At 39.1% G+C, this 144,179-nt stretch overlaps 2 protein-coding genes across 4 annotated transcripts; both read right to left on the reverse strand.

The window, feature by feature from the left end:
- Positions 1–9,160: 9,160 nt before the first annotated feature.
- Positions 9,161–82,525, reverse strand: LOC140731268 (nucleus accumbens-associated protein 2-like). Of its 2 annotated transcripts, XM_073052852.1 has the most exons (7): positions 82,411–82,507; positions 45,788–45,870; positions 32,260–33,171; positions 23,094–23,270; positions 17,692–17,797; positions 17,484–17,581; positions 9,161–16,194 (listed from the first exon to the last, which is right to left on the reverse strand). In XM_073052852.1, the coding sequence occupies exons 3-7, from the start codon at positions 33,113–33,115 to the stop codon at positions 15,701–15,703; spliced, it is 1,731 nt and encodes a 576-aa protein (XP_072908953.1). In that variant the 5' UTR covers positions 33,116–33,171; positions 45,788–45,870; positions 82,411–82,507; the 3' UTR covers positions 9,161–15,700. The 2 variants fall into 2 exon arrangements, with proteins under 2 accessions (XP_072908953.1, XP_072908952.1); XM_073052851.1 differs by lacking the exon at positions 45,788–45,870 and having other exon boundaries at positions 82,411–82,525.
- Positions 82,526–122,414: 39,889 nt separating this feature from the next.
- On the reverse strand, positions 122,415–130,908 carry tmem250 (transmembrane protein 250). 2 transcript variants are annotated; one of them, XM_073052854.1, is made up of 3 exons: positions 130,787–130,908; positions 130,153–130,273; positions 122,415–123,027 (listed from the first exon to the last, which is right to left on the reverse strand). In XM_073052854.1, exon 3 carries the CDS (start codon positions 122,902–122,904, stop codon positions 122,485–122,487), a length of 420 nt encoding a protein of 139 aa, XP_072908955.1. In that variant the 5' UTR covers positions 122,905–123,027; positions 130,153–130,273; positions 130,787–130,908; the 3' UTR covers positions 122,415–122,484. The 2 variants fall into 2 exon arrangements, with proteins under 2 accessions (XP_072908955.1, XP_072908956.1); XM_073052855.1 differs by lacking the exon at positions 130,153–130,273.
- Positions 130,909–144,179: the final 13,271 nt, after the last annotated feature.

Raw genomic sequence — 144,179 nt, forward strand, 5'->3', positions numbered from 1 at the left:
ATAGGACTTTCTTTCCCACAGTTCTTGTTACTTATTTTGGAGCTCAGTCAGACACGGGCCAATTGTTGGCATTGTGACTTTTTTTTTTATAAATAAGAAAGTTGCAGTTTCAAACCTCCATCTAGAGTTTTGAACGTAACATCCAAGCAGTTTCTACATCACTAAACAAGTGCATTAACTGGTCAATAACATCATGGAGGGCTGCTGTGAGAAAATTAGCTACCGACATCCTACATACATACAAGTGTGCTCAAATATCACAAATATCTCATAGGTTGCAAAGATTTTCTTTTTGAAATATCCTCAAGATGATCTCATTCAAAAGTACAAAATCATAGCGGCTCAACAGGATAAATGTAGAAGGGTTTCCCGTGGCTGAGCAGCCAAGAACCAGGGGGTCAATTCCAAAACATGACATTCCCAAGAAGGAAGCAATGAAACTTTGGATCAATGAACTTGCTACCTAAAAGGATGGTGAGAGGGGTTCAGTAGCTCAATATATTCCAGATAATGACAGACTTAGTTAATCAATGGCTAAGCAGTTAGTGTATGAAAGACGCTGAGATAAAAGATGAGCTATAAACTGATCAATTAGCAGAGGAGACAAGAGGAAGATGGTCCACTCCAGCTTTACTTCTGCTCTTAAGCTAGTAAAAGCACAGAGTAAGTCTGTCTTTCTTCGAAGTCAGCCAACAGGTTAATCTCCTCAGTCTATTGACCAGCACAACCACTTTGTTGGAGTGCGAACATCTCGATTCAGTTTCCAATGGTCATGATTGACACTGCACTGAGAGGTCAAAGGAAGACTCGCATGTGACATAGGTGAAGGTGTCCCACTCACTGTAGGGTAACAGCATAAACATTGAAAAAGACAACACCATACGTATCTCAGGCAGAACTATAAAAACAGAGGCACTTTTACAAGCAGCAAGAAACAAAGCTATTAGACCAAAAAGTAAATGCTAGACTTGAAAAAGCAACTAAGGAAAATATTAGGTGCAGATCTGAAATGAGGGCATTCACAGAAACAGAACATGCCATTCACCACACACTAATCCTGTCAGCAAAAGACAGCACTTCTCTGCAAAGTACAATTGATAAAAATAGCTGTTGTTGACACAGAGCTGGTGAGAAATCCGCAGTAAAGGAACATGATAATTAACTGCATGAGAAAGAAAAGCATCCCCTCTCACAGACCTTTACCAAGCACACATCTGGTCACTTAATTGAGATCAATGATAAGAAAGTGATCTAGCTGTGCATTGAATAGTTGCTGTCCTCATTGCTCTGTGGAGAGCATTTTCACCTGTCTGTAGGTCGTGGATTCAAGGCAGACTTCACACTGTGGCTGACATGATAGTGCAATAGTTCCATCATCTAGGTGGGGTGTTGAACTAAGGTCTTGGTTCCTCTCAAATGAAGATAAAATCCCGACTCCACGGATTATGAGTAAAATGGAAGCAATCCCTGTTTTGGCCAAAATTTATCCATTAGCTGAAAGTACAACTGTTATTATCTCATTATCTGACAGAGACACAAGAGACTGGAGATGCTGGAGTCTGAAGCAACACAAAGTACTGGGGCACAGGGGCGCCGCAGGGAACCGTACTCTCTCCGGTCCTGTTCACCCTGTACACATCAGATTTCCAATATAACTCGGAGTCCTGCCATGTGCAGAAGTTCGCTGATGACACGGCCATAGTGGGGTGTGTCAGGAATGGACAGGAGGAGGAGTATAGGAAACTGATACAGGACTTTGTGATATGGTGCAACTCAAACTACCTGCGTCTCAATATCACCAAGACCAAGGAGATGGTGGTGGACTTTAGGAGATCTAGGCCTCATATGGAGCCAGTGATCATTAATGGAGAATGTGTGGAGCAGGTTAAGACCTACAAGTATCTGGGAGTACAGTTAGACGAGAAGCTAGACTGGACTGCCAACACAGATGCCTTATGCAGGAAGGCACAGAGTCGACTGTACTTCCTAAGAAGGTTGGCGTCATTCAATGTCTGTAGTGAGATGCTGAAGATGTTCTATAGGTCCGTTGTGGAGAGCGCCCTCTTCTTTGTGGTGGCGTGTTGGGGAGGAAGCATTAAGAAGAGGGACGCCTCACGTCTTAATAAGCTGGTAAGGAAGGCGGGCTCTGTCGTGGGCAAAGTACTGGAGAGTTTAACATCGGTAGCTGAGCGAAGGGCGCTGAGTAGGCTACGGTCAATTATGGATAACTCTGAACATCCTCTACATAGCACCATCCAGAGACAGAGAAGCAGTTTCAGCGACAGGTTACTATCGATGCAATGCTCCTCAGACAGGATGAAGAGGTCAATACTCCCCAATGCCATTAGGCTTTACAATTCAACCGCCAGGACTTAAGAACTTTTTAAAAGCTATTATTAATGCTTTTTGAGATAGTGATTTAGATGCATATCATATTTTTTACTGAGTTAAGTATTGTATGTAATTAGTTTTGCTACAACAAGTGTATGGGACATTGGAAAAAAGTTGAATTTCCCCATGGGGATGAATAAAGTATCTATCTATCTATCTACTGGAGGAGTCAGAAGGCCAGGCAGTGTCTGTGGAATGAAATGGACAACCAACTAGAAATATCAACTTCCTTCCATTGGTGTTGCTTCACCGAGATCCCCCAGCATTTTGAGTGTTAAAACACTACAATGGATATAAATCACAGACATCTGCAGATCAAGAGAAATGCTTTTGTTTTGGAAATGTCTTTTTCCACCAGTCATACCTATTGAGCAGTTTACTTCATTCTCTGGACTGAGTCTAAAGCTGTCTTGATTGCACCAACAGACAATACTGGCATCAGTAATTTACAAACTGCCTCCACCCCCTGTTCCCTGATCAGCTGGGAACGGATACCTTCAGGCTTCAGGGCAAAATCTCTGATCAAATTACAAACTATGTTCAAAGAAAACTTTCATAGACCAAGAAGCAAAGTGGCTATATTACAAATGAGCAAAATTCTCTTTGCAATGAAGTCAAAGAGCTTGATGGAAAGTGGAGATCTATGGTATTGAAAGGTGCATGTCAGGGTGTCAAACTAATATCATTCTCTGGCTTGCTGATGGATACAACAACTAATGGCCACTTTGTTTTAGAAGGATGAGAGAGGATCTGATTGAAGCATATAAGATTATTAAGGGATTGGACACGCTGGAGGCAGGAAGCATGTTCCCGCTGATGGGTGAGTCCAGAACTAGAGGCCACAGTTTAAGAATAAGCGGTAGGCCATTTAGAACAGAGATGTGGAAAAACTTTTTCACCCAGAGAGTGGTGGATATGTGGAATGCTTTGCCCCAGAAGGCAGTGGAGGCCAAGTCTCTGGATGCATTCAAGACAGAGTTAGATAGAGCACTTATAGATAGCGGGGTCAAGGGATATGGGGAGAGGGCAGGAACGGGGTACTGATTGTGTCTGATCAGCCATGATCACAGTGAATGGCGGTACTGGCTATAAGGGCCGAATGGCCTACTCCCGCACCGTCTATTGTCTATTGTTAGATATACATGTAGACCTGCTTATTAATGCAAACATCTAATCAACAAATCATATGGCAGCAACATAAAAGCATGCAGGCATGGTCAAGAAGTTCAGTTGTTGTTCAGACCTAACTTTAGAATGGGGAAGAAATGGGATCCAAGTGACCTCAGAGTGGAATGATTATTGGTGCCAGATGGGGTGGTTTGAGTATCACAGATGTTGTTGATGTGGGATTTTCACACAGTTTCAGAGTTTACAGAGAATGGTGTGAAAAACAAAACAAAACATCCTATGAGCAGTGGTTTGGTGGTCTAAATACCTTGTTAGTGAGAAAAGTCAGGGGAGAAGCTGAAAGGAACATGACAGTAACTCTCATAACAGCACGTTACACCAATGGTGGTTACAGGCTGATACGGCTGAGGAGCGGGCAGTGGGTGTAATTAGGTGCAGAGTCTAGTTAGACTGTGAAGAAAGATAGGCAGATGATAGGGCAAAATTGCTGTCAGTAGGAAGAGTTTAAGTATAACATGGGGACAAAATCAAAAAAGTGTGATGAAAGCAGGATTGAAGGTGTTATGCAAACACGAGGAAATCTGCAGATGCTGGAAATTCAAGCAACACACACAAAATGCTGGTGGAATACAGCAGGCCAGGCAGCATCTATAAGGAGAAGCACTGTCGACGTTTCAGGCCGAGATCCTTCGTCAGGACTAACTGAAAGGAAAGATAGTAAGAAATTTGAAAGTAGGAGGGGGAGGGGAAAATGCAAAATAATAGGAGAAGACCGGAGGGGGTGGGGTGAAGCTGAGAGCCGGAAAAGTGATTGGCAAAAGGGATACAGAGCTGGAGAAGGGAAAGGATCATGGGACGGGAGGCCTAAGGAGAAAGAAAGAGGGAGATGGAGAACAGGCAGAGTGTTGGGCAGAAAGAGAGAAAAAAAGGGGGGGGGGGAAATTAAATATATCAGGGATGGGGTAAGAAGGGAAGGAGGGGCATTAACGGAAGTTAGAGAAGTCAATGATCATGCCATCAGGTTGGAGGAACAACACCTTATATACCAGCTGGGTAGCCTCCATCTTGGGTTGAACTTACTGATTCTCTCTCGCCTTGTGGGTATCTATCTGGTCTTTCTTATTGGCATTTCATGAACTGGGAGAAAGAAGAGCATGTCACTGTAAGGTTAGGTTGAGAGTATGTGGGCAGTGGGCGAATCAGCCCTCTTGTGCTTTTTGATTTCGTCACTTGAGATTCAGTTTCACGCAACCCTGCCACTTTGATCTGGCCCACGCCTTCATTAACCAGGTCCAACACTTGCCTTTGTAGGATCTTGCCCTCCTGTCACAGGACATCTGCCCATCACTCTGCCTGTTTTCCATCTCCCTCTGGTGCTCGAGTCTTTGTGCAGACTTCCCTGAAGGTTAACTTGCAAGTTGAGGCAAATGCAATATTAGCATTAATTTCCAGAGGACTACAATGTAAGAGCAAGAATGTGATGCCAAAGCATTATAAAGCCTGGGTCAGACCTCTCGGAGTATTGTGAGCAGCTTTGGGCCCCTTATCTAAGAAGAGATGCGCTGGCATTAGAGAGGGCCCAGAAGTTCATTTGAACGATTCCAGGATCAAAAGGGTGAGGAGTGTATGATGCCCCTGGGCCTGTACTGATTGGAGTTTAGAAGAATGAGAGGGGAGCTCATTGACAAATACTGAAAGGCCTCGATGGAGTGGCCGTGGAGAGGATGTTTCCTATAGTTGGTAAGCCTAGGACTAGAGGGTACAGCCTCAGAGTATGGGGATGTTGAGTATATTTAAAGCAGAGATTGATAGGTTCTTGCTTAGCCAGGGTGTCAAAGGTTACAGGGAAAAGGCAGGAGAATGAGATTGAGAGGGATAATACATCAGCCGTGATCGAATGGTGGAGCAACTTGATGGGCCAAGTGGTCTTATTCTGCTCCCAGGTCTTACAGTTTTATGGTGTGCAGAAGAGCATTTTTGAATGCACAACACATTGAACTTTGAAGTGGATGGGTTACAGCTGCAGAAGACCATGAACAAACACTCAGTGGCCACTTAATTCGGTACAGGAGATATCTACTAAAGTGGCCACTGTGTGTAGAAAGAACCGATCTATGCTGTGAGCTAAAGCACTCCTGAAACAAACAGTTAAAACACATCTTTTAATAAAAATCATATTTTAGAAATGCATTGCTGCGTGGCTTTGAAGTGTTTGACTATAATTTATTTCCCTTATAAAATTAAATAATGTATCACATCTTTCATCACTTTAAAAAGTTTGTTTTACCATATTTAAGGTGTTGAGTTACACTAACAGCATTTATTATCTCTGAATTCTTTGGAACATGGACAATTGACGTCAGCAAGAGTACATAACAAGAGATGGTAATATTGCGGGGGAATGATATTTTGCCCTCACCCCTACCTCTCCACATTGACACGTTAATTTTCCATTCAAGGACATTGTGTATTCAGATGATGAAATCCTGACCAATATTTCTTAAACCCATGCAACAATTGGGAGATCCTGTACACATTTTTTTTTTAAAAATAAGGGATAAAGCTGCTATACTCATTAGGAGTTTGAGGAGATTTGATACATTATCAAATTTCTGCTGATGTACTGTGGAGAGCATTTTAAATTGGTTGCATTGCAACATGGTACAGAGGCTCCAATGCACAGGAACATGTAAAACAGAGGGTCGTTTACTTAGTCACCTCCATCATTGGCACTAACCTCCCCACCACAGGACATCTTCAAAAGGCAGCATCCATCATTAAGGACCCTAGGATATGTTCTCTTCAGGTGGTGGTACAGGAGCCTGACACACTCAACTTTTTAGTAACAGCTTCTACCCCTCCATCATCAGATTTCTGAACATTCTACATGAATTTTGCCTAGCCCCAGTTCCTCCAGCATTGTGTTGCTCACAATTTTGCTCTCCTTTGACACTTTTTTACATTTCTTGTATTTTTAGGTATTGCAATGCTGCTACAAAGCAATGAATTTCAAGACATATCTGTGATAATTAACCTGATTCTGAAAGCCTGCCCTCCGCAGTGCAGTCACCTATTGGAAAGCAGGTTTAACAGTTCCTACTCCATTAACGATATAAACTAATTAACAGGTTAAGAATTCAGCATGGGCAGAACTTCATTTCCATAGCTTCATTCCAAACTATGGTCTGATTTACTCTCTGAATATCACTGACACCATTTCAGTTCTATTACTCTGGGAATTTTACTTGCAGATTACATATATCTCGAACACTGCAGTGCGGTTTCACATGGCTGATAAAGCACTTTTAACTTCAAAGCAGAGGGGAAGATCCAAATAGATATCCCTCAAATGTGCCATAAGTACAGACCTGGCAGACTGACTTAGTGAAGTTATAATTTTGGGGCTTTATTTAAATAACGATCTTGCTCTGATCAAATCCAACCATCTGATATACAATCTTTAATCTTAAAGCAATTGAAAAGGAGATTAAACTACCATGAAAGGTGATACTGAATGTAAAAGTAGGCTTGGAACTCAACTAATTTTAATGTTAAATCTGCCATACCGTTGTTCCTTCGTGCTGTGACCTGGACACTTGCCAGTCTGTATCACTGAAACAACCCATCACATACAGCTCTCACTTGATTTGCATTATACACGACATTTGCATAGCTATCAGGTGCAGAGATATTTATAAACCACATAATAGCAACATGCTGCAGGTGACAGACATCTGATAAAAGCAGATGGTGAAAATATCCAGCAAGTCAGGCAGCATCAGCGAAGAAAGAAACTAATGAATTTTATAGGTCAATAACCTTTCAGCAGAAATATAAATTACACAAGACACATTTTAGACGAGGAAGGGGCTGAGGAAAGAATAAACAGAAACACCTGCAATGAGACAAAAGATGAAGGAGACTGATGCCGATCAGGATGGTAGTGCAACGTGAAAGGCAATGATAACAGGTAAAGAACCAGAAGTACACAAAATCATGAGGAGCATAGCTAAGGTGGATAATCATTCTTCTCCCAAGGATAGGAGAGACTAAAGAGGGGACAGATTTAAGGCTGGGGAAAGATTTATAAGGGGTCTGTGTAGTGGGTATATGAGATGGGTACAATTACAATGTTTGAGACATTTAGACAGGTACGTGGATGGAAAATGCTCAGAGGGATATTGGCCTATCACTGGTGAACAGGAGTAGCCCAGTAACCTGGCATGGATGAATTGAGCTGAAGGAGGTGTCCATGCAATATAACTCTAACTTTAAGGTCTGTTAAAAGAACAGCAGAATCATAATGAGACTGTTTTCAGCGTTTGAAGATCAATTACAGCTCTCACTCCCAATTGCTCTTCAGTTATGTGCATTTTTTGTTCAGGCTTGGCTCTGAACTTGTTTGGTGCCTCCTGATTCACAATAACTCCTGTAATTACATACAAAAACATGTACTAATCTCAGTGTCCCTTAAGAACTGTTTGTATTTTTTTTAAACCTTTAATCTTTGTAAATATAATCTGGCACTTTCACATCTTACTGAGTTGCCACTTTCGAGTTCCATTTAACCAATATGTGAGAGTACCTCTTTCCATGTGCTCGGCCATACACTGGAGATGGGGCATGGTGTGTAACATGCAGCAAGTAGTAAATTTATTTTAATAGCAGTCCATTTAAAGAGCAGTCACTGAACAGTATAATTAAGTCTGATTGACAGGTATGCCCACTCATCTACTGACCAAATACAGCTTTTCATTTTAAAAAAAGTGGTGGATTCTGGCAATCGAGAATGAAATGCTGGGAAGGTGCCACACCTATTGAGAGAAACAGTTCATATCTTGATCATGGTGTGGTCTATAGATTGGGTGTTCAACAGACTAGTCAGCATACTATTCATAAAGTTGAAGTTTAAAAAGTACTCTAAATGTAGAGACTACAAATCATAAGTCATAAATAGAAGTTCTAAAAATGATAAGCTCTTGACACTTTATCAGAAACAGAAGAGGAACTTAAGCAGAGTATTTTCTTTCATAATCTGTGTCCCTGCAATGTTATCTGTTTGAATATCTAAATGTGGCTTGGGGGTTAATTTTCCTCTGGTTATATTGCAATGATACATTTTGGGATACTTTACCACACCAAAATCAAAATTATAACAAGTTGCTGTGTGAAGAATTGTAGAAAAACGTTGTGGCCAATATGCATAAACACAAATAAATCACAGAATAAATATGTTCAAAGATTTAGTAGTGTTTTCTTCTTCAACTTCCCTGGATCTACTTGAGTGGAAGTAGGGATTTAGCTTGAAGTCTTTTTCTATTTCCAACAGTTCAGTACTTAATATTGCAGTGGAACATTATTCTGAATTCTACCCATGTCTTTGGCATGCACTTATTGATTCAGAGATGGTGTTACCGCTGATCCAAGGTCAACACTTAGTCTGTTCTAAAATTGTAGGCACTTTGTGGAAGGAAATAAAGCACCTCCAATTCTAAAAAGATTTGCAAAAACACAATGAAACTGCAAAGATAAGACTTCTTCCCCTTTGAAATCCATGCACCAATTTATAATAATCTCATGCTGAATCTGTAAAGATTAGATAAAAACAAACAGCCCAACAGTATGACAGTGACAAAAACAGTTTTCAAGTGTGTTACTTTTATTGAACACGTTAAATCTTGGCCAAATCTAGAAACAGTCCCAGAATTTAACAGTCATCTTGCTGGAGTAACAGTCGCAACAGTGCCATTTTCAGTAAGGCAGCTCTACCTAGACAATCTTTCCTAGAACTCAAAGGTGCAAATGTGTTGAAATGGCTCAGACATTTTACAGTGTAATTTAAAAATAACTATTTTTCACAAACCCGCAGGTCAGGCAAATTGCATTTGTGCACAATGAATACCTTTCCCATCTTTAACCCAGAGAAGTGTACAGAAACAGAACATTTCTTCCTTTGTGATAAGCTTGTTAAAACAAGCTTGAAGCTTTTATTGTTTGCTTTGGTGCAAAGGGGTTTCTCTAATTATCTTGCTATTAAAGCTGCATTTTGTATTTGGATAGATCTGCTTCACAACTTCGAGGCAGGGTCAGCAAAATGAAAATAGATTTGCACAAATGCTTTTGGAAGTTTTTCAGGACATGGGAAATGTTCCATAAAAATTGAACCCTCTTCCAAACAGTAGCACAAAATAGAAATAAAATTTCAGAATATTAAACAATGGTTTGTTTTAAAGCCTTTTCTGCAAAACAGTACTTTTCATAGTCCTTTAGTATTGCACTGGAGTGTCAAAATGTTACAACAGACTATAGTCTTGTTGCCACTCAGTCTCTTAAGTATTTTGTTTGACTGCTCTCTTGTGGCATTGCTCAGTCAGATATTGCACTATGGGCAGCGAAGAGGTTTTGGACCAGTCTGTTGAAACATACCTATAGAAGACATGTTCTGAGACCATGAGGAGTTATGATTGATTCCCAAATAGAAAAGTTACTCATATTTTTGCCAATATGATGAACATTTTCATACCAACACATTTTTATACAGGTGTATTATTACGGTCATTTAAATAAAAGAAAAAGGCAAGTTTTCAAATCAAACTTACTTTGATTAGAGGGACTGACTGCAGCATAAAGACAAAGTATTACTCAGTTCACAAGAGGCAGTTATTAAATAAATGAACTGGTTTGGTTGGAGGTGTGGTGACAGGCGCCCGAGTATAAACACCAGCTTAGTATTAAATAAAAACAGCTCGCAGGCTACTTCTCTACCCCATGCACCTTAAAGATTTTGGAAATTATTACTTTCCTGAATTGTTCCTTAAAATTGTTCATATTAATGATATGGCAGTTTTTCCAACTATTCTTTGCGGAACATGGAATAAGATGCATGTTTGCTAATGGACTGCATTCAATTACTCACTCAGCCATGACAGTAGGCTTGCCTTGTATCCACATGACAGGGAGGAACAACTAGGTTAATGATGAGTGAGGATTCCTGCTGAACTCACTTCAGCAGAGAATTGATACCAGGTAGTAACAAGGATGCACCTGGAGCTTTCGATATTCAGCTCCGCACATGGATTTTGCCAAGTGAGAAGAGGCTAGCTGCCCAGAGAGGGTCAAAAGGGAGAAAAAAAAACTGTCAAATAATTCAACAGCAAACTAATCTAAGTGATTAGATTTCACAGCACATCTTCTCCTAACCATTCTAAGTCCTTCTTATTCAGCAGATCTGGAGATTTCTTATGTTTGTCATCTTAGAAGTTTCCCTGCTCCAATGCATTTGAAAGCCACATTGAACAGATTTATGGTCACAATTTCAAGCTTTCACATCCTGACCATTCAATTAACAATTCTGACAAAATCCTTGGGACACCAATTATTTCTTTAAATCTATAGTGCATTTGAAACTTTCAAATCAGTAATATTTGAGAGTTTCAAAGACTAAAGCATCTGTACCTTGTACCTTTGAAATAGTAAAATAGAAGAATCACTAAAAAGTTTGTGTTTCACACATTAGTGATGTGAATGAAAGCTAACTGCAGTCTGATGCCTGCTAACATCCAGTACAGAATTCCAGCAGTTAAGGAATTGGACCAGTTTAAGGTCCAATTAGAGCAGTCAAAAATATGAAAGGTAATTTCAAAATATTTAAAAAATCTTTGTGAGTACTGTTTCTTGATGCCGAATGAAATGCTATCATGCATACATATTCTCAAAAGGCTAGAAGTTCCCAACTGCTTGTAGGAATATAATGGTTCCCTAATGGAAATTACTGACAAATGATGGAAACAGACCTAGGCTTGATAATTGATATAGGCAAAATTGCTATCCTACTAAAGTTAAAGATTCCTGGAAGACAAAGTCCTTAGATACAGTATATATGTGGGTTATCATCTAAAACATGCATTTAATAATTTCATAAATGTCACCTACGATTTTTACTTTTTTAAAAAAATTGTAGAGCAAAAAGAGAAGCCTAAAACTGTGCACAACATTGCACCTTCCTGACAAACCAGCATGTGAAATATGATAAACTTTAGATTAAAGATATTAGTTGGTTCACATGCTTCACAAGTGCATGCAGAAAAAGCACCCTTTTTCACAGCATGTGAAAATACTTCTCTTCTGAATCAGACTTGTGAAATTTGAATGGCGAATTCAGAAAACTAAGAGGGACAAGTTTTAGATCCTGTAAATGTCAGAATCAAAGAAGTCTTTCAATAGAATACTGACAGCAGCATTAGTCTATTGGTAGGACAGTTAGAAAATGCTAGTTCAGGTGATTCACAATAAACTTTCTCCTAATTTTTGTTATCTTTTGAAGTCCACAGAATGCTCTTTGCTTCTTCATTCTTCATCTGCCACGTCACTCCTGCCTCCATTCCTTCCAAAATTTTATCCTTAGTATTTTATGCCAGAAATTTGAAACTGTTCAGATTTAATTTTCATCCATGATTACTGTAGTTTAATTAGTGTAATTTCACTGATTCTCTGCAGTTAACTGAAGAATTCTTGTTAAAAATCAGTTTTCTTACACTTGGGATTCAAGGATACAAAAACCTTCATGTCAAAACTCAAGTCACTAAATTTAGAGCTGCATTAATTCCACTTCAATTGTTGCTTTTCATCATCAGGCTAAAATGACTGTAGGTTAACATCTTTCCAAAACATTTCAGTATAACCACCAAAATACTTCAGTGCTATCAAATGTATTGTGATACTAATACATTTTCAAACCACCTACACCACAATTCATGCTTACTAAGTGGTACTTGTTTTGACATTTTAAATTAATATTTCAAATTACTTGCTGTTTATGGATCAAATTATCATATCCATTCAGTCCCAACATAGTGAGGCACCATTTAAATTCAAAGCTTTTGACAACGGGAATTTCTTGGAGACAAAGTGCTTGTAAACTATTGAGTTACATAAAAGCTCCATCCAAACCAGGACACTTTCCTTTTTCAAAATGTAATACAAGACTGCTTGCCTCAGGCCAGTAAAAGGAGGCACGTTTATAACAAAATAATTTCTTTGAAAAAAGCACTTCTCTGAAAATTTCCCCAGTGAATATGTGATTATTAAGCCCAGAAGGATAAAGTATGGGGCCAAATCACCTTCCTGAACAGTGTAGCCAGAAATGACAAACGTAACTGTCTTCAGCAGTTCATGCATTTTTCAGAAATACATCTTTTATGAGTTGATTTCTATTATCTCATTGCTATTCAGTATTACAGAAAACTTCAAGATTGTCAAAACAAAAGTCAAAGCAATAACAATTCCAACAAATTATCCTTTGGAAATGTGAAGGTGCCTTGTTGATCCTAATGGTTGCACAGGCACTGTGCAAATCTGAAATTGGAAAGCACACACTTTGTAGTTTGGAGAGAATTTGTTCCTCCAGATGAAACAGCTCTTCCTTTTCCATTGAACTGAATGCAAGCACTAAGGATTAAGGCATAACATTTACTTTGAAATTTTCAGTGTCTATACTTGATGTTTCTGACAAAATTTCAGACAAAGTGATATTTCTGACAAATCATTTACCCATTTTTTTTAATGGCAAGTTCCACAAATTTTATCTCCAGAGATTAAGATTTTGTTATTGTGCTGGGCAATTCAGCTCAAGGTCAAGGCCAGCAATTTAGTCTGAAACATGTATTTTTCATGCTGGGATTGTGGTGATGCTTGCAGGTTGGCAAGGAGAAAGGGGAGAATTTAAAGAAATGAGTTGCATCAGCTTTAGAATTATCAACATCTTATAAAAGGAACTGTGATTGTTAAACCACTGTATTGATGGCAGGAAGCTGATGTGAAATGGATAACAAACAATTCCAACAAGCTCAAAGGAAAAGTTCCGCATTGTTGAGTGCAAGTTCCTCTCTTTTGAGATTATGCAAATAGTTTATTTCAAAAGCAATTTGCTACTTGACTATTAAATTCAACTTGGCTGGAAACAAACTCTCAATTCCAAGCTTGTGCGCTCATCCTATGCAAATAGGAGAAGGGTGTATAGTTGAATTGTTTACCCACAGACTTTCCAAATGGAACCTTCAGGGCTTCTCAGCAGCTCATTTAATTCAGACTTACTGTCCATTCACAATCACCGAATCAACAGTGCATACCCGGTGCTATCCCAAGTAGAAATAGTGTCATTTTGAAAGATGAACACCAGAACAGAGGACTGGATAGCTTAATCACCCCAGGCAATTGAAGTGACAGAGCAGGAAGATATACGTCCCTTCTTCGATCTCTACTCCTAAGGGTGGGGGAGGGGTGTGTTGGGGCAAAAGAGAAGGGTAAGAGAAGAACTGGAGGCTGTGGCAGATTCTGACAGCTTGAAATGGAAGGATGAAACACTAGCTCAGTCTTTCCTCTCAAAAAGAGTGGCATTAAAAGTATAACATTTTTTGGAGCAGTGTTGTAGCAGCAACTGATTGTTTTTTCTTTGAACAGAAGTGCTCAATAAGATAGGCTGAATAACACTGAAAAGAGCAACAGCTTTTAAAGTAACAAATGATCACATGCAGTGATTTTAAGTATTTTACAGGAAAGGAACAGAGAAGCGAAGAAAATATACTGGCCTGCCCCATGACTTTGAGTGATCTAACAACATGAACCTGGAGGGAGGAGGATCTTATTATGTCAATGAACCACAAGCAAGAAAACCTGTGTTCTGAAGACACTTCAAGCAGTGATATCATTGCTATCCCCTTATGGAGAAATGACAAAATCTTGTTTCAGTAATGCAAACAAAAACTATGAATTAATCAACTTGCTTTTCAGAAATAAAAGCAGAAAGGCTATGAAATATCACTATTTTAAGAAGATATTGGATTGATGAGAACTTTTGATAATTTACCATGTACAATAAAGTGCATTAAAACAGTGTAACCCAACATACAGTATTCAAGCTGTAAGGGTTATGTAGCCAAACTTTCAAATGGCACTTCTGCAATCTTTTGTTCGGGGAATGATCAGTTTCATCAAAAGAAAAACAAAATTATTTTCCACTAAGTGCATTTAGCCAACAGTCATATTAACAGCATTGTTCGTGCCAGTGCTACTTAAAGTGAGGAGCTATTTGGAAAATTCACACATTGGTGAACAAATCTGTATTTATACATAAATACTGTTAAGTCACTTAAATACTATGGGTGCTCTTTTACAATTAACAAAACAATCAGCAAAATATGATGAGATCATTCTTTCTTGGGAGGAAAAGTAAATCAAATGTCTAAGGCACATGGTTCCACATGTTTACAATCTAAGTAACATTTTATGACAATCTATGTCTTAAGCATGATCAATGTTCAGTCTTATCACATCATGCAAACACCCTACACAACTGATTCGTATGCTCTTTTTAAGGTTCTGTTTGGCCTTCTTCCCCATCTCCCCCAATCAACCCCAAAAAGCAAGTACCTCCTGACTTCAAGGAATGAGTGAAGGATTAAAGCCCAACCCGTGTTCCTGAAACAGCTGCCCTCCGAGAGAGTAAAAATGACCATAACGTTACCAGCAATCAGTGGAATCTTCAAGATTCATTCAGAGCCAAATGTCATTCAGTCATTCTTCTTACAGCATCACTTATAGCTATATATATATATATTTATATATAAGTGTCTGAAAAAAATATAATCAGTCAGATTATACTAAATATTTGAACTCCAGCTAGCTAAGCTAGTGCACACTGTGGTAGTAACCTTGGCTGCCATCATTTTTGAAAGAGCAGATATTGACACATGGATGACAACATTACTTTCTTTCAAATTCTACTTTTCAATCCCATCACAGTTAGTGTGTTTTTAGGAGGTCAGTTCCATGTAAGAGTTTGTTAATGGACTAACAGTGCTAAAACAATCAGGATCAGATATATATATATCAGCAATAAGGGTAATTTTCAAATCACCCTGCTGCTCCATAATTATGGTCTTCAGTGGGGAGAGATTACATACTTGTGTCACCCCGATGAGTTGAATTAGAAACATCCATTTCACTGTTAAAAAGGTGTCTTCATTCCTTCATGGCAACTTGTATACAGGTAAGGTAAAAGTCATGTCTTCAGGCAACAGGTACAGGTCAGTGGCTTAATAACACTGCCAAATGTTGAGAGGGTTAGTATGCATGCAAGCCATTTCAATTAACATGATGCGCTTTCTTTTGACAGTGAAAACATTCACACGGTCCCAGCGTATGCTCCATCCAGTTTTCGCATTGCCGTTTCAGATCTATTATTGGAAGAAGCTTCATCTTGATCAAAAGTGGAACCTGTGTTGGGTGTGTCAGAGGCCAAATTATTAGTGCCATTGGCTTCTCTTATTACTGACTCCGCCACTTCAGTCTGTTCACAGGACTGGTTCGAACTGGGGGACTCCACATCTATGCTTACAGGGTTTGTTCTTTCACTGAGTACAGTCCCAGGATCACTACGTTTTTCAGCTTGACTACTTTGCTCAAACGCCAGTCCAGTTCCATACAGCTCCGGGTCCAAGCTGTCTCCACCACCAGCATCTCCAATAACAGTGCGGTACACTTCCATCCCATCAGGCAGCATTGATTTAATCTTAGGCAACCAGCGCTTACGAACTCTTCGAGCATTAGTGCACATATCGGCAGCAATCACATTCATCTCGCTTTCTTTGAAATTGGGAGCAAAATTCTGACAATATACTGTTAAAACAGTAAAGGAATAGTGAATAAAAACGTAAAATATTGTCCACTAAAAACACTCTGTCTGCAGAGAATCAGCAGTTTAGTTTAATACAAAATACCTAAACTTGCAGGATTTTTAAAATATGATTAAGGAAGCAATTTAACACTAGAAAAATAAAAATTGTTTTAAATGCAGTACTCATTTGTTTGCAAACTCCGAACCCATACTATAACATGTAGGAAACTCCTTAATACTTGCTAATGGGCTCCGAGTCAAAAGATGGCTTTCTAGTACATAAAAATCACGTTTACTCAGTTCATTACACGGCATCTTATCCACAAACTTAATAGTATCATTAGACAGGCATTCCATAGATAGAAAAGTATCCACTCTTTAAGGAAGGCGAAATACAAGAACTGTAAGCTGGTTAGCCAGACTTCAGTGGTTGGTAAGATTTTAAAGTCTATTATTAAGGATGAAGTTTTGGGGTAGGTGGACGCACATGATAAAATAGGCTGAAGTTATATCATTTCCTTAAGGGAAGGTCTTGCCTGACAAATCTGTTTGAACTATTTGAGAAAATAACAGGCAGGGTAAACAAAGGAGTCAGTGGATGTGGTTTACTTGGATTTTCAGAAGGCTTTTGACAAGGCTGCTACACATGACGCTACTAAAATAGATAGGAGATCATGGTTTCGCAGGAATGGTATTAGCATAGATAGAAGATTGACTGACTGGCAAAAGACAGAGTAGGAATAAAGGGGGCCTTTTCTGGTTGACTGCTGGTGTTCTGGGGTTGACATTGGGGCTACCACTTTTCACATGTTAATGACCTGGATGGTGGAATCGATAGCTTTGTGACAGCTTGTGGATGTAGTGTTGAGGAAGCAGTGAGTCTGCAGAGAACTTTGTCAAACTGGGAGAATTAGCAAAGAATACAGTGTAGGAGTATATTGTCACACACTTTGATGGCAGGAATAAAGGTGAAGACTATTTTTTAAAATGCAGAGAAAATTTAGAAATCAGAGGTGCAAAGAGACATGGGAGTCCTCGTGTTACTGTAGTCAAACCTACAGACCTTAAAAGTAGTAGTAAAAGAACATTGGGCGGGGAAATTGAAGCATCTACAACAAAAGAATAATATCTAATTCTAGTTCTTTAAGTCAATATTAATGTAAATATATATTAAAAATGTAAATATATTATGTAAATTATACTACAGCTCTACAGCTTTGAGTACATTTTCTGCCTTCATTTTTAAGAATATTAATTTCATTTTAATAATAAAATATTGATTGGAACTTACACTTTACTGCATTCAAGACCCTGCTATCCAAAGGTTTTCTACTGGGGTCACTAGTGGAGGAGCGAATTCCAGTGCCACAGCTATTTGCCAAAGTGTTGCTGCAAAATAATGAAAACCAACTCATTATCTTTAGAAGACCCAAAGTGTACTGGCTAAGCAAACATGGAAAGGTTAAACCAGATGGCATGGTCAGGAATCTGTTACTCACCGATCAAAGAATGAAGCAAGTAGGCGGCGGAGGAGAACCTTGTGTTTGACCCCAGCACACAGGTGACAGTTCATCAGTTGACCTCGGGTGATATAAACTCCAGAACCTGCCAAAGGAAAAATGCATTAAATCACTGTAATCCACTTTACTTGTGGTTCAATTGTTCCAGAAACAACTGACACAGATAATGTTCTACTGAAATGAAAGATTATCAGGATGTTTCATGGTATTCTATAGGAGAACTAATTACCTCAAATGAACTAAAATTTCTCTTTTTCTTTAAAAAAAAACAAGAAAACTCATCTAGGCACCTCTAAATTGTACACAGTCAGACGACAAACCATACAATTCCCTTGAAAAATGATAACTGGGATAATGAGAGCTAGGAGTGGTATTCCCAAAGTAATAAGGCAGAATACGCTCCACCCTCATCCAACCTGAATTTAATCCCCTTCAGAATCTGTACTATGAGGTCAAGCCTCAAAATAGATAATGAAAAGGTTACCCAATACCCATCATCATCACTTGCCTCAGGTAAAGTTAGCTACATAGGAGTCAAGGGCGCAGGAGTTGGGAGTGCCTCATGAATACCACAAACATCCAAATCAACATCCTGCATCCAGTGATTACTGAGGGCCGCTCACCTGTAATCTATGAAATACGGTCACTAACAATGTTTCATCGCTGATTTAAAATCAACAGCAAGTGCCCCTTATTACTATCTAAACTTGCATCATTATAATTATATAACTAATTATATAATTCAAAAGCCCTCCAAACCATTATGCACATCTACATGAAAAGCAGCTTGCATCAAAGATCTTCACCACCCAGGCCATGCTCTTTTATTGCTGCTGCCATCAGGTAGAAGGTATAGATGCCTCAGGACTCTCACCACCAGGTTCAAGAACAATTACTACCCCTCAACCATCAGGCTCTTGAACAAAAGAGGATAACTATACTCATTCCCATAACCACTGATCTTACATTTTATCTTGTTATTTCATTGTCTCGGTATTTATTGCTATTTATTTATATTTGCATTTGCACTGTCTGTTGTTCTGTTGTCTACAATTACTGTTCTATACATTTGATAAGTATGCCTGCAGGAAAAAGAATCTCAGGGTTGTATGTGGTGACATGTATATGCTCTGATAATAAATTTTACTTTTAACTTTGAACTAACTCTTAGTTGATTTTTAAAAGATAGCTCAACTACTTCTGTCCCCACAAAATACAGAAAGGGGTGGAGTAGCAAGGGACAAAGGAGAGAAGGGAGGTGTAAGAAACAAATGAAGAAGAGTACAATGCATCACCACATCCAACGCCCCACAGACTAACATAACAAGTAATGAGCAAAATAACTGGCAGCCTGGCATCAGGAATCTGGGATGGGAGCTGGTCTCGGTCTTGGAAGATGGGGGAAGAATGCAGGATGCAAATATATGTCCTGGACGAGACTCAAATAAGGACTACAATTTGGATGCACGTAAAAAAGCAGATAGGAATGCACAAGATAGTTCATTGTTAAGGCTGGCATCAAAAAATGCACATCCATTTGAAGGGTATCCAAGCTCTGGCAGTTGGTATGCTGAGCAAGGACACAGAGCTCCATTCTGGATGTGATACATACTGTGGTAGGGACCAGGGAGTGTCATTCTCTTCACTCAGCACTTACTGGCTCAGAGGCCATATCAAATCTTTCCTTCTGTGCATTCTTGCACTAACACAGCTGGATATCTGCCTAATCTGCAAGGGAAAGCTTCGAAGTAACAGCAATATGTCACAAGATAGCAGTTCAATGCCAGTCATAACTAAGTGGAAATGTGGATGTCACAAGAGCAACTTGTGGCTGTCTTGGAGCAAACAGATGCTGCACATTAACAGGCTGTTTTCCAGAAACAAGCAGGGGTATGCCACACAAGATAAGTAACCTCCTGTTATAGGAGGTATGCCAAATGGAAACTAGTCCCTTCTGCAGAACACATTTCTCCCACCCTCCCATCTCTTTCATCATGACCAGTGCCAACATTGGGAACTAGAGACAACAGGGAGTCAACAGGATTGGCACAGAAGCTGGAGCTAAGCAAGACTGCCAGTGCTTTTGATGCAATATTGTCCACCTTAACCCAAGAGATCACTTAAATGTGGCTCAGACATTAACAACAAATAGTTACAATAGGAGCCATTGTAAACCTGTTACTATTTGATTTTAGAAAGACGAGGTATAAATAAGTAAAGGTTATCAATAAACAAAAGAAATTCTGTTGATGTTGGAAATCCAAGCATCACACAGAAAATGCTGGAGGGACTCAGCAGGCCAGGCAGCATCTATGGAAAAGAGTACAGTTGGTGTTTCGGGTTGAAACCCTTTGGCAGGACTGGAGAAAAAAAGCTGAGGAGTAGATTTTAAAAAGTCAGGAGCCATGAGTCAATAGCATGAATCAAGTGTTCTCATTATGTTCCCTGTAAGTATTTGTTTGAGTAGACAAAGACCTAGTCAGTAACTGGATGGGTTTTCACCTTGAAAAATCTGCAGCATCAAGGGCCTAGTGTTAAACATCTGCTCAGGATGAATCCTGACAGAGATTACTGTACACGTTTCCTGAATAACTTAGCAAATGTATATTCCAGAAAAAGGTGGGTGGTGTCATTTGCAGCATTTCCACCTTAAGACCAGATTGCAGTAATGAGAATTCGGCATGTACGAAGGACCAGGCAGGGAAGGCCAAATAGTTTTGGTTGGTTGTTCCAGTGAAGCATTATGTCAAATGGCTTAGATAGTCTGCTCTAGAACCTATCACCTTTTCCTGAGGACTTGAGGACATTCACTGCACACCACTGCTCAAGAACAGCAGCATTTCTTTAAAGGAATTCCAAAAGTGCTCTTAGCAAGAAATGTTGAAGATTTGTGAATCAGTAACTATGAAGCAATCGGAGTCAGCTTTTTAAAATTGAAATTATTTGTGACTTTTAGAAGTTGGTGCTCCCATGCTCTCACTAACTTTTCCCTTCTTGTTGGTGGGGCTGTGGTTTGTTAAGTTATCAAAGCAACCATTACATTCTGCAGATAATAAGAGCTAGTTGGCTTCTTTCAACATGCATGCCTTACAAATTATCTTTCAATCAAGAGAAATGTTCAGACCTGGAATAAATGAAAGAGAATGTATGCAATTCCACAGTCACAACAACTAGAAAACATTCCATTTAGCAAGTCCTTTACATGGTACTGGTGGGTGGAGGTCAGTTGAATCATGAGTTGACATATTTGTTATTTACATGCAAATATAAAAATCTATTGCTGTGACTTGGTTTGCTAATTTAAAATATGCTAACAGGCTTAACAACCATTTAAAAACGTAAACAAGATAACACAACATTGCAATTTAGATTAAATTAATAACCTATTCACTGCATTTTCTTCCCCCCCCAAAAAAACTTTGTTAAAAATTGCAATATTTCAAGAAGCTTTCCTCAACTTGATGTGTCAGAAAAACATGTTTTTTTCTATTAATTTTTATGACTTGGCATGTATGCTTTGTAGTATTTTTCCTTTATGTGGAATGTTTAACATTCTCCAGGTCATAAATTTTGTGTGTTGCTTGAAATTCCATTACTGTTGAGGGAGCCAATAGAGAAAACAAATGTAAAGCCTTTTTTAAGCTTAGAAATTTCACTATTGAAATCCATATCCATACAAGTAAAGCAAGATAAAAGTTAAGAGGATTAAAGTGAAAGATCTGCCTGCAATTGAAAGTGTGCTGCCCCAGAAATTCCTTGAAGTAAAATCTCATCAACTGGATATTTAATAAACATCTACTACATCTATTCAAGCTAACAATGATCTCTGCTGCACCTTTCAACTAGCTAAAATACAAGGGGATTTAAAACTTACAGTACTCAGGCAACTGATTTAAATGACAAAAAAAATCAAATTATTGTGTAACATTTAATAATTATTGCAACACACTTCTATAACATGTTTAAAATAATTATATTAAAATGATTTTTGCACAACACACTCTAGTCTGAAATGTTTTGATGCACTAAGATTGCCTGGAATCAAGAGGCACAAGAGATCTAGACAAATATGCCCATGAACTTGCAGGTGCTTGCTGATTAGTATGAAAAGATACAAGTAGCAATTATTCCAGCTTTCAAATGTTCATTTTGCTAGTGGAACCCTTTAAACTCAAAACAAAGTCAAACATTTTCATTTGCTTTTTTAACACCTCTGATGGATCATAATTTAATCAACTGAAACCAAAAAGGAGGAGCACATATACCGCACTAGGGTGATACTGATCTATACTTGTATTGCACATGAACGATACTATTTCTTAATTCATCTCATCTTGATTGGAATACAGGCTAGGATTCTCATCTCCACTTGGTAGAAACACCTGTCCCTTGAAATACTCATTGGTAAAATAAAGTTGTGAATTTTTTTAAAAAGTTAACCACCCAGTGTACAAAGGTCAAAGAGTTGCCCAGGATTCTTAGAACTTTGTATTCTTTGTGCAAACAAGAAATAGTTATTTATAGTTCTAGGAACCTTGTGCTGAAACTACAATGATAAAATTTACAAGACAAACTCCACAAAATATTCAGAAAAAACTTCATAAGTTTGGATTAAAAAGTTTGAAAGAATAACTTGCATTCATATCATACTTTCAATACGGAAAACAATATCCTATGGATACTCAGATTTAGACCCTACGCCATAAGGAGACAAGTATGGGCAATTGAAATTCAAGTCAATGAGGTAGGTGCAGCTTATGCAGGGCAGGCAGAAAAATATGTTGATTTCTGAAAAGAGTTCTAAACCACACCTTTTGGCAACAGATGGCATGGTTGTCAAAATACACTGAAGAAAAAGAACAAAGGACAAGGTTGAAAGAGCGACGAGAATTTAGAATCATTGTGCTCTTTTAGGGCAAGGACTTTGATAGGCAATGGAGACCTGCGTGGATTCAAATAGAATGAAATCAGCCCTCTGCAGCCAAAGAGAACTGCAAGTAGGACTGAGATGTTGAACCAAGGTGGTGAAACTAGTTTAGGCCACATAAATGACCAACTCAATTCCGGATTGGATCAAAAATCACTGCCTTCAAGTTAGAGGGGGAAAAAATCCAGGACAAATTTCTGATCAACGCAGACCTCGCAATCACCATTTATTGGCTCTCTCCCTCATTTGGAACTCTCAGAAGTTTATGGCAGTTAGGAACAAAAACAAAAAACAAAAGGACTCATTTGATAAAGCTAACTGATTACAGAAATGACTGTAACATAAACAAACTTCCCAAAACTTAATTAGCAGTCTAATGATAGCTTATTTTTCAATAATTTACTGAGCCCTGTACCTTCTTCACAATTGACCAATCAAGGTTTTACATTCTTACCTGAGACGAGTTCTAGTTTCTCACCAGGGTCACCCTCCGAGTACAGCTTTGGGTGACATCTGTAACCAATCTGACTGATGAGGCTAGCAGGAAGTGCAACTAAATCACGACGAACAAGCACACAAGAGCGATTTTCTACCGTCATGTGGTTTGTTAACTGTCCAACTTTCTCTTGCGCTAAAAGAAATAGAAATAAGCTGCAGAGTTAAAACTACAATACATGACAATAAAGCAGATAGGACATTCAATTTGTTCCACAAGTGGAATGGATGTAGGAGCATATTTAAGTTTATTTTTCAATCACCTTGGAATACAAGAATTTTAAATGAACTGGAAAAAAGATACTCTTCAAGAAATTCTTAACGATAATTTGTAGTTAAATCCATTTGAGACTAATGATTAGGTGTAAGCTATTCTTTGTTTGATGATGGCATTCAACTTTATGTTCCATTGAGTCACAGCCTGTCATTCACAAATAATTTTATGATAAGCTTAAAGTTCATGTTGAACACCTCTTGCTCAGCTATTTTCTGTCAATGCTAAAAATGTACTAAGCTTAGTCTGTCAAACCAATAAATAGTTAGCTGAAGTCAGGGATTCCCAACCTGGGGTCCTTTGGTTAATGATAGATGTTCGTGGCATAAAAATGGTTGGGAACCCCTGGCTCAAGTGAACAATCCACTGATCACATTCATTCATCAGGAATTCTAGAACTGATTTTGTGAAATTACTGTAGTTGTTTAGACACAAATGAGTTGATTATTGAAAGACCAAAGTGACAAATATTGTATAAAGCTATTTTGTGATGCTTATAGCACAGGAAACATTCAGCTATGTTTCTATTACCTGTATTGTATGCAGCTCCCACAGCTTATTCTTTCCACTTCATGTACTTTTCCCTTAAAATCAAATTAAATTTTGTTTTGGCAGTAGTGGATATATATTTCAATTCCTTCCATTAAGGAATTTGATTTACTTTCACCCACCCAAACATTTCTAATGTTGTTAATATGCTTGACAAAACTCCTTGGGTCAATTCCCTAACTGAGATGGTGATTAGAAGCTTGGTGAAAGAGATGGATTTTAAAGCAGCACTAAGAGGAGAGGGAAAATGAAATGGAGGGAGAGAGTTCCAGTTCTCTCAGCCTAGACTACTGGAAATTACAGGAGCATAGGGTGTCAGAAACACAGGAAGGAAAAAACAAATTTAAGCAGTAAGCAACTGGAGGGTTGTAAAGATACTGCAAATAAGGTATGGGTAAAAATGTGAACAAAGGTGAGCATTTCAGAATTGCATTGCTAAATTGGATCAAATGCTAACAAATCAAGGGGTAATGGATGGAGACCATACGAAGTAGAATAGAGGCCACAGACAACTAATGTGATCATGTTTAATGATGGCAGGTGAAGGGCCAGCAAGAAAACATTGGAATAGTTAAATCTGACAAAAGCTAAAGCCTGGAGAAAAACTTCAACAGACTGGAGAGTTAAGGACAGTGGAAGGGATTAAGGAGGTGATTACAGAATTGTAATAGTAGTAAAATGGAATAAGATTAGAAATTTAGCACATGATCAGATAAAGTTTGAAAAATATGCCCCGAAATTGACTAGGAAGCCACTCACTTTGGTCAAATAATAAAACACACACAAGAAAAAACCCTGGAAGGTTGTGGGAGCTGGGAATATTTTGTCTAGAAGTATTACAGATATAGACAAGCATATCTATTGTCTTGACGTACATCTGAGATGCCATGGACCAATAGCTGGAAAGGAGAATTAAACTGGATTACAATTCTGTCCTTAAGTCAATTTTTAAACCATGCTCCTTTATCACATTTAATTCAGTCGTTAATTTTGCTTACCAGCTTTTTATGGATTTATGTCAGTGCTTTTTGAAATTTACCCACAGGTGACATCTACCACATTCCCTCAGTAACCTTCTGTTATTCTCAAAAATTCATGTCAGTCAAATGTAATCCCCTTACAATTATACTGCTTCTTTTCTGACTGAAACATCTCCACAACTACAGATTTAATTGACTGATTTATATATTTTTTTGGAAAAAGCAAATGCGGCATGCTGTCTCTAGAGAATTAGAAGACTACAGTAAAATCATTCTGCAATCTCCATCTTTACTTGTCTCAACAACTCAAGCACCCAATCTAGACTAATTGACTTTATCAAGCGCACAACTGTCTAACAACTTTTGACTTCATTCCTTGCTTTTCCTTCCTGAGCTTCTATTGAGATTATGGCATTGTTCTCTTTATTGACAAATAGAGTCACAAAATATATTTTCCAGCTTTGCCTAAATTAGCTCACTTTTTCCTATAATCCACTTACTGCATACTGCAACCGTAATACTACTAATTTTGAACAAAAACTTGTAATAGAGGACTTTCATTACTAAATTGCTATTTTTAAGCTTTTAGAAAGGGAGAAAAGTCCTTTATTTATTTTGGTTATTACCTTTTGATTAAATCCAGGGATGGCAACTAGCACTTCCAAATAAATAGTTTTAAGAAATTATGTGGTTCCCAATCTAATATTTTGCTTCTAAAGCCCAATGGGATCCAGAGTGGCCATATGCAATGCCAGCTCTATGGGGGCTAGCACATGTAATGCTTAGGATAACTTCATCCTCTTAGAATACAAATCTTTCACACTGGCTTTTGAAGAGCTATTAGAAAAAAAAAGTAGAGGCACAGCAAATTCCTTTTAATTACCATTCTTGCCACAACATTGCCAGTACCAGATGCTAATAATTTACCACTCCAATGATTTCAATGGATTTACAAAATAACCTTGAAATTCTGCAGCAAGTTAACTGTGGATTGATGAAAACTTCATTATGTCCAGTTTTTTGACTAAGACCGAGAATTCACTGGAACAGTGATTAAAGAAAAAGATTAAATAAAGCTCATGCATTTTCTGGTGCATCAAGACCTAGCAATCCACAGCAATGAAAAGATGCCTGTGAATTAGAAATATTTTTTTTTCTATTTATCCAGCTTGATTACAAATCACCATTGTTTACACCAAATTTGACTGGTTTATATCAAAATTGTTCTGGGTAGATATTAAATCTTAGAATTCATCATTGGCCTTCCTTTGTCATTGGCTGGGAGTAAACAGCTAGTTCTGAAACTTGCTGAGAATTGAAGGCACTCCCAATTATCCAAGTTACTTCTAATTCTGCTCCAGTCCATGAACATCAAACTTAAAATGAAAATTTTAGAGCTTAATAAAATGCATGATTCCTTTATAATTTTTGGTTATTTCCCAACAATTGGTTCTGATATTTTACTATGGTCAAATGGAGGATTAAAGGAAAAGGAAAGCAACAAGATGGAACAGAAAACATAGGTCAAAAATATGTTAACTACCAAATAGTTGTGTCAAATTGATGAGTGTCTCAACTTTTACCTGTATCTCAATCTCCATTTGCATGAGACTGCAGAAATATTTGTTTTATTTAGACCACGTAATTTGGATTATATTTTTAGCCATTATACAAGAAAGTTATGTTTTAATCAGAACATGCAGTTAGTCTGGATGCATTGCAAAGAGATGTCTGATTAACTTTTTATTTCAATGACAGATTATAAAGTCAGCACTGGAAGTTTGTTAAAAGTTTTATACAAATGATTACCATTTTTGAAATTTGCTATTAATTCTAAAATCCACAGCAGCTCATTCAGTATGAAATACTGAAGTGCACAGAAATTGGCAGTACTTGCACAATTTGAACCAAAAATGTCATTGCATTTAATAACTTGCCTCTTTAGGTCAGGCTTTTCTAAGTTTTTGCCTGACACTTACTAGATCAATATCAAAGTGTTTCAACTGAAACTAACCACAATGCATACAGTTCATATTTGGCAGAAATGCAGTATTTGGATTTTAAGGTGGTAATCAATTTAATAACCATCTTTCTGTGTGGCTCTAAGTCAAAGCAAATACAGTTAGGGACCGTGTACTCACATGGATTGGGATTTGGTTTGATGGTTAAGCAGAAAGCAAAAAGTGGGATTCAACTGAGTTTTCGGGTTGGTAGGCTGTAGTTGGTTGGATACCACAGGATCAGTGCTTGGGGCTTAGCTTTTCATAATGTATAGACATGAAAATCTCACCTCCTCTCAATTGAGATACCAAAGTACTGGCTTGTGAACTGTAGTTTTGATGGACTTTGGGTCAAGTACTCTTTGGGGCTTTGGTGCTTCTGCTGGTGGGGGGAGCATCAATGCTTTTGCTGCTGCTTTGTGCAAAAGGAAGGGGGAGGGGTCTTGATAAGTTTCTATCATTCATTCAATGAGGCTTCTTGTTTCATAGATGTCTGAAGAGTACGAACTTCAGGTTGTATATTGTATACATACTCTGATATTAAATGAACCTTTGAATTTGAAGAGTAGGTGATCACAAAGAAGATGGAATATAATGTAGAAAAAGTGGGGCAACCCAGATTGATGTACATTAGAAAACTGAAGTATTTGTTAAATGAGAAAGATTGGCTAGCAGTGATGCTAAAAACAAGCTTACTTGCTGTAAGACAAGCTGCTGTAAACCAACAAGACAGATATCTCTTATTTTTAAGAGGATATGAATACTAGGCCAAGCTTTATTGCAAATATATGGGACTTATTGACATTCTACTTGGGCCAGCATGTGCAGTTTTGGTTAACTTGACTAAGAAATGATAGCATTGCCAAAGAATATGCATAGCCAAGAATCACTACATCTGTTCCAGGGATGGTAAATTTGCTGAAAGGTTTGACAGGCTAGATGCAGTACATCTCCTCTGCCTGAGGAGTCTTTTAACAGGGAGGACAATTTCAGAATAAGGGGTAGGAAAAAAAAAGGACTATTCTAGTTGGCTGCTGGTGATTTGTGGTGTTCTGCACTGAATGGCATTGGGACCATTTCGTTTTACATTATATGTCAATGATTTGGATGACGGAATTGAAGGCTTTGTGGCCAAGTTTGCAAACAATAGAAAAATAGGTGGAGGGGCAGTTAGTGTTAGGAAAGTAAGGAGTCTGCAGAAGGATTTTGTTTGGGAGAATGGGCAAAGAAGTGGCAGATGGAGTGTAGGGAAGTATATAGTCATGCACTTTGGTAGAAGGAAAAAAGGCACAGATTATTTTCTAAATGAGGAGAAAAATTATAAAATTAAAGGTCCAAAGGGATTTGGGAGTCCTCATGCAATATTCCCTAAAGGTTAACTTGGAGGTTGAGTTAGCGGTAAGGAAGGTAAACGCAATGTTAGCATTCATTTTGAGAGGATTAGAATACAAGAGCAAGAACGTAATGCTGAGGCTTTATACTGAGACTGCAAGTAGAACATTGAGAATAGTTTTGAGCTCATTATCAAAGAATAGATGTGCTGTCTTTGGATAGGGTTCAGAGGAGGTTCACAAGAATGATTCTGGGAATAAAAGGGTTAACATTTGAGGGGCATTTGATGGCTCTGGGCCTGTACTTGCTAGAGTTTATAAGAATTTGGGGGGAGGGGGAGAGAATCTCATTGAAGCCTATTGAATATTGAAAGGCATAGAGTGGATGTGGAGAGGATGTTGCCTATAGTGGGCGAGTCTAAGACCAGAGGGCATAGCCTCAGAATATAGGGACATCCATTCAGAACAGAGATGAGGGGAGATTTCTTTAGTCAGAGGGTGGTGAATGTGTGGAATTCATGGATACTGATGGTTGCAGAGGCTAAGTCTTTGGGTATATTTAAAGTGGAGGTTGATAGGCTCTTGATTAATCAGGGCATCAAAGGTTATGGGGAGAAGGCAGGAAAATAGGGTTGAGAGGGATAAAAAAATCAACTATGATGGAATGGCAGAGCAGACTCAATGGGCCGAATAGCCTGCTGCTTCTATGCCTTATGGACAGTTTAGACAAAGATGAGAAGTTTCTTCACAGAATTCTGTGTGGATTTGAAACACTGTAGCCTTTATAATTATTCATTCAAAACAAAGATGAATAGATTTTATGATGTTAAGGGAATCAAGAGTCATAGATCCAAGCTAGAAAATGACACTGTAGAAAAATATCAATCATGACTTTAATGACTGGTAGGTCAGGGGTGAAGAGCCAGATGGACCTTGGCTCTTATTTCTTCTGTTCTTAGCATTTATTGAAGAATATAGGTATAATTTAATATTTAAGGGATATTTTATCATACAAAACTTTCATGTACGGAAAGTACAATGTTCAAGTCAAGGTACTGAAAATCTATTCCTACTATACGCCTTAATGTAATGTAGATTTATGATTAAGGCAGTAATAACTTTTCAACTTTGACTTTTCTACTTCTCTTTTTTGTACTCCACATGTCCAACCAGCCGGCTGGTGGTGCAGTGACATCAGCACTGGATTGGGTTCAAGTCCAGTCGGGTCGTTCCCGCGTACGCTTTCCATCCGTGCTGGGTTGAGTGTTGAGCTCACAACTCAACCTTGTAAAATAAAGAAAAATACTGCAAAATGTCTGTGTGAGGAGTCTTTCGTTCCGCACTTTGTAAGGCATGAAAATGTCCGAGGCTGGACTCTCAGGCCCGAGTCAACATCATCATCAACCAGTGCATATCAAAAATAAAGGCAATTTTGATAGGTTCCATTTCCACAATTCTAATTGTATTGTGAAGAGTTGAGTTCAAAAGCATCTTAGCCCACAAGACTGAAATTTAAAACCCAGATCTCAAAAGCCTTCTACATCTCTCTCCACAAGAGTTTTATTTTAAAAGAATAATTAATGTTGCAATGTAATCTTATTCAGATTTAAGTATTGCATGGAATTACAGCGTAGATATGGATCATTCTGGCATTTGTACTTCAGATGAGCCTCCTTGCCCACTTCATTTAATCCTCTCAGCATGCATCTATTCTTTAAGTGTTTGGCTAAATTTTCAACTCCAAAAACTCCTTTGAGCAAATTTTGGAAACTTAATGCATTAAAAATTTCTTCAAATGTATACCAAAGATAAACATTGCAATTCCAATGAACACTTTTTTAATATAAGCCTCAACATACAATGCCTATAAAAAGTATTCACCCCCCCCCCCCCCCCAACCCGGAAGTTTTCATGCTTTATTATTTGACAACATTGAATCATCAGTGGGTTTAATTCGGCTTTTTTTTTTAAAACACTGATTAACAGAAATAGACTCTTACGTGTCAAAGAGAAAACAGATCTCTACAGAGTGATCCAAATTAATTACAAATATAAAACACAAAATAATTGATTGCATAAGTATTCACCCCCTTCAAGTCAGTATTTAGAAGATGTAACTTTGGTGGCAATTACAACCTAGTCTACGTAGATCGGTCTCCATCAATTTGCACATCTGGACATTGCAATTTTTCCCCTTTTTCTTTACAAAACTGCTCAAGCTCTGTCAGATTGCACGGGGATCGTGAATGAACAGCCCTTTTCAAGTTCAGCCACAAATTCACATTTGGATTGCGGTCTGGAATCTGACTTGGCCACTCCAGGGCATTCTTTGTTGTTTTTAAGCCATTCTTGTGTAGCTTTGGCTTTACGATTGGGGCCATTGTCTTGCTGGAAAAGAAATTCCCCAAGTTACAATTCTCTTACAGACTGCATCAGGATTTCCCTGTATCTTGCTGCATTCATTTTATCGTCTACCCTCACAAGCCATCTGGGGCTTGCTGCAGTGAAGTATCCCCACAGCACGATGCAGCCACCACCACGTTTTCACAGTAGGGACTATGTGTTTTTGATGATGTGTGGTTTTAGTCTGATAGGCAAAAAGCTCAATGTTGGTTTTATCAGACCATAGAACCTTCTTCCAGCTGACTTCAGTGTTTTCCACATGCTTTCTGGCAAACTCTAGCTAAGATTTCATGTTAGTTCCCCCCACCCAATGGAGGCTTTCTCTTTGCAATTCTCCCATAAAGCTGAGACTGGTGAAGCACCTGGGCTACAATTGTATGTGCAGTCTCTCCCATCTTAGCCACTGAAGGCTGTAACTCCTCCAGAGTTGGCATAGGTCTCTTGGTGACACCCCTCACTAGACGTCTTCTTGTACAATCACTCAGCTTTTGAAAATAGCCTGCTCTAGGCAGAGTTACAGCTGTGCCATATTCTTTCCTTTTCTTGATGATTGACTTAATTGTACTCCAAGGGATATTCAGTGACTTGGAAATTTTCTTGTATCCATCTCCTGACTTGTGCTTTTCAATAACTGTGTTGCGGAGTTGCTTGGAATGTTCTTTTGTCTTCACAGTGCAGTTTTTGCCAGGATACTGACTCACTAGCAGTTGGCCCTTCCAGATACAGGTGTATTTTTACTACAATTAATTGAAACTTCTTGACTGGGCACAGGTCTTCAAAACCAGATCTCAATTTAACTAATTATGTGACTTCTAAAACAAATCTACATCAGTGATGATTTATTGTATCAAATTAAAGGGGGTAAATACTTATGCAATCAATTATTTTGTGTTTTATATTTGTAATTCATTTAGATCACTTTGTAGGGATCTGTTTTCATGCTGACACAAAATTCTTTTTCTGTTGATCAGTGTTAAAAAAGCCTAATTAAATCCACTGTAATTCAATGTTGTAAAACAATAAAACATGAAAACTTCCGAGGGTGTGGGGGGGAATACTTTTTATAGGCACCATTTCTCTTATCTCCCATTTCATTCGTTTCTGAGGGAGATGCATTTTCCATTCATGTTCTTTTATATGCAGGTAGCTATGCGGAATGTACATTTATAACAAGTCTTTAAGGATGTTGCTGTCATTCCATTCAGAATTTGTCCTTTCTCTAGCCATCAATCATTTCTACTGTAGAATAACAGAGTGAATTTACTTTTACCTTAAACTAATGAAGCAATTGATTTTTTGTTAATCAGACAGAAAGAACATGAAACATTTTTTCCTGCTTTCTCTCATGTGAAGCATTATGAATGCTTTTCTTATTCTACAGAAGAGCATATTCTATACTCCACATATAACAATCCATTTACTGAAAAATATTCTTCATTTTGTTTCTTATTTGTATTCCTCAGATGTGAGCCTAGTACTCTATTCTTAGCCCAGCAATTATAGGAAGTTGCTAAATACAGGAAGCACTAGAAAGTTTAAATGAACAAATTAGCAACAAACGTAGTTAGTTCCAGACAGTATTTCTTACCATGGTATCCTGTTGATGCCTTGATGTACATCTGTCCATACTGATCTTCTGCCATAGTATCATATGCTTCATCCTCTTCATCCTCTTCTTCATTATGGTAAGAGGTTGGACTATCTGTCGTCTGATTACTACTTCCACCTGGGCTTGTGCGCTCTGCTGGAGCATAGTTTACTGGTTGTACAAAAGTTGTAGCACCCCATGTTCCAGGATAGGAAACTCTGGGTAACTTCAAAGGAGTGGCACAGTTTTGGTTACTGGAACTCTCACGCTGGCTAGTCTCCAGTGAACGTTTTGTTGAGAGAGCATGAATACCAGATGCCATCAGATCTGGCTCACAGTGCTCGCTCTTCACCCGGGAAAGCAGTGGAATGGGTAAAGCTGGGGACACAACAGTTAAGGTAGCAGGTGGCTGGAGGGGGCAAGGACTTTGCGGCTCAGAGCCAGTATCTTCAGTGGAGGCTGTCTGAGAGTCACAATGCGGGGAGCTCACTTTGAACATCAGTTCGGTCCCTTTCTCAACAATACGCTGTATTTGCAAGAAACCAGCTGTGTACATCACCACCAGCTGCTCACTGGCTGCCATGGTAAGTTTGCCGGTGTAACAGAAGGAAAGGATCTGCTGAAAGCAGGCAGGTGGCACTGTGGCAGGTAGCTCAAATGCATTTTTACTGTTGCCACTGAACAAGTCCCGAAAATAGAGGCTGTTTGCAGCCAGCACAGCTCTATGTGCCTTGAAGGCTTGACCTTTGACCACAATGGAAACATCACAAAATAACCCCATTAACCGCTGTTCATTCAGGCATCCCAGGACATTGTTCCCAAAATTTGGAATTTCAAGATGGAGGATCTGAGCCATAGTAAAGGTGAAGTTCTAGTCCTTGTAAGACTCACAACGACAGCATCAAAACAAAACTGCAAATAAAGAGTTGGGAAGGTAGGGTGGGGAAAGAGAAAATGGCAAAGGGAGAAAGAAAACCAACAGGTCAGTGCTGACACTACACCACAATTTAAGACAGACAAGCAAAAATTTCAAAATCTTGCATAGCTGTTTCAATATTAAGATATTTTAAAACTTGACATCACAAATTACCTATAATTTTATTTAAAACAGATAAAGTCCCTTCTTAGCCAGCTCAATCTATACAAGTCAAGACCCTGTACTGCTGTGCACTGAATATAAATGAGCAGGATAGCTATTAACATTCAGGCTGTACACTTGAATGAATGAACCTTTTGACTGATGCAGCTAAACGCTGACCAGATTAGAAATGAGACTTCTAATCACAGCACTGTGAACTTGTTGTGGATGTGAAGTTTTGCATTGGTACAAGCTGTAGTCTGATGACTCACTGCAATGGATGGCAATAGGCACAGTACCACAGTATGGTCAACAGAACCATTCACAATTTTTTCTAATATATTGATAAGTATTAGACCAACAGGCTTTTTATCTTTAATAGCATTAAATGTAACTGCTAACAGAATTACAACAATATTTCAGTAATTTATCTATAGATGAATCAAAGATTACTTCCTGAACTTTTTTGGTATTAACAGACAGTAGGTGACCTAGCTAAATATCTAAATACATGCATGTCTACAGGTGTCAGGTGTCTTGTCAGACAACAAGCTGTCAAAGAAATGCAGCAATAATTCAAATTATGCAGTACAATAACATTAATTAATAATTTAAACTGTATTGCTATTGTTGAAAAGGCAGTATAGGAATTTTAAGATTATGTTAGCTTTACCTCAAATGATTCACAGTATTAGGAAATTTAACTCAGCAGTTCTTGTAAAGATACCCAATCACACTTTCTCCCTGTTTTCCAAGTATATACCCAAGTAAAATTTTAATATGCTCCAGCATACTTTTGAAAAACATTCAAGATAGGTTTTAACTATTGAAATTATCATCACTCTTCTTATTTTTGTCATTTATGTTAAACTGTTTGCTGGTGCCAAGAAGTACAAACATTTTCACTGCATTCACTTTATCAGAATGCATAACTGTGGAAGTTCTATTGAACTTCCTCTCAATTTTCTTGAAGAAAGACGGCTTTAACATATTACACTGTTTAAATTTGCATGTATCATCACATCATTAAATTGAAATGGACCAAAGGGCAGATATCAGCAACATCATCTCATTACAATCAAGATTGATATGCAATAAAACTAAATACAGTGAATTATTCTGAAATAGTTCACTATGATTAAGTCACAAATTAATTTTGAAGTTTGAAGCGATTTGGTATGTCACAAAAACTAGCAAATTTCTACAAATGTACAATGGAAAACATTCAGACTGGCTGCATCACCACCTAGTATGGAGGTTCCAATGCACAGGCTGTCGTGGTTTCTTGTGCCCCACAAATGACCAGGAGACGCAGAAAATTCTTCAAGAAGTGTTAAACTTTAATTTGCAAATCAAAGCTGAGAAAGTCAGTGAGCTAGTCGCTGATTGCCCACCGATCCTTGTGCATAGCATTTTTTATAGCAATCTCCTGGTTTAGTTGCATTAGCATATCCAATTGGTCTACAGTTGCGTATCACCAGTACATCGGCTCCCCGACTTCCCACTATTGTTTCTACCATTAACTTAATCATGTTCTAATCTACTTTTTGGACCACGTGTTACCTCATCCCTGGCCACAGTTATCTCTTAGCTAGCCTCTCATTAACACACCATTATCTTCTTATTTGGCTACATTCTTAAGTTACTGATGTGTTCAACAGTACAGAGACAATACAGAGATTTCATTCTGGCTGATAAGCTGGATACATAGTAAGTATAAGTTAGCTACATTCTCAAGACATTGATGTGTTCAATAGTACAAAGACAATACAGAGATTTCATTCTCCTACTAAATTGGATACATACATAGCAAATAGCAAATACAAAACTGACTACATAGTTTTGGTTACACAGCAAACAATGCAACTTTATACTCCAATAGCTGCAGAGGGTGCTAGACTCAGCCGGCTCCATCACAAGCACTGACGTGCCTACCATGGAGATCCTCTTCAAAATGTGGCATCCATCACTGCAGACCCACACCACCTGGGGCATGTCTCTTTCATTACCACCAGGTACAGGAGCCTGAAGACCCACACTCTGTTAGGAACAGCTTCCTCCCCTCAGCCATCAGATTTCTCAACATACCTCACCACTGTTTGGCACTATTTTTTTGAAACTTAGTAAACTTTTTTTTATGTCTTGCACTCTATCGCTGCCACAAAACAACAAATTTCACAACACGTCAGTGTTGATTCTAATACACAGTACATTACTGGAAGAAGAAACAAACAACTTGTAGCGGTTTGCTACACGCAGCGCTAAAATAACGACACGGAGTCGGTAAACTGCAATTAAAGAAGATTTTATTCGAACTTCACAGCCTTGCTTTAAAGCCTCCCTCATCCCGCCCTCCCCGGGAACGGATGCTGTAAGGGGCACGTACTCACAAACCCCCGTAGGCTTTTCCCTTTGTTGGTGAAGCAGACCTGGCCTTTGTGCCGGCGCGCTGGCTATTTGTGAGCCAGTTCAAGTGCGCTAGGAAGTGGGTCGCCACAAACGATAAAATAAAAACAATGCAGTGCAAATCCAATGGCCTACACAGATAGAACCTGGCTAGCTTATTAAGACTTGACAATGATTGCTTGGTTTGGGCTGAATCAGAAACAGAATCAGGTTTATTATTAACAGCAGGTTGTGAAATTTGTTAACATAGCAGCCGCAGTACAGTGCAATACATAATATATAGAAAGAAAAATAAGTAAATCAATTGAAGTAAATACATGTATATTAAATAGATCAAAATAGTGCAAAACAGAAATAATACATTAAAAATAGTGAGATAGAGTTCACAGGTTCAATGTCCACTTATGAACCATATGGCAGAGGGGAAGAAGTTGTTCATAAACTTTTGAATATGGGCCTTCAAGCTTCTGTACCTCCTTCCTAATGGTAACATTGGGAAGAGGCATGCCCTGGGTGATGGGGGTCCTTAATAATGGACACCGCCTTTCTGAGGTACTGTTCCTTGAAGATGTCTTGGATACTACTTGAGGCTAGTACCCAAGATGGAGATGACTAATTTTACAACTCTGAGTATACACTCTGCCATAACACAGAAACATAGAAAACCTACAGCACAATAGAGGCCCTTCAGCCTACAAAGTTGTGCTAACCATGTCCCTACCTTAGAAGTTACTAGGTTTACCCATAGCCCTCTATTTTTCTAATTTTTTTTTCTTTGTTCTAAACCCTAGGTACTTTTTACAATAACATTTAGGGATTGGGCCAGCTTGGGTCTTGCTGGCCTGACTCAGTCTTATCAGACCAACATTGGTACAGCATTGCAAGTTATTTCTCTACTTTACAAAATCCGCCAGGTCAAGTCAAATATGGAAGTAATTTCAAATTCAGATTGGATTAGGTCAGTGATTGCACCATTTTTAATCTAGTATATTGCATGTGATCATGTGGTCTTTTCTTTATAAAAAATAAAGCAGACTGTCTGTTTTGCAGAGTACCTCTGTTCAGTTTGCAAGGGGTGTCAATCACCTGTCACTGATACTCCATACCACTGCCTTTCTTGCATTTTTGGGCTCCAACACTTTATAGCCAAATACCCTCTTCCATTCATTCATATTAAAGATAAGAGGTTAACAATGAATTCAGAATCAGGTTACACAGCATATTATTGTAAAATTTGTTAAATGTGTGGCAGCAGTACCTCGATGGTGGAGGACCTTGGTTATGGGCGTCACCTTTTTGAGGCACTACTCCTTGAAGACACTTTGAGTATGACGGAGGCTAATGCCCATGGTGGGGCTGAATAATTTTACAACTTTCTGCAACTATTCCTCAGTATTTTGTGTGTGTAACTATTTCAGATAACTAGCCTTTACTGTTTGACTAAAGTTGGTCGTGTACTCACTGCAGATGCTGCCAGATCTGCTGAGCATTTCCAGCAACTGCAGTGCCCTGCCTCTCATTTCCAGCATATTCTTGGTTATTACTTTAATTCTTTCTTTGCTTTCACTAATCAACTGGATTGTGCTAAAGGTATGGGGCAAACTTGATCTCTATCCAATCACAGTCATTTCCTTTGTTCTTTCCACTTTTGCTAGCAATTTAAAACACTTATCCATGCCCCTCATTTCTCTTATTCTAATTATGACCCAAAATGACAATTTCTCACCTCACGAAAAGCAGAGTATTTCCAGCATTTTGCTTTCTGCATTTAAACAGCAACTTTCACGGTTAGGATAATTGCAGAGACAGAATATCCGACAGCAAATAGATCAAGTTAGTGAACACACACAAGATTTCCAGCATCTGCAGATTTTCTCATGTTTGAACAGCTAGTGAAGTTGCCTTGCAACTCCAGTGACCCAGATTTGATCCCAATTCCATGCTGCATGTAGTTTTCATTTCTTTCAGATGATTGCGCAAGTTGTCCCAAGCTTGTCCAGTTTCCTCTCAGATCTAAGATGTTAACTGTTAGCTTAATTGGCTTCTGAGATTTGCCTCTAAGTAGGTAGATGGCAGGAAAATTTCAGGGTAGAGTTGATGGCAAATAATTAAAAATTGAGGGTGGGATAAATGGGGCTGTTTTGAGAGCGGGCACAGTCCTGATAAGCTGAATATCTTCTTATGCCATGAGAAAACCACCTACAGAGGGTACAGTCTCAGAATACAAGGACTTCCCTTTAAAACAGATTAGGAATTTCTTTAGCCAGAGGGTGGCAATGCTGAGGATTCATTGTCACAGACAGCTGTACAGGCTAAGACACTGAATATATTTAAAGCAGAGTTTGATGGGTTCTTGATTAGTAAGGGCATCAAAGGTTATAAGGAAAAGGGAATGGGGTTGAGTGGGTTAATAAATCAGCCATAAATGAAAGCTCATGTCTCTAACTCAGATCCAATAATGCCTCAGAGGGCTATGGGTAAGCCTCGGTAGTTCTAAGGCAAGGACATTTTCAGCACAACTTTGTGGGCCAAATGGCCTGTATAGTGTTACAGGTTTCTATGTTTCTATATGTATGATTAGTGAAAAATGTGAGAACTTGAAATTTGTCTGATACTTCCTAAATTATCCAAAGAAAGATTTTAAATTGAATGCACACTTTGTGTGCAGATCAGAATTATATTACCAGTTAGTTAAATGACAAAGTTTGTGCTGTGGGAACAGTACAGTGTAAAGACAAAAGATATAAACACCAATAGATAAATAGTGCTAAAAAGGTGAATAAATGAGATAGCATTCTTGGACTTTTCAAAAATCTGTTGGTGGAAGGGAAAAAGTTGTTTCTGAATCATTAAGTGTAGGCGTTCAGGTTCCTGTACCACCTCCTCAATGGTAGTACCGTAATAAGAAGGTATGTTCTGGGTGGAGAGGGTCTTTGGTGAGGGATATCACCTTCAAGGAATCCCCTTTTGGAAGTTTATCGGAGACAGTCGAAGAAAATATAAATTGCCATTTTGTATGGCTTAGATTTTATAAATAGGAACACTGAATATAAAAATCAGGACAATCTTGAAATGGTATATAGTTTTAGCAAGAACACAAATAGGAAATATTGTGTGACCCACTGCAAAATGGTACAAGCTCAATGGAAACTTAAAGCATAAAAGGTCAAAGAGAGACCTTAGAAGTTAAAGATGTTTTTCAGTAGAGAATAAAATGTTGAGGGATGAGATAGAGAAGTTTAAGAAAAAGGATGAAGAGCAATAAATAATGATGGATTCTGTCAGTTGGAAAGGCATATTAATAGAGCAAAAAGATTTAATAAAAGTGAAAGAGAATTTTACACAAGAGTACAATTAGAAGTAGGAACTCTTCTTTAAACAAATAGCCAAGCAAAAACTGCTTCCTAGAAAGTAGGCCACCCTAGTTTGAAATGGACAAATGTACTAAAGAGTGTGGCTAGACTGGATGGTTGTACCAATTTGGAATACAGTGGATTCTGGTTAATTGGGACATATCAGGACCAGTACATTTTGACCCAATTAGCCAAAGTTTCATGGAAACTTAAAACATAAAGGCACAAAAAAGAGAAACTACCACTTCACTGAGTAATAAACTATGTATTTAAATAAGAAATAGAACAAATAAGAACACTATCAATATTAGAGTATTATAAAACTATTAGTTCTTAATAGTTATCGGAGGGAATTGCTGCCATCTTCTTTTGACTGACCCTTTCAATGACTATATCCTCCAAATCTTGATTTTCACAATGATTGTTAATACCTTCGAATTCTTCTTGGTTCCCAACTTTTAGTAGTGAAATAGTTTCATTTTCACCTCCAGCTTTTTCTGGTATCTCTATGCCTGAATGCATGAAAACGCTATGAGCAAAACAGTTCAGAATTATCATACTGCTCATTTCTCAGCAACTATCAGTGACAAAAAAAGTGCTTTTTGAATGCAAACATGCACAACTGACGCTATTTAAAAACTGTTCACTCTGAGCACTGCATAGTGTCACGCAAGTGCATGCGACTGATGCTAGTTAGAAACTGCCACAATTTAGTATTTCATCCCAAGTAAACTAAGGGAATCCAGCTATTTTCTTGATTAGTATCTGTTCTTGAAAAGTTGGCCCAAATAAGCAGCTGCCCCAATTAACTGAGGGATCAATTAACTGGAATCCACTATATTGAATAAATTGCTCCTGAACTATTAACATTTAATGATTCTACTATATTTACTGAACAACATGACATGCACTGGAGAATTATTTACAGAACAACTTCTGGTTTGTTGAATGTAGTTCAGATGGCATTAACCTAGTATCAAGCACTAATGAAAAGTATTTTCAAAAATTATTACACAGAAAGGCTCATGGGGAAAATAGAAATAATAGTGCAGTAATGCTTCATCCAAAAATGCCTCTTCCACACAACATCATTTCCATGTTATGGTGTTGCATCAGAGTAGCTACTTCAGACACCAGCAAGGTATCCAAGAGTAGCTTTCTAAACTCTGGCAAGTAAGACTGTTTTGTTATCTGAAGATAGGAGATTACATTATAAAGTCTGCTGCTTCTGGGAACATGCCATTACACTACATTTAAAAGTTTTGAAATTTTATTAAAAACTTAAATATGGCGTAATGTATTTTGATCTTCTTCATGGAGAGAGGCTTCTAATACTTGGCAGTCATGATATGATCTTGTGAACAGCCAAATACTTTGCAGGAGGTTAGAAATAGATTTGTCTCCATTACGATTTGTTTAATCACATATTACATTGCATTCTGGTCTTCTATCCAAAATAATGATCAAAGAAGCCACTTCTATTAATCTATACTCTGGAGCCAACTGCTATGTGGTGTAGAAAGGTTTTCTTCTACTTGATGTACAGTGCAGGTTTCTTTAGTTCTCCAAATCTACAAAGGCAGTGTCTGATTCTGAAGATGGAGATTTCAAACCAGCATTCTTTTCAAATTAACCACCACTGTTACACTGTATTTCTCAAAATTAATTTAATACAGGAAACTTAACATTAGCTGTATATAAGGGCAATTTTTTAAATTCTTGATTAAATAACTGTAGATATGGAAAGAGTTTCGTTTATATGACCATAAAGAGAGAGGGCTGAAATGAGAAAATGAACACCTTCGCTTCATTTTTAAAAGGGGGCAAAAAACACACTGCAAATTGAAGTTAATTCACCAGCACTACATTAGATCACAAAACCTTCAGTAAATAAGGCATAGATTACATGCTTTTGGCATCCAAACTTCAAAGTAAGTGTTGAAACTGAAGCAACAGCCCACAGCAAGAATCCTTGGAGGATACATTACCCTTCAAAAAAATTTAGTTGAATGTAGTAATTTTTCCTTTCAGTACTCAAAATTAAATTTTGATTTTCCTAATTACCTATGACCCCCTGCTTTCCATGTCCAAAACTGATGAAAGTGATTAGCTATTATAATTGTTTGTTAGATGTTGCACAACTGTTCTGCAATACAGAGATCAGTTTAGCTTTACTTTTAAATAAACTGATTTAGAGCAAGTAGGCAATCTAATCTTAATAGTAAAGCAGCTCTATATTAGTTTTTTTTTAAAAAGTTAGGTGGAAACCCATGCTACTTATCAATATAATGAATCAATAAATGGAAATAAAGCCATATGTAAGGCTTCAAATTCATGTGTAGCCTGGAAAGAAACAGATTTGAAGCATCAGTGATTATTTTGGTCTAATTTTTTCATGATTTCTGCCCATATTATGCAAAAGTCCTGCTAAACAATGGATTGAATGACTTTGTACAATTTTGAGGAGGACTGGAAATCATATCTATTGTATGTTTAATTTTTCATCGTTATATTAATCATATTTCCAGATGGGAAAATTATTATAATACATCATACATATTATAGCAACTAAAGCCAACTCTCAGTCAACTTTAAAAACCAATGAACAAGTTGTTCATACACCTTCCCTTGCTCATTGTTTTACATTTTTGAAAACTCTCCAACCTATTAACGTATTCAATCCAATCATGTGGCATAGACCAGTGAAAAAAAATCACTAGTTCATCAGTTTAAAAAAAAATCAATGCTTCCTCAACTTAATACAGTACATCTTGTATTACTCGGGAGACTGATTTCTTAAACTTAGCTTTAAAATGAGTCAATGAGCAACTAGTATCAGTGAATCAGATTCTGTCACTTTCATTGCTTCATTACCATTTATGGCAACACAGCCTGGTATTTTATAAGCAAATCAGCCTGAGTCAGCATTACTGGACATGAGAACATCAGGACAGAGTACCCATTTATCCTGCATTGAATGTTGTGAAAACAGAGCTTGGCTGGGACATGTGCCATGTACACATTTCCCCCTTTGTGCTCCATTGCAGATCGTTTTTATCTGCCAATTTGCACAATTACTACTCAAGACATGTTGCAAAAAAACATTTCCCCTTCAATGCCTTTTCTTTTCTCAAACTATGCAGTGGTCAGCAATGCTGGGAACGAGCTCTCTGAACTAAGGTTAAGTTGTAATTAACAATAAGAATACAAAGCAGCCTAAAAATACTTCATTATGCTGTATTAAGACATTTATGAGTTTACCAGTTGTCCAAATTATATTACACTCACACAGAAATTTATAGTCAGGCAGAAACTTACAATCAGGATTTAGTAAATGATATACATTTAGTGAGCTTAAATTCTTCAAATAATTCATAATAGTTATCCTATCTAGTAGCATATATAATTAGAACTTTGAGTTCCATAAAGTAACTGGGGGAGGGTGATGAATTGACACATCTGAGCTCTGGGTACGTAACATCAAAAATTGTACTTGGGTACAGGCAAATTCTATTGAATCTGTGAATGAACAACAATTTCCACCAGTTGAACAATAATATTTCATAATCTAAAACCAGCAAGAGCAGTCTTTATGATGTTAAATTAGCTTCCAACTACCCAAGTGAGCAGTTCACAGGGCACTTTACTGAAACTATTCCAAATCACATGAAGTACAGAAAACAGAAGGCATGGAATTTAACATCAAGTTCAATATTAAAAGATAGCTTTAGAAGAGCAACCTAAATTATATATTACTAAATGGATAACTTTTTCATTAATGGGATGTTGAAGATATTGATCTAAAGTAATGGAATATAATATTTTCATTCCCTGCAGAAAGTTGAGGAAACTCAAAAATTTCTATAGATGTACCGTGGAGAGCATTCTGATAGAGTGCATTACTGTCTGGTATGGGGAGGCTACCGCACAGACCCAAAAAAAGCTGCAAAGGGTTGTAAATCTAGTCAGCTCCATCTTGGGTACTAGACTGCAAAGTATCCAGGACATCTTCAGGAAGCGGTGTCTCAGAAAGGCAGCGTCCATTATTAAGGACCTCCAGCACCCAGGGCATGCCCTTTTTTCACTGTTACCATCAGGTAGGAGGTACAGAAGCCTGAAAGCACACACTCAGCGATTCAGGAACAGCTTCTTCCCATCTGCTATCAGATTCCTAAATGGACATTGAACCCTTGGACACTACTTCACTTTTTAAAAAATATATACTATTTCTGTTTCTTCATTTTTAATTGATAAATGTATGTATACTGTAATTGATTTGTTTATTATTATTTTATGTATTTTTTCTCTTCTATATTATGTATTGCATTGAACTGCTGCTGCTAAGTTAACAAATTTCACGTCACATGCCAGTGATAATAAACCTGATTCTGAAACCTCTGGTCAACTGCTCTATTATTTCCTGGTATCAGGGGGATCCCAACCTTTTTTTAATGCCATGTACCCCTACCATGAGTCGAGGGGTCTGTGGACCCCAGGTTGAGAACCCGTCTTATATACTCAGTACAAACATTTGTTAAAGCTGCTGCACCATCCAATCACAAAACATTTCAATTTTTAATCCTCCTTTGTATGTTTTGGTCTTTTTGAAGGCAATTACTGACTTCAAAAACAGCAAAGTTCTTTGTTCTGAGAATGCCTGCAAGAAAATGAAACTTTGGGTAAAATATGGTGACATATACGTATTATGATAACACATTTACTTTAAACTTTTTGAACATCCTGTGGTAGTTCTGTGAGGGATGGTAAAGGAGATAGTTAACACTATTGGCCAATAATGCAGAATGGGTTGTGGAAGATGATATAAGCAAGATTTTCATTAAGATTTTGGCAATTTGGCAGATTCTTGGTAGCTGACAGCAGTGAGAGTAAAGGAGCAAGGGCTGGCTGAGGAATAGCTTTCATGTTTTGCTGATTTTCTGAGGTATCTCAATAAATATTCAAGGCAAATTTTGAAATGTACTACTACCCACACTGGACAAAAAGCTGATCACTATTCCCCTCCCTGAATACCCAAGGTTCTATGACATTCTCCACAGTAAACAGACATTTTAAACATCACCCTGCACTTGCAGCTTCATACTGATCTCTCCTTAGTCAGGATTTTGCTATTAATACACTTACAGAATCTCTTGGGATTCTCCTTTACCTTATCTGCCAAAGCTATCCTGTCCTCATTTTATCCACTCCATTTCCCTCCTGTAGTCCTAGAACCCTTTTACCCAAGGGATTTGCCAATCCCAGCTGCATATATCTAACATACTAGTATATCTGAATTTTTTTTTCTCCATAGCCTCAATATCCCTCATGAACTAGGGTTCCCTAATCCAGCCAGCCTTACACTTCACAACGCCAGGAACATGTTGGTCTTGAATTTTCCTCATCTCACTTTTAAAAGCCTCCTACAAGGATCCTATATTAAAATTGCATTACATGAAGATGGTGAACTTGACATCATTTAAAATGCTTTTGACAATAAACTCATTTCGGCTACATGTACTGCTGTATCATGTACCATGTACAGAAGTTTAAAAAAACTCAAATGTAATAATACACTGTCTACTTGTTGCACAGTGTACTTGAATTTATACCTGTCAATATGAAAATAAATGAGCATAGAAATGGGGAGGGAGGTGTGAGAGTCAAAAATACCAGCACCATTTTGCCACAACTTGATCTGGATCAGTAATTGTGGGTAAGCAGAAACTTCAGCCAAGTATGATCTACATGAAATGAAAGCATCTACAAATGAAATAAAATTATATGATGGTGCCTTATTCAATCATTCAGGAGCTGGAGGCATTTCTGGGAAAAGTATATGCCATAAAGCAAAAAGCTCAAAATTCATTCTTAATGTTTTACACTACAATGGAGTTTTACTAGTACAACATATCAGCATTCAGTCCTCTTTTCTTTTGCTACAACTATCTTGTGTAAAATAATGAACTAGTTTGAATACCAACTCTAAGTCTGGTGTATTCAAGAAAGGTGCCCACCAAGATAAATGCTTAAAAAGCTGAATTCTACTTCATTTTTAAAGTATGTTCAGGTAGATCTACAAAAAAAAAAATCCACTAATAAAAATATCAAGATCACCAAAATCCATTAAACAGTTCAAGTTTTTTTCTGTAGGTATTCCACTAATTCTCAATTCGTAGCTATTGTACTTACCTGAAATGGTCACCATACCAAAAAGCACATTAACAAGGACATTGAGGTAGCTTAAGTACTATAAATTTGAATTTTCAAAAGACTTTGGAATGGCAAGATTGCATACCCAAATAAGATATAATAAGCTTTACTCAGAGGAAAGACTAGATATATTCTTAAAGCAGCAACATTATGGTCCATCACAGCCCAAACTGATTTTTGTCAATGGATGATTCCTTTCGACTCTATACTCAATGCTCCACTAATGCAAGTGCCTATTCAGTGGGTCTTTTTAAAAGATGTGCAGCTGAGCTAGAATGCAATTCAGCCATTTTCATGCTGAATTTGCACCACCACAGACAAATCTGGCATGAAAAATCACAGGATGACAACAGGATTAGCTGTCATTTTGATCATTACTGGGCTTCCTTTAGTGAAGACTGTGCTCCAATCGGACTGGCTCAGCAATGTGCAACTTCACATAGCACAGTTTCTCCCCCTCTCCCCTCACCCCACACCTTACCAGCTAATTCAGTCGTCTTCTGTCAATAGCAGTATCCTTGTCAACTTGAAATTAATATTTTCCTAGCTCACACGGGAAGATCACTAAAAAAATAAAGTAAACCATTGTCGGAGCAGGAAGCAAACAAAGCAGCTAGACACAAAAGGACTTTGATAAGTAATGCTTCATTTTAGATTATAATGTTACAGCTAACCAGGGCGATGAAGACAAGCTCAGGCATTGTGTACCTGTGGTTTCGGCAATGATTTTGATAGAACTCTTGCAAAACACTTCAATACGGAGGAAAATTAACTAAGCTACTCCAGTAATATCAAGTTACCATAATACTTTAAAATCTATTTGTCAATTAAAGCATCACACCTTAATCAATGTTCCAGTCATGGAGCTGCCTCAGAAATCTGAAGACACTCACACTCGTTAACAAGGGCTAAAATGTGTCTGCTTCAAGGCATCAATGAGGTTTAACTAAACCACTTGTTTGTACTAGGAAACCCAATAGTGCAAAGAGGGAAAAAAGTTTCCATATTCAACCATTCTGCAAATCAAATGCAACACACATGGTAACACATTCAACCACAAAACCAGAATTTCCTCTGACATTCATTGCAACATCAAGAGATGTACTGTAATTCTTGTTGATTCATAAAAGAAAAATGAGAGTCATTCATGAAGCACAAAGACTGTTAATTATGTGCAGGATATTTAACAGGCATATTTCCATTTGCTCAGCACATCATCACATTTGGGTGTTTTTAAGACAAGGATGAAATCAAGCTGAATAATCCTCTTTTTTTTAGTGCTCTGTATTTCTTACAAGGGAAAGTCCCAATTCAATGGGGGGCGGGGGGGGGGGGGGGGAGAGAAACTAACTTCACTGGCTGTCAAAAAATATTTTTAACACTCAAGTGCTAAACAGTGATCAGAAGTGCTACAATGCAACCCCAAATGTAGTTAAAATTTGTGCCATGTTCAGTGGCCACATGCTTACAATTTGATAATTCTGTCTTAATCCAACCTAGATTGTTGGATGTATCCTGACAATGAAAGCTGAATTGGTCCATAACAACCACAATTTAAATCATAGCTCAACAACTTTTAAGTTCCACTCTAAAGACTTGTGTAACTCAGTAAAAATACACAGGGATAAGAGAAAGGGTAACTTTTAAAAGAACTAAAAGGAGATGATTTTCATCTAACTGCACCTAGTGATGCCTGAGCAGTGTCATAAAAGCATCCAATTGAAACAGATCCCATTGATAAAAGGTGGTCACAACAAGTTCCATATCCTGAGCAGATCCTAAACAGAACTATTTTGAGAATACTACTTGGTGGGTTTATGGCAGAGCCCTTATTTAAACTCAGCACCACCAGCAGATACCTACTTCTGCTTGATGATTTATACAGAATAAATTTCACTAAATGATATTTCATAATCCATTGCTCATATAAACCATTACACATCAAAAACTGTCAATTTCAAAGTACAACATTAAAACGTGGAACAGCAACTCAAAAAACTGCAGAAAGTAGTGCACTCTGCCAAACACCACACCATTGTTGGTATCCACATGAAGTTCAGTCTCAAGACAATATCCAAAGATTCCCACCATCTGGGACATGCCATCTGTTCACAACTATCATCAACCAGAAGATACAGAAGCCTGAAGACCCCATCAACAGGTTCAAGAACATCTACTTCCCTTTAACCATTCAGTTCTTGACCCAACTAGCAAAACTCTGAACACTACAGGTTAGCAACACTGATGGTCTATTTCTGTTCCAATTCTGCTCTTGTGAAAATTGTGTACAATGTTTAATGCATGTTTTTCTTGTGAATGCTGCTTAAATGATGCTACATGCCAGCGATACCACTGTAAGCTTTTCAATGTACTTGTGTATACGATAATAAATGTAACTTTGATTTTCCAATGACAGTAAATTGAGCAGTTTAACAGATAATTGATTTGAATGCTCCAATCTAAAGCAATGCTGCATTTAACTTATTTTTAAATCATGCTGAACTACGGAAGCTATGACATAATCTGGTCTAATGCTAGATTTCACCAGGCATGTTATATGGAACTCTTTCAAACTAATGTCAGGTGAAGGGCACATACTAACAGTAGTTTTTACAGAGTACATGCCCATTATGAGCACAGTTAATAATGCATTCTTTTCTTTCCAAGTTTCAAAGCTAAAGCTAAATTCCATTAAGATTATACTTTAATTCATACATTTTTCCTCCAGTAACACAAATATATAGAATCTTGATGAAAAAGTCTTCAATAAAACTTTATTGTTGGGCAAGGCTGTAAAAGGATTCTAGTTTCTTTTATCTGAATTATTCTCAAACACAGCAGAAGGTTCCTTAATAGGCATTCCAGAATTTTGAAAGACAGGCAAAAAAAGGTAGTGCAAACATTTGTCATCTTTCAAAATTTCACACGTTCTGAAGGAAGGGAAAGGCAAGGAATTAATGGGTTGATAACAGTAACAGAGAAAAAGCTAGATTCACTAATGAAGGATATGATAACAATAGAGTGACCAAACTCAGCATAGAATTATAAAAGGGAAATCTTATTTCATTAATCTATTGGAGTACGCGATTGGTAGGGAGTGTGAAACCAATGCATATGATGTACTTAGATTTTCAGGAGGATTTCGTTCAAGGTCCCACATTAGGTTGCTTGACCAAGTTACAGCACACAGAACTGGGGTAATATACCAATAGATTGAGAGTTGGCTTATTAACAGCGGACAAAATTGGAATAAATGAAAATTATTCTCATTGACAGGTTGCAGCTGTTGTGATGCCCCATCTGCAGTGATTTGCTAAAAAGACTCAGTAAATCTGGATTAAATGGCATATTTTCAAATTTGCTGAAAATACCAAATTAGGTGGGATTCACAGAATAAAGGAGAATGCAAAGAATGCACATCTGCCCTCACCCCATCCACAAGCCACCCCACTCGGGATAGGGTTCCCCTTGTCCTTACCTACCACCCTACCAGCCTCCAGGTCCAACGTATAATTCTCCGTAACTTTCACCACCTCCAACAGGATCCCACTACCAAACACATTTTTCTCTCCCCCCCCTTTCTGCTTTTCGCAGGGATCGCTCCCTACGCGACTCCCTTGTCCACTCGTCCCCCCCATCCTTTCCCACCGATCTCCCTCCTGGCACTTATCCTTGTAAACGGAACAAGTACTACACCTGCCCTTACATTTCCTCCCTCACCACCATTCAGGGCCCCAGACAGTCCTTCCAGGTGAGGCGACACTTCACCTGTGAGTTGGCTGGTGTGGTATACTGCGTCCGGTGCTCCCGGTGTGGCCTTTAAATATATTGGTGAGACCCGACGCAGACTGGGAGACCGTTTCGCTGAACACCTACGCTCGGTCCGCCAGAAAAAGCAGGATCTCCCAGTGGCCACACATTTTAATTCCACATCCCATTCCCATTCTGATATGTCTATCCATAGCCTCCTCTACTGTCAAAATGAATCCAAACTCAGGTTGGAGGAACAACACCTTATATACCGGCTGGGTAGCCTATTGACTTCTCTAACTTCCGTTAATGTCCCTCCTCCCCTTCTTACCCCATCCCTGACATATTTAGTTGCTTGCCTGTTCTCCATCTCCCTCTGGTGCTCCCCCCCTCTTCCTTCTCCTGAGGCCTCCCGTCCCATGATCCTTTCCCTTCTCCAGCTCTGTATCACTTTCGCCAATCACCATTCCAGCTCTTAGCTTCATCCCACCCCCTTCGGTCTTCTCCTATCATTTCGCATTTCCCCCTCCCCCCACTACTTTCAAATCTCTTACTATCTTTCCTTTCGGTTAGTCCTGACGAAGGGTCTCGGCCCGAAACGTCAACAGCGCTTCTCCCTATAGATGCTGCCTGACCTGCTGTGTTCCACCAGCATTTTGTGTGTGTTGTTGTTTGAATTTCCAGCATCTGCAGATTTCCTCATGTATGCAAAGTCTTCAAATGGACATGGGCTACCCAAATCAACAGAACATCAAACATATAGCACAGTGTGGGAAAATGTGCCCACTTTTGTGCACCAAAGGAGGGAAAAGTTCTTAAAAATGACAAGATTAGAAATGTTGATGTTCAATAGGGCCCTTGGCGATTTTGTACATAAACAGCAAAGCCAGTATGTATGTGCAGCATGTTGGTTTTCATTGTAGGAGGTCTCAAGTAAAGAGGTCCTACTGTAATTTTACAGGGTCTTAGTGAGACTGCAGCCACAGTATTATACAATTTTGTATTCCAAAATTGACATGTGAACAACACAAAAAGCTGGGAGAACTCATTGGGTCAGATGCATCTAAGGAGGGAAATAGACCCTCAATGATTCAGGTCAAGACACTGGATTCAAATGCTGCCAGCATGCATCTCGGAATTGTTGCATTGTGAAGATCACCAAGCCAATAAGAATTTGAAAAAAATCACTTTCCTTCTGGAAAGCAGGGAAATCTCTCTATAGCCATTGTAGGCAGACCTGCCTCCTGTCTTGAATTAAATCTTCATTATAGGATCTCTTAAGTCACCAGGAATACCCACCTCTTCTCAGATGTGGATCATGAGGTTATCAATTGGTGCTCTAAATGCTTAATACTGGAGTTTTAGGATTTCAGCATGGAAACGTTCAGGCCTTCGTTTTTGTTTCAGCTTCTCAGTCAGGAGAATTGGCCCAGATAGGCAATCATGAGATGGAATGAATATACAACTATATAATAGACAGAGACAGGGACACACGCACACGATTCAGGAACTGTATCCAGAAGTCCTAAATAGAGTCCATAAAGTACTCTGATTTAGAGAATGCAAGTACACTTGAGGGAAATAGAGAAATTACTTACAGATAAAAGTAGGGATGGGAAAGAGGAGACAAATCATGCTCAATGTTAGGGATGCTAGAAGGGTGGGAAGAAACAGTACAAAGTTCTTTGGAAAAAAAATTACACTTGTCATCAATACTAGGGATTTGCCAGAATGGACGGAAGTGAACTTGAAAGACAAAGAACACAAATCTGTAAATTCAATCAAATGATCAAATCAACTGTGCAGTCTTAAAAAAAATTCAAGGCAGCTAAACTCCATTACTTTATTAAAGTTAATGATTCGATAAGGCATTCAAAAATTAAACTTCAAATGCAATCCAGTCTATTTACAAATAATGAATCCACTGCAGCAGAGTCCAGTATACAAATTACCGCCTCAATTCAATTTATCAGTTGGAAATATTAGAAAATTGGCCAGAAGTTTGATGAACATTTAAAGCTAATGCACCTAACAGCCAACGGCTGTCACTTGGGTTGAGAAAAATTATTACCCTGATAAAAAGTACTATGGTTACATTTGATACGTATGAACATCACTCACAGCAACAGAACACATTTCAAAAACAACTTCCCTTCAGCAAAAGCTGGCAAAATAAAATGTTCATACCAAAGGTATTTTTGGTAAGTCCTGTACACTGGGAATTTAGTGTCAAAGCCCAGGAGATCACAGCTGTGTTGCTTTCACTCCAGTTTTGTGCGTTTAGAGGTACCTAGCCAGTGAACGGGCAATTTGTAAAGTAATGAACACTTCCTGGTGCCCCTAATATATGATACACTAACGCTCTCACATCCACCTTTTTCCAAAAACACATTTCCCCCCCACTTCCAACCCATCCATTACCCAGTTTCATTTTCCTCCTCCATTTATTCCATCTGACTATCATATCTTCCTTCTGTTTTCACTTATTACCCACCTTCCTTATGAAATTTCATCATTGTCAGACTCTTGTGTCTCCACTTATCACTCAATAACCGTCATCTCTAACTCCACCAGACCACCAACCCCTCCTCACCTGGTTCCACTTGCCTGCCTCCCACAGTTCCTTAAACCTGGCAAATTAGTTAAAGATGGAAAGAAAGTCACACTGGTTGGGATGGAATCAGCCATTTCCAGTCACACCCTCTTCACTTACAACTTTCTCATTGATGCACTGCATCCTACAGCATCCTACGGCCATAGTGGGGTGTGTCAGGAATGGACAGGAGGAGGAGTATAGGAAACTGATACAGGACTTTGTGATATGGTGCAACTCAAACTACCTGCGTCTCAATATCACCAAGACCAAGGAGATGGTGGTGGACTTTAGGAGATCTAGGCCTCATATGGAGCCAGTGATCATTAATGGAGAATGTGTGGAGCAGGTTAAGACCTACAAGTATCTGGGAGTACAGTTAGACGAGAAGCTAGACTGGACTGCCAACACAGATGCCTTGTGCAGGAAGGCACAGAGTCGACTGTACTTCCTTAGAAGGTTGGCGTCATTCAATGTCTGTAGTGAGATGCTGAAGATGTTCTATAGGTCAGTTGTGGAGAGCGCCCTCTTCTTTGTGGTGGCGTGTTGGGGAGGAAGCATTAAGAAGAGGGACGCCTCACGTCTTAATAAGCTGGTAAGGAAGGCGGGCTCTGTCGTGGGCAAAGTACTGGAGAGTTTAACATCGGTAGCTGAGCGAAGGGCGCTGAGTAGGCTACGGTCAATTATGGATAACTCTGAACATCCTCTACATAGCACCATCCAGAGACAGAGAAGCAGTTTCAGCGACAGGTTACTATCGATGCAATGCTCCTCAGACAGGATGAAGAGGTCAATACTCCCCAATGCCATTAGGCTTTACAATTCTACCGCCAGGACTTAAGAACTTTTTAAAAGCTATTATTAATGCTTTTTGAGATAGTGATTTAGATGCATATCATATTTTTTACTGAGTTAAGTATTGTATGTAATTAGTTTTGCTACAACAAGTGTATGGGACATTGGAAAAAAGTTGAATTTCCCCATGGGGATGAATAAAGTATCTATCTATCTATCTATTCAGGCCAGCTCTGCTACCACTCCTAACTGAGAAGATGGTCACATCCCAACTTGAAATAAGTCAGAAAACCACTATCTCATCATTTATACCTGAAAAGAACACATAAAATTTCACAGTAAATTTATTATCAAAGTACATATGTCATCACATAGAAACCTGAGATTCATTTTTTGCAGGCATACTCAATAAATCTGCAATAGAATAATAACCATAATAGAATCATTGAAAAACCGCACAAATCTTGGATGTTCAGCCAGGTTGAGGGGTAATAACTGCTCCTGAAACTAGTGGTGTGAGTCCTGATGTTCCTGTGCTTTCTTCTTGATGGTAGAAGCAAGAAAAAAATTACCTGTGTGATGGGGGTCCCCAATGATGATGTTTTCCTGCGACAACACTTTGGGTGCAATGGTGGGGAGGGCATTACTTGTGATGGTTTGGGCTGTATCCACTACTTCTTTTGTAGGATTTTCTGTATCAGGAAACTTTAGAAATACCATAATTATGAACATCAAGGCTATCAGAGGTACTGTGGAAACTACACAAGCTTTTCTGCTGGGAAAATCTGCACATGGAATATCTGCATGGTACCCAATTGGATCTTCATCTTGTTACAACTTGTAAAAAAAAAAGTGCCAGCCACTATACACTACTTCCCCTAACCTCACTAAAGACTTTGATTTCACTGGGCAAGAGAGGGGCAGGGGTGGGAAGAACTGGACAACCTAAAATAAGCTGTCCACAGAAATTTGTCTCCACTTTGCATTTTTCCACAACAGAAGGCAAGCTATAATACTAACCAATGGGTCAGTAATGCAACAAAATCTTTATGCAGACCAATGTCAAATAAAGCGGCATCATTGTAGAAACGTAGAAAACCTACAGCACAATACAGGCTGTTTGGCCCACAAAGCTGTGCCGAACATGTCCTTACCTTAGAAATTACGTAGGGTTACCCATAGCCCTCTATTCTTCTAAGCTCCATGTATCTATCCAGGAGACTCTTAAAAGACCCTATCGTATCCGCCTCCACCTCAGACCATTCTGTGCACTCACCTCTCCGCACAAAAAAAAACTTACTCCTGACGTCTCCTCTGTACCTACTTCCAAGCACCTTAAAACTGTGCCCGTTCATGCTAGCTATTTCAGCCCTGGGAAAAAGCCTCTGACATCCACACGATCTAATTATCTTAATACAATTTTTAAATGTTTTATCAATCTTGTCTCCACAAACTTTCCTTGGAAGTGGAAAGAATTCTTCAGGATTAAGAGGAAGCTGCACAACCTACCACCAGAACGAAGGCAATTTGAACCTCAGCACTCAAAATACAGATAATATTAACATTGTGCATGCTTGAATGGAGAGTTCCAAGACATCTTTGATTTGTTAAAGTATAAGATGATAGGTCTTGCACTCAACAAAACTAAAGGTCCTCTATGCAGGCCCTTAATTTTGGCTGCCAGAATGTGATAGTCATTTTGTAAACCTCAAGATTACATAAACAAGATGAATGTTTACTTTGGAACTGATTGAGTATATTAACCTGGTTAACAGAAAAACATATGACAATAATTCAATACATTCATGCCAAGCAACATACACAAAATGTTGGAGAACTCAGCCGAGACCGTTCATCAGGACTGTAGAAAAAAAGTGAGGAGTCAGAATAAGGCGGCGGGGGCAGGGAAGCACATTCACGCCAATACATTTCTTGAACCACTACTTCAGGTCAACGTAAGCAAGGCTGTTCAGCTATAGGCTTCCAGTGAAGCAATATATTAGGAATGTTGTTGATGGTCACTTTTACCACAAATCCAGACCTCCGCAACAGCAACTTTCAAACAAGGGCAAGTTACATGGGTGAGCAACTCTTTCCCAAAAGAACAAGCCGACATCAATGCTCAAAAGCTATTCAACGTCCTTCAACTAACTTTGAATTTTTCCAGACAAATCATCATCAAGGTGTTTCTAGGAATATTCTGTTGAAGCTACAGGAAACCCTCTCCAAATTTTAAGAATGCTAGGTAAGCAAATATTTCAGAGTTGATGTTACTTTTCTATTCTACTCAATTTATATATTGTTTATCTGATGTGAATTTTGCAGTCTTGTAGGTTTAGCAAGGTCTTTAATCTTTTGAAAGGGAAGTAGTAACACTTTATTTCTGCATTCACTTGTCTTCACAATGGTTGATTTTTAAAATTTCTTTTCATTGAATATTCCACTCAAAGTATTTATTGATTTTTTTTAAAGACACTTATTCTCAAAATGCAAACAGCAGTCTTGCCAAGGGCATTAAGGTTTAAACATTGTACAAACTGGGTCATATGAATTGAGTGGAGGAACAAGAGTGAACCAATTGGGTTTATGACTCTGGTTATCTAGCAACTTGGTTAACTCATAAATTACCAGGATTACAATAATTGTTAGTCCAGAGTTATAACCATCAAATCAGGGTATACTAATACTTTTAAAGTGAAACAAGGGGGATAAATTGGTTTGAGGAAATGCATAGCAGGGAATAAATAAGTACATGGTCTTGCCAAGAAAAATATTATGAAATTAAACAGATCAAGATTCATGTTTTCTACTGCAGGTTTAACAGAAAAAGCTTTCCAAATAACTGAAGAATCAGAGGGCAAAGGCAAGCTATTATCTGGAATGCACTTTCTTAAGGTGGGGGAAGGTAAAAATAGATAAGTACTTTCAAAGGGAATGGGACACTTTTTGAGGAAAAAAGTTGGCAATATGGCCTAATGCGCTGAGGAATTTTAGGCAGCAGCTTTCATGAATTTCAGACGACCTACAGTATTCAACAAATGTTACAAGCACAAAGAAACCCTACTGAATGCAACGCATTAAAATTTTCATTAGTCTGAAATAGGCTGGGCTGATCAGACCCAAACTACTTGTGTTCAGAAAATCAAAATCAGGTTTATCATCACCGACATGTGCTGTGAAATTTGTTAACTTTGCAGCAGTAGTTCAATGAAATACATGATAATATCAAAATAAACAAATAAATCTATATCTATATAGAGAATAGATTAAAAATAGCGCAAAACAGAAACAATATAAAAACCAAAGTGAGATAGTGTTCATGGGTTCAATGTCCATTTAGGATTCAGATGACAGCAAGGAAGAATTGCTCAGTGTGCACCTTCAGACTTCTGTACCTTCTTCCTGAAGGTAAAATAAGAAAAGAGCACATCCTGGGTGATGGGGTCCTTAATAATGGACGTCACCCTTCTGAGGCACCGCTCCTTGAAGATGTCATGGAGGCTAGTGCCTAAGATGGAGATGTGGTAATAAGTAACTTAAACCTAATTATCATAAAATAGAGAGCACAATAAACTACACAGAATATTACATAGCAAACCAAACAGATTTCAGGGCTCATGACTCTTAGTCACCACTTGATTGGGAACTCCAAATTCCGACTCACTCATGAAACCATACATGGGCCCCTGGCATTGACTGCAATCCTTGGTCTATGCAAAACCAGGAAAGACAGCTCAATACATTTACAAGCATCACAAGGCAGAAAGACCCAGAAACAGACAATTTGATCTTCTGTTCTCATACCATTAACTCAATCTGGTTTATTTCATTCAAACGTGGCAATCACAGTGATCAGCATTCCCTTATAAATCAATTAGACACTTCAATGATCACTCCTCATCCATAAGTCCAATGTTTTAGACACAACTTTCCTCAGACTCACAAAAGGACATTACCTATAAACAGTAAGCCTGAATCCTAAAAAGAATCCATCAAGCCAACTTGACTGACACCAAGAAAGAATCCATCGACCTAGTTTTAAACTGACCAGACATTTGGTCATTAACAGATATCCTCATGTTAATGGTACATGAGACCAAGAAAGAATCCAGCTGCTAACAGCAAACATTCTACAGACATTACGTGTTTACCTTGTCCAGACATTCTGCAAACATTATTCACCAACAGACCCACATGCTAAGGGTTTAGAAAGAGTTAAACTATTCATTCATCCAATGCTTTATAAAATTTAATACAATACATAGCCTTATAACAATACATGTGGCTTATGAAAACTCAAATTGCATCAAAACATTAATGCCAGAAATCAAAAGGTATAAATTTACCTAAAGTCCAGAGAAATTATATTTTAGTAGCTGTTAATGAAATGCTCTCTTAATTGCTACGAATGATTGAAATTATGAGTTTACCAGCACTTCACTTTCTCTGTAGCTGTTAAAACTTTATTCTGCATTCTGTTATTATTTTACTTTGCACGACCTCAATGCAGTAAAGAGAAGGTGCCTTGTGAAATTGAAAGATCTGAAGGTAGATAAGTCACCTGGGTCTGATGGACTACATCCCAGGATTCTGAAATATGTAGTTGAAGAAACTGTGGAGGCATTAGTAGTGATCTTTCAAGAATCATAAGATTCTGGAATGGTTCTAGAGGACTGGAATTTCACTCCACTATAAGAGCAGGTGGCAAAAGACATGAAATTATAGGTTAGTTAGCTTGACCTCACAGGAGGCACATGATAAAAATAGGCCAAAGTCAGCCAGGTTTAATGGGAAATCTTGCCTGTCAAATCTATTGGAATTCATTAAGGAAGTAGCAGGCAGGATAAACAAAAGATGCTGTTTACTTGGATTTTCAGAAGACCTATATCATGGTGCCACACAAGAGGCTACTAAGATTAGAATGGACAGAAGATTGGTTGACTGGCAGAAAGCAATGAGTGGGAATAAAGGGAGTTTTTCCCGATTGGTTGCTGGTGTCTATTGGTGTTCCATAGGGGTCAGTGTTGGGGCCACTACTTTTCATGTTATATGTTAATGATCTGGATGACAAAATTGATGGATTTGTGGCCAAGTTTGCAGATACTACAATGATAGGTAGAGCTAAGGAAGCAGTAAGTTTACAGAAGCACTTGGACAGATTAAGAGAATGGGTGAATTGGCAGATGAAGTAGTGTAGGAAAGAGTAAGGCAACTGGATTAAAAGTGTAGACTATTTTCTAAGCAGGAAGCAAATTCTGAAACCGAAAGTGCAAAGGAACTTGGGAGTCCTATTGCACGCTTCCCTGGAAATTAACTTACAAATTGAGTCAGTAGTTAGAAAGGCAAGTACAATGTTAGCATTCATTTTGAGGGGACTAGAATATAAGGATGTAATTCTGAACTTTATAAGGAATTAATCAGACCAAATTTGGAGTATTGTGAGCAGTTTTAGACCCCATATTTAAGAATGAATCTGTTGGCATTGAAGTGAATACAGAGGTTTACAAGAATGATCCCAGGAATGAAAAGGATAACATATTAGATGTGCCTGATGGCTCTGGGCTTGTACTCACTGAAGTTTAGAAGAATGAAAGATGATTTCATTGAAACCTACCAAATGCAGAAAGGTCCACTAGATAGTGTAGACATGCAGAGGATATTTCCAATAGCTGGAGTCTAGGACCAGAGGGCACAGTCTCAATAAAAGAATGTCCTTTTAGGATAGATGACAAGGAATTTCTTTAGCAAGAGGGTGGTGAATCTGTGGAATTCACTGCAACAGACAGCTATGAAAACCAAGTCACAGTATATTTAAAGTGCAGATTGGAAAATATTTAATTAGTAAGATCATTATAGGTTAAATGGGATTGAGAGGTAAAATAAATCAGCCATGATCACAAGGCAGAGCAGACTCAAAGGGCCAAATGGCCTAATTCTACTCCTACAATAGGTCTTGTGGATCTTTATGAACAGTATGCAAAACAAGCTCACTGTATCTTGGTACATGTAACAATAATAAACCAACTTCCATCATAACATGTTGGAAAAAATACCTTGCAATTCGTCATGCATGACCACAAAGTAGTGTTTATAATAATTTGGATTTTGAAACAATCATACTAGGGTAAATCTCACAAAGATCACACAGCATCACTCAGGTCCGATTCAACCTAGGCTTTAATCTATTAAGGAAACTCTACAAGACATTAGGACATGTTTAAAAACAAAGATTAGTTTGACCTAGTAATTACTGATTACAGATCATATTGTTAACCAGGATAAGAAGTTGAATTTATGCTAAAAATTTGAGATATGCCAACAGAAATCCCAGAAGCTGCCAATCGCAGAAAGACAATAAGAAAGGAGAGAGCAGGCTGAAACATATTCAATGTTAAGCCAACACAAATGAGGAGCTCCATACTTCTAAAATTAATTTAAAATTAATACATGGTACTTTATTAATACTAGTTAAATGTAGCACAGCAAATGGTCCCCAATATCAATGATCTCATTTGTAACTTTACCTGTCTAGCCACCTAAACAAATAAAAGGCATGCATCTGAATGCAGAGGAAAGCAGGAAAGGGGAGGAAGGAGAGAAACCAATTAGTGTATACTTGTACATGCCAATGGATTAAATGGAACAGCAACACTGACATCTTTACCTTTGTTTTCTGTTGGAAATAAAACTTTAATAAGCTGCCAGAAGCAATTTTAAGGAAAGTCACTATGCAAATCATGGAGCACCTAGAAAGTCAACCATCTGCAATGACATTCAGCTCCAAAATTAACTGACCTTCCAAAATGGACTTTTCTGTTTAATGCAGACCAAACCCCTTTCAAGGTTGGGTGGCCTGATAAACTTGACCCATTCTTCTCCACAGAGGAACCAAAACAAGCACCAGGAACACAGTTGTGTTTTTGTGAACCTGGATGCAAGTCTACAGATCTCAATTTCCTCCACTCTGTCCTGTCCCACCTGGAAAATGCAGTCTCATATGACAGGGTGCTGTTTATAGACTCCAGTGTTTAACACCATCATACCCCAGAAACCGGTGGGGAAACTGGACTTAACAGATATGCCACCGTCACAGATATGTGGACAGCCACGTCTCTAGTTCCATTACACTGCCCTGGAGCTCCCCAGGGCCATGTGCTTAGCCCACTGCTGACGCATGACTATGCCACAAGATTTATCTCAAACCCTGTCATCAAGTTTGTGGATGACACAACAGTGGTTGAGCTCATCAGCAACGATGACGAGACAGAGTACAATGAGGAAGTGCAGTGGATGGCAAATTGGTCTGAGAAGAACAACACAAGTCTGAACGTGGAGAAGATGAGGAAATCATCACGGACTCCAGGGAAGTGCAGATGAACCACCCCCTCTAAAAATACATGGCTCCTCTGTAGAGAGACAAGTGCACCAAGTTTCCGGGAGTTCACATTTCGATGACCTCACCCGGTCCTTTAATATCACCTCCCTGTACAAGGCAAAGCAGCACTGTCACTTCCTAAGGAGATTGAGGCAAGTGGGGCTCCCCTGCCCCACCACCCATCTTCACTGCACTTTACAGGAGCACCTTTGAAAGTGTCCTGATAAGTTGCACCTCCATCTGGTATGGGAGCAGCCAAGCATTGGATCAGAAGTCCCTAAAAAGGACTGTGAGAATGGCTGAGGGGATTATAGGAATATCCCCAACATCCATCAGGGACACTTATCAGGAAAGTTGTGTACGAAAGACCCTTAGTATTATTCAGGATCCTACCCATCCACCCATCATCCTCTGATTTTTTACCATCAGACAGGAGACTCCAATGCATAAAAACAAGAACAGGCCATTCGGCTTCTGAACTCTCTGCTGTATTGCATTAGAAATGCCACTGGTTAATCTGTTTTGTACTCTACAGTATTTAATTTATGCACTTTGGCTTGTTATTTATGTGAGATTCATTTGTAGATTTTATCCTTAATTTCATAAGTTATCATGTGCTATGTGTACTTCTGTGCTTTACACCTTTGTTTGGAGAAACATTGTCTTGTTTAATGGTATATATGTATATAGTGATAAACTAGACTTGACAACCCAGTTTCCTTTCCTGTTTCAAATCCATATTTTCTTACCCCCACAGCTAAGGATTTCCCTGTAGTTGATGACTACACTGTCCAGTTTTGTCTCAGTGTCTACCTTGAATCACTGCCTCCAAAATGGTAGATGATTTTCTATTATTCTTGCTAACTCCTGCATGATGCACTTCAATTCTTCATCTCTCCTTTTGTGGCTTCCTGTATTTCGGTAAGACCCGAAGTAGATTAGGAGACCACTTCACTGAGCACCTACACCAGAAAAAGTAGGATCTCTTGGTGGCCATCCATTTCAACTCTACCTTCCAATCTCATTCTGACATGTCAGTTCATGGGCTCCTCTTCTGCTGCAATGAGGTCAGTCAGGTTGGAGGAGAAACACCTTATGTTCCGTCTGGGTAGCCTCCAACCTGATGGCATGAACATCAATTTCTCAAACTTCCGGTAATTGCTCCAACTCCTTCGTCATTTCCATTTCCCTCTCTCACTTTATCTCCTTACCTGCGCATCACCTCCCTCTGGTGCTGCTCACCCTTCCCTTTCTTTCATGGCCTTCTATGCTCCCCAATCAAATTTCCCCTTCTCCAGTCCTTTATCTCTTTCACTAATCAACTACCCTGTTCTTTACTTCACCCCTCCTCCTCTCCCGGTTTCACCTCTCACCTAACTTGTTCTACTTCCTCCCCTCTTCCTACCTAACTCTAGTATCTCTTTTTTCCAGACCTGATGAAGGACCTCAGCTGGAAACATCTACTGTTTTACTCTTTTCCATAGATACTGCCTGTCCTGCTAAGTTCCTCCAGCACTTTTTGTGTATTACTTTTGATTTCAAGTATCTGCAGATTTTCTCGTTTGTATTTCAAGTACTTTCTGCTTCTGTCTGAAACTGGTTTGGAAGAAGCCCACAAGGCTTATCAAAATCTAAACTTGTACTAAATCGAAAACACTCAAACTGAGAAAGTAGGTTACAGTAAATCAATTGCATACAGAGCACCCGACTAACAGAAATATCTTAATAAAATTCAAACATTTTGATGATCAACTGAGCAAAATCCCATTTTAAATTACCATTCATCTTCCTTTGAAATTGAAGCCTATAAAAGCTATGAACTACATAGAACTTTTCATATTTGTGTTTCAAATGGAAAATGGGATCCTCTTCCATAGCCATCAAGAAATATTTAGATTCCTTTATTCAAACTACTTACCAAGCAAAAACTTCACTATTCTATAAACCTTGTACTTTTAGTCTTTTTCAAAATGACCAATTCTCATTGTATATTGAGATACATTTTGAACAGAAGTGAAAATGCTCTTATTTTTCATATTTATAAATGAAGTCACAGGAAGACAAAGGTCTGTGTTGGCTCCCAGGACAGCAATCAACTCTTATTCCACCCCCCCCCCCCTTTTATTTTGTCATCAATGACTCCTTGATTCATCTTGTCACTTACCAACACCCAATGTCAACTTACAAAGGCCAACTAAACTACAAACAACTAGTTAGAATACTGGAGGAAACCAGAGGAAACTACGATGAGCTGCCAAGTTTTGGACTGAATCTGAGACACTGGAGTTGTGAAGTAACAGCATTGACTTCTAAAGTCACATGGAGATCAAAAGAAATTTCTAATGTTTATGGAATAGAAAAAAAATAGATCAAGGAAGCTTTACCTGGTATTATATTTCCTAAAAAAAACTTATTCTGGATGACAAGGAAGTCCAACCCACCCAAGAGAGCAACAGACATGAGAAGAACTCTGCAGAAACAATCCCCATAAGGCAGCTGGGCTAGACAACAATGCTAGACTGAGTATTCAGGGGTATGCACACCAGCTCACTGACGTCTTTTCGGACATCTTCAACACTTCACTTATCCATGCTGCTGACCACACATACTTCAAATCATACTTCATCTCTGTACCAAAGAACTAAACAACCAATGCCAAGTGGCAGTGTCACCAATCATCAAGTGCTTTAAACGCTGGTAATGCACATATCAAAAACTCCATTCCTGCCACAGTGCACACTTACCATTCTGCTTACCGACAGAATTGCTCTGTGACAGAAGATGATATAGCATCTGTCATGCAGCTGACCCTGACACATTTCAAAAACAAGGACACTTGTGTCAGAATGCTGTTTCTGGATTTCAATTCGGCATTGAACACTTGTCCCATGGACCTTGGCGAACAAATTCCTATTCCTTGGTCTAAATACACCACTGTGCAACTGGGTGCTGGACTTCCTAACCAACATACTTCAGATAGTTAGTACAATTGCTCCTCCCTCCCCAACACTTTCAACATGGGTGCTCCCCAGGACTGTGTACTGAGCCCATTGCTGTACACTCTCCTAACACATGACTGCATAACCAAACACGAGTAATCACATTGTAAAGTTTGCCAATGACATGACAGTGGTGGGGCTCATCATCAATGATGAGCTGGCCCACCAAGAGGAGATCTTGACACAAAGAAACTTGTAATTGCTCATTCTCTCCACTTCTGATACCTTTATAAGGACTGGTTCGTGTCCTCTTGTCTTACCCATCCTGAAGTCCACAATCAGCTCTTTTGTCTTACTGATACTGAGTGCAAGGTTGTTGCTGCGACACCACTCAACTAGCTGGTACATCTCTCTCCTGTACGCCCTTTCATCCCCTTCTGAGATTCTACCCACAATGCTTGTATCATCAGCAAATTTATAGATGGTATTTGAGCTATAGCTAGCCACACAGTCATGGTTAGAGAGAGAGCAGAGCAGTGAGCTAAGCACACACCCAAGGTGCACCAGTGTTGATCGTAAGCAAGGTGGAGATATTATCACCAATCCGCACAGATTGTGCTCTTCTGGTTAGGAAGTCGAGGATCCAATTGCAGAGAGGTACAGAGGCTCTGTAATTTATCAATCAGAACTGTGGTGAGATTGCATCTGCTGTAGACCTATTGTGGCAACAGGCAAATTGTAGTGGGTCCAGGTCCTTGCTGAGGCAGATTTGTAATGTAATATTCCAGGTACAATCTTGCAAAGGCCTAAAAGTAATCCATTCCGGTTCTTAAATTCTCTTACAATATACCATGATAGTTAAAATAAAAGAAAGAGCAAGAGGTTTATTAGTTATTAAATAGTGCCACCATGTCCACTGCAAAAATACTGTCTCAGATATACAATGCACAGGGTTTTCCAAACCACATGGAAATGATCCCAAAGATGGTTAAAAATCAAGCATGTCCCAGGGTGCTGAAAGAACAGGAAACTATTTGACTACAATTGAAGAGTCTGCACTTTCAGTTTTTGGCTGCTTATTTGCTTGCTCCACAGCATGTTAATACTCACAAAACACGTAGACACCAACTCTTTTTAATCTCTCAGCATTTAAACAAACCGCTTTGTTTTTTTCCCCCCAATTTAGCCAGAGAACTATCCTTCCATTCACAATCTTTAAAAATTATAAATTGGTCAAAGATCTCCCTTTATAAATCCTTGCTGCCACTGCACAATCCTTTAAGTACCTATTATTGTATACTGAATAGTAGATTCTAGTGTTTCGTACTACTAATAACTGGTCAGTAATCCCCACTTTGCCCTCTGTCCTTTCTTAAATAGTGGCATTGCATATGCTATCTTCCAATGATAAACAAACTTGTATTTCCTCCTCCAGGGTCCTTCCAAAAAAATACACTCCATATAATTCCATTAGTTAAAAATCTCTATTTTGTGTTTGTGAATGAATACCAAACCCAAGTCCAATAGCACAATCATTGAACTATGCAATTTCACACGTTAACAAAAAGAAAAAAAATCAAAATATTATAATTCAGGTGGGTAGTCACAAAATCAGCATGTCAAACTAAAAGATTTCAAGGAATGCAAATACTGTTAAAATACAGTGCAAATGAAAATAGACTAAAATTTAACAAAAAAAGTCACAGTAATAAAACAGCTAGTCATCAAACTCCGTGATGGGAGAAAATTCAATAAAATGCAACAAAACATTTGTGAGAAGGGAACTTAAGAACTAAATCATAGGTAGAGAAATAAACCATGCAAAATTCAGGAACTTAAAGATGCAGTTTTTTTAAAAATTGGTGAAGATTAATGTCAAACTGGTTTAGCTTATAAGGATAGTCAAATGGCTGAAAGCAAGTTTAATGGTGGCAATACTGAAGGCCTGCATCATTGGTTACGCTTTTATTGTTGAATTAGATAAATCGATTTTATGGGGATCCTGGCACAGATTGCCATTTTCCAGCCCATCCACAGTGTGAAGGGAACTAACTGTCTTTATTCAGAAAACACTAATGCACTTTTACGGAAATACTCCAAAATGAATGTTAGGCTCTACCAATACAGTTAGATCAAGATACATGTCAACATAATTTAAGTGTTTTATAGCTGCAAACAGAAATTGAGTAAAATGTGCAACATACATTAGATGTAATTGCCTACATGCATACAATATGTAAATGTTTTGATTACTAAAATAAATCAGATATATAGTATGCAGTTTTGCTTGCAGTAGAATGGATAGAGCAGCTGGCACCATGCCATCAGATTCCCTTCTCAACCAACATTCAATGCAGGCAAGAAAAAAATTCTCAAGTCACAGAATTATTCATGAACTAGGCACTTTTTCTAAATTGTAAACTTGGGCAAAAGTCCAAAACACCACAACTAAAAGGAGTTGAGGAAATAAATCAACGCACAGAGCTTTGGTGACATAGAGATGAAGCTTTAAAGTGCAGGCTGTTTCAGGAAGGAAAAGAGGGGAGTTAGAAATTGTGTCCTAATAATAGTTAAATTTTTCATAATTATCAACGTGAAATCAAATTATTTTAAAGTTTAATGACTAAATCAGATTTCTTAGAGGCTGGTAAATGAATAGTATGGAATATATGGAATAATATGGAAATTTCAAATTAGTTATTTAGGCATTGCCTAAAAGTATGTTATGGAGGAGTTGCCAGAGTTTTTTTAGAAACACAAGGTTGTGTTGGATTAAATACTATCAAATGGATTCATACAATTCCTTCAGAGGTTCTGCAAACTAATGCCTTTTAGACAGCCAAACATACTTTATTGATCCCGAGGGAAATTGGGTTTCGTTACAGTCGCACCAACCAAGAATAGTGTAGAAATATTGGAATATAAAACCCTAAATAATAAGTTAATCATGCCAAGTGGAAATAAGTCCAGGACCAGCCTATTGGCTCAGGGTGTCTGACACTCCGAGGGAGGAGTTGTAAAGTTTGATGGCCACAGGCAGGAATGACTTCCTATGACGCTCAGTGTTGCATCTCGGTGGAATGAGTCTCTGGCTGAACGTACTTCCTGTGCCTAACCAGTACATTATGAAGTGGATAGGAGACATTGTCCAAGATGGCATGCAACTTGGACAGCATTCTATTTAAACCATTCTGTAAATGTTATACACATTCAAAAGTCATTCGAACTAGACCCCTCATCAGTTGTGGTGAAATTAACACTGCACAACAAAAACACTAGTTTTCTAATTAATTAGAAAGCAATTTGTACAAGCCACATGGTCAATATGTTCTGAAGTGTGTGAATCAAAAAAGACTCTTGTACACTCAATAGACACTTTATTAGGTTACAGAGTGGAACCTAATGTGGTCACCTGCTGTTGTAGCCCATCAGCTTCAAAAGTTCAATGTGTTGTGTGCCCAGAGAAGCACTTTTGCACACCACTGTTGTAAAGTGTGGTGAGTTACTGTCGTCTCCTGTCAGCTTGAACCAGTCTGGGCATTCTCCTCTGAACTCCCTCATTATCAAGACTTTTTCACCCACAGAACTGCCACTCACTGGATTTTTTTTTTGAACTGCCACTCACTGGATTTTTTTTTGTTGTTCTCTGCAAACTCTAGAGAAAATCCCAAAAATCAGCGGTTTCTGAGATACTCAAACCACCCCACCTGGCACAATAAATTATTCCATAGTCAAAGTCATTTAGATCACATTTCTTCCCAATTCTGATGTTTAGTCCGAAAAACAACTGAACCTTTTGATTCTGTCTGCAGGCTTTGATGCATTGAGTTGCTGTCACATGATTGGCTGATTAGATATTTGCATTAATGAGCAGGTGTACTTAATAAAGAGGCTACTGAGTGTGTGCAATATGTAATAAAAGGGTAAACAGAGCAACAAAATCATGGCACAATTTTATTCTCATAATCAAGGGAAATGTAGGCTCCAATGGGAAAGTTCCTTCCAATTTACCACATATTCTAAACCTGGGATACGGAGCCATTGAACAACTCATATAAAATTGTAATTTTAAATTGATAATAATATGTTTGTAGGTTCATTGTGGAGAAAACAAAAATGTAGAACTCCTTAATTTTTATTGTATTCTTTGATAGAAATACCAGAAAAATATCCAGAAAAGGTGTTTATACTAAAGATTAGCTTTATGTGTCACTTTTACGTCAAAACATAGTGAAATGCAGCATTTGCATCCAATCAAATCAGTGAGGATTGTGCTGGACAGCCTGCAAGTGCCAACACCCTTCCACAATCAACATAACAGGCTTATAACCCACTAGCCCTTACAGAAGGTCTTTTGGAATGTGGGACGAAACTCATGACAAGAACATGCAGTGATCACTGGCACTGTAAAGCAATACACTAATTTATAGAATCTGAAGGCATATTTTGTGTGTGTGTGCATATCAAGATATTGAAATACTCCTGAACTTAAATGGCCACCTAACAATAAGAATCAATTGCTTGGTTAGGGGCAAGACATAGTACAGGAGTTGAACATTAAGGATTTTAAAACTTTAGTACAGATATGAAATTTCCAATGCTATTTCATTCACAATTAATAAAGTTATTTCAGTGTCAAATTCACCATTCTACAAAATAAATGGAAGCAGTAGTTGCACAAACCCTGAAGCTTGTTCTACCTTTTATAATGCAGACACGAGGACATCTGCAGATGCTGGAAATTCAAGCAACACACACAAAATGCTGGTGGAACGCAGCAGGCCAGGCAGCATCTATAGGGAGAAGTGCTGTCGACGTTTCGGGCCGAGACCCTTCGTCAGGACTAACTGAAAGGAAAGATAGCAAGAGATTTGAAAGTAGGAGGGGGAGGGGGAAATGCGAAATGATAGGAGAAGACCGGAGGGGGTGGGGTGAAGCTAAGAGCCAGACAGGTGATTGGCAAAAGGGATGCTGAGCTAGAGAAGGGAAAGGATCATGGGACGGGAGGCCTAGGGAGAAAGAAAGGGGGAGGGGAGCACCAGAGGGAGATGGAGAACAGGCAGAGTGATGGGCAGAGAGAGAAAAAAAACTAAATATATCAGGGATGCGGTAAGAAGGGGAGGGGCATTAACAGAAGTTAGAGAAGTCAATGTTCATGCCATCAGGTTGGAGGCTACCCAGCCTGTACATAAGGTGTTTTTCCTCCAACCTGAGTGTGGCTTCATCTTGACAGTAGAAGAGGCCATAGATAGACATATCAGAATGGGAATGGGACGTGGAATTAAAATGTGTGGCCATTGGGAAATCCTGCTTTCTCTGGTGGACAGAGCATAGGTGTTCAGCGAAACTGTCTCCCAGTCTGCGTTGGGTCTCACCAATATTTAAAAGGTCGCACCAGGAGCGCCGGATGCAGTATACCACACCAGCCGACTCACAGGTGAAGTGTCGCCTCACCTGGAAGGACTGTCTGGGGCCCTGAATGGTGGTGAGGGAGGAAGTGTAAGGGCAGGTGTAGCACTTGTTCCGCTTACAAGGTTAAGTGCCAGGAGGGAGATCGGTGGGAAGGGATTGGGGGGGGGGGGGGGGGGAATGAATGGACAAGGGAGTCGCGAGAGAATGGGGGAGAGAGAGGGAAGTTCTGCCACCTCCAACGGGATCCCTCTACTAAGCACATCTTTCCCTTTCCCCCCCCCCCCACCCCCCCCCCGCCCCAACTACACTATGGGAGAAAAGTCTCAGCCTTGAATTGGTTGGACAACTGGAAAGATACTTAAACCCTTGAGGAAGGGCTGATCTTTTCTTAAATACAGTCTTTTCTCTGAAACTACACTTCCAGCTTAACAAGGGGAAAACATTCCCTCAACAAAGTGTTATATTTGAATACCTGAGCAAGGCATTAACAAAAATTTTAAATACAGCTTCAAGATGGCAAAACTCATACAGCAATTTACACGAGTGCATCCCAAACCAAAGGATGCTGAATCATACAGGGAAATACGAGAGCAGATCACCAAAAGCTTGATCAAAAAAATTACTTTTAAAAGTTACTAGAAAAAGGTGGAGAAGTTTAGAAAGGGAATTCCAACATTTAAAACCTTGCAGCTGATGGCAAATTTATCAATGGTGGAGCAATTAATTTCAGCAATGAATCAGAATTAGAATGATGCTTTGCAAATAAAAGCAAAACTTTGAAACTTTTTGACATTTACTGGGGAAAAAAAAAGCAGAAGCAAAAGCCCCTCGTCATAAACACTGGTGCCAAAGAACTTACTGAGACAAGCATTCACCACATTTTCACCCCATGTGAAGTGTACAGCATATAAATTACAAAATTGCGTAAAAAGAACTCAGGTTTCTCAAGATTATAGAAAATGTCATTTCCTGCTCAATCTTAACAGAAAATGTACATTTAAAGTACTTACTGTGATAGCCACAAGTCAAATTACTGCTTAAAATGTGAAGTTTTAAAATTATTTGAGGCAGTGGCTTAATCACGTGATTAACATCAACTCTTCAGACATTATCTTTTAGAAGATCATTATCTTTAAGGGTATTATTCAGGACAGTCTTAGCACTGCCACATTCCCACACATAATACAACATTTCTAGACCAAAAAGAACCACATTTGAAGTTTACAACTTTTATCACTTCTAAATTGAGAAGTGGAATTGTTACATCTAATATATTTGAAAACTTTGTTTTGAGGACATATAGCTAAAAAAAGACCTTTTTGTTCACCATGTACATGTCAAATACTTGTAACTAAGCTCCATTTTTAATATTATATTTCCCCAGTGTAAACTAAAATTATAAATTTTATCTTAAAAGAGAACACTGTGTAGGGAAAAAAGAATTGGTCAACAAGTACCACAGATTTTATGAGCAATGCAATATTTTAAACTAAAGCTGCAGTGGATCTCATGTAGAAAGGTTTTTAAAATATACAGCCTATAACCAAAAGATTCAAAATTCATAACAGAAGACTGCCAGGACTATGAGGGAACATAAAACAGATTGCCAAGTGATAATATGGCAATAACACACCCAGTGGTAACAAAAGATTAAGGGATTCCAGTTGTCAGAAAATGTATGGACGTGAAGTAAAGTTGATTTTGCCTCAGTCATATAACACTGAATAGCCTTAAGAAAATGCCTCTTAGGCAGAATACTGGATGGAAGCTGTTCACTGAGCATTCACTTTAATAATAGAAAAACAAATTTCTATCTTGGAAGAGCAGGAATAAAATTTCACAGATTTTGTTGACCCATACGGGCAGCATGGACATGGTGGGCCAAAGGGCCTGTTTCTATGCTGTATGACTCTTCACTCCATGAATTTAGTGTCCATTTTGAGAGCTTTAAAAGTCAACAACATGTACACAACAGCTTTTTCCTGCTCATTTTCATCCCAATTTAAATTGGCTCAAATGTCTTAAATTTCACACTTTTGGCTTGAAACCAGTCTATTCTAATTTGGTCATCTGCAAAAGCCTTTATTTCTAGGAGTCCTTTAAATCATTATCTTAACAATCCAATGATTCTAGGACCCGTCTTTGACAACCCATTAAAACTAAATTTCAGTCACTAAATCTAAAATACGGTGTCCTCTATCAGAAGCCAGTCTGTCCAATCTCAATTCAGTTTTTTTTAAAACATGGACTACTTTAGGTTAATTTCACTTCCCCATCTTGGTTTGTAGTCCCTAAAAGGTACTTGAAGGATACCTTAAACTATAAGAAAGGTCTCCATCATGACTACTCCTCCAGGCAACAAATGTCAGGCACCAGCTAGTCTTCTGGCTGATATCATTTTTTTGCACTCAACTCTAATACTTCCAGCAAATAACAAAATGTTCCCTATTTATCAACTTCCCTGCATTTTTTAAAAACTTGTTTTAGGCAAAACAGTTGAGTGAATGGATTGTAAGTTCCCAAACAATATAGCAGGTGCCTTCCCCTTGCTCCAAGCATTCAAATAATTGAGGCAATGAGAAAATGTATGGACATTACCTCAGTCAAACAACACTGATCAACATTAAGAAAGTGCTTCTGAGGCAGAATACTGGATGGAAGCTAGAATTCATGTAGTCATGACAATTTCGCCTAACTTAGCTCCAAACTGTGCAAGAACTTTTCTATGTTGTGGGAATCTCATATATACAGATTACAATTGATTTTGATTGTGTGATGGGGTGAGTATAGATATATAGTTAACTTATGAAAGTATTCATGCTGCAGTAATTACCTGCCAGTGAGGCCAGTGGTAATCTTTACAGAATAGTCATTTAAAAAATATATATAAAACAGAAACTACAGCATTGTAAAGAAGTAGAGATGGGATTAGGGTGGGGTGAACAGGTTGGTGAAAAAATTTCCCAGATAAAAGGATGGCCAAGATGGCCTGTGAAAGTTTAATTTTGGTATTAACTGTTCTAGATTTAAGTATAAATTAGAGCAATTGGATGCATTTTCCATTACTGGGAAGAGCAAACTTAATTGGTTTCATCACATTACAGGATCCCTTTCACAAACTTCCTAGAGGTTTATTTTGTAAACAACACAAATTTTCAAAAGTTAAAACCCAAGGAAAATATGAACTGATTTTGCATTAATATTTACTGGAAGTTGGTGGCAAAAGCCAGAAAATTACTAACTAGAACTGAAAAGTTCAAAGCAATTATCAAGTATATATTCATCCTTGAGATGCGTCTTCTTGCACACAGCCACAAAACAAAGGAACACTACAGAACCCATTTTCAAAAATAGCACACACAAAGACTGTCAAACACCAAATGTGCGGGGAAAAAAACAAATTGTGCAAACAGTAAGTAAACAAATAACACAGAACATTAACCGCAGAGTCCTCAAAAGTGAGTTTGCAGCCACACAGCTAGTTCAGTGTTGAGGCGAGTGAAGCCAGTCCAGGAAACAGGTCAGCACTGAACAGGTCAGCCGATAGTTGCAGAGTCAATTCAGTGATGAAGCACCTTGATCAAATCATGCAAATAGTTTAAAACAAAACAAAAAGTCACAGAACGTGAACTGCAGAATCTCCGAAAGTGAGCCCACAGCTGCGAAGCCTGTCCAGCGAAGCGAGTGAGGCCCACCTAGGAGCCTAATGGTGACATACTGCCACCCCTGGTAGTGTGGGATCCAAGACTTCTGCTCTTCCTACCAGATAGTAGTAGAGGGAGACTGGTAAACACAGGCAGACAATGCTGAACACGTTCGCTTTTGCTCTCATCCTTCACTATTTTAATTGTGCTCAACACTTGAATCGCCATGGAGTAATGGAGCCAACCGTGGATCCGTGTTCAACCATTGGGCATCAATACAGCATACACCCTCTCCCCCCAGCTGTACTTGCACTCCTGAGATTCTAGCTCGCCAAATCCCCCAGGAGATCACAAAAGCGCCATATCTTTTAGTTGGCTCAAAAGTACATTCTTAAAAGGTTAATTACAGGCTGCAATCAATTGCAGATCAGAAGTATACCTAGAAACACTGTATCTAGTGATCTGTGAGCTGTCTGCAACACATCGTCATTGGTCACTGGTGCCATCTTGAAAAGGGAGCACGCATTATGTGTATAGGCAATGCCTGGAGTACTGAGCTTAATACTAATTATTAAACTGTAAAAGTGATACAGAAACATAGGAAATGCAACAACATTCAAAAAGATGTCAGAACTTTAAAGATCATCACAAAAGCTGGACAGGTCAAGACATCTCGAAAAACAAACTTCAACCATCAGGCTGCTGAACCAGTGTGGATAACTTCACTCACCTCAACACTGAATTGATTCCACAACCTACAGACTTACATTCAAGAACTCTATAACGTATGTTCTCTGTAATATTATTTCTTTTGTAATTTCACTTCATTTTCTTTTGCAAACTATTTGCATGTCAACCTTTGTGTGTAGTTTTTCATTGATTCTATTATATTACTTTGTTCTAATGTGAATACCTGCAACAAAATGAATTTCAGGGTAGTATATGGTGACATATACATACATAGTTAATAAGTTTACTTTGATCTTTTAGTTGAAGGATGATATTACTGAAGTCCTTCATAATTACAGGGGATTTTATGAGGAAGATAACTAGGGAACTTCCGGTCAAGATAGCACCAGTGAACAATGCTCCCTTGGTTGACATCTTCCAGATAGCCCACAAAAAATGTCTTTTTTTTTAAAACTTCTTTTACATTTGTTTTCACCTTAAATGTGTTTCTGGGACTGCCAGAGCCTGTGATTTACAGTTTAGAGATAGACTGAGTGATCCAGCGCCTTGTTGTCTCAGGAAACCAGTGCAAAACTCAGACTACCCTCAAACTTCGAAACGGGGTGCAAGCCAATGTTCCACTCCATTTTGCCAATTAAAGCATCCAATAAACACTGATTAAAGCATCAAGGAAGATTGAGACATCGAGACGACTGCCTTACTTTTGATCGCTGCCACAGAATGAGTCTGCGAGCTACCAATCGCCACGTGGCTCACTGTAGCAAGCGGGCATGCCTCTGCCTCATGTGGTCTCTCTTTCGATGAACATTGCAGTTCTGTGTTTATGGATTGGACAATTGAGTTTATGGACTGTGGAATTTTTCAGACTTATGGTTTCAATAGTTGTGTTTTTTTTGAAGTCGCCTGTTCCTTTTCCGTTTTGTTGTGTGAGGGGATGATGTTTGTTGGTTGTTTTGTGTTCTGTTAGGTTTTTTTCTGTGGGGGGGGAAGTTGTTTTTTGGGTTGATGTTTGTCCCGTTTTTGCAGGAGGGGGGTATTTTTGGCTGTTGATAATTGAGATGCCGTTCTTTTTAGTGCAGGGGAGGGAGTTGATGTTTCTTTCTGGACAACTTTCATGGTCTCAGAGTAGTGCTTTGATAATAAATGAAATCTGAAACTTGGATGGATAAAATAAATTACCAACATGAGGATACTTATGAATTTTTTTTATATATAAAATGTTGAAGTAAGTTTTTTTAAAATAGCACTTAACTTCCAGAATGGACATGCTGAAAAACAGATGCAATTAAGGGCTGTTTATTTAACATTCAAAAGAAACTGGGTTACACACATATGCTGAGAGGAGCAGTATTGGGGGGGGGGGGGGGGGTGCTTGAGTGGAACATAAACTCTGAAATGGACCAACTGGGCAGAATGGTCAAATACTGTGCTGCATATTCTCCGGAAAACTGATTACCTGGAAACATCTTCATATATAAAATCCACATCATGGCTCTTCAGTCATTTTACTAAATGGATACTTCCATTACTGTAGTATATATCCTTCCCATGTGTACATGGGATTCCTCGAGTGCTCCAATCTCCTCCCACAGTCTGGTTAACAGGCTAATAGGTCTGTTTAGGCCAAGGTTAAATAGGTGGGTTGCTAGGCCTTGCGGCTCCTGGAGCTGGAAGGACCTGCACCGTATGGTATCTCTAAATAAAAGCTTTAAAACTGCATAGAGTTGCTTTGCCGGCTGTTCTTTCCCACACACTATTTCAACATGGTACTGATCAGCATCTTATTTGAAAAACATTAAAAACATATTCCTAGACCATCACCCATGGTTGATGTAGTACACCATGACTGCTTTACTACCTTCTCTTCAAAAACATTAAGATTTTTGGGCAGTATATGTCCAATGATCAACATGAATTGACAAAAGTAATGACAAGTTAAAAGAGATGCAATTTTTGTTTTGAAAGGACTGTTTATGAAAACGACATGTCAAATACAACTCAACATATTAACTGTTCATTTCCCTCCACAGATGCTGCTTGACCTGCTAAGTCCCTCTATCATTTTGTGTGAATCTTAAATACAAATTCCTGTTAATTAATAGTCAACAATGAACCCTACTTTTGCTATGCTGGAAGTGCTTACAAAAGATCTAAACAGATCACACTGTACTTTTTTTAAAAAAATAACAGAACCAGCAGCAAAAAATATTTTCAGCTCAAACTAAAACCATCCTCTTACTTTTCATTGATTTGAGAAGTTGCAAATTGATTCAGGAGGGCAGACACTGTCACCTTTTTAAATCATCCTAGCCAGTTGTGATAACTTCCTGGATCTATACATTTTATTTAACCTTTTATTCCAGGTTAGTCAAATAAAAGACTGCATGTTTAATCTGCAGCAAAACAGACTGTCACTTCAAGAGAGTCAAATGATTCTCATACTGCTCAGAATGAACAGCAATTTATAGACAAGACCAAATAGAACAGTCACACAAGAAAAACATGTCATTTTAGCTTCTCTAACTCTGACTATAAAGTAACCCTTCTAGTGATACATTAAATTTAAAACCATTCATTCAAATTAGCTTGTGATTACAATTTTGTAAAGCCTCTTCTTAGGAGTCTGCAGAGATTCAGCATGCCATCAAAAGCCTTGACAAATTCACAAACTTCTACAGGTGTGTGTTGGAAAGTGTGCATTATGGGCTGGTATGGGAACACCAATGCCTTTGAGTGGAAAATCTTACAAAAGACAGTGGACTCAGCCCAGCACATCACTAGTAAAGCCTTCCCAAACACCCTGTTCAGCATCTATCAAAGATCCTCACCACCCAGCCCAGCTCTTTTAAAGTACAAGAGCCTCAGGACTCACACCACCAGGCTCAAGAACAGTTACTACTCCTCAACCATTAGGCTCTTGAACAAGAGGATAACTACACTATTTCTGGTGTTCAAACAACCAATGACCTCATTTTAAGGACTCTATCTTGTTATTTCATACTCTCGTTATTTATTGCTGTTTATTTATATTTGTATTTGCACAATGTGTTGTTCATTGATCCTGTTTACAGCTACTGTTCTATAGATCTGCTGATTATGCCTGCAGGAAAAAAAATCTCAGTGTTGTATGTATGTACCCTAATAATAAATTTTATTTTGAACTTTGAAGAGATTTACCTTAGCTGACAAAGAGACAGACATACACAAAGTACACTGCAGATGCTGTGGTCAAAGCAACACGTACAACAAGCTGGAGGAACTCACCAGGTCGGGCAGCATCCGTGGAAACGAGCAGTCAACATTTCGGGCCGAGACCTTTCATTAGGTCTCGGCCCGAAACGTTGACTGCTCATTTCCATGGATGATCCCTGACCTGCTGAGTTCCTCCAGCTTGTTGTACGTCTTACCTCAGTTGATTTTCTTGGAATTCAGTCATTTTAATTTCTCCATAAAACTTGAAAGCAACTTCTTGCTAAAAACTGGATCTTAATTTGTATGCTCATATCTAAATCAGCTGAAGTAGGGCATAAATTTTTAATAAATTTTGAATTATAACGGTTTAACAAAATCACAACCTGCTCTTCCAATTATGGCAGTGCTCTGATGTCAATGTGCATATTATTCTAAGACTCCTACATTTCTGACTGTCCATGCAAACAAAAGAAATCATGTTTAGTATGTCAGAGGATGAATATTAGCCAGGTCACTGGGGAGAAAGGTGACTTTTCTTCAAAAGAATGGCAAAGGACTTATTATATCCACATAAGAGGTCACACTAACAACTCTTCCAAAAGGTGTGCAATGCAGTGCTGAATGCCAATGCAGAGAGGTAACCAAGCAAGTCACCCAGTGATCGCCTGAGAATATGAAAGACAACCACCAAATACCTGATATTGCAACCAAGTAGCCAGAATAATCCCCATTACCTGAGCTAATCTTTTTCACAAGGACACGGTCAGTATAAGGAAATAAAAACTGCCATACCATCAAGCTCAATCTCACATAAAAACATTAGATCTGGCTCTACTAAAAATATACACATTAAATCGATACTGCCTAACGTTCTCACACACCAGGATCAGGGAAGATTTGTACTTCTTTAAGAGAGATCCACAATCACTGAAGCATTCTTTTACTGTATGGTAACTTAAGACATTATAAACTTATCACAGGCTAATTCAAAATATATCACAAAATACTTTGCAGAGTGCATTGTGTTTTTTCTGCATATGATACAAAAATACACTTTCATGAGGACTGTTAATGATTGCTGTGAGTACAAGCCAGGACACAACAGAATCAACAATTGGCCATTGAATACATTGGATCTTAAATCTCTACCAGAAGCCAGCAGAATGAAGAATACATACCGTGCAGCTTATTCATCAAAGACTACTGCTGGACAGTAGAATTTCTGGCTACTTTACAGCTCCTGAATAGGATATTCTTATTAATGGCAAATAATCCTAAATTTATGATGAAATACCTTAAGACTTTGGATTATATAACCTATATAACAGCTGACAATAAATACCATTCAATGTATAGATAAAGTTATTATTTACCCTGAGTGAGATCACAGAACCTTGTTATACAAAGGAATGTGGTGGCCCTACCACAAACAAAAAGTTAACATGCTTCTGTATCAAGTTATAAGGTTAATGGTATGCTGGCCTCTACTGCAATGTGTATGGCGTAAAGAAAGATTAAACTCCACAGAAAAGATATTTCTAATCAAGGCAATGCAGAGAAGTTTCAGTAAACTGATTCCTAGGATTAAGGGTTGACATTCAAAAGGAGGTTGAATATATTAGGCCCAAGTTCATCTGTGTTTAGGAGACCGTGATTGTTTAGAAAAAGATTCGGAGGGGAACTGATAATAGATAATGAGGGGATGCTTTCTCCAGATGGGCCTTCTAAAAATAGATAGGCAAAGTTTCAGAAATAGAAGTTGTCCATTTCAGATGGAGAGGGGCAATTTTAAAGGCTCATGATTTGTTAGAATTCTTCACTCCAGAGAGCTGTGGAGTGAGTCATTAATATATTTAAGGCTGAGATCAATACATAATGAACATACAAAGTCACAGAGTAAGTGGTATTGAGGCCAAGGATGGATCAGCTTTATTCTTACTGAATGGCAGAGAATGCAGAAGCCCAGATGGCATAATCCTGCTGTTTCTTGAGTTTACCATTCTTTCTATCCTCTTGGCTACAAGCTGAAGCTTCATAATCATCCATGAATCATAGTTCAATGATCAAATGAGGCATGACTGGACTACCCTTCCCTAACCTTAGTCTCCAGCAATACCTGGATAACTAAACAATTTCTCTGTCCTGAATTCAAGTACTTTCATGACTGGATAACTGCAGCTCCATCAACACTCAAGAAGCTTGACACCATCCAGTACGAGGGAGCCCACTTGATTAGTACCCCTTCCACAAGCATCCAATCCTCCATCAATGTCGAACAGTTGCAGCAGCGTGTACTAGCAACAAGCTGCACTGCAACAACAGTTGGGAAGTTCCTAAGGCAGCACCTTCCAGACCCACAACCACTACCATTTAGAAGGACAAGAACAACAGTTATCTGGAAATACCACCGCTTGGAAATCTCCCTCCAAGTCACCCACCGTCCTGACTTGGAAATATATTGCCATTCCTTCATTGTCACTGGGTCAAAATAAGACCAGAAGATATAGGAGCAGAATTAGGCCATTTGGCCCATCAGGTCTGCTCTGCCATTTCATTTTGGCTTATCCAATTTTCCTTTCAGCCTCAAACTTCTGCCTTCTCCACATATCCCTTCCTGCCCAGACCAATCAAGAATCTATCAACCTCTGCCTTAAATATACATTATGACTGGGCCTCCACAGATCATGGAATTTCCTCCCCAACAGCACCGTGGGTGTACCTATACCTCAGGAACTGCAGTGGTTCAAGACAGCAGCTCATCACTACCTTCTCAAAGGCAACTAGGGGTGGACAATAAATGCTGGCTTAACTGGCAACACCCATATCCCATAGAAATGTAGAAACATAGAAAACCTACAGCACAATGCAGGCCCTTCGGCCCACAAAGTTGCGCCGAACACGTCCCTACCTTAGAAATTATTAGGCTTACCTATAGCCCTCTATTTTACTAAGCTCCATGTACCTATCTAAAGGTCTCTTAAAAGACCCTATTATATCTGCCTCCACCACTGTCCCCATAAAAGAATTTTTTTTTTTAAAGTTGGTACTTCAAAGATAAAACTTCACCAGACAATCTGAAATGTAGATTTCTCTTTAATCTAAAATCGAGCTTTACAATGCCCATTCTGCCAACCTGAGCAAACAAGACTTCAGCTCTCCTTCTTTGCAGTTCTGTATGGCCCTCAAGTCTTACAAAGTAACCATTCAGAATTGTACTCCATGTGGTCAAACACCTTTCAAGGAGTTTTACCACTTGAATTTTTCTTGATGCAAGTTCAACAGAATTATGCAGCATGTATAGGCAGAGGACAACAACAATCTTCAGAACATCCCAACACCTGCTCTTTATAGTTAAACTATGCTAATTCTGTACTAACATGAAATATTGTATGTACAATAAACAACTCCAATGATCAGCATTTCTAATAGCCTAGGTCAGAAAGCAGATGAATGAGAAAAATAAAAGAAGTGTTTCTCAAAACAGAGTGTTTGCCTCTGCCAGTTACACATTTCGCTAAACTTGGTTTCTGGAATTGCTCAGCAATTTCTCTCTGAGTACAGAATACAGCAAGCATACAGCAACACAGCCACATAAACATAGTGCAGTTAACCACTCTTCCTACTGATAATGGGTTCCATCTATCATAACATTCAGAGATGTTTTGTAGGATTCAGACATTTTTAAAAAAAGAGTCTTTGCAACAGAATTAGCTGTAGATCATTGTATCAGCACTTTGCTCTCTAAATATAGGAGTATTATGACTAAATTCCTGCAGCTGATCTGCTGAAACAACTATTTTACTGAAATGCATGCCAAAATTTTATGAAAAATATTATACTTCCAAGTGGAAAACAGTACAGAAAATACTTGCATCATCTCATGTAATACAATTTGAGATTTATTCTGAAAAACTTCAGGGAACTTGTAGGATTTAATAAGGAAATAAGATAAATTTCATATCATTCAAATTATTTACATATCAACTTTCATAAGATCAAGAGTTCAACATAATTTGCACTGTTTTTTCTTTGAAGTCCAAACAAGGGCAGGAAAGTATCATTGCTCTGTGTAATGTAACCTGTTCTGCATGTACTGTGCCTGCAAAATTTCAACCCAACACATCAGGAATAGCTTAATCTGAAGGGTTCCAGCATACAGATAACCCTTCACAGGAGGACTTAAAGATCAGTAAATTAGACAACTGCAAGACAAATTATTCACATCCGGAGACAATCTTGGAAGTGCTAAACATAAAACTATGGGGATGTGATTAAAACAGTAAAATAATAGTTGGTGGTACACAGATGGAAATATCAAGACATATTTGCTACATCTTAAAAAAGTGTGTGTTGATTGGAAGAACAGCAGCAAGAATGATCCCAAATACAAAGACTTAAAACTGTGGTAACATTTGAAAGGGAGCCTGATAAAGGAAATACATGGAATGCCTAAAAGAATAATAATTTTTTTGAAATATTTAGGCACACACTTTCAACTAGAAGCCTTGAAGTTGGTGCCAGCAGTTTATGCAAATTTTTATATTAGAAAAACAATGCTCCCCACTGTTAAAATACTAACTGAATAAATTAAATTATTTTTAAAACTTCACATTTCCAATTACACCACCCCCACAAGGAACTGAAATCTAACATTATACTGTCTTTTGCATGTTTGAATGACTCCTAAAATAAATTCATTTTAAGGCTTCAAGAGATTCATGAATTCTAGAACGAAGACCCAGAGTTCCAATCATATCTAAACACTGTGCTAATACAGTTTTGGTGGATTTCAATTTTCAATTCTTGGCTATAACACGTGCAGAGATATTTAAATTGGAAAGCCATCTCTAGTGTAGGCTGCTTAGTCAGAAACACCTGTGATCAGCAGCTTTTGGAACTGCAGCTTCCTTATTAATAAAAATGTTATGGTACAAATTCTTAAATCACTAATCCACAGAGGAGAAAATTCATTTAAAATACTCAGCTAACACCTGAGGCTTTTAAAATGGTGCTCAAAATGTAGAAATGTCAACATGTAGATAACTTGCAAACCAATCCTATTCAAACTGCAATTAGACTAAAACCTGCCCTTTTATTACCTTTAAGATTTCTTATATTCCTGAGATTTGACAGTAACTCAAGGTACTATCATCTTTCAAGCAGTCCCATTCATATCTCCAAGGCATATGCTTTTAAACAATATACTGATTTATAGTCTTGGTATCAATCTGTCTAGTCAATGCAACTTCCTTCCCTTCCAGGAAAAAAAACTCAAGCCGCAGTATCAAAACTGAACTGCAAAACTGTATTTTGTAAAAATTGATAGCTCAGTTACCATTCTGCCAAGGAAATTCACTGTGACCTCCAGTTGCACCTTTTAGATCCACTAGAAGTATTGAACCCAATTCTATGGCAACATGCCCACAGCAGCATTACATACAAAACTGAAGAGATAATATCAGTAAACTGAAAGGAATAATTCACAAGCGAATTCTGATACCAGTTTATAGCAAAGATGTCCCGATACCAGTTTATAGCAAAGATGTCCCAAGTTTTATCTTTTTATTAGTTACTTAAGGTAAACACAATGAAAGCTATGGCAGGGAGTCACAACCAGCTTAGTGTTCACATTTTGGTTTTAAGTGGAAATATTTAAAGGAAGACAGAAGAAGTGGACTTTGAAGTGCAGAATGTCATGACCCACAGATCATGTGATTTACTGGTGGTATTACAGAAAGAACTCTAACTAAAATGATGTTACAACAGTAATACCTTGATGAATTTACTTTAAACAAATGGAACGTAACACAAAAGTGATAATTTAATGTCTGAGCAATAAAGGAATGAACAGATCACCACGGTATACCGCATACTGGTAAAAGGAAATTCCAACATTTTACGTTAATAATGTCAGTTTTCCTCCGTATTTCATTAGCAAAAATCAAGTCAGAGTCATTTATAAAAGAGACCTTACCAGATACTACAGTAAAACATGGTTCAATAGCTAAAGTACGTGCACTGCAACATGCGCATTCTTTTTGAGCTTGATACAAAATTAGAATCTTTTCTATCATAATAATTACAGAAATAATAGTTCCTCCGTATGGCGCCGTAAGCGTGCGTTATGATGGTTGGTCTTTCAGGATGAAAAACCATTAATACTTCGATTCATAAGCCAAATATCACTGCCGCTTTTAAGAAGTCCAAGATAAAGGACTTTAAAAGCTGACAACAATAAATACTTTGCCTCAAAATTAGCATTGATCAGGCACGTACAAATGCCCAGATTTTGAACAAGTGCGTTTCACAGAGCAGGAAGCACTTGGGTAACTTCTGAAGCGAGGGCAGGGTGGGAGGTGATATCAAGAGAGAGGAGTTCGATCAACAGCAGAAATATTTACAGCATTCGGAAATATTTACAGCAGCCCTAACGGGGTCTGTAAAACAGGAGGTTAGGCGCATTTATAGAGGAAACTTTTGTTGAAGTTCATCGTATTACAAACTTCAAGGTTCGCCAATTGGTCGGACAGTGCGCTCGTTCGTTGTAGCAATGCCCACACCCGAGCGCATCCGATCCGTGGAGAAAAGTCCCGTCTGCACGTCGCTAGGTGACTGCCCGGCAACTCCCCCGGCCTACAGCATTAACCCCTTAACCTCCTCCTCCTCGACCAGCACCCCGTGGCCGACGCCTCCAAGTCATGAACCCTCCTTTACCTTCTTTGCGCCCGTAAAGTGCCGCCGCCCGTCCCTCTTGCCCTTCCTCCTTCCCTCTCACTGTCTGCCTGAGCGCTAGAGAAACAAGCGCAGCTAGCACCGCACCGGAAGCCAATGCGCTTAACAACGGACGTGATGTCACCACCACCGACGGGTGATGCGAGTATCCAAGCAACAGGCCCCGCCCATTGGTAAACAAAAGACCCGAACTTGTTCCGCGTCGTTTCATTATTATTTCCAGCCAGGTACGGACAGGAGGTGTCGGAAAGGGGAGAAAGCGGTGTCATCGTATCGCAGGAATATGAGAAATAGGGGCAGTAGTTGACCATATTGCCCCTCGAGCTCTGACCCCACCACAGCATGATTATGGCCGAATTTCCACCACATTATCGTTTTCCAGGCCCCTACTTTTCTCTAAATTTAACAGACTCTGGCTGGGTGCCTTTGTTGCTGGGGCAAGTGTTTTTTCATTACACCTATGTATATATGTTCTTGTGCATATGACCGTAAACTTAACTTTGAAATGCTAGAGGCACTCAGCAGATCAGTCAGCCAGACTCACTGAGTTCCTCCAGCATTTTGTGCATTATTCCAGATTCCAGTGCTTGCAGTCTCTTGTGTCTCTCGTTGGAATGTGTTCAGTGATTGGGCCATCACTGCAATCCATGGTCATAAATTATGAGATTCACCAACATTTCAGCAAATAAATTTCTCTTCATTTCAATCATAAATGAAACCATTATTTTTAGAATCTTTGCCATGGGAAACATCCCTTCTACATGTACCCTGTATGCCTCAATAAATTTACCTTATTCTAATCATGAGTGACCTACCCTACTCAATTTCTCCAATAGACCTGCTAAACAGGGAACCAATCTAGTGAATCTTCAGTGAATTCCCCCAGTAGCAAGTATCCTCAACACAATCAGACCAAAGTTTCACAAAATACTCAGGTCTTGTCTCACCAAGGCCCAATATAATTGTAGAAAGAAAGGCATCTTTACTTGTGTACTCAAATTGTTGCCTTGTCATTTCCTCAAAATACTGATCTAGAAATCTATACTTTACCACATACATTCCATATTCTACATTTCACACTACTTTGTATTCTCATTCTCTGTCACCTTTAATCCATCTAATGGCTCTATAATTTAACTTCACCCTATCAGAGATGTTCCTCTTGCTCTCTCCATCCCTACTCAGTTTCTTTGCAGCTTAAAACTACATTTATTTCTCTCTTACCCCATTCTGACAGAAGGACTTCAACCAGAAACACCCATTCTTCTCTTTCCATGGATGATGCCTGACCTGCTGACGGTTTCCTGCATTTTCTACGTTTATTTCAGATCTCCAATATTTGCATATTTTTTAGGTTTTATAACAGTTAAATGCAGATCATCGTCAATGGGAGAAGCAGCTCAAGGTCAAGTAAACACCTTCTATATTATTGCATTCTCCTTGACACTGAAAGCTAAAAGATGACTAGGTACAGATATAAAACATTATAACCCTCCCTACTTAACAGATTTTTTTAAATTTCAAAAACATGTCCAAGGCCAAGAAAACAAATGTACATATATCTTTCCATTAATAGGCAAAGCTGATAAAAGAACAAAGAGTTATTATAATAAAACAAAAGGAAATTTCTGAAACTGAATTGTAACATCGCTTGTGATGGTAATTCACCTTATAATTAACTTGATCAAGATGATCAAGGCAAGTGTTACAAGGATTACCCTTGTAATGGCTTTCTGCATCTTTGACCCTCAACTCAGGTGCCCCCCAGGCTGGTGTCCTGAGTCCCCTCCTCTAGTCCCTTTACACCCACGACTGTGCTGCCACACACAGCTCCAATCTGCTGATCGAATTCGCAGATGACACGACATTATTTCTAGCGGTGACGAGACAGCTTACAGAGGGGAGGCTGACACTCTGACACTGTGGTGCCAGGAAAACAACCTCTCCCTCAATGTCCAAAACACAAAAGAGCTGATCGTGGATTACAGGAGGAACAGAGACAGGCTCGGCCCTATCAACGTCAATGGGTCTGCATTTGAGAGGGTGAGTAGTTTCAAGTTCCCCGTTGTACATACCGTATCACTGATGATCTCACCTGGACTGTACACACCGGCTGCATGGAAAAAAAATGCACAGCAGCATCTGTTCCGCTTCACGCGACTGAAGAATTTTGGCATGAGCCCCCAAAACCTCAAGACCTTCTACAGGGGCAACATTGAGAGCATCCTGACCGGCTGTGTCACCGCCTGGTACGGGAACAGCACCAACCTTGATCGCTGGGCACTGCAGAGAGTGGTACGGACTGACCACCCATCTATGGATGTGAACGTCCCTCCATTGAGGACATTTACAGCAACAGGTGCAGAAAGGCGGCCTGGAAGATCATCAGGGACACCAGTCACCCCAACCATAAACTGCTTCAGCTGCTTCCGTCTGGCAAATGGTGCCGCAGCATTAAAGCAGGACCGACAGGCTACGGGACAGCTCCTTTCTACAAGTCATTTGACGTTTAAATTCACATGTCTGTACATTGCGACGGAGACACAACGCAAAGATTTTTATTCCCTCGCGTTGGTGGGATGGATGTAAGATTTAAATAAATTCAGATTCGGTTAGGCACAGAGAGAATCTGAATGTACTGGCGAATACCTTTATTAGCTCAGTTCACAAGCACTTGAATTTGCACAATTGAACACCTGTACGCACACGCAACAGTGTTCCCTGACCCTCCATACACAGTCAAAGAGAGCAAAGGTAACACCAGGGAAAACGAGCCTACACTAGCCAGGCATTCCTCGTGGTCCACCTGTCCCGTGTGGGGTCCACCACATCTACGTTGATTGGTCTTCAGAGAGTCATCACTGCTTTATTGAGAGTTGAAGCTACTCACTTTTATTCTCCCTATCAGCTCCAATGTTGTGTTTCAATCTTGTAGACTCTGGCCTATCTGGCTAGCGTGTGTCAGTTTCCCATTGATTCTGGGCCAAGCCAGCATCAATTTATTGCCCTCTCTGGGAAGTGATAACTGGTAATTAATGTCTCTTTGTTCTGATCAGAGCAAACCAGCCAAGTGCTAGGCTTGAGTTAGGCAGATCAGTCACAAACCCTATTATTCATACACCTGCATGCTCTAATGTACCAAAGAACACCTCACAAGTAACTTCTTATTTGGAAATGATTATCCAGCAGATTATCAGGAACATCATTGCATCTACTTTAAAGCACTTTGATACAGCTATTCCTGAGCAAAACAAGTTCACAAGACAACTCACAAAACTGAGGTTACAGAGCAGTTTCACAAATGGCTGCCTTTATTTCTTCAGCCTCATATTAAGCACAAAGACAATTTGTTGTCAACTTCCACTGTTCTGAACTCATTTGAATTCACAGATTTGTAGATTGTAGTTCTTTCTGGCCAACACAAACATCTTCATGGATGATAAATGCTGTGTATGTCAAAGATTTCAATTTGTTTTCCATCAATCATCTATGGACATTTAGAAACCAAGTTAATACCTTAAAGGACTTAGAAATCATTGTGCACCATCTTGAGCACTTTGAACTGTTTATCTCTGTCCATAATTAGCTGAAGAACCAAATTTCTAAACAGTCCATGAACCCATGAGCACTACTTCATCATTCCCTTTTTGCATTATTTATTTATTTTGTAATTTATAGTAAATTTATGACTTTGTACTCTACTACTTAACCAACAAATTAAATGCCAATAAGTCAGTAATTATAAATGTGACTCTAATTGTAGGTCAAGTTTGGAATAGATTGGCTGATGGGTTTCAAAACATAACAATTCACTGTCTTTGGAGTAATTTTGTTTCTGAAGAGTTTTTAAATGTGTATGACAGAATACCAGAGTAAGTCATAAGCACAAGAGATTTTGCAGATGTTGGAAATCCAGAGCAATGTATACAAAATGCTGGAGGAACTCAGCAGGTCTGGCAGCATTTGTGGAAATAAATAAACAGTCAACTCTTCGGGCTTTAGTCCAAGGGCCAAAGAACAAATTTTGAAAAGGTAAGACCCAACATCAAAGTAGGAAATGAAAGCATACAGTACACAATGGCTAAAGATAGAGGCAACCTTGATGAGTGCAAGAATGAGAAGGCTACAAGGAACAACAAAGGTGACAACATGACAGGGCTGCAGGGAAGAAACATGAAAAACATTTTTAAAGATCATAATAAATTTGATCAAAAAGAATGTGGTCAGATTAATGCAAAAATCAATATTGTAAATATAAATAAGAAAATAGGTGGCTCATTGAAGGCTTGCTTTGTGTCAGTACTTAAAGAAGAGGAAGAGAAGAGAGTCCAGAACACCTCAGTATTAAAGTAGAAACAGAAACACATCACAATTAACAACTCAAGACAAGTAAAGAATAAAATTGTTGTTCCTCTCCATGCTTCGTGGCGTATCAGGCGGCAACCTTGCCGTTTCTTTACCATTTGTCTGTTTTTTATGAGGCTGAGTTGCTAGCTCGATGCTCAACCCAGCATGGATGGAAAGTGTGCAAAGAGCCGGCTGGGTTTGAACCTGCGACCACTTGCCCTTGAAGTATGCTGTGGATGCCACTCCCTCATTGGCCAAAGAATGAAATCATTGGGCTAAAATACAAACAGAGAAACATCTGGACAAGATGATTTCCAAATAAAGATTTAAAGAAAGTAGGTGAATAAACTGCAAATGTTGGAACTAATTTTCTGAAGTTCCTTCAATTTGAGAAATGTTCTTCTAAATTGTGAAACTGCATTGCACGTCATTTATTAAGAAAAGTGAGAGATAGAAACCAAGGAAATATATATACCAGTTAGCTTAATGCTTATCCTTAGTAATTTATTAGGCTATACTATTAATAACAGGAAGATCAACCATCAGGTACATTTAGAGTTAATCACGGAGAATGTGAACCAGTTTTTAATGGTTAGGTCACATTTGACAAACCAAAGTGAAGTTTTCTGAAGAGATGAATAATCTCACTGACTGAACAGGGTAATATTTATAAACATTGTTTACATGAAGTTCCAGCAGATATTTGATAAAGCACCTTGTTAAAGAATATTTACTGCACTTGAAACTAAATGGAACTGAAGGAAAAGTATCAACTTAACTGCAAAATTGGCTGAGCAGCAGGATATGAGAGTATGGATAATAGGCAGATAATCAAATTGCCGTGCATTTGACCTGCAGTAGGCCAAAAGATGCATGTTTAAGATGCATTGATTCACTGTATTTATAAATAACATTACATGCATTTACATATGGTTAAAATAATATTCATTGTTGCCAAGGTTGTCAGTTATTGTCCATCTCCAAAGACTGCTTTGCTTCTTATGAACACATTTTGATTTGAGACCAGAGTGACATATAACCCATCTCGGGTAAGATTAGCAGATATTCATTCCCAAAGACATTAGTGGATCTTAGGGCTTTTACGAGTGAGCTGACAGCTTTGTGTCTACATTTTAGTGATAGTAATCGTCATCGTTGTGTGCAGTGTCATATGACATGATCATGGTCTTGACCATGATTGTTCTTGGCAAATTTTTCTACAGAAGTGGTTTGCCATTGCCTTCTTCTGGACAGGGTCCTTACAAGACGGGTGACACTCAGCCATTATCAGTACTCTTCAGAGATAGTCTGCCTGGCGTCAGTGGTCAGATAACCAGGACTTATGACATGCACCGTCTTCTCCCATGGCTACGTGACCCTGTTCAGAGGGCAAAGCAGATGCTACACCTTACTCAAGGCCACCCTACCATCCTTTAGTGACACCAGCTTTTACATTTACAGATTTCATGAAATACAAGTTCTCAGAATTACCACTGAGATGTAATATCATGGCAATCAAACAGCTGTACCTGTCTCCAGGTGTATTGTTTCTGAGGAAGGTATAAACACCTGACGTTGCAAAAAAAACTCTAAAAAAATCAAGGAAAGTACTGTTTGGAACTTATCTTCGGACACTACCCTCACTATGAGCAAGATAAGCTCCTTTTATGTAATTTGAAGATTTTCTCCATAAGCATGACATTCCTATCATATACTTGCCCATTGAATGAATGGGAAGGGGAATATAATACTGAGCTTCAAATTATTATATATATGAAACATAGAAAACCTACAGCACAATACAGGCCCTTCGGCCCACAAAACTGCGCTGAACATGTCCTTATCTTAGAAATTACCTAGGATTACCCATAGCCTTCTATTTTTCTGAGCTCCATGTAGTGTCCAGGAGTCTCTTAAAGGACCCTATCGTATCCGTCTCCACCACCATCGCTGGCAGCCCATTCCACGCATTCACCACTCTTTGTGTAAAAAACTTACCCCTGACATTTCCTCTCCTGGTTTTAAAATCTTAATTATCTAGGAAGTGGCTTTAATTGTAAATTGAGACATTTCCCTTTCCTGGTCATAAAAGGATGTGTACATGGAACAGTTGGGCTTTATTGGTATGGAGTTAGTCAAAGGTCTGTATGAAGCTGTAACTCTTTCATAACTGTTGGCATTATTTCAGACAATACATAGCTCATGTAAAAAAGTAAAGGGATATTTATTTGTTCCTGTTAGAAACAGATCTGCTCTCATTGCTTAATATTTACTTCCAGCAATCTTAAAATAGCTGCCATGCTAATAAGTTGCTTAATATCAATTACACGAAAAGAATCAGGGAGCAAACTGCTGTGCTTATTAGCAGCCTTAGAAATAGCAGCTATTGGAAAACTTGTCACTTCGGAGCTGCTTTGTGCAATATAAATGTTTCATTCTCCAACGTTGCACCATAGAGCTCAGTATCTATGAGGGCTGACAACTCAAAGAACAGTCATATGATGAACTCACAAAACAGTTTCACATGAATTAATCTTTTAAGTGCCATATCCATTTTAAGCCAGTTAATTGAGTAAGACCAGAGAATTTGTATTTGTGAGCAGCCACTGTCAGAACATCACTTTTTCACACATTCCTGAGGAAATTACAAGTGGGAAGTGGGAATTTATTTATAATTCATGTTTGAAAACAGGTTTTCTTAATTTAGAGAAAAGCAATTAAAATGAATTCAACAGAGCGGAAATCACCAAAGAAGATAATAACTAGACAAGGCCTTTTTATCCAACCACTGTATTAATGAGAATTGGGTTGCTCAGTTCCGAAATGTTTCAATATCGATTGTACAATGTGTTCTATCCACCTACTATAATGTCAAAAGGGAAAATATTCCCTGCAAGATCAATTAGTCTGTTTTTAGCATTGTTTTAACCTTTCTTTCTGATAGGATGTCCCAGTCTATGTTGGGGGATTGATGGTGGACAGAGTTGGCATCTTAGGAGGTTAAGGTAGGTTCAAGCTTGTCATCGAACACTCTAACAAACATCCACAGATGTACCTTTGAAAGTTTTCTGACCAGTTGCATCACAATCTGGTACAGCAATTTGAATGTGTAGGAACACAAGAAGCTAGAAAGGAGAGTGGACTCTGCCCAATACTAGACATGCACATTCTTCCCAACCGACGGTAGAATCAAGAGCAGACAGTACCTCGAGAAGGCATCAAAGTTCCCCACTATCCACGCCATGCCATGAGGTATAGAAGCCTGAAGGCTCATACCACCAGATTCTCAAACAGCTCCTTTTCTTCAACTCTTCAGTTCTTGAACCAGCTGGCCAAAGCCTAATCATCACTACAATTTATGTATACTGTGACCACTCTGATTATTTTACACTAAAATGGACTTAGTTTTCTTTTGTTCTAATTGTATTTTTTCTTGTAAAGTTTGTGTATAATTTTTTTTTCTTGTGAATGCTATGTATATGATATATATGCCTGTGATGCTGCTGCAAACAAGTTTCTTTTGTTCTAATTGTATTTTTTCCTTGTAAAGTTTGTGTATAATTTATGCTTTTTTCTTTCGAATGCTGCTTATATAATATACATGCCTGTGATGCTGCAGCAAGTAAGTTTTTCATTGCATTTGTACTTGTGCAGAAAACAATAAACTCAACTTTGACTTTGACCTTCAGGAGAATTCTGCTTTCATAGTACATAATCACAAATATATAGAAGGTTCATGCACAAGTGGTATGACACATAGATATAGCACATTACAGGCCCTTTGGCCCACAATGTTGTGCCGACCCTTAAACCCTGCCTCCCATATAACCCTCCACCTTAAATTCCTCCATATACCCGTCTAGTAGTCTCTTAAACTTCATTAGCGTATCTGCCACTGACTCAGGCAGTGCATTCCATGCACCAACCACTCTCTGAGTAAAAACCCTTCTTCTAATATCCGCCTTGAACTTCCCATCCCTTCCCAACTCTGGATAGTATGGATATGAAGGGCTTTACAGGGACACTATTCAAGTTACGTCTCTGCTATCTGCTGTGAGTAGCCCATGTTTCAAGATTTTAGAGATAAGGGTGAGCTTTATTTGTCACATGTACATTGAAATATCAGAACACAGTGAAATCTGTCACTTGCATCAAATCAAATCAGTGAGGATTGTTCCGGGGGCAGTCCACGAGTGTCACCACACTTCCAGTGCCAACATAACATGCCAACAACTTACTAATCCTAATATAACTGTATGTGTTTGGAATGTGGGAAGAAACTGGAGCACTCAGAGGAGTCCCTTACAGTCGCTGGGAGAATGTAAAGGTTCCTTACAGGCAGCGGCAAACCCTGATCAGTGATTCCTGGTGGTGTAAAGCAATTGTGCTAACCACTACACCACCGTGGCACCCCGTTTCAGAAGCCAGGCCACTACTGTCTAATATACCAGGACCTTTGTGCCAAGTCTGAGGCCTTGATCTTTAAACACCCTTTCCTTTAGTCACACAAAGACGATGTTGCCACATTATAGACTGTGGTGCATCTGATTTGCAGAGAGCTGGCTCTCATTCTGAATGCTGATTATGGAGGTGATATTACACAGTGGGAGTCAGTTGCCCGGGACCTTGCTTTGCAGCTGTATTGTGTAAGGTCTGTACTTGTATCCAGTAATCAGACAACTGTGGCTCTAAATATGCACAGTGTGAAGATCATGTCCACAGGACCTGTAATGGATAGAATTGATCAGGGGCAGGATGCAGCTCTTTGATTACACAGAGCCGACATTTGAGGATCCTTAATATGACTTCCCCAGGAGAACTCCCTGTGATTACAATCAAATGATTCTTTATTTGAAGATGGCTACAGTTATAATTTCTTTGAGACCCCCTGGAATATCACCTCTTCCTAAATAAGGCAGAGGAGGGCTGTGAATTTGCATCCAGAAGTTTCAGTATATCAAGTTTTGTAACTTGTAGGGAACTCCTGTGCACCTGTAATCCTGTTTTACGTTCAACATAAGGCCTTGTAAACCTCAGGGGTCTAGGCTTTTGGTCAGACTGGAATGAATAGTTAGTTGTGGCTTAAAGGCAACAATACCAATATCTAGAGCAGATCCTTGATTGAGGAGTTCCTTGAGGTGCTCCTTAATAAGCAAGTCATTCTCATCAAACCAATCTTGTCTCTCCGGGACAGAAGATAATCATTATTGACTTGAGGATTGATGATCAGGAAGATTATGGATTGATCAAAGCGAATGCTAGGAGAAGAGAAGAAGATGAGTGCAATGAAGAGTTTAACAGAAGGGGTTGGAAAATCATAGAGTGATGTGTCAGAGAATGGGAGCATTAGAGAGTTCAAGAAAGGAAAGGAGATTATTGTCAGAGACATTGAAGGTTGGCAGGCAGTATGATTGTTTGCACAATTTAAGCACCGAGCCAAATTGAAAAGGTCAGAGAGTTCAGGCTCGTGGTGAGGGACGGGCCATTTCAGTTCACTGCTCCACTCTGCACTGAACTAAGGTGCTATGGGCAGGACTGTCTTTTTGGATCAGTTTGGAATGATATTTGCTTGAGTTTATTGTTTGCATGATTCAGTTAATTTTCTCCACACATTGGATGTTTGACAGTTTTTTTATGGCTTTTTTTGGGTTTTGTTCCGCAGCTGCCTTTTAGGAGACAAAACTCCAGGTTGTGTAATGTATACATACTTTGATAATAAACGCACTTTGAACTTTGATGGAAGAAAACTGATGGGATGATGGCGATAGCAAAAAGGAGAAGATTGAAGGTAAAGAGATTTGGTGGAGGAGTGGGAGAGAAAGAAGATTACAGAATTCAGATAGATCATGATATAAATGACAACATGAAGGGCTTAGTAAGTCCAGACAAGCAGTGGTCTCAATCTTGGGCAGGGTACGGGAAGCTTTGAAATGATCAGGGAAATAAAGCATAGGTGGAGCTTATATGTAAAAGTAAGGAGGGACACATGAGAAAGTAGCAATGAACTGCCCCTCACCCACAACCCTTCAAATATTAATAATCTAAGTACATGGCCCCACTAGGTCCGTATGCAATGCCAATATTTAGAATATCATCCATTCTATTTTTAGTGTTGACATTTAATACCTTTACATTTGTCACCTTATGTATTCTTTCAGTATTTCCGTTTTTTTAAAAAAAATCCAGCTAGAAATATCAAAATGTCACTTATCTTGCATTATTTTAAAATTTGTACATTTGGATTTCTATCCCTTAATCACAGTCTTTAAAACAGATGGCAAAGAGTTGAGCTGGATATTTGCATTGTACTTACATAATTATCTTGGCAGGAAGACATTGGCCAGGAGGAATGTGGGCCCTATTTAAAATGGTAGTAGTGGGGCTTGGGGAGGATACTAAGCTTACTTGTCTTTAATTTAGGTGCTTTTTTGTTAATTCTCTTCCTTTGTAGCATATTGTTATTGTATGCTTAATTTTGCACTGTATTAATGTTCCTCATTGGGATTTGGGGTTTTTAATTTGTAAAATGTTTTGAAAAACTAATAAAAAAACTAATAAAAAAAATTTTTTTTTAAATGGTAGTAGTGACAATATAAATGAAATGTCTTGTCAGTTTGAGTACTTGTTCATTTCTCCCCATGCTCAGAGGGAATGTTGCCAGTTTCATAACCAGACCGATAATTGGTCTTTAATTCCACAAGTTTAAACTTTAACTACAAGCCTTCTGTGTAGTATTTCATCAAGTGCTTTTGATAGTCCATGTGAATGATCCTAATTAACTCTGCTAAAAATAATCAATCAAGTTTAGGTTAAAGATCTGATGTTGCTCCTTCTTATTCAACTAAAAATATTCAAGGTGCTTAGCTATAGTATCCCTCATTATGCATCAAATACACTCAGTGGCCACTTTATTAGCTACCTCCTGTGCGTAATAAAGTGGGCATTGAATGTATGTTTGTGGTCTTTTGCTGCTGTAGTCCATCCGCTTCAAGGTTTGACATTTTGTGTTTTCAGAGATGCTCTTCTGCACTCCACTGTTGTAATGCATAGTTAGTTGAGTTACTGTTGCCTTCCCATCAGCTTGAACTTGTCTGGCCATTCTCCTCTGACCTCTCACATCAATAAGGTGCTTTTACCCACAGAACTGCCATTCACTGGATGCTGCTTTTAATTTTTTGTTCCATTCTCTGTCAACTCTAAGACTGTTGTACATGAAAATGCCAGGTGTTCAGCAGTTTCTGAGATTCTCAAACCGCTCTGTCTGGAACCAACAATCATTCCATGGTCAAATTACAGTACTTAGATCACGTTTCTTCCCCATTCTAATGCTTGGTCTGAACAACTGACCTTTTGACCATGTCTGCATGCTTTTATGCACTGAGCTGCTGCCACTTGATTGGCTGATTAGATAGTTACATTAATGATCAGGTGTACTTAATAAAGTGGCCACTGAGGGTAACTACCTAGCAAAAGGTATAGGCTATAAGTGTCCTGGCTTTCCCTCCACTTTCTTAATTTGCGGAGCATCACGTGCATCTTTCCAATCTGAAATGCCTCATTCCAAATCAAGAAAATGTTTTGAAGATTATAGTTGCAGCACATCCATTATTTTAGCCTACTTCCTTTAAAAGCTGGAAAGAGCACCATCTGCTCCAAGGCAACTGTCACTGTTTTCTGGCAATATTTCTTTTCATTGTTGTTATTTTGCTTATGTTAATTTTGGCAAGTCCACATACCCAATTCAATTTTAGCTTCCTTGGAAAGTTATCTGCTGTCTTCACTATAAATGCAGGTACAAACTAATCACACAGTATGTCTGTTTATTAATTTACATGATAATTACCAATGTATATATAGGTACACATTACTCTTGACCACTCCCTTCTTTCAAATATATTTATGAAAGTTACAGTGCAAATGTCCAATTCCTTAAGTAGAGGGCACCTGCTATGGATCTCTGTTGAACTTTTCCTGTAAGCAAGACAATAATGTGTACAAAATCGGAGATGCCCCAAAATCTTCACTGAATTGTTAACCAATAGCGTGTATCTCTGTGTAATGTATAAAGAGATATTTGGTAAAGGGAGAATTAATAATGATTTTAAAGGAAGAAAGAGAAGTTGACAGTGGAAATAATTTGCAGATGGAACTTAAGTCTGGGTGAATGTTGGCTTGATGAACAAAGGAGGTGTGATTAAAATCAGGATGGCTGAGGTGCATAGAACCCAAAGGAAATTACAATAAGCGGTGGATCATGGAGGAATTTTAAAATGAGGATGACAATTTTTAGATCACTGAATTAGATTATTAAACCCAGACTGACTGAACAGACCTTGGTTCAGATTAGGACTTTAATATTAAAATGATGATTTAAAGTATGGTAGTACAGAGACTTCCAAGAATTATTGATCCCTGCATTACAGCTGTTAGGTTTATGAAATTCACCCTTATAAAATTCACAAATGACAACCAAAAAATGTAATCAGAAAAAAAATCACTCTCATGGAATTTCTGTTAAAAAAACAGCATTTTTTAAACTCACATATCTCAGCACATGTGCAGATGATGCACTTCATTTTATGGAAAATTGCAATAAAGACTGTTTTCTAGTAATGCAACACTCGGCAATGTGTGGCTTGCCTTTATCTAATTTTTTTAAAAATTGCATAACTCCAAAATCAAACAAGCATTTCAAAGCCATTAGATATAAGACAATGATTTTACTCCACCCTAACAGGTTTGAATTTACCCCATGCACTGATGTATCTAAATTACGGTTAATAATTATACAAATACTGTAGCTTGTCTTTGCAGGATTTGAGAATACATATTAATTCAGATGAATAACAATGATGTACACTTTGTAGACATCACTGTGTTCAGAGCATTCCCATTAACTGATGTGCTTAGTAAACCTAAACCTTCATAAACACAAGGTTTCATTATTCACTCTGTTTCTAATTAAAGTAGGAGCAATATCTTCCGAATCAAAGATAAAAGTGATTTTATTGACTTTTCTGATGAGTGGTCTTATAAAAATGTGAATGGATCTCTATTTATTAAAATCTACCAAACAGTTCAGGTATTCCTTTGCTGTTGATTCAGCTGAGTACTTTATTTCTCCTCCGAGTTAGTTTCAAGAAATCATACAGTATTGGAGGTGGCTATTTGATCCTTCAGACTTGTGCCAATTCATCTAAAAGCAATCCAATTAATCCTACATCCCTTTGCTCTTTTCCCATTGCCTTGCAGTTCTTCCCTTCACGTATATGTCTAATTCTACAACCCTTTCAGCTACTACATGTCAGATAATAACAACACAGTGCACAAAAATACATCTTCTCATCTCCCTTGTGGTTCTTCTGGCAAGCACCTTAAAGCTGATGCTCCTGTCTATAGGGACAATTTCTCTGTTTGCCTGGATAAAATTGTGTGCACAGAAATAACGTACTTTGAAATTGAAAGTGATGTGAAATAATTAAATCTATTGACTTGCTGCACAGAAATAATGACATTTTTGAATAAATAATTGAAAATATTTTTGCATTTCCTCGGAATCAATGAAAAGCAATTGGTCCATTATAGAATGGACCAATTATAGAATTTTTATTGGTTATAAGTTCAGATTGATGGTGTTTTTAGACATAAAGTTTCACAGGATGTAAATGTGCTGACCAAGATATCCATCTGAGCTCGTCTCACTTGCCTGCATTTGGCCACTATCCATCTTGGCCATTTCAATCCATGCACCAAAGGTCTCTTAGACATTGTAATTGTACCTCCCTCCATAGCTTCCTCTGTATGAAAAAGTTGCCAGCCAGGTTTCTTTTAAGTCTTTCTCCTGTCATCTTAAATCTGTGCTCTCAAGTTTTAGACTCCTCTACTATGGGAAAAAGACTGTAAACTTCCACCTTATATGCCTCTCATTTTTTCATATATCACTATAAGGTCACTCTTCAACCTCCTATAATCTAGGCAAAAGAAAAGACCTGGTCTATCCAGCCTCTCCTTATAACACAAACTTTCCATTCCAAGTACGGTAACTTCCTTGTGAACCTTTTCTGCAGCTTTCCCAGCTTAACTGTATCCTCCCTACAGCTTGGCAGCCAGACCTGCACACAATACTCCATGTTGTCTCACTAGCAACTTGTACTGATGTGCCAACTCCAACTTGGTGCCTTGACTGATGAAGGCAGTGCTGGCCAGTGCATTCTTCACCACCCTATCTACCTGTGTCTCCACTTTCAGGAAATTAGATACCTGTAATTCCTAGGTCTCCCTGTTCTGCCACACTCAACAGGCCCTACCACTTACTGTGCAAACCCTACCCTGTTTTAACTTAACAAAATACAAAAGCTCAATTGTCCAAGTTAAATTCCATCTACCATTGCCTGGTCCACTTCTCCAGTTCATCCAGATCCAGCTCGAAGGCAAATAACCTTCTCATTGTTCACTACACCATCAATATGAACTTGCCAATCTTGCTAACAAAATAGTCATCTAAATCATCAATATAGGTGACAAACAACAGTGGACTCAGTATTGAATTGTAACACGAGGAAATCTGCAGATGCTGGAAATTCAAGCAACACACACAAAATGCTGGTGGAACAGTGCCTGGCCTGCTGCGTTCCACCAGCATTTTGTGTGTGTTGATTAAATTGTAACAAATACTTTAGTTGTCTTTGTGAAATAAATATATCTGCCCTTGTGTATGATCACTGTATTTTCAGACATCATCATTATTATCATGGGAATTACACTCAACCAAGGGGGATACAGATATAGAAGATCCCATGTGGCAGAAGACTCCACCAAATCATAAATGACAACATTAAGTGATACCTCATTGAGGGGTCTGTAGTGGAAAAGGTGAGAAGCTTCAAGTTCTTGGGCATGAACAGCTCAGAGGATTTATCCTGGGCCTAACATATTGATACAATTTGAAAGAGGGCATGCCAGTAGCTATATTTCATAGTAGTTCGAGGTGATTTGGTATGCTACCAAAGACTCTAGCAAATTTCTACAAATGTACCATGGAGAGCATTCCGACTGGTTGCATCGTCACCAGGTATGGAGGTCCAATGCACAGGGTTGATAAAAGTTGCAGAGGGCTGTAAACTCAGCCAGCTACATCCCGGGCAATAGCCTCCCCACCATCGAGGACATCTTCAATACGTGACGCCTCAAGAAAGCAGCATCCATCATTAAGGATCTTCAACATCCATGACATACCCTCTTACCACCAAAGAGGATAGACAAGAGCCTGAAGAAATACACTCAATGTTTTAAGAAAAAGCTTCTTCCCCCTCCCCACCATCAGATTTCTTAACTGTCCATGAACCTCTCTATTTTGCTCACTTTTTGCACTTTTATTTATTTTTAATACATTTCTTATTGAAAAAGAGTAATTTTAATGTGTTGCACTGTACTGCTGCCACAAAACAAATTTCACAAGTCAGTGATAGTAAACCTGATTCTGATTCTGAACAATGGTTTCCCACATAGAATTCAATTTTCTGAATAAATTAGCAGTTATTAGATTTTCTGATAGCTCGAATGTTTGAATAAATAATATGTATTCCCTACATGTTAACGGCAAATGCTGTTTCAGAGCCCTAAGATTGAGATTGTTAATTTAGCTGTAGTACTCTCAGTTGATCAATTATTTTAATGTGAAATGGAGACTCCTCTTTCTCCCTTTTTAAGGAGAGAGAGAGAGCCTGTGCTATGTCAAATACCGGGTGAACGAGTAGTCTTTGGGGTACTGCAAGTCTATGTCTTTGCTGTTGCTTTGCTGTGTGCTTGAGTGCTCAGTGGGTGCCATTGCTTTTTTTTGCTGGTGGGGGGAGGGGGAATCATTGCTGTGCTGCTGCTTATGCGTGGGAGGGTGGGGAGCCTGGGGGTTCGAACATTTAACTGTCATTCATTCTTTGGGGCACTCCTTTGTTTTTGTGGATGGTTGCGAAGAAAAAGCATTTCAGGATGTATATTGTATACATTTCTCTGACATTAAATATACCTTTGAAATCTTTGAAACCTTTTATTTCAAAGGGAGAAGGATTGAAATGCAGATCCAACCGTGAAAAATTCTGATTTTACAAAACTAATCTTGCTTCCATTAGAATCACAAAAAGAAATATTTATCTAATCAGGAAAACTGCAAAACTGCATTCCTCAAGGAATACACAAATACTTACACAGAGTAAACTGCTTAATGAATTAAGTGCCTTGTATTATACTGTCATACCTGCTCTGTAATGGCAAAGGTTAAAATGAACTCTGATGGGCTGATGGACTACATTAAATAAAATGTATTTAAAATGCCATGAATAGAAATCCTTCAGCAAAGTAATAATGGACACTATATAAACAAAATTCAGAAACCCCTAATGGACACTATATAAACACAATTCAGAAACCCCTAATGGATTACTTGCTACATGTCCGAATGCATCAGCAGAATTAACCTCTTGGATTTCATAAAAGTCACTGGTTCCCAAAGAAACTGATCCAAAAGACTTGCCTCTTTCTAACACCATCATCTTTAACATAATAAAATGGTTTTTTAACTGAGAAACCAGTTAAAAGTCAACTTCCAAGGTCTGAAATAAGTAGAATTTCAATATTTTTCCTCTATGGTGTTTTCAAGCAACCACTTAAGTGAAATTCCCAGTCAGTTTAAGAATCCACTCAGTGGCTACTTTATTAGGTACAGGAGTGGTCTTCTGCATCTGTAGCACATCTGCTTCAAGGTTTAATGTGCTGGGCATTCAGAGATATTCTTCTGCACCCCACTGTTATAACGCATGGTTATTTGTTGCCTTCCTCTCAGCTTGAACCAGTCTGGCCATTCTCCTCATTAGCAAGGCATTTTCACCCACAGAACTGCCACTCACTGGATGTTTTTCTCTTGCATTTTGCACCATTCTCTGTAAAATCCAGAGACAGTTCTGTGTGAAAATCCCAGGAGATCAGTAGTTTCTGAGATAAACCATCCCACCTGGCACAAACAATCATTCCACAGTCAAAGTCACTTATATCACATTTCTTCCCTATTCTGATGTTTGGTCTGAACAACAACTGAACACCTTGACCATTTCTGCATGCTTTTGTGCATTAAGTTGCTGCCACATGATTGGGTGATAAGATATTTGCATTAATGAGCAGGTGTACAGGTTTACCTCCTAAGTGACTACTGAGTGTACTTCTTATTCAGGCTAATGAGAAGGTAAGTAGGAGAATAGGACAGATGACATTTTTAATCTTGGATGCAGCATGGACCTAATTAGCTGTATGACCCCCTTCTGTACTGAGATAATTCTATGATTATGCACTTTTAAAAGCTGCAACAACAATTTGACTTCTTGAATACACTACCACCATTTAATAAGCATAAAATGCCTTTTTTTAGCCGGTTGTCTTCGGTTGATAAATATATTTCTAAGTATTCACAATAGAAACACCATTAGTTAATCAGACACTCAGGAAAGCTAATGTAATTTACATCAATGCAATCACTAGCAATTTCAATCAGAGAAGTAGTCTGATCTTAAGATCAAGAGACATGTTTTGCCACACTAATATAGCATGATGACATTTGTTGCACTTTAATCAACAATGTTTTTATAAAATCTGGCAGATAAAAGTCTTGATTGTAAAACTGAGCAACATAAACAAAAATCTGGAAGAACTCAGCAGGCCAGGCAACATCTCAGCCCGAAATGTTGACTGTACTCTTTTCCATAGATGCTACCTGGCCTACTGAGTACCTCCAGCATTTTGTGTGTTTTGCTTGGATTTCCAATATCTGCAGATTTTCTTATGTTTATAATTGTAAAACTATTTCATTTATCTTCTAAACTAATTGCAGAGTTAGAGTAGAGAGTGGTGTAGATTGTAGAGCTGCACTGGTGACCCTAACCTCCTGGAGAGTTTGTATGTTCTTCCTGTAACCATACGGGTTTTCTTTGGACACCCTGCTTTCTTCCCACATTCCAAAAACATGCAGATTGGTGGGTTAATTGCTCCTAGTGTAGTAAGTGAGTGGTAGAATCTGGGCAAAGCTGATGGGAATGTGGGGCTAAAACAGGATTCATGTAGAAGAGAGCTTGAGTTCTGAGCATGTACATGGTGGGTTGAAAGGCCCATTTCTGTGCTCTGTGAATCAATGAACTCTGTATCCAGCTAAAACTGCACCGTATATTAAAGTGAATCATATTTACTTCTGTATATAGAGTAATGCTAGCCAATAGAAATTGCAAACAAACCAGAAGCATTGTTGTCTCATTATGCACCTATATAAGTATAAAGTATTATTTCAACCACCAAATGATGTAAGTTAACGAATAACTTATATACATTACATTCACCACCAAAAATTGGATCTACAATAATCAAAATACTGACATTTTTTAAAAAAACTTTGTATCTTACCACTTCAACAAATAGGGAAGGAGATTAATGTTTACCTTCATACAATGTGTAAATAAGAGCATAAATGACATATGTTCAAATAATACCTTTTTTAAAAAATTAATGATTACTCATGTGGTGGCATTTTGGTTATGTATCAGGCAGCACTGCCTTGGAGCATTTACCCTTGGTTTTTATTTTAACAATATCTTCCAGTTTAAGATGGTGCTGCTGAAGCACAGCAATGACTTGTTGGTAGCATACAAAACTACGAATTACTTTATTAATCACATTTTTTCTCAAAAATGATCACTGCCTGTAACTTCCCATTCAGAGTTGAGGTTCTGAACTGCCTGTATGACTTGGCATTTTTGCAGTGTGAACTGAAGTCTAGAAGATGCAGGACCTTTGCAGCATGGCGTGCGTGTGCTGAATTGAGTGGTGGGGCCCAGGCCTGAGAATGGAATTGGGCCAATTTTTGACTGACTTGAGCTCTGGGCCAGATTGGAAACGTCAGGTATGGGCGGAATTGAGCCACAGGTTAAGGGCCCGAGAGCATATCAAAGCAGCAGGGTCTGGGTCCAAGAGTGACTGATGATCCACTGTCTGACCAATTTAAATGCTGGACCAGATCGAAAAGGTCATGGTGTTAGGGTCAGAGGTGAGGGTTGGGTCCATCTTTAGCTTGCTGCTCCACAAAGTTTACTCATCTCTGTGAGAAAGTGAGACTGTGGCCTGCAACTAACTGACTCCTGGATTGACTGTGACTGGCTTTGTGGCTGTGAACTCATTTTTGTGAACTTTAGTTCTGAATGATGTTTGCTTACTTTTATTGTTTGCCCAATTTTTATCTGCACATTGGATGTATGATAGCAAACATGAGGAAATCTGCAGATGCTGGAAATTCAAACAACACACACACAATGCTGGTGGAACACAGCAGGCCAGGCAGCATCTATAAGGAGAAGCACTGACGACGTTTCGGGCCGAGACACTTCGTCAGGATGTATGATAGTCTTCTTTTCTTAATAGGATCTGTTGGTTTTCTTTGTTTTATGGCTGCCTGTAAGGAGATGAATTTCAATGCTGCATACTTTGATAATAAATATACTTTAAACAAGTATGTATTGTATCACATCTACAGAAATCAAATGATGCTAACTGATGGTCACCAGTGACTCTAGAAAATTTCTACAGAAGTACCACGTGGAGCATTTCAACTGGTTGCATCACCATCTGGTATGGAGGGGTCCCTGCACAGGATTGGTAAAAGCCTCAGAAGGTTGCAAGCTTGGCCAGCTCCATCATGGGCACTAGCCTCCCCAGGATCGAAGGCATCTTTAAAAGGTAATGCCTCAAAAAGGCAGCATTTGTCGTTAAATGCCTCATCTCCCAGGCCATTGCCATCTTCTCATTGCTATCATCAAGGAGGAAGTATTGGAGTTTGAAGACACACCGGCAATGTTTTAGGAACAGCTTCTTCCCATCTGCCATCATATTTCTGAATGGACAACGAACCAACTCATGAACATTACCTCATTATTTTTTCCTCTCTTTTTGCATTAATTCCTCTAAGAGGACCACAACCTTGTCATAGTTTGGAGGCTGGTGTTCCTCGATGATCTGTAGAGCCATGCTGGCTGGAATCAAGTCTTTATACTTTGGATTTTGGTGGAATCAGCCATGCCAAACAGGTTAAAAGGTAGAGGCCAGACTAAGAGTGGTCCTCCAGTCCTCCAGGTTCGGGGGTTCAGTTCAGAGCTAACAACCCTGACTGGTCAAACAAAACTTTTATGGAAACAAAGATGTAGAATCCGTCTACATCTGTGTGCAACGATATTCCAGAGTCTCCACCCTAGTCTTGCATGGTTGACAGTAGTGAAAACTGTGAGGAAGCTACTGGCACGATGAAGGATGCCCTGAACACTGCCAAGATGAAGACCAGACAGATAGAGAAGACCTTCATTGCTGCCAACAGATGTAATAGGCAGTAAGTAAGTAAGTTTTGCACTGTTTATTTAATTTAATTTGGTTTTATATACAGTATTTTTATTGCTTTTTATAGCTTTTTATGTATTGCACTGTACTGCTGCTGCAAAACAACAATTTCACGACATACTTAACAGTATGCCAATGATATTTAACCTGATTCTGATTCTGTTTGTCACACCATTAAAGATCAGGCCTTTATTTTCTCTGGAGCTTTTTGTACAGATGCGATCATTAAAGGCAAGTATATTTTTTCCAATCACTCATGTTATAAGACAAAACACAAATACTAATACAATATCTTCAGCAGCCTTATTTTATGCCTTGAACTTTTTCAACAGCAGCAGTTCAGTGTAAACAAGCCACAGCCAAATTTTCTTAATGAGATATCAAGAAACTGCTCCAGAGAGATCATGAACAGGAACAGAAGGCTAAGCTAGTTTTGATGGAATTCAGCAAACTGAATTATTAAATGTTTCTTTTTCCACTGATGTTGCTTAACCAGCTAAGTATTTCTACTTTTATTCTCAGATTCCTATCATTTGCGATATTTTCCTTAGGAAGGAAATTTGTACATTCCATATATTAAAAAGTAAAATGTTCTCCTTTGATATTAAAGAGCAATTCTGCATTTGTTCTTGGGCTGCTTCCATTGGCACTCAGATCCAGATTTATTTATCACATGTACAGAGAAATATGGAGTGAAGTGCATCTTTTTTGTCAACAAGTAACACACCCAAGGATGTACTGGTGGCAGCCTATGCAAGTGACATCACCTATTCAGGTGCCAACATGACATGCCCAAAATGTTCAACAGAACAACACAAACAACAAAAACAGCAAAACAAGCCCCTTTCCCACTCAATGTAACATTATGGCTAAGGACACAAGGAGATGGTTAGCCTTCTAAATATTCTGTGATTTAGGGGAGTGCGAAGCAACAGAGTCAAGATAACTTTTCACTTAACTCAAATCATTGTAGTGATGTTCATGTTCTAACTGTGGTTGCTCATCTAGTTCTTTGAATTAATGGGATTCAGTCAACTTCCTTCAACGATGTATGTATGAAAAAATGGATTTTCTTTTAAAACAGGCAAAATAGCAAATTCCTTCCCTTATCCATAGGGAATCAGCCTATCCACCAACAAGGACATCTATACAGAAAGTTGCCAGAGAAAGGTCAGCAATATCATAAGTGATTCTATCCACTTTGCTCATGGACTGTTTGTCCCATTCCCATCAGGGAAGAGGTCACACCAGGACCACCAGACTCAAAAATAGTTACTTCCCCAAGCCATCAGGCTGATCAGCTCCTTCACCCATTAATCCACCCCACCACCAATCCCTTTTCATCCCCTATCAGCTACCTTATGTACAGATATTCCTGTACCTAACGTCGCTTTCACTCTACATACGTAAGTCAATCTTATGTATCTATATTCATATTTAAATGAGTCCTGACGAAGAGTCTCAGCCCAAAACATCCACTGTTTATTCATTTCCATAGATGCTGCCTGACCTGCTGAATTCCTCCAGCATTTAGTGTGTGTTGCTCTGGATTTCTAGCATTTGCAGAGTATCTTGCATTTATTATTCATATTTTTATGTCCTTTGAACATATTGTGTTTCTTTTTATGCTGCAACAAATTTGGAGTAACAATCACTTTTCCTCCTTTACACTTGAGCACCGAAGGACAATAAACCTTGAATCTTGAACCCTAACTTCTCAGCATTGGTGACCAATGCCAAGGCTGACTTCACTATTGTGCTGGTGTGGCCATGTGCAATAGGGTGGCTTCCTTCTGACTTTCTTCCCTTTCACTTATAGAAAGCAGCTCCACACGCTGTTACAGTGATCCAAATGGAATCAGGAACGTGCCCGACAGAGATTCACAAGCATAAGCCTGCATCCTGCAATTGAATTGTGAGGTTTTCTGTTACTCCAACATGCTGAACCACAACACAGCTCCAGGGCAAGGCAGTCTGCATTAAAACGTTATCAGCACAATAGATTATGAATAAATTATTACCATAGGATACACAGTTCAATTAAACTTAACTAGTTGGATTTTCAACCTCAATACATGATTAAAAAATTGTTTCGAGAAATTATTTTCAATGTCTATATATAGTAAATTATTATCAATTGGGATCAATAAATGTTCTGGTGTATAAGTGCAGATGGGGTTATGTAAACCAAATGATCTACTTCCATGACAGTTTGGCAAACACTGGAATTCCAACTCGTGCTATTTATTTCAGTTTCAAGAGAAAACACTTTGGACTGTATATTTAAGACATTAAGCACATAATATGCCTGGAAAATCACCAGTAAAACCTTCTTTTAAGGTTTTAATCTTTTACTGAGGGCAGCATAATTGCAGTTTGAGCCAGACCAGTTCAGAGTTTTCAGTGCTAAACCAGCATACTTCAGTCCCATGATTCACAGATCAAAAGACTCTTGGAGTCATGGAGAGATACAGTAGGGAAATGGGCTCTTTTGCCCATGAGTTCATGCTGGCCACCAAGCACTCACTTGTACACCAATCCTACCATAACCTATTTTATTCACCACGCATTTCCAACAATCCATTCCTCCCACCAGAATGTTAACATTCTTCTACATTGAAGGGGCAATTTACAATGGCCAATTACTTTACTTTATTGTCACCAAACAATTGATACTAGAGCGTACAATCATCACAGCGATATTTGATTCTGCGTCTCGTGCTCCCTGAAGTACAAATCGAAGTAAATATTTTAAAAATTTAAATTATAAATCATAATTAGAAAATAGAAAAGGGAAAGTAAGGTAGTGCAAGTCAGGTCCAGATATTTGGAAGGTACGGCCCAGATCCGGGTCAGGATCCGTTCAGCAGTTGGAAAGAAGCTGTTCCTAAATCTGGCCGTACGAATTTTCAAGCTCCTGAACCTTCTCCCAGAGGGAAGAGGGACAAAAAGTGTATTGGCTGGGTGGGTCGTGTCCTTGATTATCCTGGCAGCACTGCTCTGACAGCGTGCAGTGTAAAGTGAGTCCAAGGATGGAAGATTGGTTTGTGTGATGTGCTGGGCTATGTTCATGATCTTCTGCAGCTTCTTCCGGTCTTGGACAGGACAACTTCCATACCAGGTTGTGATGCACCCTAGAAGAATGCTTTCTACGGTGCATCTATAAAAATTAGTGAGGGTTTTAGGGGACAGGCCAAATTTCTTCAGCTTTCTCAGGAAGTAAATGCACTGGTGGGCCTTCTTGGCGGTGGACTCTGCTTGGTTAGATCAAGTCAGGTCATTTGTGATATTCACCCCGAGGAACTTAAAGCTTTTGACCTGTTCCACCTGCGCACCACCGATATAGATGGGGTTGTGCAGTCTGCTATTCCTTCTGGAGTCAACAACCAATTCCTTCGTCTTGCTGACGTTGAGGGACAGATAATTTATTAATATTAATTAATAATAATTAATAGATAATTAATCTACTAACCTCCAGAATTTTAGGATGTGGAAGAAAACCAGAGTGCCCAGAGGAAATCCACATGATCAAGTATGTGCAAGTTCCATATAAACAGCACCTGAGATCAGGACTGAACTTGTGCAATTACTCAACTAACTGCACGACTATGGTACCGTTGACCTAAATGTTTTCACCATCCTGCAGATAACCATTAGACCATAAGATATAAGCGCAGAATTAGGCCATTTGACCCATCGAGTCTGCTCTGCCATTTCATTGTGGCTGATCTATTTTTCCTCTCAATTCCAATCTCCTGCCTTCCCCCCATATCCCTTCATGCCCTGCCCAATCAAGAATCTATCAACCTCTGCCTTAAATATACATAAAGACTTGGCTTCTACTGCTGCCTGTGGTAATGAATTTCACAGATTCACCACTCCCTGGCTAAAGAAATTTCTCCAGCTCCTTTCTAAAAGGACACTTCTCTATTCTGAGGCTGTGTCCTCTGGTCTTAAATTTTCCCACCATAGGAAACATCCTCTCCACATCCACTCTATCAAGACCTTTGACCATTTGATAGGTTTCAATAAGATCAGCCCTCATTCTTCTGAATTCTAGTGAATACAGATCCAGAGCCATCAAACACTCTTCATATGACAAGCTGTTCAATCCTAGGATCATTTTCGTGAACCCCCTTTGAACCCTCTCCATAACTGCTTCTTACATGCTATAGGCTCCCCTACCTCAAACTATATGTGAACTAACTGAAATCTAAACAATATTTAAAACTCAAAGTTAATTTATTATCAAAGTACATATATGTCATCATACACAACCCTGAGATTCTCTCTCTTTCTCTATACTCAATAAATCTATAGAATAATAACCATAACAGTATTAATGAAATACCTTCCAACTTTGGTATAAATGGTAATACAAATCAATCCATGTGCCATTAACCATTACTCTGACATTTCTGTTTGAATATTCATATTTATTCTAATTAAACTTTGAATAAAAAATCAATTTGGAATGGTGGGTATTTTTGTATTCCTGTTCCAAAATGCAAAAGGAAGATCTTGAAATTTCATTAATTTATACCGTAAATGTGCAGATTTGTCAGTACTGGTTAAAGGTGCCATTCATTATTCATGGAATCAGAAATGAAATTCTTCACATTTTCCTCACTGAGTGTTATGAAATGTAATTAGATGAAATGGATATGGCAAAAGCTTCAATCTATCCCCAAGCTTCTGTTCCTTTGACCACATTATTAGTTGAAGGGGACATCTCAGGACGTGAGCTACAGCAACATGAAATCAGTAACATGAGAAACACAATAAATTTTCAGAGTCAGGATGGTGATAAAACAATCATCTTGCTGGCAGGTTTAGTTACCTTGAACAGCTCAGGAATAAAGCATGCTCACGTGAATATTGGGAAGGGTTCATGGAGCTGAGTCAAATCAAGCTAGCTGAGCAACAACCCATATTCCACTTGGATACCTTACTTCACAATGGTATGAAGGCTGAATTTTTTCCAATTTCAGATAACCCACAGTCCTGATTATTCTCCCACACACCTAGTTTCCTTTTCTTACTGCTGTATACTAGCAGTATTTCCTCTTCCCTTTCAGCCATGATGCAAGGTCTCAACCCGAAATAAGGACATACATCTTTTGCCTCCACAGATGCTGTTTTCCTGCTGAGTTCTTCCAGTGTTCTTTTTTTAAAGCAAATAACCATATTTACATATTTACTTGGTGGTTATTGGGAAGGTCTCCTCATCCTGGTTTGGAACTTTTTATAGTGCCCCAGATAGTATCTATCACATCCAATCCCAAATGTTGTGCATTTCAAAGCACCAACACTGTTCATCCATGGAAGGATCAACAAATGTGTCCTAATCTGCGAATTGTTTAAAATACAATGGATTCTGATTAATTGAGACACATCAGGGGCAGTACATTTTGGCCCAATTAAGCAGCTGTCCAAATTAGCCGATTTCATGGAAATAATTTAAAACATATAGATCAACTACCATTTAAATGAGTAATAAATTATGTACTTAAATGAAATACAGAACAAATTAGAGCACTACCATTACTACCACAATCCTGTAAAACCTAGTATTAGTTCCAATGGGGGAGTTTACCCAGTGTATACTGCTGTGTTCATTGATTGACCGTAAGTGAACGAAATCAGTCCATACATCTATTGCAGATAATAGACTGCTTTCATACAATACTTTGGGTGATTGTATTCTCCAAATTTTCATTTTCATTGTAACATTCAAAATGATTGTCTGTACCTTCACATTCTTCATAGTTCCTAGCTTGTTGAAGTAGTGAAATCATTACATTTTCATTCCCAGCCGTTTTTGGTATCACCAAGCGGGAATATTTGAAAGCGCTGTGAGCAAAACAGTTCTGAATTGTCCTACTAATTATTTCTCGTACCTATTGTATAAGTGACAAAAATCTTTTGGTTTTTGAACACAAGCACATGCAAATGGCACCACTTAAAAACTGTTCTCTTTAAGCATGGTGTGGAGTCTATCAACCACACAAGTGCAGGTGACTGACACTAATTAGAAGCTGGTTGGTAACAGTCTCCTGTCCCAATTAAGAAGCATAGTGTCCCAAATAAACAAAAGGAATCCCAGCTATTTTCTCAATTAGTTTTTGTTCTTTAAGAATAGTCCCAAGTAAGCACCTGCACCAATTAACCAATGTCCCAGTTAACTGTAATCCATTGTTTTAGAATCGTTTCCCCTTCATAATTTGCAGAAAGAATTCTGCACCACAATAGGCAGCTCAGTCAGATTGATAGGTGCTGTGATCAGATTTAGCCCCCCATTCTTTCAAGGGACTAATTTTTAATTTTAATACCAATACAGGGGGAAATATGAAAGTGACATATTACCAACTTCTAAATGTAGTTTGTGTTTAATAAACAATAGCTCATTTATCATAAACATTAGCCAATAGTTGTGGCTGCAATACAGTATCACAAAACCACCATCCATTGCTGTTAATATTTTGTGAAACTGACAGCAATTTCTGGCAACAGCACATGCACAATTAACCACAAAACCCAGAAGCTGCTGTCAGTGATACCTTGCTCTACCACAACATGAAATAATTTGGAATTCACTGATTAGACAAATATTTCAAATACTTCTGAACTATTCTTGCTAAACGAGATTGCTAGTTAAAATGGCATGCTTTGTCGGACACCTCCAAGAGGACCACAACCTTGTCATTTGGTTTGGAGGCTTTCATACTGCAACAACCCAGTGAGCTAGGTTGGGTGGAGTCAAGGCTCTTGGTTGGGTCACCCAGGCCAAACAGGTCAAAGGGTAGAGGACAGGCTACAAGTGGTCCTCCAGGTTCCGGGGATCAGCTCGGGGCTAACAACCCTGACAATTAAAACAAAATTGTTATGGAAACAGCAATGAAAGATCCTTCTACATCTGAGTGTGATGGTATTCCTGAGTCTCCACCCAGGACTTGCATGACTGAGAGGAAGCTACTGATATGATGAAGGAAGCCCTGAACATCAGTAGGGATGGAGGGCCTTCATTGCTGCCCTAAACACCAGTAGCGTAATGGGCAGTAAGTTTGTTGTACAAGATGTAAATGAGATTAGTTGACATACTAATTGCTGTTGAACAAGTTTTCTGGCCTTAAAATAATCAATTATGAATGCACCTCAAAACAATTATTTCCAAATTCATTGATTTATTCATATTTCATATATTTATTTTTTTACTTGATCTCATATTCACTTTCACAATTCATTTTCTGCAGAAATGTTTGTTGAAGACTGGAATTCATTTTCAGGTTAGCGATATGTGAGAATTCTTTAATGTGATTGGCCCCTCATTCTGCTACATGACATCACGGTTGCTGGTTGATGGGGACTCCTTTTTGCTGATGCCAGGATAAAATTGACATCTTTGGAAATCCTTGCCAAAGACATCGCCAGTTTATTGTGGGCAGCTGTCTTAAAGATCCACATGAGTGCCATCACTTTGTCGCTGAATTCAAGTCTAGGACCGTGGCACTGACTCTCCAAAGACATTACTAATCATTCTTTAAACCTCAAGTCATTCAGCCAATGTAAGACTCTTTCCAATGAATCTCAAGGTAGTTAGTACACGGTGACCTAATTGTATTTTGATAATAAATTTACTTTGAACGTATCACCTATCAACACACGTTTAAGATTCCATTTCCCCATGACAGAAAGTGTGATTTAACTATATTGGCAAAGCAAGGGTCCTTTTTGTAGGTGTATAATCTATGCATGAAGTACAATTATGATGGACATTCCTGCCATGAGTTTTGCATGAATTAGACAAAAAATATAAATACTTAGGTTTATCTATTTTTCATTGTGCAGAAAAATACTTCCTCCTTTCTGCCTTTAGCATTTTTTCTAAACTGAAGACAACGTTTAAGTTTCAATGGTTCTAAAAATGTTGAAGGCAAATCAGCAGAGTTTAGCTCAATGGCCAAGGTATTAATCTGTCTCAATATAACCTCAAATTAACACGTAAGTCCATATGTCAAGGTCTGATGGCTAAACCCCTGGATCTGTGAGTCTGTGAGTCCAATGGGGAAAATCAGAGGCTCAATGTCTATGAGTCTAATGGAGGCTGGAGGCCTGGAGGTGGCCTGTGCTGGGTTTGGAGGTGTATCTGTTGTGAGAGTGGGTGGCTGTGTGGGAGGGAGGGAGGAAAGGGGCTTGCTTTACTGTTGTTTTATTGCTGTTGCTCTGCCAGGCATGATAATGTTGGTGTCAATATGTGGGGTGACATTTTTGGGCTGCTCCCAACAAGTCCTTAGGTTGCATTGGCAAATGACACAATTCACTATATATTTTGATGGACACATGATAAAGAAATTAATCTAAGTAAGAATAATTATTACAATTTTTGCTCCCTTGCAAATGCTGTTTCCCAAAATGAAAGAAATATTTAAGAGAAAGTAATGAGGGGTTGCATCGTGAAAGCTCTCCTGTAGTTACTGTTCTATGTGGCAACTTTGTGGTAACAGATTTGGCAACTTGCATGTTCTTGATTTTCATCAATCACTCATTGGCAGTTGTGCCTTTAGATGCATTATTCCAAACTTTGGCACTGTAGAACAATTACTACTCACAGTGCTAAGTGAGCTAAGGAGGCATCAGCTTAAATTAAAACAGAGGTAAACTAGAACACAATAGCAACACCCACTTTGTTCAACCCATCTTATGGAGGACGGAAGACCACCAAGGAATAAAAAGGGAAATCAAGTTTAAAGAAGATCTAAGTGTGAATGAGGAGGTTCGTTAGAGATCCAGCGTATCAAACAATACAGCATGTGGCCACTTTATTAAGTACACTTGTACACCTGCTAGTTAATGTAAATATCTAATCAGCCAATCATTTGGCAGCAACTCAATGCATAAAAGCATGCAGACATGTTCAAAAGGTTCAGTTATTCTTCAGACCAAACATTAGAACGGGGAAGAAACGTGATTTAATGACTTTGACTATGGAATGGTGACAGAAGGGGTGGTTTGAGTATTTCAGAAACTGCTGATCTCGTGGGATTTTCACGTATGTCAGTCTCTGGAGTTTACAGAGAATGGTGTGAAAAACAAAAATCAAAACATCTATTATTAGGTACAGGAGAATACAGGAGGGTGGTTGTGGAGGATAAATTCTGCAATGTCAATACTGTATGTTTGTTCTATGTGAAAGAATAACTTTAGGCCGAGAAGGTTAAGAAATAGAGATCTAAAAAGAGATAAGGGAATGTGAATTTTGCAGAGTTGGACACATTTCAGATCCTCTGAAATAAAGAGAAGCAGAAGATAGAATGACACTTGGCAAACAACAAAAGGTTGCTATTTTCTTGAGAAGGATGTATTACAAAATTAGAAATGTGAGGTGCTTCATGAATAAATATTTTTTTAAAAACACCTCTTATCAGATCTTGCAGAAGGTTAGGTGTGTCATTAATGAATAGGAGGGACATAATCAAACAACAACTGGTAAAAGTACGCTGAATTCTATTTGCAATGTCTACTGATTATACACTTAATGCTTAATCTCACATCTTGTGTGACAATCTATTAGTTATTACTGGCAATTCCCAATTACATCTATCCTATGGAAAACCTTGCAACTTTTCATTCCACATCTTATAAAAATAAAATCTCTAAATTATATGTTGAGCAAAAAGATCATAAGCATGGTAGCATAGCAGTTAGCATAACACTATTACAGTGCCAGTGACCTGGGCTCAGTTCCTGCTGCTGTCTGTGAGGAGTTTGCACTTACTCCCTGTGCCTGAGTGGGTTTCCTCTGGATGCTCCAGATTTCTCCCACAGTCCAAAGACGTACCTGTTGGTAGGATAATTGATCACATGGTTGTAATGGGGGGTGTGCTAGGTTGGCAGGATCCCCCTATCATTGTACTGTATCACTAAATAAATAAAAATAACAACAATCAGCACAGGGTTTGCAAATATTTCAGGTAGAATGTATCTTTACATAGTGTAATCCTGAGCTTTGTCCAGGGATGTTGCCTGATCTGCTGCCTATTTAGAGAAATTTTAATTATTATTTCAAATTTTCTGCATTCTTTTCTCTTCATTACGACATATTGCATCTTGTCTATGTATGTCTGTTTAAAAGACAAATCATAAAATATAACATTTGGAGCTGGATAGGACCACCATCTTATGAAATGCAATCTCAAGCATTAAAACATTGTAAGACAATCTTGTTTTAAGTAATAATGTCACCAATCAAGGAAGTCAATCATTAGCTCTACTGATATTGAACAATGAGATTAGATTAGTCTAATGGGCCATAAATCAACTTGCACTACCCAAGTAGACTCCATATGCATAAAGCAAACAGCTAAAATCAGCTACCTGTAGATGATTCAAATGCTACACACATACATTGTATATTTTGGTATGCAGCGTTATTAACACAAAGTGGTTTTGGATTGGATCGTCAATATATGGAACAGACACAAAAGATTACAAACCATGAATTACAAGGGTTCGACTCAGTACAGATCGAAATATTGTGAGCCACAATTGCACATGAGATCATCAATCACATATTGTTGTATTATGTTACACTATAGTAAGGAATGAAATTTTGCTGAAAATCATTCAAGTCATCTTTGATCCCAAGGGATCTCCTAAGAGGAAAAAGATTGAGTTGAGGTCAGATAAAGAAGGCAGAAAGGCAAATGAATGCAATGCAGCTGGTCATCTCACACACCTAGTAAAAGAACTTTAAGGAAAGCTGAGCAAAACAGATACACTAAGAAGGAAAAGAGATTGCATTCAAAGAAGCACATCAAACAATATCAATGAGTTATAAATCACAATTTTTTTAATAGAACAGGGCAACTGCACATAGATTAAAGTTAGTGGGACACAGTATTCACACATCTGGCATTCATCTTGATGAACTGTTACCTTGTGCCATGTTGAAAAGGTACCTTCCACCCCCAATCAAATTGCTCAAAAGACAATGACTTCACATGGTATAAATATCACATGTAACAGAACCATGTCTGGGAGGAAGAAATCACCTAAACATTTGGTGGTGGAGTTATATGTCCATGATTAATACTTGTTTTTATCATGTACAAAGAAGCAATGAAATGGCAGATTACCAATAGAAACCATGAAGGCAAAGGTTGCTGGTTAAAGAGAGTTACATTGGGGGACATTCACAACTTATTAGAAAGGTCCTCAGATTAAAAAGCAGTAAATAAACATAACTGTTGCCATAAAGTTTAATGAGAGCAAATATTCAGCATTCAGAGAAGGGATGTCTAGACCGAATAAGCTTGAACTTTAAAGGATTTCAAGAAGGCCAGTGAAAGATGATCATAAAATACTAAATAAACTAGTTTTCACTAGTTATGATAGAAACCTAAAATCTCCTATAATTAATTTGAAAATAGTTTGACTGAAAGGTCCCAATCATAGACAGGCTAAACAACATTTTTGTGAATGATACACAAAGTACCGGAGCATTCAGTGTCTGTGGAGGGAAAAGGAAAGTCGATGTTTTGGGTCGAGACCCTTCATCTGGACTGCTGCCAGATTTCCGGTGTCTGCAATCTATTGTCGCTGTTTTTTTACCATAACAAGATATTTTGCTGATATTTATTTTGTGAGTTCTGAATGACGGCCTGCAAAATCGCAAAACTGTTGTTGCTTTTATTGGAATGAAAGGAAACCTTACATTAGTAAATTTATCACTCAACAGATCTGAACATTGCATGGCAGCTAAGCCAATAAAATTCTGCGCTGTGTCAGCAAAACTATAAAACGTTGGTGAGAGAAATTAAGCATAATCAGCATTTTGAAGTAAGTAAATGAATTATCAAAGTATGTTCTGTATGTGTCACCATATACTACCCTAAGATTCAGTTTCTTGCAGACATCACAGTAGACGCCTGCTGATAGCAAATGGCATCTGCACCTGACCTTGAGGCAAGTGGTCCAGGGTTATCTGGTTGAGTTGAGTTTCGAGCTAGCAACTCGGCCTTGTAAAGACAGACGAATGCTAAAGAAACAGCAAGGTTGTCACCCGACGTGCCAAAAGGTGTGGAGAGGAACAACAATTCACAGTGGAACAAAGAAATACCGGTACAACAGAATAAATGAAAAACTACGTACAAAGATGGACGAACAACAAATGTGCAGAGGACAAAAGTGCAAAACAAATAAGCAAGTGAAGAAGAATACTGAGAAAATGAGTTGTAAAGTGCTTAAAAGTGAGCCCATAGGTGTGGAATCAGTTCTGAATTGAGGTAAGAGTCATACATGGAGGTCTGCTTTATCTGTTCATAAGCATGAGCACAGATGGGGATTCCTCTGAGAGTATTGGACTTGGGGGTGGTCAATAGCCTCCTTCCATGTCGAAGGAAGTAAGAAAAGGGGTCAGTGAAGTGGCACTTCAGTTAATGCTGCTGCCATACTGCTCTGGGAACTCAGGTTCAATCCTGATATAGAACCATAGCACATTACAGCACACAGAGAGTGGTGGAAGTGTGGAATGAGCTGCTAGTTGAAGTGGTAAATGTGGGCTCACTTTTAACGTTTAAGAAAATCTTGGACAGGTACATGGATGAGAGGGGTATGGAGGTATATGGTCCAGGTGCAGGTCAGTGGGACTAGGCAGAAAAATGGTTTGGCACAGCCTGTTTCTGTGCTGTAATGTTCTATGGTTCTATGTCAGGATTGAACCTGAGTCCCCCGATATCTGGGCGGAGTTTGCACATTCTCTCTGTGATCATCTAGATTTCCCCCATGTGGTCCCAAATACATGCTGAGTAGTAGAGTTAATTTAAGTTACCCCTAAGCTGGGTAGTTGGTTGGAAAATCAAGGTGAAGTTGATGGGAAGATGAGAGGAAAGGAGACATTCTTGGTGCTCCAGAAAGAAAAAAACATGAGAAATTTGACATGATATCAAGTGACTAGAAAGGGGAGAATAAGACAAAAACATTTACACAGTAATGTGCACATTCCTTTCAAGAAATGTCAGTGTTTTACAACCAGTGAAATACTTCCGAAATACAGTCATTGTTTTAACATGTGGGTTGTTATACTGCTAATTTCTACAAAGCAGCGGTCAGGAATTCGATGAGGTTTAGATAATTTAGCAGTGTTGAGCATGGCGAGTATAATTTAAGTGTCCCAGAGCACTACAGCACAGAAAGTGCTCAACTTTGGTCCATGCTGAAATGTTATTCTGCCTAGTCCCATCAGCCAACACCTGAACCATAGCCCTCCATACCCCTCTCGTTCATGTACTTATCCAAGCTTCTCTTAAATGTTGTAATTGAACCTGTATCCACTACTTCCACTTGCAGCTCGTTCCACATTTGCACCACTCTCTGAGTGAAGTTCCCCCTTAAATATTTCACCTTTCACCATCAACCTATGACCTCTACATCTAGTCTCACCCAACCTCAGTGGAAAAAGCCCACTAGCATTAACCCTATCTGTACCTCTCATGATTTCGTATACCACTATAAATTCTACCCTCAATCTCCTACTTTGCAGGGAATAAAGCCCTAATCTATTCAATCTTGAAAAGACTACAACTTTGTACTCTTCCAACCTTATTGATGGCTTGTCTGCATTTTTCTAGAAGCTATGGAAGCCACTATGGAAGCTTTCATACTCTTCTAAGCAGACTTAAGCAGGTTAGCAGTGAACAGCCCAAACTTGAAAATGGCTACGCAACTAGACAGGGGGTAAGCATGCTTGCCTTTAATAGTTGAGGAATTGAGTTCAAGAATTAAGAACTAATATTCAAATCAAATGGTTCCAATGGTTCAATTTAACTATATAATCAATGCAATTATATAAAACCCTAGTTAGGCTACATCTGGAGTATTGTATTCAGTTCTGGTTGCCTCATTATAGGAAGGATGCTGAGGCTTTGGAGAGGGTGTTTTAGAAGTTTACCTGGATTAGAGGACATGTGTTTTGAGAGGTTGGACAAACTTGGGTTGGTTTCTCTGGAGTGGCAGAAACTAAGGGGAGATCTCATAAAAGTTTATAAGATTATGCAGGGCATAGAGAGAGTAAACAGTTAGTATCTTTTCCCCAGAGTGAAATGTCTAATACCAGAGGGCATGCATTTAATATGAAAAGGGGTATGTTCAATATAGAGATGTGCATGACAAGTGTTTCTTCCCCCAAGAGTGGTGGGTGCTTGGAATGCACTGCCTGAGGTGGTGCAAGTACACATGAATGTGCAGAAAATTGAAGGATGTGATGATTGTGTAGGAAAAAGGGATTTGTTTACTTGAGCATTTTGATTACCAATTTAAGTAGTTTGGCACGACATCGTGGACTGAAGGGATTGTTCCATGTCCTTCTGACTTAGAAATTTAAAGTGCTATCAACTGTGACATAGATCACATCACACTGTAAACATTTTTTTAATTATTCCTTCATGTTGATGTCACTGCCAAGCACAGTGAACATTAAAAATGCTGCACATTGTCTGCAAGTGAGGGAACATCCATGAAGAGAAACAGGAATTTATTTCAGCCTGAATGTTATAAAAGTTTAACAAAAGATCATTGAATGGGGTTCCAGAATATTTCCAGTATTTTGTTTTCAGATTTACAGTTTTTGAAGCTTTTTGTTGATGAGTTGGTAGCAATGTCAATGGCTTCCTGTGTCCTAAACTGAGTAACTTTACAGGCCATTCCATAGGACAGTTAAGGGTGAATCACATTGGTGTGTCTGGAGGTACTTGTAGGTTAGACCCAATTAAAGATGGTAGGTTTTCTTCATTGAATAACTTCATTAAACTAGACAAAATTGTTACATCAACCTTACATCATTGTGACATTAGCTTTTTATTTCAAACTTAATTACATACTCTTGATGGCCACTTTATTAGATACTTCCTGTAATTTTTTGCCAAAAATTCTGCAAATGTTGAGTTCACTGAAATGACAATTTGAGTGACAATACTACCTGGATATGAGCATTTAATATCAACGCGAATTCATTCAAATTACTTTTATTTAACAAAATGTGAGCTAGCATGAAATATCTGGATTCTTAACGTATGCCAGTGCTGATCACTATTTAAATTTATATATATATTTAGAATTCCAGAACTACACAGAATTGGAAAAAGCTGCAGAAGGTTGTAAACTCAGCCAGCTCCATCATGGACGCCAGCCTCCTCACTCTTGAGGACATCTTCAAAAGGGGCCTCAAAATGGAGACATCCATCACTAAGTACCCACACAATACCTTAATGATGGATGCCTCTTTTCTAAGGCATCACCTTTTGAAGATGTCCTCAAGAGTGAGGATGCTAGCATCCATGATGGAGCTGGCTGAGTTTATAACTCTGTACCATTTAAAAATATATAGTATACCTCTTAATTACATTAAGTATATACTGTATGTCTAATAGTTAAATTAAAAGTAGTGCACAAACAGAAATAATAAGAAGTGAGATAGTGTTTGTGAGCTTAATGTCCATTTAGAAATCAGATGGCAGAAAGGAAGAAGTTGTTCCTTAATCACTTCTGTACCTCCTTCCAGACTGTAACTATGAAAAGAGGGCATGCCCTGGGTGATGGGTATCATTAATAATGTATGCAGCCTTTCTAAGACACCGCCCCTTTAAGATGTCTTGGATACCTAGTACCAATGAGGGAGTTGGCTGGCTATGTAATTTCACAACTTTCTGTAGCTTCTTTTGATCCTGTGTAGTAGCCCCTCTCCCCACCCATCATACCAGACATTGATGCAGCCTGTCAAAATGCTCTCCATGGTACATCTGTAGAAGTTTTCAAATGTTTTAGGTGGCAAATCAAACCTCCTCAAACTAATAATGAAATATAGTTGTTGTTTTGCCTTCTTTATAGCTGTATTGATATTTGGAGCCCAGTTAGATCTTCAGAGATTTTGACACCCAGGAACTTGAAATTTCTCCACTTCTGATCTCTCTATGAGGATTGGTTCGTATTCCCTCATTCTACCCTTTTTGAAGTCCACAATCAGCTCTTTAGTCTTACTGATGTTAAATGCAAAATTGTTGCTGCAACACCACTCAACTAGCTTGCTCCTGTACGCCCTTTTGTCTCCATCTGAGATTCTGCCAACAATGGTCGTATCATCAGCAAATTTATAGATGGTGTTTGAGCTATGCCTAGCCACACAGACATGGGTATATAGAGAGAAGAGCAGTGGGCTAAGCACACATCCCAGAGGTACACCAGTGTTAATAGTCAGCTTGGAGAAAATGTTATTACCAATCTACAGAGACTGTGGTCTTCCAGGTAGGAAGTCAACGATCTAATTGCAGAGGGAGATATAGAGGCCCATTTTCTGTAGCTTTTTGATCAGAACTGTAGAAATTATGGTGTTAAACGCTGAGCTATAGTTAACGAACAGCATCCTGACATAGGTGCTTGTGTTGTCCAGATGATCTCAGGCCGCGTGAAGTGCCACTGAGCTTGTGTCTGCCGTAAACCTATTATGGCATTAGGCAAATTGCAGTGGGTCAGGTCCTTGCTGAGGCAGGAGTTGATTCCAGCCATGGCCAACCTCTCAAAGCATTTCATCACCATGCTACTGGAGTAGTCATTAAAGTAGCTCACACCGCTCTTCCTGGACATTGGTATAATTGTTACCCTTTTGAATATGGTCAGTATAGAAAATACTAGCAAATAGATCAACCTAGAGTGATCACATTTGTTTTCATTCCAAGAGAATGTGGCACTGGAGAGTTTTCCAGTGTTTGTTTAAAATGTCTTGCAATGTGTAACCAAAGAGAGTGGCCTAAAGTTGACAGATGAATGGACTAGTAAAAAAAATAATCATACAACATAAGTCATATGCATTTACAACTCTTTAAAAAGTATTTTCAATGAATTTCACTGACATACACTTTAACTAAAATTCTTGCAAATTTTATAAGACCATAAGACATTGCAGCAGAATTAGGCTAATTGGCCCATCAAGGTTATTCTCCCATTCAATCATGGCTGATTTATTTTTCCTCTCAACGCCATTTGCCTGCCTTTGCTCCATAGCCTTCAACACTTCAAGAGATGATCAACCTCTGCTTTAAATATACCAAAATGGTTTGGCCTCCAAAGCTGGCTGGGAAAATGAATTCCACAGATCCACCACACTCTGGCTAAAGAAATTTCTCATCTTTGTCAAAGGGATGTTCTTTTATTCTGAAGCTGTGTCCTCGCGTCCTAGATTCTCCCACTATTTGAAACATTCTTTCCCCGTTCACTCTGTCTAGGCCTTTCAAGATTTGGTAGTTTCAATGAAATCCTCCTCATTCTTCTAAACTACAGTTGAGTACAGGCCATGTGCCATCAAATGCTCCATATACACTAATTTTTTCCATTGCTGGGATCATTCTCTTTAGCCTCCTCTGGACTCTGCCATATGCCAGCATATTCTTTCTTAGATATGGGACTTAAACCTGTTCACAATAATCTAAATATGGTCTGATCAATATCTTCTAAAGCCTCAGCATTACATCCTTGCTTTTATATTCTGATTCTCTCAAAATGCATTTGCTTTCTTTACTAACAAATTAACCTTCAGGGAATTCTGCACAAGAACTCCCAAGTTCCTTTCCATTTGAAATTTCTGAATTCACTCAACTTTTAGAAAATAGTCTATGCCTTTATTTTTTCTAACAAAATGCATGATCATACACTTCCCTACACTATATTCAATTGGCCATCAGCACAATAGTTCATATTTAACTTCAAGTATTTAAACTTTGATTTGAAAGTAACCATCGAATCTGATTCCAGAAGACAAATGTACAAAAAAAATCCCCAAATTCCTCCAAAGACACCAATAACCAGTTAGAAAATCCAACAAGAAACTTACTGATATTTTCTATTTTCCCGTCATTGTTGCTAGTGTCACAACATAACCATAAGACAATTGTATTCATGTTTTGCACTTCTATATTATCATTTCAAAATATTCCTGATTGTGCCTTCTTTCATCTTTAACGTTTTTAAAACGCATCCAATGCAAACTCTGGTAACTGTACTTAATCTTCTGCCCGGATTCTTTCTAATGCTCAAATTTTCCCATTTCTCTTAATCACATATTACTTTGAATCCTTCTCACTTGGAGCTGGTTTATTCCACTTTCATTTTCACAATCTCTTTAAGAGCTTAGCTCTTATAATCTAAATAGCATTTATACCAGTTACTTTTAAGGAGATATTTTTCTTCCAGTGTTCATAACAACTCATTGCTAGCCTTTCCTTCCTTACCAGGCCTAGCCTATGGCTGCTAAAAAGACTATCTGAATTAGAAGAGTATCCCTCTCATTTTCACTCAATGCGTAGTCATTTACTGAAATGCATTTAGATTGGGAGGCTTTGATTGATTACGTCTTCCCTTTGTCAAATCATAGATTATCAAGTGCATTTGGATCTGTATTGTCTCCCAGGCTTTAAGATTAGATCATTTAATTTGAGCTAAGTGTCACCCAAGTCAATGGAGCTCAACTCCAGACAGAGTGATGGGTTTGCAACCCAAACAAAAACAGAAATAGGAGTCAACTACCTAGCTTCCTCAAGTTGCCCAATATTCAATAGTCACAACTAATGACTTCAACTCCATTTTCCTGTGCAAACCCTATATTCCTTGATTCTCCAGGAATCCAAAATTCTGTAACCTTCAACCTAGCCTGATATACTATCTGTACACACCCAACGTACAAAATGTTCACTATTCTGGATGAAAGCATGTTTCGAATATTCAACCCTGTTGCTCTTAGACTAAGCTCCCCAGTTCAGACTCCCCACCAGAGTAAACTGCCCCTCAGTATCATGCCCGATCAGAACATTGTGGGGTACAATTACCTCTCTTTCTTCAAACCTCTGAACAACATAGCCTATTTTATTCTGACTTCATTCACCGGGCAACTCCCTCTATCATATACTAATCCAATTAATGAACTTCTGCGGCACCATTTCTAAAACATGTATGGAGTCTAAAATAGTACATGGTACTTTGGATGTATATAACTGCAGTAAGACTTCTCTACTCCCGTAATTTTACTGTTGGCTTGTGTAATGCTTCATCAAAATGATGCTGCAGACATACCATGGATGGGGAGGAGAGAGTGAGAGAGAGGTGGGAAAAGAAACAAAGCAATGATTGATGATTCATATATTTTAACATAGCAAGATTTTGTTTTCAATAAAAATCAAATAATCTTTTTGCATGATTGTAAACAATATATTTTACAATATAATGCACAAAACCATTTCTCACATGCACTCTTATTTACATATCAACAAACACCATAAAACACCAGCCCAGTCCTCCAACTAGCAGCATTGTCACATGGATCCCATAGATAAAGAGTTCATTCATTGTGTTAAAGTCAACACGCCTACGCCCCAGCAACAGAAGCACTATGGAAAGCTTGTATTGAAAGCGCAGGGACACACGTATGAAGAAGTACTGGATACAGAAGAGGATGGACAGTGCCACCCAGAGTATGGACGTAAAGAGGCTGCAGCTGAAGTACAACAGGAAGCGGATGAAACAAAACAGCCACCGTGATTTCAAGTAAAGGTCGAAGCTACTGTATTTGGTCCGGACGAGGTGCGTTGTCCGAACTGGGCCACATGCCGAATGTAGACATGTAGAATGGGGGCCATGGAAGGAACGCACCCGACGGGGGATTGGGAATATCGGCATCAAGGCAGCTTGCTGCAATGTTCTCTCAGTGACAGGAGTCCGAGAAAATGTGGCTTCGCAAACAACAAACAAATCATCGTCTGTTAATGGTCAACAGCTCCCCACTGTTTCCTGTTCAAAGGTCTGCAAAAGAAGGGGTAAAAAAATTAAAATGCATCAAACCAAGTAACAACTTAATTTCCATTACTCTCCTGATCTTTCTGGTTTATGCTGGGACATAAGGAGGGGAAAAAAAAATTTCAGCAAGGGAAATTTCTGTTCACAATTGCAATATCCTCAAATCAAGAGGAGATTGTTTCTGTACACCACTGATCCACCATAACCCATCTTTCCTCCTGCCGGTCTTATGAAAATGCATCACATCAGGAGTGAGTCCCTAATATCATAAAAGGAAAGAAAATCAGCAAAAAAGCTTACTTTACTTCACAAATGAAACTGATAACTATAAATAAATTAGAGCTATAATATCTCTGTGCATAGTTCATTTGTTCCTCAATCGTTGGTGCAATAATGTGAAATTTAGTACTTCTGTTGACATTATCGTAAACCAATGCTTACTTTGGTTTATGGTTTGAATGGAGAACTAGACTGGATTGCATCAAAGAAGGTTGAGATAGAAGATTTGACAGAAGTATACAGGATAGAACAAAATGCTTCAGTGCAAGTACCTGGGGCACAGACTTAACATTTTGAACAAAGGATACAAAAAGTGATTTTTTTAAAAATTACATAAAAAGCAGTTATGATCTGAAAGCCATTACCCAAAAGGCTAATGGAAAGAGAAACAAATCTTCCAAAAGGGAACTTGACAGATTAATTTGCAGGGCTTTGGGAAAGTGTGGAAGAATGGCTCTGTAAGGATCAGTCTGCTAGGAACAAATGAAAGACTCAACAGGCTGAAACACACATACAAATTGCCGGATGCACTCAGTACCGTCAGGCAACATCTATTGAAATGAATAAATAGTCAATGTTTCAGGCTGAGAGAAAGGTTTTGGCCCAAAACGCTGAGTGTTTATTCATATCCATAGATGCTGCCTGACTTACAGAGTTCCTCAAGCATTGTGTGTATGTTGCTCTGGATCACCAGTATCAGTTGAACTTCTTGTTTACGATCAAGAATAACCTCCTTTTGGTTACTACAATTTGGATTGCATCATTCAGATTTTATTTTATGGTTTACTCACACATTGCTAAGTTGTTTTTATTAAAACGTGAACAATTTGGTTTGTTAATTGTGATGAAGGTGGCAGAAAAGGGGAATGTACTCATCCCCGAAGTTACAGTCTGGATTAATTTCAATTTTAAGGTTAAACTCAAACATCACACATTAAGTCTAAAATGGGTAGGAAGGAGATGAGGGGAAGAAGCATGATGCAGTCTGTTTTGTCTGCAGATGCCAGTGAGAGCATCAGTAGTACTTTAATAATATTTTGACCCATTTCTTTCTTACCTACCACAAATTATTGCATGATATCACATAACTTTGATTTTACATATTTTAAAACATTAAGTTTAATTATCTGAATTTGATCCTCAGTTATGCTCACTTTCTAACTCGTGTACTTAGCCATTCACGTTGATTCTCTCCTAATAACAGTTAAAATTAGAGGCTCACCAGTGCTAAGAACCACATAGTAGATTTTACAGGAAATGCAAAAAACATTCCTTAAAATTACAAAATATTACCAGAACACTGATTAAAACTGCATTTGGAAAGACCGTTAAGTGACAGTAGTTACAATTCCAAACACCTTTCCTTTAATGCCCATTGTTTTCAGTTTTAATGACCCTCCCTGATGCCACCATACCCTTGATGCTACCTCATGCAGTCAAATCATGCTTTGCCGACAGGGCAGGCAGATTCATCTCAATTGACCTCTGAAGCTCAATTCTTTGGTCCAAACTATGACCAGTTTGTGATGAGTTTGGAGCTAAGAAGTCCCAGTAGTGAGAGGTGGGCTACACTTCTCATCACTTTGATGATGTTTCCACATTTATTGAATACATGCCAGTGTTATCATATTAGAACAAGGCAGTTAATGATATGACTGGAGCATACATACAGAGGCCACCTTATTAGTTAACAGAGTGTACCTAATAAAGTGGTCAAAGGAATGGAACACTGTGTGGACTTCTGCTGCTGCAGGCCATCCATTTCAAAGTTCAATGTGTTGTGCATTTGGAGATGCTCTTCTGCACACCACTGTTGTAACCTATGGCTTTCTGAGTTACTGTTGGCTTCCTGTCAGCTTGAACCACTCTGGCCATTCTCTTCTGACCTTGCTCATTAACAAGGTGCTTTTGCCTACAGAACTACCACTCATTGATTTTTTTTGTTTTGTTTTTCGCACCATTCTCTGTAAACTCTAGAGATCATTGTATGTGAAAATCACAGGAGATCAGCAGTTTCTGAGATACAGCAGTGTCTGGCACCAATTATCATTCCATGGTCAAAGTCACTTAGATCACATTTTTTCACCATTCTGATATTTGGTCTAAACAACAACTGAACCTTTTGATAACGTCTGCATGTTTATATGCATAGAATTGCAGCCACATGATTGGCTGATTAGATATTTGCATTAACGAGCAGGTGTACAAGTCAACCTATTAAAGTCACCATTGAGTGTCTGACTCTAGTAATGTTGCAAGGAAGTTATCTGTTTCTGTAATTTTTGTTGTACCTTTATTCATATTTAATTACTTAGCAGCTGGAGCAAACTGCATACACCTTTAGGATCTTAATTTCAAGCACGGGTTCAGGTACAGCATCCCAGTTCACCACTAGGTTTATCTCAAGTCATGGCTAATAAAGCAAAGTTGTTAATTCACTACCACCTCTCCTTAAGACTAAAGACAGAATTATATCATTCATCCATCCATCAGAACTGTTCAGCATTTCCTTCATGGCTGATTTATTGTCCCTCTCAACTTTATTCTCCTGCCTTCTCCTTGTAATCTGACTAGTCAATAAATTATCAATTTCTGCTTTAAATATACCCAATGACTTGGCTTCCACAGCTGCCTGGGGCAATGAATTCCACAGATTCACCATCCTCTGGTTAAAGAAATTCCTCCTCATCTCTGTTCTAAATCGATGTCCCTCTATTCTAAAGCTGTGCCCTCTGGTCCTGGATGCCCCCACTATAGGAAACACCCTTTCTATATCCACTCGATTTATGCCTTTCAGTAAGATCCTCTCCCCGCCAACCCATTCCTCTAACTCCAGTTAGTACAGGCCCAAAGCCAGCAAATACTCTTTATACAGTACATGATTAACACTTTCCTTTCTGGAATCAATCTTGTGAATCTCCTCTTGGCCTATCCAACATCAGCACATTTTTTCTTAAAGGGGCTCAAAACTGCTGACAATACTCCAAGTGTGGTCTAACCAATGCTTTATAATGCTTCAGCATTATACCCTTGGTCTTGTATTCTAGTTCACCTCAATCAAATGCCAACATTACATTTGCTTTCCATACCACCAACTGAATTTGCAAGTTAACCATGAGGGAATCTTGCACAAGGATTCCCAAGTCCTTTTACAACTCTGATTTTTTTTTGAATTTACTTACTGCTCCGAAAATAATCTATGCCTTCTTTCCTGTGACCATTGTGCATGAGTACATACTTCATACACTATATTCCATCTCCTACTTTTTTGCCCATTTTCCAATCTGTCTGAGTCCTTCTGTAGACTCACTGCTTCCTCAACACGACTTGCCTCTCCATTTATCATTGGATCGTTCAGCAAAGTTGGCACAAAGCTGTCACCTTCTAACCCTATGTCACTTTTTCCCCCTAAGGATTTAACTTTGTTTTTTTTTTACCAACAGAGCCACCCCACCTCCTCTGTCTACCTATCTATCAAATATAGAAGCCACACTCAGGGATATGTCTGGCACAGCTTTGTGGGCTGAAGGGCCTGTATTGTGCTGTATGTTTTCTATGTTTCTAACAAATAACTTCTCACTAAAGTTATTATTTTATTAAAAGTAAGTAAATATGTGTGAATAAAATGAAAAACCCTGACTCTGCAGATGCTGGAAATCCAGAAAAACAGACACAAAATGCTGGAGGAAATCAGCAAAACAGGAATCATCCTTGGAAAGGAACAAGTAGTCAACACTCCAGGCTGAGATCCTTCATCAGGACTCGACTGTTCATTTTCTGTTGGTGCTTCCTGACCTGCTGAGTTTTTCCAGCATTTTGTGTGTTGAGCCAGATTTTTGAAGTGCATTAAACTTCATCCTGCGCTGGAAAATGTGGTAACAAATTGGCAAGCACTACAGAACCACAAGCAGTAATAACAATAAAAAATGCTAAACATTTTCAGTAGGTCGGGCAGCATCTCTGAAGATAAAGCTTACGGAATGATAGCTACTGTGTTCTTCACTAGACTAGATACAGTTGTGTTGTCTAATCTAATTGGGATTCCTCAGTAATGTGCTTAGGTGAGGCCAGGAGCAGAGGGGGAGAAAAATAGATACTTCTAAAAAATACTTCTCCAATCCTTCTCCAGGCCATTTTCTTCAATGAGCATTTTCAATATGCAGAACGTGAAAGTAAAGTTTTCCTTGAAGAAAATTGTAGCCAGATTAATAGTTTCTGAATATTTTAATGTGATAGCAAAAAAGATTTTATTTGCTCAATTCTAGATTTATTTAAAAATTGTTTAAAAATGTCAGTTTTTCTCCTCACAGGCTTCTATTCCATCTCTCACTTTATCTCCTTGCCTGCCCATCACCTTCCTCTGGTGCTCCTCTCCCTTCCCTTTTCCCCCAAAGTTCTTCTACCGTCTCCTATCTGATTCCCCCTTCTCTAGACCTTTACCTTTTTCAGCTATCAGCTTCCCACCTCTTTAGTTCACCCCCTCCCGGTTTCACCTATCTACCACCTTGTACTTCTTCCTCTCATTCCCCCACCTTCTTGCTCTCATTTCTCATCTTTTTTCCAGTCTTGATAAAGGGTCACAGTCTGAAACATCAACTGTTTACTCTTTTCCATAGATGCTGCCTGGCCTGCTGAGTTCCTCCAGCAATATATGTGTTTTGCTTTGGATTTCTAGCATCTGCACAGTATACGAAGTGCTGAATTTCATGAAAAGTTGCAAAAAAACGTGAACTAAGCACATGGAAGCAAATCTGGCAGTGTAATCTCTGTACACAATTAATGAAGATCTCCAGTATCTTCAATGTGTCTGGATTAACAGTTTATATTTCAAGGGTCTATTGCCAGCTGATGGTGTAGTGGCATTTGCATCAAACTTTGAGGTGAGTGGTCCTGGGTTTGAATCTGGCTGGCTCCTTGCACACTTTCCATCCGTGCTGGGTTGAGCGTTGAGCCAGCAACTCAGCCTCATAAAAAATAGACAAATGCTAAAGAAATGGCAAGGTTGCCACCCGGTGTGCCATTAGGCACGGAGAGGAACAACAATTTCAAGGATCTACCTGAAGTAGAAAAAACACACTAATTTCAATAGGATTTGCCTTGCAAGTACAGTACCTGCATATCAAAAGAAGGCCCTAACTGCAAGTATTTTTTTCTGTACTATCTAACCTCCCCTTTCCCTTATTGATTCTTGATATTATTAACAGGGGGACAGGGGCAGCAGTGCACTTGGAGACAAAAGTGGGACATAAGCCACAATTACATCCATTTATACATTTGAGTACAGGAGATTCAAGATATGCTGAGAGCAGTGAACTGACTTACTTCACTTGACCAGAGCTCTGGGTGTGAGCTTCTCTGCTATCCAGCTGGCTAATCTTAAATGAATCAAATATTGGGTATTATGCTCAAGAGAATAAACCTGAGCAATTATTTCAAGCATATTTCAACATTGTTTTGAATGCAAGTCTAAACCAAAACCATGTTGATGATGCCAGCTGTCCTCCACAGGGACCTTTACTATCATATAGAATGTTATCCTAATGTATGCCAAGACTTAAATATTAAATTGTGCTAATGTTCAAAAAAATTGTGGATAAACATAATATTGGCAATAAAATTGCAGCCCAACTTAGCTTTTAGAACCATTTCTAAACCTACTGTATATTTTGAAAATTATTTAAATAGGCAATTTCATGACCCCCCCCCACACTTCTACATTAGCTGTTTCGTTCTCCCTCTCCAGGTGAAAGAGGACAAGAAGAGCAAGTATGTTGTGAAATTGCAATCACAACAGTTTTATGTTGCATATAAAGAACTGTATTTAGAAAAGGACAAAGACAAAAATATCAAAACATAACAGGTCCATCAAGTTTGTATTATTTGGGATTGATGGGTGGTATCAGTGAAATTTTAAAAAACTCAGAAAATTTGCTGCTGGTTTGAATGAAGATCATCGTTTGCTTTTTAGAAAAATTTCCCACGCAGTGTTAATCTGATTACAGAATTGTACGAACATCCAATCATCTCCTACAACAACCTGAATTTGAAAACTGGAAAATGCCCCAAGCCATGAGAAACATTATTTGAACAACCACTCCAGATTTAGGGTCTAGACTCAAACATAATGGTCCACTCTTTATCACTGATTCTACCTGACTTGCTGAGTTCCTCCAGCACTTTGTATATTGACCCCAATTCCAGCATCTGCAGTCTCTTGCGTCTCTTTTCTGAAAATCCACTTTGGTCAGCCTTTCATCTTCCACCTTGCAAAATTCTGCACTTATCCCCTGATATACTGTACACAAAGTTACTGGGGGGCGGGGGAGAGAGAGTAAAGATTCCAGTTTATCCTGTGCTTGCTTGGGGGAGGGGTGAAAAAAAATATTTAGCAGCAATGCAGCAGACTCGGAAGTCTGCTGACTTCTTGTCTCCATCACTGAAGGCAAAGGTGGAGAGACCAGGGGACAGGAGCTTAAGAAGAGGTGTCTGGAACAGAGAAAGATATCTCTTATGGACAAATATTTTTTCTGTTTTCCTCAGCTCTTGCAATCAACCTTAAGTTTTACCCTTATATTCTCTAACAGCTTTGAGGACCATCTGGCCCACTGAATTTTCAGAGTACGGTAATCATATTCTCCTTGTAACCCCTTCTCTTGGACATATACATTCCCAAATCTTGTACCACACAATCATACTATGAGCAACTTAAACATGTCAATTAATAACCACCAGATTTCTGGGATGAGGGAAGAAGTCCAAGCATTCACAGGGAGAACATGTTAACATAAAATAGTACCAGAAGTCAAATTTGATCACTTTGGGTGACATGACACTTGTCAGCCAAATATGTACCTTCATTTCCTAATAGCCAGGCATATCTGCTAGCAGCATCACTGGTTTGGCTTCTTCATTCCAATCGAAATTTTACAATTTTAACAATATTTCTTTAACATCTCTTATTCTTCACAAAACACTATCACACAAAGAAATATAAAAAAATCATTAATATAAAAACACAAGATCATCACAGACACAAAATACAATAAGGTCATCAAGGGCAGTGGGGAAGGGGTGAATAAACTATATGCAAATATTACTTTAAAAACAAAATTCACATTTGTCCTGTTAACTGGGGGTGCCAGCCCTCAAAGGCATGTTCAAAGGGCAAAGACTAGCAACATTCACATCAAATAAATTATTAAGCAGCTTCTAAATAAAGAACTAGAATTAAATCTAATGAACCGCGTGAACAAGGGATGCCTTTCTCCGAACGTGAGGATATTTTGCAAGGATAATTCTAGTTGGAGCCAAGGAATGACTAGGGTTGGCGGAGCCCTGGGCCCACCCGGGCCGGGCCGCTCTTCCACCTCCCCCATCCCGCTCCGAATTCCGCCTGCCAATTAGTAAGCAGTTTTCACGCCCTGTGAGAAAGGACGGAGAGAGGATGACGAAGAGAAACCAGCTACCACGGCCCGTTTTTACTTACATGTTGCGCTCAACAACTGAGAACATCCGTACCACGGAAGAAGAGGCTTCTTACCGTCTCCTCAGCGACCGCTCACATTTTACGGCATGTCGCCAAGCAGCGGCGGCAGCCCGGCAGACCCATGGAACCCCAATTGCAAAATGTCATTCAGTTTTATAAATATTTTATATAGAAATGCGCAGACGATGACATTCGTATGTCTGGATATATAAACGCAGACATTTGCGTCTATTCATTTTCACACACATGTAAGTATGTTTTCATGCACGTATGAGTAATGTATATTTTGGGGACCATGGGCAATATCAGCAAAATTATCATTTATTGTCCATCTGTAAAAGTCCTTTGGAAGCTGAGCCCCTCCTCTTTGAACCACAGTCCGTCTGCTGAAGATGTTCCCATCAAGTCACTGAGGAGGGAGCTCCAGGATTGTCCCAATGATCATGAAGCAATGTCAATATATTTCCAAAGCAGGATAATGGGGAGGTTTCAAAGGTACACTTAATGCCAGAGAAATGTATACAATATACGTTGTGGAATTCCTTTTTCTTCGCAAACATCCATGAAAACATAGGAGTGCCCTGAAGAATGAATGATAGTTAAACGTTAGAACCCTAACGATTCCCCCAACCCCTCACCAGCAAAAAAGCATCAGCGCCCTCCACCGAGCACTGAACCATGGAGCAAAGCATCAATAAAGACACAGACTTGCAGTAACGCAAAGACTATTCGTTCACCTGGTAATGCGACAAACCACGGGCTCTCTCTCTCCCTAATAAGGGAAAAAGAGGTGTTCCTGTTTCACAGCGAGAGGAGAGACATAACAAACAACTCGCTGATTTACGGTGTTAAAAGTCTGTTGTGTTGCTTCTTCTGAGCTCTGTGCCCAAAGAACTCAGGTCTCTGGAAACACAGCCCACGGCAGCTAGCCTGCTGCTTCCGATCTTCCGTGTTCTCCCGCGATGCCTTAGTCGGGGGCACCAGTCTGTCTCCAGAGCCATGAAATCTGGCACCTTGAAGGTGCATGCTAGTTTTCCAAACCGCATCCTTGGCATATCAAAAGCGACCGGTCGTGAGGCCTTGACAGCGGGTTCCATTCCCACAAAGAACCAAAGCCAGAGTGTAACTACAGGTCAGGGTCTTCAAAAGAACCTTGAAAAGGGAGCAACATGAATTGATAATACTCTCATGGACCTGCTGTCCTTGTGTATTAGAGACGATTGGTTGGGGAGCTGTTGAAAACCATTCCTTGAGAAGATGGTAGACACATTGGTGCTTTCACATTTAAGAAGCATTAAGACAAGCACTTAAGTCACAAACATGAGGACAATCTGCAGATGCTGGAAGTCCAAAGCAACACACACAAAACGCTGGAGGAACTCAGCAAGTCAGGCAGCATCTATGGAAAAGAGTAAGTTGACATTTTGGGCCGAGACCCTTCATCAGGATTAAATCAGGACATCAAGTCACCAAGGAATAGTACGCCACTGACCAACTGCTGGAAAATGAAATTAGTATGTCAAAGATCAACATAGGTATGGTGTGCCATAGGGCGTATTACTGAGTTGTATGACTCTTTGACTGAATACATAAGAACATAAGTGAAGGATGAGGGGTAGGCCATCAGGCTTGTTGAGCCTGCTCTGCCATTCAGTATGATCGTGGCTGATCTGGCCATGGGACTCAGCTGCACCCACCTGCCTTTTCCTCATAACTCTTAATTCTTCTGCTATGTAAATCTATATATCTTGAATAGACATCCATTAGTCTCAAGAGACCATGGATTTGCGCCTTGGAAAGTTTCCAGGGTGCAGGCCTGGGCAGGGTTGTATGGGAGACCAGCAGTTGCCCAAGCTGCAAGTCTCCCCTCTCCACGCCACTGATGTTGTCCAAGGGAAGGGCAAGGACAGCTTGGCACCAGTGTCGTCGCAGAGCAATGTGTGGTTAAGTGCCTTGCTCAAGGACACAACATGCTGCCTTAGCTGAGGCTCGAACTAGCGACCTTCAGATCACTAGACCAATGCCTTAATCACTTGGCCACGCGCCTAACCGTGTCTTAAATATATTTCATGAGTTAGCCTGCACTGTTTCCTTGGGCAGAGAATTCCACAGATTCACTTCTCTCTGGGAAAAGCAGTTTCTCCTCATCAAGTGGAAAGAATTTTCCTGCCTCTAATCAGTCTCTTTCATAAACTTAAATGTTTCTATAAGATCCCCTCTCATTCTTTGGAATTCTATTTAGTATAATCCCAGGTCAATCTCTCCTTGTAGGCTAGCCCCCTCAGAGCTGAAAGCAATCTGGTAAAAGCAGCACACGTGTAAAAGTTCAGGTAAATGGCAACTCTGATTCATTGACAGATAGAAGACACGAACTCTTTCAGACTCTGCCCATTTGTGCCAACGTCATGGCTAATTTTGAGGAAAAATGAAGATTGGAGGCTGGATTTTGCCAGCTGGTAGATCCCAGTTTCAGCTAACCTCACAATATACAGAAAAAAATATATAAGCGGTAAGATGGCCTTTCTACACCTTTGGCTCTGCCACATCGAAGATGGCTGGTGGTGTAGGCAAGTGGGTAATCTGCGAGTGGCATGCATCCTCCACCATCTACACAGATCTTCAGTATGTTAACAATGCTTGGCCTTGAGATTCTCAATGGATTCTCCTTCTCCATTTTGAGCAGTCTTGAACAAAGATGCCCAGGAGTCACTGGGGAAGTGTCTCCACTTCCTGAGGAGTTAAAGGTGATTGAGTCTCCCACCCCCCATTCTAACCAATTTTTACAGGAGCACCATCAAGAGTGTCCTGCATCACCATCTGATACAGGAATTGCAAGGCATCTGACCGCTAGATCCTACAAAAGATTGCAAGGACAGCTCACAGGATCATTGGGGTCTCTCTTCCACCTATCTGAGATAATTATCAGGAGAGCTGCATAAGTAGAGTCTTTAGTTTTGTCAAGGATCCCTCCCATACATCCAACAACCTTTTTGACTCCTATCATCAGGCAGGAGGTACCATAGCATCAGGACAAGAACTGTTAGGATGGGAAATAGCTTCTTCCCCCAGGCTGTGAGTATTGAACTCCCTGCCACCACCCAGGTCTCATCACATATGGAGCACTAGTAGTGTTACACTCACAAACAAGAGAAAATCTGCAGATGCTGGAAATCCAAGCAACACACACACACACACACACACACACACACACACACACACACACACACACACACACACACACACACACACACACACACACACACACACACACACACACACTCACTCTGCTGGTGGAACTCAGCAGGCCAGGCAGCGTCTAAGGAAAAGAGTACAGTTGATGTTTCGGGCCAAGACCCTTCATCAGGATTGGAAAAAAAAAGATGAGGAGTCACAGTCAGAAGGTGCAGGGAGGGGACAAAGAAATACAAGGTGATAGGTGAAACCGGGAAGGGGGGAGTGGTGAAGTAAAGAGCTGGGAATTTGATTGGGTAAAGAGGTACAGGGCTGGAGAAGGGGGAATAGGAGTAGACAGAAGGCTATGGAAGAAATGGAAGGGGGAAGAGCACCAGAGGGAGGTGATGGGCAGGTAAGGAGATAAGCTGAGAGAGGGAAATGGAATGGGGAATCGTGAAAGGGGACATTACTGGAAGTTCGTGAAATTGATATTCACGCCAGACGGAATCTGAGGTGTTGGAGTAGCATGACGCACTTTACTTTTTAACATGTGTCATAAATGTACCTTATGCCTAAATGTCAATCTTCTGGAATATATTCTATTATTTGTAATTTATTTGTGGTGATATTACTTTATGTCTTGGTCCGGAGGAACATTGTTTCATATACCTGGATATGGTTGAATGACAATAAGCTTGAACAGTATGTTGCACTTCAACCTTGAATCTTCTCTGTTTGTGTGGCTTCCACTACTTTGCTGGCTGATTTTGCTGTTTGAGACATTAATATTGGACTTTATGGGCTGTTGGGCTCTCCAATTAACCTCGGGGTCACATCAGACTGAAAGGATACCATATATTGAGCTAAAGAACCTAACAGACTTAGGCACATGGTTCCACTGTTTTAATGTACTCATTGCTTGGAAGTGGCTGCAAGACCCCACTGTTTGTTTGTTTCCATCAGGCTAAGTTGAAAAAATACCTCCAAAAGAGCATAATTTTAAAATGTTATATTTGTTTATCATCTGCATAAGTACAATTTGATCTGCTAAGTGTTTCCGAGATTATTAGAAAGTTTTGTTTCAGACTGCTAGCACACATATCTTTTATTTGAATAATCTATGAAGATCTATTCCCCAGAGAATACAGAAAAAAACTATAAAGAGGCTGACTAACAATAGATTTTAGAATTAACATTATATTTGTAATGTTAATTTTTGTATTTATGATCTACATTTAAAAGAAAACCTTTCCCTATGTCCACCCTATCAAATCTATTAACACTTTTAGAGAGTCCCTTTCAGTCTGTCCTGGACTTCTCTTTTCCAGCTTTCCCTCACAGTTGTCCCTTCTTCTGACATTTTCCTTTCAAACATCTATTGCTGTTTCTCCTGTCAGTCTGAAAATATGGAGTCCCAAATTTACTCAGAAACCCAAAAAAAAGGTTCTAAGACATTTTAACAGAACTTTATGCCTTTGAAGTTTAAGCATCAATGGATTAATAACAAAACAAAAATAAGGATTTACAGCACACACAAAATGCTGGTGGAACATAGCAGGCCAGGCAGCATCTATAAGGAGAAGCACCGTCGACGTTTCAGGCCGAGATCCTTTGTCAGGACTAACTGAAAGGAAAGGTACTAATAGATTTGAAAGTAGTGGGGGGAGGGGGAAATTAGGGAAGTTAAAGTCACCCATGATAACAACCCTGTTATTTTTGCACCTTTCCAAAATCTGCCACCCAATCTGCTCCTTGGTATCTCGGCTGCTACCAGGGGGCCTATAGAATACCCCCAGTAGAGTAACTGCTCCCTTCCTGTTCCTGACTTCCACCCATACTGACTCAAAAGAGGATCCTGCTACATTACCCACTCTTTCTGCAGCTGTAATTAATAGTATCCCTGACCAGTAATGCAACACCTCCTCCCCTCCCCCCCATCCCTTTTAAAGCACTGAAATCCAGGAATATTGAGAATCCATTCCTGCCCTGGTGCCAGCCAAATCTCCGTAATGGCCAGTACATCATAATTCCATGTATGTATCCAAACTCTCAGTTCATCACCTTTGTTCCTGATGCTTCTTGCATTGAAGTACACACACCTTAGCCCTTCTACCTTACTACCTTTATACCCTTTATTCTGCTGCTCTTTCCTCAAAGCCTCTCTATATGTTAGATCTGGCTTTACTCCATGCACTTCTTTCACTGCTCTATTGCTCCGGGTCCCATCCCCCTTGCAAATTAGTTTAAACCCTCCTGAACCATGCTAGCAAACCTACCAGCAAGGATATTGCTCCCCCTCGAGTTCAGGTGCAACCCATCCAATCTGTACAGGTCAATTATACCGGTGCCTAAGAACATGGTAACCTGCCTCAATGACTTACATCTAAAGTGATGAAGTGTTTTGAGAGGTTTGTGATAGAACATATCAACTTCTGCTCCAATTTGCCTACCAGCCATACAGATCCACAGCAGGAGACATTTCACTGGCTCTTCACTCAACACTGGAGCAACTAGACAGCAAAATGCTGCCTTTCTGACTACAGATTAATATTTAATACCATCATCCCCTCAAAACTAATGAATAAGCTTCAAGGCATTGGCCTCAATACCTCTTTGTGCACTTGGATTCTTAATTTCCTCACTTGCAGACCCCAGTCAGTTGAAATTGGCAACAACATCTCCACCATGGTCTGTGTGCTTAGCCCCTGTTCTACTCGCTGTACACTTATGACTGTGTGGCTATACACAGCTCCAATGCCAAGTTTGCTGATGACACCACAGTTGTAGGCCAAATCAAAGGCGACGAACTAGCAAATGGGAGGGAAATTGAAAATCTGGCTGAGTGGTGCCATAACAACAACCTCTCACTCAATATCAGCAAAACTTATGAGAAGATTATTGACTTCAGGAGAAGGAAACCAGAGGTCCATGAGCTAGTCCTCATCAGAGGTGGAGTGGGTCAGCAACATTAAATTCCTCTGAGTTATTTCAGAGGACCTGCCCTGAGCCCAGCATGTAAGTGCAATTACAAAGAACGCACAGCAGCACCTCTGCTTCCTTAGGAGTTTGTGAAGATATTGCATGACGCCTAAAACTTTGACAAACTTCAATGGGTATGTGGTGCAGAGAAAATTGACTAGCTGCAACACAGCCTGGTATGGAAACACCAAAGTTTTCCAACGGAAAATCTGACAAAAGAAGTAGTGGATACCGCTCAGTCCATCAGAGGTAAAGCCCTCCTCATCACTGAGCACATTAGTCCTGACGAAGAAGCTCGGCCCGAAACGTCGACTGTACTTCTTCCTACAGATGCTGCCTGGCCTGCTGCGTTCCACCAGCATTTTGTGTGTGTTACATAAAACGTTGTTGCAGGAAAGCAGCATTCATCATCAGGGACACTCCACCAAACAGGCATGCTCTCTTTTCGCTGTTGCCATTGGGAAGAAGGTACAGGAGCCTCAGGACTCACACCACCAGGTTCAGGAACAGGTATTACCCCTCAACCACCAGGCTCTTGAATCAAATGGGATAATATCACTCAACTTCACTTCATCATTTAAATTTTTCCTCAACTTTCAGGGACTCTTCAACTCATGTTCTTGATATTTATTGCTTATTTATTTATTATTAATATTTATTTTTGTATTTGCACGGTTTGTTTCTTTTGAACACTGTTTGATTGACCAATTGGTACAGTCTTTCATTGATTCTATTATGGATTTATTGAGTGTGCCCACAAGAAAGTGAATCTCAGGGTTGTATATGGTGACATATATGTACTTTGATAATAAACTTAGTTTGAACTTCAAAGATTATTTGTGGTAATATTTTGTTTTATGTGCTGTGTGTGACATTTGGTTTGTGGGTGCTTCATGTCTGGGGGAGCATTGTTTAGTTTGGTTGTATATATGTATAGTCTGATGACAGTAAACTTGAAGGTGAACATGGAAATCAAGAGGCTGATCTGAGGTCCACATATTTTGGAGCAGGGTGGGCAAGATTAAGCGGTGGCTGTGGTTTGTGTTGAGTCTTCTAGTCATAGTCTGTCCTTTCACAGCAGCTGCTTGTTCTGTCGCTCAGGAGATCACTCTCCCTCTTGAATAGATTTCCTCCAGGTGTTTCTATTAAGTGCAAGTTCTTTCCAATTTTTAGATGTAATGTTGAATTCTTTCAGGCAGATTTTGATGTTATCTTTGAAGCATTTCCTTTGCTTACCAGGGCTTGCTGATGCCAGGCCTGCACATACAGGCACCTTTCAGTCTCCACCCAGCTAACAGGAAGTGTCTGCTGCTAGTTCCAAACTCATCACCTGCAGCCTATTTAAACCCAGCTCTCATCCACAGTCAATGTTCATTCAACCAGCCACTCCTAGCTTTCTCTTTCCCTGCCTGATGTTTACCTTGTTGCCTGCCGTGTTTCGTTTCTGTTCTCTCTTGTTTTGTGACCCTTCCTGGCTTGTTATTTTGCTGCCTATTATTAAAGCTATCATTCGTCATTAAATCGTCTCTGCTGCTCTGCTTTTGGGTCAAGTCTCCTTTACAATTCCTGACAGGGTGAGTGAACAACCAATTGACCCAGAAGAGTATGCTCACCTACAGGAAGTCCATTGGCAACATGAGTGCAGGGTCCAGACACAGCAGGAAACCACTGACCAACTGCCTGCTACACTCTCCCAACTCTCCGTCTTGGTGCAGCAACTGCGCGCCAGCTCGCAGGCCAAGATTACCTCCCTCATCTTCTCTTGATTGGGCAAGCTCTGACATGGGCCACACCGCTAACTGCAAACCCCTATTTGCAACAAATATGAGGATTTCACCGCTGAGATGCACCGGGCTTTTGTCCATTCCAGAAGAGGAAGGTAGGCAGTGGATCCAATACTTCACCTGCATCATGCTCCCTACAAGATTACACAGTGAAATTCAGGACCCTTGCAGTGGAATGTGGAAGTGCTGCTGGCCTATTACTATCGCAGCCTGTGGGAGCACTTGAAAGAGGGGCTGTCTACCTAGAAGATGTCCACGGACCTCGAAGGCCCCATCACGTTGGCTCTGTATTGACAAGCGTCTATGGAATGACCTTCCAGATCATCAGCCAGACCCCAGTTCTGTTCCCACAACAATTTCAGGCTGCAGATCCCCCATCACCAACGCCTCCAACAACTCATACAGTTAGGGAGAGTTTCCCTAACCACGCAAAAGCAGAAGCGTCAGTGGAGAAACAACTTGTGCGCCTACTATGGAGCAGGCGGCCACTGATGCATCAAATGCCCACAGCTTCCGGAGAAACGGCACCTCCAGGTAGATACCAGGGACCTCCCATCTGACAACCTCTCTCCGGCCCCCCGTTCCAGCACCATAGGCCATTTCACTCTCCTCCTCTACGCTCCGTTGGCTCTTCACACAGGAGGCTCTGGTGAATTCAGACGAAGCAGACAAGTATCTGGATTAGACTCTGTGTGTGCTGCTTGGACTTCCTACCAAACCCATCTCCCACTCCTTCAACATCATAGTTATTGGGCACCTGAGCATCAGAGAACACCAATTCCTCCTGATCGAATCACCCAACAATCCTCTCCTCCTATGTTACTCCTGGCTCTCCACACACAGCCCTCACTTTGCCTGGTCACCCAATGCACTGCTTGCAGGGCACTTCCCTGCAAACTTCGTTGATTTCACTCTGTAAATAGGGGGAGGTGGAGGAGGCTCGACCTCATCTAACTCCCACAGAAATATAAACAATCGCCTTCAGTAAAAGGGAAGCTGGTGCCCTGCCACTTCACAGACCACATGACTGCATGATTTGTTCTCTCGCTTCCTCCTGAGACCCAAGCCACTAATGACTGCATCACCAAAGCCCTACAGTATGGCTTCATCAGAATTCTTCTTTGTAAAAAAGATGGAGTCTTTGTCTCTGCATTGACTACCGTGGATTCAACAGAAACACCATTAAGAACCACTACCCTCTCCCCTTAATGGATAGCGCATTTGAAACACTCTGCGGGGCCCAGATCTTCACCAAAATGGATCTGCATCCGCCAGGGGGATGAGTGGAAGATGACGTTCTTAACACTCACTGGCCACTACGAATACTTGGTAATGTCTTTTGGTCTTTCAAACAACCTAGCTGTTTTCCAAGCCTTTATTAACGAGTTCCTCCAAGATATGTTACATAGGTAGGTTCATTTACCTCGGGGATAGCCTCATCTTATCCAAAATTAAACCCCAAGAGCACACCTGTCACGTCCGTTCAGTCCTTCAGCGTCTCATTGGAAACCAAATAGACCGCAAGTTAGAAAAATGCCAGTTCCACCCCAGTCATTTCTTTCTTGGGTTACGACCTTTCACCAGAAGGCATAGCCATGGACTTGAAGAAAGTGCGCACCGTCACTGAATGGCCTTGACCCCGCTCCCTCAAACAGCAACAGTGCTTCTTCTGCATTTCCAACTTTCACTGCCGTTTCATCGGAAACTACAGCCAAATTGCCACTCCTCTCACCTCCCTCACCAAATCACCCACCTCACGGATAACTTAGTCTGCTACGACTACAATTTCGAGTTCAAGAGACGCTTTGCTACCGCTCCCATTCTTCGCCATCCGAACCCTTCCAGGCCTTTTGAGGTGAAGGTGGACGCATCTGATGTGATTGCCGGGTCCATCCTTTCCCTGCGAGGAGTGGACGGGAAGACACACCCTCGTGTCTCTCTGGTCCATAGCTGGATACAATTTTACATGCCCTTGACAAACTGGGTTAGAAAAATTCAACACTTGAGTTTTAGGCTCATGTAATGCACGTCACTGCATTCCGCAATGCATTGAAGGCGATTTTTAGTAGCTTACTCAATATCAGCATACCCTTGGGGAGAGCAAAACTCTTCATAGAATAAACTGCCAATTATTTTATATTTTTGTAATAAACACATTGCAGTTAACAGATCTTCTGATTTTTATTCTGTTCCGTTTTGAGTGTGGCAGATGTGGTGAACTATTGGTCATTATATAGATCCTGGGGATTTACAGTTCTGTACATTAGTTTCAGTAGTATAGTACTATGTCATACTTCCAACAAGTTACTGATTATATTGATGCAGAGGTTAAATTAAAGTCAAGAGATTCAAGCAATCTCAGGATTGAACCAAGAAAGTACAAAGATTTCTCAAATGCCAATATCAGGTATAATCTACGACTAACCACAGTAGTTGCATATTCAGGGATTAGAATTAATCTTTATAGTCTTAGTTACTTTGTAGTTCTGCATTAGAATATAAAGAGGAACCTTAAAAGGCAAGGAAAGTTTGTCTAAACTACTTTCTGTTGTCCAGAAACATTGGCCTTAGATTCCCACATCAAAGCTTGTGGAACCTACCAGTTTCTGACAGAGTCACTCTGGAACACTCCTTGTTGATGAAGTCACTGGAGTAAGCAGCACATGCCTTCACTCTGCAGAAGAATGGAATGTTTTTGTTTGAAATACTTAACATTCTTCTGAGGTCGAGCAACTTCTATAGAATGGGTATGTATGATGTTTTTAAAAAACTCCTCTGCGCATTCCAATCTCTTAAATGATTACCATACAATGAGGAGCTGATAACTCTCATTGGCATCCTCAGCTCTCATTTCATATTTCCATCATCCATGATTTTTGCAGGGATGGGAATCAGCAATGGAACTGCTGTATGTGGGGGAAAGTGTGAAATAATTACAAACAAGAGAAAATCTGCAGATGCTGGAAATCCGAGCAACACACACAAAATGCTGGAACTCAGCAGGCCAAGGAATAATTAAGTATTCTTTGGTTTAGATGTTGGCAGAAGGGCAAACCCTAAAAAAGATTTGTCTGCAGAACCAGTGTTACTAGGGTTTAAAAGTCTGAGAAAAATGTATATATTTGGAGATACATTACTTATAAATAAGTTCCCTTCAGGAGATTCAGGGCATGGGACAATGCCCTTACTAAGGTCTGTGGAAGACCAATCTAATTCCATGTTGTAAATAGTGGTCTTTTAGAGGCATATCTCAGGTCAGTATTCAGGGTGTTCGATTTACATAGGTCAACAGAATGTCACCAAGAACTCTTCAGACATCTTGCACCTGTCCAGATTGTTTATGTGCAGCAGTAAAGCAAGTACAGTACTAACATACACACATCAATAAAAGATTTTGTGATGTGTGCCAACAAATCAACACTTATCACATTTAGGGCCATTTGCAACTTTGAGTGTTTGAGGTCTGGCCTTAGTATTGACTGTTGTCAAGGAGTAAAAGTAACATCACATCTTGGCAATTGAAAACTAAAGTTGCGTCATCTGTCGATGGCAAGTACTCCATTGAGCCACTGACCTAGGTCCCACTGTATCGCTAAACCTGTCGACAATGCTTTTTCTGTTGCCTGATGTCAGCTATGGCAAAGGCAAGTCATTGATGCGCGTGTTTGATCAATACATTGTAAACCAGTTTGTGATTGAAAAGGTCTTAAATGGAATGAGTTCATAGCTAGTTTTGCTCCAGTTTGTTGTTCACAGTTTTGCATAAAAACTACTTAGAAGGCAATATTATTTATCACTTAAGTTGGAAATGTCTTTCAAAGGAACTATACAGACTTGATTTTAAGTAGCATCTTTCACAGAACACCTTGCAGCTAATAATTTAGTGCAAGGTAGCATGATAGCATAGCGGTTAGCATAATGCTTTACATGCCAGTTGAAAGATCAGGGTTCAATTCCCACCTACATCTGTACGGAGTTTGTTCGTGACCCTGTGGATTTCCTCTGGGCACTCTGGTTTCCTCCCACACCTCAAAGATAGATGTGTTAGGGTTAGTAAGCTATGTTGGCACTGGAAGCATAGTGACACTTGTCTCTTAGACTGTATTGGATGTTGACACAAAACAACACGTTTTACTGTATATTTTGACGTTTTTGATGTAGATCTGCCAAATAAAGCTAATCTTAAAGCTTCATCTTCAATAATTTACGTATAGTAACTCCAAATTTGCACATGGCAATGTCTTACTTGAACAGATCCCCAACCTACAGACTCACGCTCAAGCATTCGACAACTCACATTCTTAGTATTATTCATTTATTTGCACAATTTGTCTTCTTTTGCACATTGGTTAGTTGTCAGACTTCATGCATAATTTTTCATAAATTCTTTATTTTCTTTATTTTCCTGTATATGCCTGCAAGAAAATGAACCTCAAGACAGTATATGGTGGTATATTCATATTTTGATAGATAATTTACTTTGAGCTTTGAACTCCTCGTGTTCTTTCTCTTTCCTCCTGGTTCATGTAGGTCTCCACTCCACCACTTCACACCTGTTGGATCAACTACCTGTTCTTACAAGTGGGTCCATCTATCCGTCAGCCTTTCCTTATCTGGCTTCTCTCATCACCTTCCAGGCTCTGTCTCTACCTGTACCCTTCACTCCCCCTACCCAACTCCATCTTTTCTCTCTCTCTCTCTCTCCACATCTGTCTCGACTTATCACTTGCCAGCTACTATCCCTCAACACCACCCTTCCCTCCCCACCTCCCCACCTGGCTCTATCTTCCCATCAACCCCCTTCCTCATGTAATTCCCTCCACAACCTCCCCCCTACACCACTTTATACTGGCCACCTCCCCGCCATGCTCCTGAAATGTTGCCCATCCCTTTGCTTCCACAGATCCCACAAATTGCAGCATAAAATAATCAGTTTCTATAATGTAGATTGAGAGATTAAATCTCAACAAGAGACAAAGGAAAATTCCCCTGCTGTTCTTTAAAAATACTGCCATGAGATCTCTTGCCCTTCTCTTAGAGCAAGGGTTCCAAAGCTGCGACCCACGCACCCTTCGGTTAATGCAGGGGTCCATGGCATAATAAATATTGGGAACCCCTGACTTAGAGAGTAAACTGAATGACAACATCTCCAGTGCACAGTCCTTGCTCAGCCTTACAGTATATCTTTGTTGTCAAAAGGCTTATAGGTACTCACAGAAAAGCCACTTTGATACACCCTTCTCTTATTTTCCCTTGTAAAAATAAATACACACATATTTTCAAGAATGAGAGCCATTTAAAGGGACGTATGGTGTAAAGTAATAAATTCCACTGAGTTATCTTTAATTCATAGTAGTTTTAAACTCTAAAATGTGGTGGAATTCAGACAAGGTCTGAAAAACACCTATTGCTTTTCTCAGTGTTTCCATGCTTCCATCCGTGACACCAAGATTCAA

The sequence above is a fragment of the Hemitrygon akajei genome, chromosome 7 (assembly GCF_048418815.1).
Source record: "Hemitrygon akajei chromosome 7, sHemAka1.3, whole genome shotgun sequence".
Classification (NCBI taxonomy): domain Eukaryota; kingdom Metazoa; phylum Chordata; class Chondrichthyes; order Myliobatiformes; family Dasyatidae; genus Hemitrygon; species Hemitrygon akajei.

Excerpts from the sequence above, each read along its gene's own strand:
- LOC140731268 (XM_073052851.1), bottom strand. The coding sequence starts at position 33,115 with ATGGCTCAGATCCTCCATCTTGAAATTCCAAATTTTGGGAACAATGTC. Across the intron at positions 17,798-23,093 it reads GAAACTAGAACTCGTCTCAG|GTTCTGGAGTTTATATCACC; the intron begins GTAAGAATGTAA and ends TTCCTTTGGCAG. Across the intron at positions 17,582-17,691 it reads CTTGCTTCATTCTTTGATCG|CAACACTTTGGCAAATAGCT; the intron begins GTGAGTAACAGA and ends ATTATTTTGCAG.
- tmem250 (XM_073052855.1), bottom strand. The coding sequence starts at position 122,904 with ATGCCGATATTCCCAATCCCCCGTCGGGTGCGTTCCTTCCATGGCCCC.